The sequence below is a fragment of the Polypterus senegalus genome, chromosome 15 (genome assembly GCF_016835505.1).
Source record: "Polypterus senegalus isolate Bchr_013 chromosome 15, ASM1683550v1, whole genome shotgun sequence".
Classification (NCBI taxonomy): domain Eukaryota; kingdom Metazoa; phylum Chordata; class Cladistia; order Polypteriformes; family Polypteridae; genus Polypterus; species Polypterus senegalus.
The window spans coordinates 78,611,165-78,755,343 of NC_053168.1; the positions used below are offsets into that span (position 1 = coordinate 78,611,165).

The window sequence follows — 144,179 nt, forward strand, 5'->3', positions numbered from 1 at the left end:
CATTTTTTAAATAAGAGAATGTCAAGCTCAATATGCAACACTTTTGCCTTTTTTATTTTCGTGTGCCCTCATAAAGTACCAAAGAAATAACATTTCTCATTTACTTCACCACATACAGTACTTGTATATCATTCTTACATGGCCAGAAATGGACTGCATCCTGACTGGATATGTTCTGGTCCTCTGTGATCTCATACTGAGAAAGCAAATTTGGAAAGTGAAAGAACCAACATATTGTGACCCTCTGTAATAAAGCACATTAGGGGTCCGTGTCAGTGTGTAGGTTTTACATTCACAACAGTGCACTCAGGCTCATAGAGGCACACATGTGCACTGTACCCTGACAGATACCATGAGACAGAGACAAATCCTGACTTTGTTGTAAACCGGGTTTAACTTATATTGTTGGACATGGAGAGGTGCCAGACTTTGAAAAACAAACCCATGTACCCAAGCCAGAAAGTACTAAAGGAATAATGGAACTTTTAACAGACTATTTATTTATTGCTTTTACTGTTTTAAAAGTTCTTATTCTTTTAACAGCTTGTTTTTACAGGGGGTTTTGGTTTGGTTTTATTGGGGGATTTTAGTAGTGCTTTTAATTCAGGGTCAAGCCATGGACCCGTGCAACTGCCATCTTATGGCGAAAGATGTGATAAAGCATGTTAAGGGTCCAAGGCGGTGTGTAAGGTTTAGATTAAACACAGTGCGCTCAGGCTTGGAGTGGCGTAGGGGTGCACGGTAGCAAGGCAGAGCAGCCCTGTGTCGTTATTGAGGGAATTGGTGGAGTATGCGTTCACATACAGACACATGCAGTTCAGATAACTTCCTCATTAACACTCTCGGGGTCTGTTATTAAGGCACCTGTGCCCTCAGGTGTAAAATGGATAGACAAAAGTTTAGAAAAAGATCAGAAAAAGAAAAAAAGGCTGGGAGGTTAAAGGAAAGGAAGAAAAGAAGTCAGGATCATGGATGAGCCGCTGCTGCTCCGGAGAGGAAGCAGGCGGTCAGGAATATGGCACTGAGAGGAGCAAATGGAAAGCAGGGTCACTCCAGATGACTACCTCAGGAAGCAGGAGCAACTGATCACTCTGAGTGGGCTCCTACTAAAGGCCAAAGGATGGCATTGAGAGAAAAGAGCAGGGCTTGCTGTGTTTCCTGCAGAAGGCCAGAGGATGGTAGTTGAAGCACAAGTCAGAATTTCTGGTTGACTGTTGGAGGACGTCTGCTCTTGTGGAGGAGACCATAATGGGTGAGTACATCATGGTTTGAAAGAGACACATCCTGACTTTGTTTGAAACCCACATTTTAACTCATTTATCAGATTATTTATTGATTGATTTTTAACCTCCACTTGACACTGGTTTTTACTTTCTCATATATGAAGTATAGGGAAAGTATTGTAATCGTCCAAAAATTCAATGTCGAGATTTTAAAGAATCTCGACGTTTTAGATCTCGCCGAGTCCGAAAATACCATTTTTGGAATTGTCTGTGTGTCTGTCTGTGTGTGTGTCTATAAACACGATAACTTGTGTACGCTTTCACGTAGGTCAACCAGCTTTTGCATACAAGTATTAGGTTCTACAAACGTAGATTTCTAGCAACTTTTGGGTTATTTCCGCTCACCAGAAGTGGTACTTTACCTTTTATTCATGCAGCTGCAAAGTCCAATTTATTCAACTTTACTTTTATAATAATTGTTCAATATATTATTAATTTGATTTGTTGTTGATGGTTCTTTAATGTGGGTGGCACGGTGGCACAGTGGATAGCGCTGCTGCCTCACAGTTAGGAGACCCAGGTTCGCTTCCCTGGTCCTCCCTGCGTGGAGTTTGCATGTTCTCCTCCCCGTGTCTGCGTGGGTTTCCTCCCACAGTCCAAAGACATGCAGCTTAGGTGAACTGGCGATCCTAAATTGTCCCTTGTGTGTGTGCGCCCTGCCCAGGGTTTGTTTCCTGCCTTGCGCCCTGTGTTGGCTGGGATTGGCTCTAGCCGACCCCCGTGACCCTGTAGTTAGGATATAGCGGGCTGGATAATGGATGGATGGGTTCTTTAATGTACATAGTATAAAAATATAATCATTGTCTTGCGGTCTACTCTTCAAATATCCATCCCCATATCTGAGTATACCACTCCTGATTTTTTTATTGAGGATTATTTATTTGTTTATTATGAAGACTGCATTGAACTTCATTTTGGTTTTGGAATCCTTTTATTGATTGATTTGGTGGAATAAATACACACAAGCGCTTTTACACCATCTCTTGCTGTGTCTATGTGTCCTCATTGCCAGTCCTTCCTCTGCCGTGACTACCAATGTCCTGGCTTCAACGACAGTAATGTCAGCTGCAGGCATGTCTAGAGCAGATTACAATACCTATAGAAAGAGAAGATGGGTGACAAGTGGGAGGGATGTCTGCCAATTCTTCTCTTTAGGGGGATTGAGTACTACCTCTCTGGGGTTGTGCTGGTGTGATACTGGGGTGGCTAGTGCTCATGTCCCGAGTTAATCTTTGTTTTAGAGAATGTAAGATGCTAGGGGTTGCTGTTGCCCCTTTAACCCTATCAGACAGATGCTTAGGACACAAAGTAAAAGCACTAAGAACATATTTAATTATTTTCTCCTCAATAATAGTGCCCTCAAAGCACCACATCCACAATAACACAGGCAAGTAATTCACTAATCACCACAATACTCTCAATTCCCTCCTCCATACCTCCCAGCAAGTTCTGTCTACCACCTCCCAACTCGCTTGCTGGGTCTTCAGCCATCATTTATAAAGTTCTTGACCCAGAAGTGCTGGGGAAATCACGTGGGAGGAAGAGCAGAAGCACGGAAAATTCAGGTTTTAATCAGCCCGGCCCATTAGTACTTCCGGGCTACAAGGGAAGCATGACTTCCCAGGTCCTTCACAGCTTCCCCTGGCAGCACCCACCAGGGCTGAGAAACCGAACTCCAAATTCAAGGATGCCCTGCGGGTATCTGGGGCACCGTTGCATTCCAGTGGAGCTGCCATCTATCAATTTGTGGGCAGCAGTGTCCACAAATAGCTGCCTTCCCCCATCCTTCCATCTCTGTGACATCCTGGTCGGGCTGAACTGCTGGCTGTCTCTCACAAGTAGTATATTTTACAAAGGAGGGAGCCACATAAGTGTTTATCTGCCAGCTTGCTTTAAAAGTTCATTAGATGAGACTCACAATACTTTTCCTTCAGTTTAAAGACAAGAACGAATCTTATAACTATGCAAACCAATAAAAGTCAGTGTGGAGAAAATCAACCTGTCTTGTTCTCTGCAAAATCAGAATGCATAAAACAAAGGGAATGAAGTACAAAGCAAAAAGTAATAAATTACCCGCCCACTCTTTTTTGTAACCTGTTTAATTCAGCCCTGAATCTGACAGCTTCGGGAGTGTGGCAGGGATCGACGTGAATGGGATGCCAAGCCATTCCAGGACACTCTTATGTCCACAATAGGACACGTAAGAGGCACCATATTAGTGATGGGCAGCCCACAAAAACAGATGATGTCAGTCAGTTAATGCTCATAACATCCTAGAACACCCACAGTATCAGTCATGAAATGTTCTCTGATGTCAGACTCAATAACAAAGGTCTACTGTAGCTGCAGACTTCTGGGGCTCTCTGATTTCTGAGCAGCCAATTGGATTGCACGTTTATGTCAGTTGGTTCACCCAACACACATCACTACTTCAAGCACAAGGCAAATCCACAACTCTAATCTTAACCACAGTGTAACCAAGCATGCAATGGGGTTTATGTGACTGACATCCTAGGAATTGTGGGATGCGGTTACACTCTACTGGCAAATTAACTGAAAGTACTGCCAGCAGACATGGGGTGAACATGCAAAGTCCAACGAGACACCCAACTGGGACTGGAATTGAATCAAAGGCCTTCAAGCTGTGAAGCATCAGTAGCAACCACTGCACCTCCATAAAAAATTATACTTTTGTGACGTGTTTCCCATTTTGAAATGTATGCACTGGATGGAACAATAATAATAATAATACATTTTATTTATTCGGAGGCACCTTTCTAAATACTCAAGGACACCAAACAATAGATAAAACACACATTATAAACAAAACTAAAATACAAAATTTAAATCAGACAGAGCAATGTCAAAGAGAAAAAGCAGTCTTAAACAAATGAGTTTTAAGTTTAGATTTGAAAAGTGAGAATGATTCAATATTTTTAAGCTCAGATAGTAGTGAGTTCCCGAGCTGGGGAGCAGAGCAACTGAATGCTCTGCTCCCCATGGTGGTAGACGGTCAAAGGGCACAGTCAAGTGGATTTAGGAAGAGGATCTAAGGGTTCAGGAGGGAATGGCAACATGGAGGAGGTCAGACAGATATGGAGGGGCAAGGTTGTGGATGGCCTTAAAAGTTGACAGGAGAATTTCAAATTGAATGCGTAACTTAACTGGAAGCCTGTGAAGCTGCTGTAAGACAGGAGTGATATGGTGAATAGAGGGGGTTCTAGTAATGATGGGGGCAGCTAAATTCTGGACCAGATGAAGCTTATAAAGAGATCTGTGAGAAAGACCAAAGAAAAGGGAATTACAATAACCCAGACGAGAAGTGACAAGGCTATGAACAAGGAAAGCAGTGGTGTGGGGAGTGAGTGACGGGTGAATAAGATGAATGTTACGCAAGTAGAAATATGCAGACCGGGAGATGTTGTTGATGTGGGACTGAAAAGATAAAGTACTGTCAAGGATGACACCTATGGGGAAGGGGAGACAGAAGAATTATCAATAACAAATGAAAAGTGATCAGTTTTGGATACTGTTGATTTTGTACCCAGGAGGAGAACATCAGTTTTGTCACTATTTAATTTAAGAAAATCTGAAGAAAACCAGGATTTGATTTCTAATATGCAATCAATAAGCGAAGCAAGAATGCTAGATGAACCATTACCAAAGACAGTAAACATTAATATTGATGGAGAAAAAAAAGAGAGATCAACCAGGTGTTTTACTTATTAGGAAATGTCCCTAAATTTGCCATTTAATAACATGTATAATTTAACTTTTAACAGATATAATTATACATTAAGAGGAAGTACCACATTTATTTAGTACAAAATGACTCAATGTGTTAAAATGAAAAGAATTTAGAATTCACATTTCATCAAGTAGTAAATTGTAGCCTTTTACATTTTGTGTATAATATTTTTATTCTCAAATATAGTCATTTATTTATATAAGTACAGTAGTTCTTGCTGGTCAATACTGTGGTGATTATCCTGCTGCTTGGATTAAGAGTTCAATATGAACCGGCGGCCACCAGATGGCACTAACACTCAATTTACCACTAGAATTGTAACCAAAGAGGCGACCCACGTTCAGACTTAAAATAAGAGGTGGCCAGTGGACTTAATAGTACTTAATAAATCCAGAACCTGAATAATTATTTTTGGATAAATGCTAGATTTTTACAACCTTCACAAAGTCCCCTAAGATGTCTATTTTTGAGCAGGGAATTATAATTTTTGTGTTGTAGTTGAGTTAAAGTTTTTCTCTTTTTGTTTTGTTTCTGTAATAACAACAACAACATTTATTTATTTAGCACATTTTCCTACAAACAGTAGCTCAAAGTGCTTTACATAATGAAGAATAGAAAAATAAAAGACACAGTAAGGAAATAAAATAAGTCAACATTAATTAACATAGAATAAGAGTAAGGTCCAATGGCCAGGGTGGACAAAAAAACAAAAAACTCCAGATGGCTGGAGAAAAAAAATAAAATCTGTAGGGATTACAGACCATGAGACTGCCCAGTCCCCTCTGGGCATTCTACCTAACATAAATGAAACAGTCCTCTTTGGATTTAGGGTTCTCACGGAAGGACTTGATGATGATCGTCACGTAGACTTCTGCCTTTGATCCATCCATCATTGTTGGAGCATCAAGATGCTTTGAGTAGGTGGTGGTGGCGCAGGCCGGAAAAAGAAACATAAGAGTGATTAGGGGTTAGTACAGATTTTAGAGCAACCATGAATAATTATTATGATGAATTGAACATACAGAGTATCAGGATTAAGTTAAATTGAAGTTATAAAAAGGCCATGTTAAAGTAATGTGTTTTCAGCAGTGTTTTAAAGTGCTCTACTGTATCAGCCTGGCGAATTCCTATTGGCAGGCTATTCCAGATTTTAGGTGCATAGCAGCAGAAGGCCGCCTCACCACTTCTTTTAAGTTTTGTTCTTGGAATTCTAAGGAGACACTCATTTGAGGATCTGAGGTTACGATTTGGAATATAAGGTGTCAGACATTCCGATATATAAGATGGGGCGAGATTATTTAAGGCTTTATAAACCATAAGCAGAATTTTAAAGTCAATCCTGAATGACACAGGTAACCAGTGTAGTGACATCAAAACTGGAGAAATGTGTTCAGATTTTCTTTTCCTAGTTAGGATTCTAGCAGCTGCATTCTGCACTAGTTGCAAGTGATTTATGTCTTTTTTGGGTAGTCCTGAGAGGAGTGCGTTACAGTAATACAATTCTAGTACTGAAAACAAAGCGTGAACTAATTTCTCAGCATCTTTCAGTGATATAAGAGGTCTAACTTTTTATGTTTCTTAAGTGAAAAATGCTGTCCTAATGATCTGATTAATATGTGATTTAAAATTCAGATTACAGTCAACAATTACCCCTAAGCTTTTTACCTCCGTCTTGACTTTTAATCCTAATGTATCCAGTTTATTTCTAATAGCCTCATTGTATCCATTATTGCTGATCACTAAAATTTCAGTTTTCTCTTTATTTAACTTGAGAAAGTTACTATTCATCCATTCTGAGATACAAGTCAGACATTCTGTTAGTGAATCAATAGAATCAGGGTCATCAGGTGCTATTGATAAGTACAGCTGTGTGTCATCAGCATAGCTGTGGTAGCTCACGTTGTGCCCTGAGATAATCTGACCTAACGGAAGCATGTAGATTGAGAATAACAGCGGACCCAGGATAGAGCCTTGTGGAACACCATATGGATATCATGTGTCTTGAGTTGTAATTACCACAACTAACAAAAATTTTCTCCCTGTCAGGTAGGATTCAAACCAATTTAAGACACTGCCAGAGAGGCCCACCCATTGACTAAGGCGATTTCTAAGAATATTGTGATCAATGGTGTCAAATGCAGCACTCAGATCTAAGAGGATGAGAACAGATAAATGGCCTCTGTCTGCATTTACCTGCAAGTCATTTACTACTTTAACGAGTGCAGTTTCTGTGCTGTGATTTGTTCTAAAACCTGACTGAAATTTATCAAGAATAGCATGTTTATTTAGGTGGTCATTTAACTGCATAATGACTGCCTTCTCTAGAACTTTACTTAAGAAGGCAGGTTAGAGATGGGTCTAAAATTTTCAAGAGCCGAGCGGTCAAGATTATGTTTCTTAAGTAGGGGTTTAACTACATCAGTCTTAAGACAGTCTGGGAAGACCCCAGTATCTAGTGATGAATTTACTATGTCCAGAACATTATCAATTAGCACGCCTGATACTTCTTTGAAAAACTTTGTTGGTATTGGATCAAGGACGCAGGTGGAAGATTTTAATTGAGATATTATTTTTGTAAATCAGGTAAATCTATCCTAGTGAAAGAGTTTAATTTGTTTATAACAGGATGCTGGGGTTTAGGAGGATCCTTAGTGTTGGGGAGATATACTATGTTATTTCTAATATCATTAATTTTTGATTGAAAATACAGCGACAGCCTCACAGGTTTTACTGGAAGTACTTAGGAGGCATTCCTTTGAGTTACCTGGGTTTAGTAGGCATCAATTGTAGAAAATAAGACTCTGGGATTACTAGCATTGTTATTTATAATCTTGGAAATAGCAGCGCTCTCAAGACGGACAGTGTTATTGTATTCTGTTATTTTAACTTTTAATATTTCATAGTGGATAGTAAGTTTAGTCTTCCTCCATTGACGCTCAGCTCTACGGCATGTTCTCTTTAAATCAGACACTCTTTGGGTCTTCCATGGTATAACAATGCTAGAAGATTTTTTCACTGTCTTTTCAGGTGCAACTATGTCAACAGCAGCTCTTACTTTAGAATTAAATCTTTCCACCTTACTATTTACATTATCCTCGCTATTATAGTTGGCACTATAAACGGACTGATTGCTCTGCTGAGTCAAAGAAGCGTTTTTTAACAATATGCTTCTCATGGGTGTTTTTTATCATTATTTCTTTTACTTTTAGGTCACAATGATAATCTATATGAAAATTAAAGTCGCCAACTATTAGGAGTGTGTCATAGTTCGTAATTAAAATTGACATTAAGTAGGAGAATTCCTCAAAAAAAGACGCGTTGAATTTTGGAGGACTATACACGGATAATACTAGAACTTGAGAATCTCTATGGGTAACAACGGCGAGATACTCAAAGGACTTGAACTTACCAAAACTGACATCTTTACATTTTAATTGGCTCGAGTAAATGTTTGCCAAGCCGCAACCCCCCTTTTCCCTGGCGGTGTGCATGAGTAAAACTGTAATCCGGAGGCGCAGATTCGATTAAAACAGCCGCGCCGTCTGAGTTAAGCCACGTTTCACTTAGTGCAATAAAATCTATTTTTTTATCACTAATAAGATCGTTGATAAAAAACATTTTGTTAGTTAAAGCTCTAACATTTAATAGTGCCATATTTAATGTTTCGGATGGGCAGAGATGAGTATTACATGTGTTATTGATATTTGGAATAGGAACTAAATTATTTTTATTAGCGCCACTCTGTGTGTATTTTTTGTTTAATCTGTGATCTGTTTTTAATACATTGTTCCTCTAAAATAGTAATTTTAATTATATTATTGGAGTTTATGCCGTATTGCCTAGATTAATAGAGTAATATTAGAGTAATACTCAATGTCATGCTTTTGTAAGCACTCTTGTAAAGCTATTCAATGGCGTTCCAGCAAAAGATAAATAACAAAATGTCATTTAGGGTACATAAGAATATACTCAGGCAAAAGTGAACAAAGTACAGCCATGGCAGAAATGGAAATGTCACCAAGATATCAGTTCTACAAAGAAACAGACACAAAACAGCTCTTTTGTCCTGATCTGCGTGTCTTCTGCACAGATCTCCCAGCCATTCTACACGGTACAGTGAGCGTCTTCATAATTAAATGTAGATTAGTTTGGTCATAATCAAAAGATTCAAAGGTGGAATTTCAGTTCAGTTCACTTCTACAAGGAGCTTACTAATTAAGGTGTTGAAAATGTCCATTAAAAAGAAAGGTTTGAGTTCTCAGAACTATTTTTCTACACAGATTGAACTGTTCAGTAAGCAGGTTTGTTCCTTCAATTATCTGATTCCTCAATTCAAATCTTAGTATCTTGTTGTCCAAGGGGTAGCCTGAGCACAGAATGGGTAGCACAGCTGCCTCACATCTCCAAACTGCTGAGCTGAGAGTCTGGCCCTGGCACTGCCCAAGTTCAGTTTGCACTTTCTTCTGGTGTCCGTGTGAATTTCTTTCAGATGCTCTGGTTTTCCTCCTGAATCCTAACATACAGACTTAAATTGGCCAAATGAGGCTGTGCTGTGTGATGGCCTTGCATACGGCCCTGCTAGTTCACTGCAACTCTTGCCTGCCTGGTTAGAAAATAGATGTGTGTTTATGCCCAGACCCCACTGTTATAACCCAGGGGTCCCCAACTCCAGTCCTGGAGGGCCCCAGTGGCTGCAGGTTTTCATTTTAACATTTTCTTAAGGTAGTGACCTGTTTTTGCTGCTGATTAACTTGTTTTGAATTAATTTTAATTGACTTGTTTTTTAAGATTTGTTCACCTGAATTTCTTCATCATTCCTCTAAATTGCTTCATTTCTTTCCTTAAATGGCACCCAAACAGAAATGAAACGTGAAGTGAGTGAGCCAACAGAAGACCAACTAAGTCACGGTCTGAAACTCCAACCAGTTGCTTAATTAGGCGCTGATTCTTGTTGTTAATTAAAACCGCTCTTTAATTCCATGGCTTGTTGCGGCTCTCATTGTGCAATAGCAGACATTTCCGAAATTTTTGATTTTCTCTTTTCTAAGAGAAAAATGTTTTGTGGACCTGAGCAGATTAGCATTCCTGAGACCTTCACCTTTCTTTATTTTTAGATATTGTATGATCGACAATTTTGGTCATATTTTGCTGGTCATGATTTGGTTAATTTTTTATCTCATTTTTTGGCTGCTGATTATGGAAGAAACAATTAAGGGGTCTGAATCTTCAACAGCAAGTCAAATAAAATGAATTCAAAAGAAGTTAATTGGGAATAAAAACAGGCCACTAATTAAGAAAAGGGTTAGAATGAAAACATGCATCCACTGGGGCCCTCCAGGACCCGAGTTGGGGACCCCCTAACAAACCAGCACCGGTGCACTGAACAATAACGTGCAGTGAATAAATACACTTGACTTGAGCATTCATAATTTTCATTTTCTTTCTCTGTATGTTTAGCATTCGTTTGCTCAGAGGTTGATGTGCTTGCTGGTTCTTCAGCAGCTCTTCTTTTCTCTACCTTAGCAGCCTGCTTCTTCTCTTCTTTTGTCGGCATCTTTTCGAGTTAAAACTGATTAAGTCAGTGCTTGTGTTGCAATTACTTAGTACGTTTTCTTTCATTTTTCACTTAAGCTGGCACTTAAGTCTTCAATCTGCCTCAAGAATGATTTAAGATATGAAGAGGTAGGGGAAGTGATGATGAAGGTGGTAGGGATGAGAATAGCGCCCGTATGCATGCTCCGCATGGCCGCCCTGCTGACCGCAGCCGAGAGTTGATTCTACAATAAAATAAAATAAAATGAGTAATAACCTTGGAGGTCAAACATCACCCTGAAAGCGGATAGTAGACGTCACGTAGCATATTTGTGTACCAAATTTCAGGTCAATTGTTCAAATGGTTTGTGAGCTACAGGTGATTTAAGATCCTGGAGAGACAATCAGACAGCCACGGTAGCGTATTATATATAAAGATAATAAACAAAGTGAAATACTAAAAGACTATCTGAATAGCCCAGGAGCCTTAGAAACAACAGCCACATGCAAGACAGTCTATCTGTGTCACGGATGCAGCAGCACTTCATTTTGAAAGGGGTCAATAGCTTCTTCTGTGTAATACCCTTTCTAATCACAGAGACTGGAAACATAATTCAATCCTAAAATAAATACTGGAGACCATGAAGATAGACAGTTTGTGACGCGTCACTGCAGCATTTATATACACTTCTGTTGACCTTGTAGGGCAGTTTCTTTTTAAAGTACACTGAGTGAATGGCACTTACAAAAGCTCTGGTGCATTTACAAAAAGCGTCTCAGCTTTCACCTCACCACACAGCCTGGATATCAGGCTGTCTGAAATACACAAGGTCAAGTAGCCACATTGCACTCAGGAGTGTAAAGCTTTTACAGTCCATCAGCAGCAAGTAGGAAATGTCTCTTGTTAGGCCAGTTCTATTGCAGAGTTGTTCAAAGTTAGTTAAACATAAATGGTTATGATAATGAAGAATAGAAGAGCTGATATGACGTCACTCGACACACCTCAAAGATAAACAAGATGGAAAAAGAACTACAGTGGGACTGAGAACATTAAGTTTAGTGAAGCTCATTAATGTTTTCACTGCCAGCTTCACAAGGAATTCTTTATTTTGCGCTGCTTAGCAGCCATCTATGTGTGTTAAAAAGGTACTGAGAGATGAACACATAATCCATCTTCTTTATATACACATATACTAAGTACATACTATATATATATATAAAATATACAAATACATACCTGATGCAGACTGACACAGGAAGCACACTTATAAAAATAAATAAACTTTTATTTTCTTCGCCTGGGGGCCATGTCTTCCCCGTGTCCCACAGGCACAACACAGTCCCACAAGCTCAAACGGCACAACACAAAATAAATTCTTCTTCTTCCTCCCCCCCACCCACTCCTCTCTGGAAGCTTTGTCTCCCTCTTCCCGACTGCTGGCTCCTTTTATAACATCCCCTGAAGTGCTCCAGGCGCTTGTTGACCTACTTCTGGCAACACTTCCGGGTGTGGCAGAAAAACCACCCAAGAGGGCTTAGCAGCTGTTGCAACACCCCTGGGTGCCAACAGAGCTGAAACCAACTCCAACTCCTGTGAAGTCCGCACCGCTGCAACCCAGGGGGTCTGCCATCCCGCAACCTGGGGGAGGTATTGTGCAGCCCATGTTTGTTCCCCCGGACCACATACAGATGGGATGTCCCGGCCAGGCATGGGCCCCGGCCATCCGCCACAATATGTATATATATATATATAATATATATATATACAGTATACACACAGCAGGGCTGGACTGGGAAGATCCTTCAAGTCTATCCCAGGCCACACAATATAAATCAGTTTTCTTGTACAGGCACAAGCTCAAAAAACCAACAAACACCATTTTATCTTGGAATTTTTTTAAACTAGGCTATGAAAATAATGAATGAACTAATGCATTTCGTTGTCATTCTTTGTAACCTAGAGGCCCAGAAAAACTTGATATGTAAAATACTTTTCTATTAACAATGCACATTTGTATATATTCTATTAAATGTAATAAAAATAAGATACCGAACCAATGCTGAAAAGCCACAGGCACCCATAGTTATATTTATTCATTAGTTAATATTTTAAGAAAAATGCATAATCAAAAACATGTTTTACTCTGCACATTCGTTCATTCTTTAAACATTAACATTTTATATAATAAAGACAGTTTCAGCCTAAGCCAGGGGTCGCCAAGTCCGGTCCTAGAGGTACCACCATGGCTGCTGGTTTTCATTCTGACCCTTTTCTTAATGAAGCTGTGTTTGCTGCTAATTAACTTCTTTTGAATTCATTTTAATTGACTTGTTTGTGAACTGACTTGTCCCCCTCTGGTCCCAGGCCTGGAGGTCGGGCTCGATGGCGAGCACCTGGTGGCCAGGCCTGCACCCATGGGGCTCAGCACGAAGAGGCAACGTGGGTCCCCCTTCCTATGGGCTCACCACCTGTAGGAGGGGCCAAGGAGGTTGGGTGCAGTGTGAGTCGGGTGGTGGCCAAAGGCGGGGACCCTGGCAGTCCGATCCATGGCTACAGAAGCTTGCTCCTGAAGACTCAGACCCCTTAATTGTTTCTTTTCCCTTAATTAGCAGCCAAACAATAATGAGATACAAAATGAGCCAAAACAACTGGTGTCCATCATACAATATGTGAAAATAAAGAAAGATGAAGGTCTGAGGAGTGTCGATCTGCTCTGGACCAGTGCTCTTAGAAAAAAGAAAAGCAACAATTTCCAAAATGTCTGCTAATGCACCATGAGAGCGGCAACAAGCCACAGAATTAAAGAATTGGTTTAACAACAAGAATTGGTACCTCATTAAGCAGCTGGTTGGAGTTTGATGCCCTCGCTTGGTTAGTCTTCTGTTGGCTCCCTCACTTCACATTTCATTTCTGTTTAGGTGACATTTAAGGACAGAAATGAAGCAATTCAGAGGAACGATGAAGAAATTCAGGGAAGCAAATCTTAAAAAAACAATTCAATTAAAATTGAAAGTTAATAAGCAGCACAAACAGGGCACTCATTAAAAAAAGGATTACAATGAAAACCTGCAGCCACGGTAGCCCTCCAGGACTGGAGTTGGTGACCCCTGGCCTAAACCATAACTATAACATTTTATTCAGGTATGCATTTTGTGAAAATTTAACTGTTTGTGGCCAGTTTGCATTCTTCACACATCACTGTTGCTACTGTTGAAGAGAATGTTAAAGGCCACATGCAAAATTAATTTAGTATAATGTGTGCATTCGTTCATTAATGAACAAAAACAGATATGCATTACATGAAAACTTTAAGCAGACTCTGCTTTTATCCAGTTTGCATTCTCCACACAGCATCAGTGCCAAGTTTAACTTTGTTCACATTCATACCATTAAAATGAAAACAATAAATGAGATAATTGATGTTAATGAAATCGATTGTTGCACACACCACTCACTAACAAAACTGGTAAGGATGACTTTACAGTTCAGTATTAGAAATGGAAAGAAAGTTATAAGTTTCCAGTTCATTCATTTTATTTTGAACATCCGCTCATCCAAATTAATAACACTCATATTTTGCAATCATCACTAGCATGAATGCTACTTACCTGACACCATGCTGAACAAATCTGCTATTTTTGTGCATCTTTCAGCCTCTTTTTCAAGATTTTTTTCTTTCTATCCCATTCCCTCTCCCGCTCCACCCTTTCTCTTCTTTGACTCCATTTTAAATTCTTTCTAAATAACGGTAGCGTCACTACACGAATAGCGGTCTCACCACACTATTCTTCTGTGCTGTGTATGAACCACCACAGTTGAAATGGTGATCGTTTTATTTAAAAAATAAAATAAAACATTTTGTGTACTCTGTTCAGTCACTTTCTCATCATAGTGCTAAGGTTTAACTGTTAGAGCGCGAGAGACGGACTTTAAAAATATTAAAATAAAGTAAAAACAAGACCCATTCATTAACAAACTTACAATGAAATAAAGATCAACAAGTACATTTAAAACACAAATCATTCCACTCACATACGTCTTTCATTAATAAAAAAAAAAATAAAATAAAACATTTTGTGTAGCCTATTCAGTCTCTGAGGGATAAAGGAAAAAAATAATGTTCAAAATGTAACCATACGCTACACTTCATTAAAATTTGAAACAAAAATAAAACAAAATAAATACGCAGTAACAAATACCAAAACCCATGCAACATCCAAATATAATTCAAAGTATATTATAAACTTTTAAACAATCTTCTTATATAACTTTATTCATAAAAGCACCAGACGTACACACCTCTCATCATAGCGCTCCTGTTTAACTGTCAGAGCGTGAGACGCACGCAAAGTCAAAACTTGACTTGAGCAAAAACAAGAAACCATCCAACCAGAAAAGAAACCGTCCAACGCTAAACCGAAAGGATATCTGCCCACTTCAGAGCAATAACGCCTGCTCGTTTCCAGTATAATAACATTATATAATTTGAAGGTCAGTAGGAACAAGACAGAATACATGTGTGTAATGGTGAGGATACAGGGAGTAGAGTTGGCAAAGGTGGATGAATATAAATACTTGGGATCAACAGTACAGAGTAATGGGGATTGTGGAAGAGAGGTGATAAAGAGAGTGCAGGCAGGGTGGACTGGGTGGAGAAGAGTGTCAGGAGTAATTTGTGACAAACAGGTATCAGCAAGAGTCAAAGGGAAGGTCTACAGGACGGTAGTGAGACCAGCTATGTTATATGGGTTGGAGACGGTGGCGCTGACCAGAAAGCAGGAGACAGAGCTGGAGGTGGCAGAGAGTTAAAGATGCTAAGATTTGCACTGGGCGTGACGAGGATGGATAGGATTAGAAATGAGTACATTAGAGGGTCATCTCAAGTTGGACGGTTGGGAGACAAAGTCAGAGAGGTGAGATTGCGTTGGTTTGAACATGTACAGAGGAGAGATGCTGGGTATATTAGGAAAAGGATGTTAAGGATGGAGCTGCCAGGCAAGAGGAAAAGAGGAAGACCTAAGATAAGGTTTATGGATGTGGTGAGAGACAACATGTAGGTGATGGATGTAACACAGCAAGATGCAGAGGGCAGAAAGATATGGAAGATGATGAGCCGCTGTGTAGTGGGAGCAGCCGAAAGAACAAATAAAGGTTTATTTCACTGGTCACTCTGAATGCCACAGGCCAGGCAGCAGGCCACCGGGAAAGCTCCCGATGATTGTAAATGTCAGTCTGGCTCTGATATACAGTCAACTCCAGAGATAATGTCACCTCTCAAAAAAGTGAACAAAAATATTAATATCGATAATACACACAATGATTTTAATATTCCTCAAATGTTTGGAGAAATTGTTGACTATTCATGTAATAAAAACAATTCCTGCAAAACTGTTGTGGTATCTTCAAAAACACATGACAAAATTATTGGCAACCTTGAAGAGTACTTACTATAAACAAATTTGCATCTTTGGGGACAAATGTTCCTTAATGTTCCTTTAAGTGTCTAGGAACTTTTGTCTATGGCCATTTTCTGTTTACTGAGGTATAAATATGAGGTAACACACAGGTAAAATGCTTTTGTCATCTATCAGTATGGGTAAAGCCAAAGTGCTTTCAACTCAAATGAGAAAAAAAGGTGTTTTGAGCAGCATAGATTGTGGAATGGCTACAGTAATAACCTGTTGAAATGACCAGTAAGCACAATTTAGGGCCATAATAACAAAGTCTGAAAAGCACGGAACTGTTGAAAATTTGCTAGGAAGGGGACGCATCTGCCCCCATGCACAGTGATGAGGATCAAAGAGGAACCCAAAGATCTCAGTTTCACAACTGTGAAGTTTACTTGAATCTTGAGGATTCACTGTTTTTAAAAGTCAACTGTGACACGACATCTCCATGACCAGAAGCTTTATGGATGAGTAGCACGAAAGAAGCCTCTCTGGAGTCCAAGACACAAATCCCAGTGTCTCAACTTTGCCAAGCAACATTGGAGATACAACTGGAATTGTGTGTTGTAGTCAGATGAAACATAAATTTAGCTTTTTGGCCACACACACCATCACCATGTTTGGTGAAAAAAGGGAACTGGAAAAGAAGGGCATGTCACACCCATGGTGGTGGCTCTTTGGTGCTGATTTGCTGCCAGTGGTCCTTGTTAAGATCAGTGGCACAATGAATTTCATTAAATATCAGAAAACTTTGGGTGAAAATCTGGTTGCATCTATAAGAAGGCTGAAACTGGACCGCAGTTGTGTCTTCCAACAAGACAATGATCTGAAGCACACATCAAAATCAACAAAGAATTGGTTGCAGAAACACAGAATCAAGGTTTTGCAATGGCCCTCTCAATCTCCCGACTTCATCCCAATTGAAAATCTGTGGGCTCAATTGAAGAAAGCAGTTCACAAGAGAAAACCTAAGAAACACCATGAGTTGGAAATGTTCTGTATGGAACAGTGGTCCAAGACCCTTCTACAAGTGTTCTCCAGTATTATTACTACAGAAAAGGGATGAGTGCCTCTTTATTCTCCAGAAAATACCAACATTTGAGTTGCCAATATTTTTGGAATCTACCTTATTATGAAAATTTGCGTTACTAGCGGAAAATATTTCTTTGTTCCAAAAGTCTTTTTGACAATAAAAACACAAGGCTTATCCAATTGTTTAAGCAGATAATATCTCCAAGTGCGTGTGTGGTCCCTCTTATACATTAATTTTTGCAAATTTTTATGAGTATTTCTGGAGTTGACTATTGTGGTCTATGGCCGGCTTGCAATCCCGGCCTATAACCCCAGGCCGCCAAATGGCGCTCTCCTTGCAGCATGGAGGTGCCCAGGATACCAGCAGGGAATCATGGATGATGGAGTTTTCCCCTACAGCCCTGCTGGATACCACAGGGGCCAACAGAGGACACTGCAGGTAGGCCCAGGGTCATATTTGCCCCACACCCCGGAAGTACGTCTGAGTCAAATGGACAAGAGGAATGACGTACTTCCGGGGTGAAGAAGACTTTTTATCTGACCCGGAAGTGATAGGTGATCACATGGACTGGGGGATTGGAAGCACTTTCGGGTCACGGACTATAAAGGATTGTGGGAAAGCCCCAGACATCGAGCTGAGCTGGGTGGAAGGGTGGCAACGCATCTGGGAGTGGTGAAGAGTTTATTATTGTAGTGTATTGTTTATTTAATGAGTATTGTGGAGAGGAGGGTGCTTTGTGCACTGTTGTGTAATAATAAAGTCAACATTTGGACTTTTACCTGGTGTCTGGAGTCAAGTCTGTGGGTTCAAGGGAGCGATAGCGCCCCCTATCTGTCACACTGTACATACACATACAACTTTAGCATATATTCATTCAAGTAAACTTGCTCATAGAGTTCAGTGTAGCATTCTAGCAACAACACTCACCCAACTTACAGTATGTTCATCTACAAAGGAGATAAAACAGCTACTTTATAAACCTGGGTAGAATCACACCTAAAACTAGGAGATGTCCATTTTTTTAAATGGCAATGTTACTACCTGCTCAGCTTCCTGTATTTTCAAGTGCCGACATTATCCTTCCATCTCACTAGGGCTTAATGTTTAACTTCTAATAGCTGAGATCTTTCACTTGCATCCTCCAGCGCGCGCACACACACACACACACAGGACAAAACATACCTTACAATTTTTTAATACAGAAAGAATGGATCCTTTATAAAAAAGTAGATTTTAAAAAGGATCATGGGGCTGAATGGTCAGGTAACACTATAAAATGCTGTATTCACTGTACATCAAGCTAAGGTAGAATTGATTTTGGTTAACAATGAGGAAAATCTTTCCCTCGGAATAGGTTGAAAATTTCCACTTGCTCCTGTTTTCTTTTAATCTGCCACAAGTATCTCTCATCAGACTGTCTCATTTCACTTGCCTCAGCCTTTACTCTTTTTTTCTAGAACACAATTCCACCCGCATCCACAGGATTATCTATTTTTTTCTGAAAGTATCTATTTTTTGTGTTGTGGGCTTGCCACTTCATTTCCTCAGTGTTTTGCATTTTCACATCACACATTCCCACCCTTCAATCTGAATTGTATTTTCAATCTGAATTGTATAACACAGCCCTCAACAATACTAATCTCCCTGTGATCTTTTCAAGCACTCCACTCATACACTAGGTTTGCTGGGACTTTAATCCAGACTGGAGTCGTTACTATTATAGAAGCAGATCAGGCTATTTACATTACAAAATGGCCTATGAGTTATTTATCTCAAATTTACCTTATTGATTCATTTGCAATCATCTCTTTAGTGTTCTGTTATAAGAAATGATTTCACTGCTGACTCCTAGCTGCTGCTGTTGGCCATGACACAAGATTCAGAGTAGCTGGAATCTTTAACCTACAACGATGACAGGCATGACATTATGAGCACCAAAGTAAAGTTAAAGATCACCGCTTATACTGTAAAATTGTATGTGAGCAAGAAGCTGGACAGCATCTCATTTTGTTTATTCCAAATTCTGTTAACTAACATTTTTGTTTCTCTTTCCTGTAAGATATTAAGAAGTTGTTTAGTTAACATTACTGCTTTTTTAATTTCATCCATTGTTTAAATATGTGCTAAAAATCTGAATCCACCTTCTTTAACTCAAGTGGCAAAATAATGTTTTATGACTGTTACCTAAAATTGGAAACATCAAATTCTCTTTGCAAGGATCAGTTCAGATATTTTTGAGAATTTATTACAAACTTAATAATAATGTAATTACAAAGTAAGCACACCAGGCCCGGACTGAACATATTTCTTTATTTACTGTTCTATTTGATACAAGTTTTCAAAACAGCTGAAGGCAGATGCTTGTCTCAATTCCCAGGTATTAAATAGACTGTGCGCCCCATACCTGACCGGGTTGCTTCAATCCCAACGACTGTTGTCTTTAGCCATTAAACAAACAGCACAGCACCTGCTGGAAACTCAATGAACTTGCTGAACTGGAGCGCTTCAGAATGGACTTTAAAAATGTTTTACACCAAATGTAAGGCTGAAAATATTCTGCTTAATTAAAAATAAATTTATATATATATATATATATATATATATATATATATATATATATATATATATATATATATATATATATATATATATATATATATATAATTCTCATTATATTGTTTTTTGATTTACCACCTAAATACATCATATTGTTAGGAACAACCCCAAGAATAAGCATGATTTCTAAAATGAAAGATTAGAGAAAGGACAGTTCAAGTTCAATTTTTAGCAGTGCAACTTTAATTTTAGTATCAAAACAAATGTTCTTTTCAGAGGCATTCTTAATGCTATTTTCCAATTGTTTTAAACTGAAATTTAAAAAAGCAGCAGGAGCAAAAATGTATGTAACATAAAATGTATTCTTTATTTTGTGCTGACAGTGATGTAATTACTTTGTGAAAAAAAATGCATAGGAGTGTACTCCTTACAACATAATAATAATAATAGTGATAACAATAATTCTTTTTATTTATATAGAACATTTAAATAGGGTAATAGATGAAAAAATATTACTCTTTCAAATGTGATTATTTTCTACCTACAGTATGTGGGCCGACCATGTAATGTACACTCCTTTGAAGTTTTATATTCTTACCCGAGTCCTACGCAATTCAGAGCATCAAACCACTCCACCTGGCTAATGACGCTACAATAAATCAAAGGTACAATTAGTAACTGTTTTATTTCAGTTTAAAAACATTAGAAAGAGAAACAGACAAGACTGTGGATGAAACAGAATTCCCATTTTATTCTGTTTACTTTCTTTTATATTGTAAATACTGTATTATACATTGCAAACCATGATGGGAAATCCAACAAAACCATGATTAGTATTAATATAAACACTCAATATAGTTACTTCTTTAGAAATTATACAAAATGATGTCTTATAATTTTGTTCTATTATGAAATATGGCTTCACAGAGAACTGATTGGTAAAATACTTTGTAGAGCAATGGCAAGTTTGTCTACATGTCATTATTGTAGCACAGTTTATTTGGCATTAAAAACACTGACAATATCCATCAGTGAAGGAAATGTCACACATATTAACTGAGGCACATTATAAAAATGTTTCATGGACTGACTATGTCAGTTTTAAATAATAAAGAAAATTTATATCAAGCTTATATACTGTATATTTCACGTGGCACTGACCCACTGACAAACAAAAACCTGTAATACGATACCAAGATATTTTCTAATTATTTTAGCAAGATGCTATGCAGAAATCAACATTATCTTGTAAGATTATGCTTTGTGGCTTACATCTTTGTCATCAGGATTGGCAGAAAGCAATTTCTGGAAATTAATAATACATTAAATGTCTTTGGTGTGTGGTACAATTATTATGGATATAGGTAAACACAGTACCATTATTTTTGATCCCTTTTAATTAACTGATCTAGTTTAGGAATAAGAAAAGCAGAGACAAGTCAAAATATGAATCTCCACTGCAAACTCCTTTTAAAATGATCTTCCACGGTGTTACATTGTTAGCTTTCAGTCTATCACTCTAAAGGCAGTTACACTATATATATATATATATATATATATATATATATATATATATATATATATATATATATATATAATAAAAGATTTGTTCTTCTGGCGCGGTGGCACGGTGGCGCAGTGGTAGCGTGGAGTTTGCATGTTCTCCCCGTGTCTGCCTGGGTTTCCTCCGGGCACTCCGGTTTCCTCCCACAATCCAAAGACATGCAGGTTAGGTGGATTGGAGATTCTGAATTGGCCCTAGTGTGTGCTTGGTGTGTTTGTGTGTGTCCTGCGGTGGGTTGGCACCCTGCCCAGGATTGGTTCCTGCCTTGTGCCCTGTGTTGGCTGGGATTGTCTCCAGCAGACCCCCGTGACCCTGTCTTCGGATTCAGCGGGTTAGAAAATGGATGGATGGATGGATTTGTTCTTCTAATTTGGTAGACATCAGTAACTCAGTAATTGCGTTACAGTACAAAAGATGTGTAATCTGTCCTAATTTTATTTTACTTGAAAGCTCTCACCAACACTATAATTGGTAAATCACATTTTACCACAAAAAAAAACACACTATGATGCTTATCTCAGGTTTCACTGCTCAATATTACCCTAACACTTTTAAGCAACACAGGCAAGCCCATATTCCCATTTAATATAGTAAAGTAGTATTTTAGAAATTAGAGTAAAACAATACATTCAGCTGGAAGCTCATGATCTTGCTATTGATACAAATTTGAGGTTATAGTCTATGGAAAAATAATTATACAGCAAATATCAAACTGTAATGAAGTCTGTAATGGAAATTGAGTGGTATCTGTGACTCAAGTCTGATTAAAAAGAATGCTTGCATAATACGAACTTAACTTTGTTAGTTTATGTTGTTTCCATTGGCATTTAGGCAACCTTTACCAGAACTGTCATCAGCTAAAAGTGAAACATACTCAAATATATAACACTTCTTTAGCTGCGTCTTTGTCTTGTAATTGGCTCATGGCACCAGTGAACAGAAGCAATGTGTATCCAACCCTCTTGAATCTCCTTCCTTGCATACACATCTTATTCTTGTTAATCTGAAACTGGACTCCATTTGACTTTTGGATGACCTGCTGCTATACAGACTAAGTGGTGGTCCACAAAAGCAGATTGCTCTTTATCTTGCTGCTATAGCACTCATACGTCAACATTGTATTTTCCCAGGTCTTTTGGCTCACTGCTTGGTATGCACCAGTCGTCTGCTTCTATACTTGTTCGATAGTGCCTCCATGCAGATTTGTTGAACACTGGTAGTCTCTCAATAGATTCTGATGACAAGGCCTAAAGAAAAAAAATATAAAATCATGCAGTAGATCAGCAGGTTATTTTGAATCCTCATCATTAACAAATATGTTCAAAATTTACAACTACAGTAATCCGTTGTGACCATATTCAGTGCTAGCTGCTTGTAGTTCAGTGTAAGGACAGCATCAAAAATGTATCTAATAAAAACTAAATATCACTATGGTGATTATCTTGTCACATCACTTAATATACAGTTTTGTGAAGTTTTATACCTTTGCTTAGTTCACAATTCACTGGTAAATACTAAAATAGGGAAAAAAAAGCCAGATTAAAACTGGAAGTGAGAATCTCTATTGCTTAGAAACAGTTCTAATGAGGGTATGATTGTCTAATTTTACCTTTTGGTCCCAGATTTACAACTAGGGCTGGGCATGAAAACAATATTAATAATTACTTAATTTAAATCCCACAAAAATGAAATCATATATGGGTCATTTTCAAATAAGCCTTGCGGGATTCTTCTAGAGGATGTAGAACAAAGTAGGTATTGATCCTTTTGTGGCCTTCTGTGGCACACAAGAGAGCAGTAGACTTGGAAGAAAAGCCAAAAGCCAGCTGATCACACCACCACCTGCATTTCTAAGATGGTACTAAAATGAATGGCTAACCTACACACACACTTTTGGCTAGCTCTATACTTCACTTCATGACAAAGCTGTTAATCGAAGATGAGCGCTTTCAAATGAAACGGGACACAAGAGGACATTTGTTTTTAGCTTCTTTACCACCAGATATACTATGGTTGATTCTGATGGACACAATAAGGCACCTATACTGGATCTGTAACTGGAACAGAGCATGATCAATTCACCAGAAGCTACGCCTTCCTCTGAACATAGGTACACATATTTCTTCTAGCTTCTTTGGAGCTGGCTGGCAGACTGAAAGACAGACAGAACTTTATTTGTTCCCAGGGGAAATCTGGCTTTTTACAGAAGCTGATTACCATTCTCTTTAGAGAGGAAGCGGACTTATTCTCTTGAGAAAAAGAAAGCACTTTCTTTGAGCCAGGAAGTTACTCCCCATAGAGAGTTGGAGATGAACAACATCAACTAGCTTTACAATTTATTCCTACAAGTTTAAACACAGACTGGAAATATCGAGAAGCAGTATTACTTCAAAGAGGGAATTTCAGCACCTAAACATTTGGCCAGGAAAAACAATCTTTTTCCCTATGATGTTACAGAGGACAAAACCTTTAACAGTACACTGAAGAGGATAACACCATAAATCAAACCAAAAACCATGTGGCAAAGCCCTCAGCTCAAACCTAGTGCAATAACATAAAGCTCCAGATGGCATCAGACATCATCCTAAAAGGTTTAGTACGTAGCTAGTAAGCAGGCAGATAAAAACCTTCTTTCTCATGTTTGACTGTCACAGTGTAACAAGCTCATGACAGTGTTAAGGGAACTGTCACAAGCTTTTAACTACATTAGCAATAAAAGCCTTGAACTGCAACAACATAGTTTAGCCCTCACTCACCCAAGGCTGTGTATGACAGCATGGATTAGTGGACTGTGACATCATGCTCAAATCCCCAAAGTGAACCACAAAAATAAAAACCTTATAAAATCAATAAAATTTAGAAACCTGTAAACACCTCTGTTGTGTCTCTCTCTTTGTACATTTTTGTCTTCTAAGTCGATATACAGTATGTTCTATACAAACAAAGGAAATGCATAAGAAAACATAGGTCCGTCTTGTTGTACTAGTCTGTTTTGGTAAAGAAGGGGCAAAGACCTCAGACTAAGCTTTCAGTTTACAAGTCATACTGCATATCCATTCATTGCTCTGGTCACAGGTCCTAGATATACCCTAAAAGAATAAGACAGTGAGCATAAAAGGTGAAATACATTTTGAGTTGCTGGGGCCACTCTCCAACAGGTTGAGGAGCTCAGAAATAGTGCTGGGCCCCAGGGCAAATCTACTAAAGAGGGGTCAACTGAAGCAGTCTGGCTATGCAGTTGGAATTTACCTTACAAGGCTCTCCCAGTGTGTGCATGAGGCATGACCCACTTTGTGAAGACCCAGAAGCAGACACAGAACTTGCTACAGGAACAGTATCTCTCAGCTGGCTTAGAAGCATCTGAGAATTCTCCTGAAAAACCTGAAAACGTTTTGAGTTTGCTGTGGCCTGGTCCTTCAAAAAATACTTGTTACCAACAAAACCCTTAAAAGAAAAAGGAGATTAAAAAATTGTAGATTTCCTCGAACCCGCCATCTTATCGTGGTGGAGGGGTTTGCGTTTCCCAGTGATCCTAGGAGCTCTGTTGTCTGGGTCTTTATGCCCCTGGTAGGGTCACCCAAGGCAAACTGGTCCTAGGTGAGGGATGAGACAAAAAGCGGTTCAATAGACCTCCTATGACAAAGAAAAAATGTGGACGGCATTTTCCCTCTGGAGCCAGGCCTGGAGGTGGGGCTCGATGGCAAGCACCTGGTGGCCGGGCACAGCATGAAGAGGCAACGTGGTTCTCCCTTCTCATGGGCTCACCACCTATGGAAGGGGCCAAGGAGGTCGGGTGCAGTGTGAGTTGGGTGGTGGCCGAAGGCGGGGACCTTGGCGGTCCGATTCTCAGCTACAGAAGGTGGCTCTTGGGATGTGGAATGTCACCTCACTGAAGGGGAAGGAGCCTGAGCTAGTGCGTGATGTCGAGAGGTTCCGGCTAGATAGAGTCGGGTTCACCTTGGACTCTGGAACCAATCTCCTTGAGAGGGGCTGGACTCTCTACCACTCTGGAGTTGCCACCGGTGAGAGGCGCCGAGCGGGTGTGGGCATACTTATTGCCCCCCACCTTGGAGCCTGTACATTGGGGTTTAGGCGGCTGACTGGAGCTGTGGTCGTAAGGTGGTCGGTGCCTGTCGTGGCGGCAATCCCCAAACCTGTTGGTGGACACCAGCGGTGAGGGATGCCGTCAAGCTGAAGAAGAAGTCCTACCGGACCCTTTTATCCTGTGGGACTCTGGAGGCAGCTAATAGGTACGGACAGACCAAGCGGAATGCGGCCTTCGGTGGTTGCTGAGGCAAAGTCGGGCATGGGAGGAGTTTGGGGGGGGCCATGGAGAACAACTTTCGGATGGCTTCGAGGAGATTCTGGTCTACCGTCCGGCGTCTCAGGAGGGGGAAACAGTGCAGTGTCAACACTGTATATAGTGGGGATGGTGCACTGCTGACCTCGACTCAGGACGTTGTGGGTCGGTGGGGGGAGTACTTTGAAGACCTCCTCAATCCCACTAACAGGCCTTCCAATGAGGAAGCAGAGCCTGGGGACTCGGAGGTGGGCTCCCCCATCTAATGGGGCTGAGGTCACCTAGATGGTCAAAAAACTCCTTGGTGGCACGGCCTCGGTGGTGGATGAGATATGCCCGGAGTTCCTCAAGGCTCTGGATGTTGTAGCACTGTCTTGGTTGACATGTCTCTGCAACATCGCATGGACATCGGGGACAGTGCCTCTGGATTGGCAGATCGGGGTGGTGGTCCCCCTCTTTATAAAGGGGGACCGGAGGGTGTGTTCCAACTACAGAGGGATCACACTCCTCAGCCTCCCTGGAAAAGTCTATTCGGGGGTCCTGGGGAGGAGGGTCCGTCGGACAGTCAAACCTCAGATTCAGGAGGAACAGTGTGGTTTTCGCCCTGGTTGCGTAACAGTGGATCAGCTCTACACCGGTAGCAGAATCCTGAAGAGTGCATGGGAGTTTGCCCAACCAGTCTACATGTGTTTTGTGGACTTGGAAAAGGAGTTTGACCGTGTCCCTTGGGGAATCCTGTGGGGGGGTGCTCCGAGAGTATGGGGTACTGGGCCTCCTGATAAGAGCTGTTCGGTCCCTGTACAACCCAGGGTCAGAGCTTGGTCCGCATTGCTAGCACTAAGTCGAGCCCGTTTCCAGTGAGAGTTGGACTCTGCCAGGGCTGCCCTTTGTCACCGATTCTGTTCATAACTTTTATGGACAGAATTTCTAGGCGCAGCCAGGGTGTTGAGGGGGTCCAGTTTGGTGGACTCAGGATTGGGTCACTGCTTTTTGCAGATGATGTTGTCCTGTTTGCTTCATCAGGCCTTGATCTTCAGCTCTCTCTGAATCGGTTCGCAGCTGAGTGTGAAGCGGCTGGGATGAGAATCAGTACCTCCAAATCCGAGACCATGGTCCTCAGCAGGAAAAGGGTGGAGTGCCCTCTCAGGGTTGGGGGAGAGATCCTGCCCCAAGTGGAGGAGTTCAAGTATCTTGGGGTCTTCTTCACGAGTAAGGGAAGAATGGAGCGTGAGATCGACAGGGGGATCGGTGTGGCATCCGCAGTGATGCGGGCTCTGCATCGGTCTGTAGTGGTGAAAAAGGAGCTGAACCGTAAGGCAAAGCTCTCAATTTACCAGTCGATTTACATTCCTACCCTCACCTATGGTCATGAGCTATGGGTAGTGACCGAAAGAACGAGATTGCGAATACAAGCGGCTGAAATGAGTTTCCTCTGCAGGGTGTCTGGGCTTTTCCTTAAAGATAGGGTGAGAAGCTCAGTCATCCAGGAGGGGCTCAGGGTAGAGCCGCTGCTCCTCCGCATCGAGAGGAGTCGGATGAGGTGGCTCGTGCATCTGATCAGGATACCTCCTGGACGCCTCCCTGGTGAGGTGTTCCGGGCACATCCAACCGGGAGAAGACCCCGGGGAAGACCCAGGACACGCTGGAGGGACTATGTCTCCCGGCTGGCCTGGGAACGCCTTGGGATTCTCCCAGAATAGCTAGAAGAAATGGCTGAGGAGAGGGAAGTCTGGGCCTCTCTGCTCAAGCTGCTGCCCCTGCGACCCGACCTCGGATAAGCGGAAGAGGATGGATGGATAGATTAAACTGTGCATATTGTGAGGATAATCTTGCAGAAATACATATTGAATATTAAGGTATAGTATAAAACACTCATTTCGTTTACAATTTATTTAAATCTGCCTTTTCGGGTTTAGCCCCTGAAGAATGGCTGGTGACATCAATAGAACAAACATTTGGACATCTTTAGATTCAGTTTCTTCATTATGATATACTATTTTTAATAACATCCTGAACTTTAAAATGGTAATGATGAAAGCTGGAAATGATACATCTAATGTTCTACATTTATATAGTCCCATATACAGGAATCTAATGCTACTTCATGTACAGTAAGTATTTATGATGATATATAGAATGTGTTGGCATAAGATTTACTGTACAATAAAATGCATTGGGGTAAAAGTTAAGCATAGTAAAAATGGAGCCACTGTTTTTAAAGTATAGTATGTGGTGTATATCATTACAATAGGAAATTTATATTATAAACCCTTATGAGGTATAGTATACTGTATATTATTACATTCCAAAAAAAATCAAAATATCTGGTAATATTCTGTTTAACTTTAAAGAAAAAAACAGGGAAAAAAGTTAACTGTGCTCAGTATCAAAAAATAACAGTTGATAATTGGGAAGAAACCACTATTTGATCTCATTGATAATAATTCATAATGAAGACAGTTAAGAAGGAATTTAATTTTGATTAACTGCCTTGTTATGCATTAGGTTTATCACTTCAATGACAAAGAGAAATACTATTGACATTTTGAGTTATGGTGGAGATGGAGAATGTAAATAAGGTAGAGGACTGAAAACCAAACTCAAGTGTTGAGTTATTTCAATATCACATCAGGAAAAAAAAAAAAGGTGTCTTACAAGATCTGTAAAAATGAGCTCACTCGGTACAGGAACACGATAGTGAACACTTCAAAAGAAAAATCATAGTAATGTTGATTCCACTTTTATTTAACTTGGGAGATGACCTTGAAGCACTTTCAGTGTCACTTTCTTCTGTTTTGTCTGCACTATGAAATCCTCATCTAACAATACAGAATCTAAGTCAACAACAATATTGACAACTTTATTTTTAGAGTATATTATATTTGACAATAGCAACAGTGATCCCAATCCACCTTAGGCAATGTTTGTTGACATTTAACAATACTTTCAGCTTTGTACCCCTTGACATTAACAACAGCTTTCAAAGTGTATGCAATTTTAGAGACTATTTGTACTATTGTTACAAGGGAGTGCATTGTGCTTCACTTTGGTAAAAATGTTGCATTGTTAAAGCCACTGGTTAAATGATTAAACAAAATTAGAACTAGTTGATTAGCAAAATAGTTGACAGTTGCAATCTCCAAGTGTCAAATTTAATCTAAAATGCTTTGTGATAACACATGAAATTATTTGTTAGGGTAAATTAATAAAATGTTAACTGAGTGAAACTTCTTACTAAACAATTACATTAAATGTGGTGGTAAAAATGATATTGTGCAGAAATCTTTCATTGATTTCTGTAATAAAACTCTAATAACCACAGAATTACCTTTAAATAAATAACCGCTGATGTTCCATATCCTTCCATAGAATAAAGCTGCAAATCTCCTTGAAAGTATCTGGCATACAGACGAGAAATTGGAAGACCATAACCAAATCCAGCCTAAAACAAAACAGTTAAAAAAGCTGTCAACAAACAAAATAAAAATTGCTTATACTAAATGTTAAAATGTATTTTTACTTAGATTTAATACATCTAATAAACCAAAATTATACCCAAATGGAAACAATATACCTAATGAAAGGGTAAAATATTATCTCATTTTTTAACAAAACTTTTCTTAAGTTTCAACTGCATATTTTTCCCAGTTGATTTGCACATTAAATAAAGTAGAGTGATATAAAATAGAACAAGGATTAATATAGATTTTATAGACAGGCAGTACTCTACTTCAGCTCAGAGATTTGGAAGGGCTGGAAACAAAAGTTTAATGATTTCATTAGATCAACTAAAACTCACATATCATTTTTATACCAAGAGTACAGTGATAAAGAATTACTCCCTTCCTGATTTTTTATTAATATTGCAACATTGAAGCTGATTGTTTGTAGGTCTTCTAACAGAATCTAGTATTAGATAAAGGATGCCTGAGCGAACAACCAACATTTTTAAATTAATCTATTTATTAAATGAGCAAAGCTATTCAAAGCCAACTGGCTCTGTATGAAAAAGTTATCACAGTTAAACCAGTTACCGGTTTTAATACAATTAAATCCAGCCCTACTCAATTTACAAAACCCTTGCCAGTAGAAACAAGTTGCCAGCCCAAAGACTCAGCAAGCACAATATGCCATGAACAAAAGAAACTGCAGACAAAATCAGAAAACAAAATCTGCTGTTATCAGTATGGGAAGGGCTATAAAGCCATTTCTAAGCTCTGAGACTCCACCAGGCCATAATGCCAGCCATAATCTTCAACTGGAATGATATTTGGAAAAGTAGTAAAACCTTCTATGAATCTGGCTTACTAAAATTACTCAAAGGGGGCAATGTAAAATCATTGAGAAAGTCACAAAGGAGTCAAAAATATAGAGAATTTCAGGTTTCTCTTGGCTCAGAAAATGGGCTTCATTGTGAGATGCATGGTGGAAACCACTGATAACCAATTAAAACATAAATGCTAATTTCTCATTATCCTGAAGCACCTGGATGATTTCCAAGCTTTTTAGTACAGTGTTTTATGGACAGATGAGACAAACTAGGAATGTTTTGAATTACGGGTGGCAGTGCAATGGTTTAGAAATGTTTTGATGACCCAGAAACCGGATGACTTGCCATAACTAAAGTAACCATGAACTTTCCACATTAGAACGGCCGAAATGTAGCCTAATTTAAATTCTGGACTGACCTAATCGTAAGTCTAGACATAAACCTTAAAGACATGCAGTGACAGGTCCTGAAATAAGCACTTGAAAGCCCAATAATGTTTATGAACTCAAGCAGTTCTGCAAAGAAGAGTAGTCTGTAATTTCTCAAAAGTAGTAGAGAAGACTAGCTTTGAAATACAAGATACAGTATACAGTGCATTATAGGACATTGTATTAGTCTTAGGGACAGGCTCTGTGTGCATGACAGCTGAAAACCAATGAATGCTCATCCAGAAGTATAATGCAATGATGAGGAATAAAGAACACAGGTATATTGGTGAAATTTGACATGCCCAGCAGTCTTCAGTCATGTAAACGTATATGGTCTGGCAACAAGATTTGCAACTGCACTCAGCAAGTCTGACATTCCTAAAGACTAGAAGTCTCATTATTTGACATCAGCATTAGCAGTACAGTCATAAAATAAAAGCCTTGACGACCTGTTAGCTATTTGCCTACTGCAGCATGTATTCCAAATAAAATGTAAATGCTAGTCAACTATTGGCAGTACCCCACTAAGACTTGTGCATGTTGTGCATCCACTGCACAGTATTTAACCTTTTACCACTGCTGCAGACATTACAGAGTGTTTAAAAATTACATTCCAAATAGGTGTGCTATCCGTCTAAGACGGATTAAAATCTAAGTAATCAATGTGGACCTCAAGTTAAAGTATGCAGTGTGCCATCTATTGGAATGTATTTTGTAATGCATGTAATAATAAACTGCATTGCATTGTCATTCCAACAGATGGCACATCACAAATATTCGAAGTAATAAAATGCCAACAAATGGTGTATCACAAACATAAACAGTGCTTTTATAACTCTCGTAACAAATAGCATATAACAAAGAAATAGCAACTGGACAGACAACCAGATACAAAGACACCTGTTGTTTTATTTAGGTGGATATCTTTAAAAAAAGGAAATGGAGATTTAAATGCAGCTTTTAAAACTGTTTGAAACATATTCATATATAGGCATAACAATTTAAAAAGAAAGTAAGATACTTTTAATAATTGGTTTATGAATATTTATCAAAGTTTTCAGTATTTGGAGAAGTGCTATTTGCAGATTGTTGTATTAGTAATTTACACTAAGAAACAAACCCCACACACATATACTTTATAATTGATTCTTAAAACCTCTACAAAATCCACTAATGTATCATCAGTCTTCTCTGAAAAACAAAATGAAAAAATGTTCTGATGTGAATCATCTAAAAACAAGATGTATATATTTTATGTATAATGCCTCTCCCCTCTGCTTAGTTACCAAGGGTGCATTTCGTGAGTTGTCCATCACAGGGCTTGGTGCTGTTGTGTACATATAGCTGAAAAGCCGGTCAATTTTCCTTAGAGGAACTCCTCCTCCCATATCTGACATCTGAAAAAAGCACAATAACGAACAGTTATTAGATAATGTAATAATGCTAAAAATAAAGGTTTTCTTAACAACTGCAATACATATTACAAATCACCTGTGATTCCACAACCTTTTTCAAAATAAAAACTAGCAAGTTTGCAAATACTTGAACAAACACCATCCTTCTAAATATTTTATCACCAAAGAAATATGTGAATAGCATCCTGGAATATCCAACAGTTTATTAGGGAGATGTTCGGTGATCACCCTAGCCCAGAGGGAAAAAAAAGGGCCAAAAGTTGAAAAATGATCAAAACTAATTATCAGAACAGTTACAAATATGGGATTATCATTTGGAAAACACAAAATACAAGCTGGGAAAAAGCACACCATACTGCCACCTCTCTACCCAGTTGGCACATTTGTTCACTGCCTAAACACACCAAACAGCTCTCCTACTCATATTCTGAACTCTGTCTCCTTCTTTAGATTTCTCGCTACTCTGCGATTACAAACTCAAGCTTAGTAATGCACTGGTAGTCAATTTAATATTAAATACGGTGATGCACAGCAATGGTTAAGTATTATGTTTTATCTATTCATGTATTTTAAATATTCCAAGGATAAATCAAAAAGTAAAGGCAATTTGAAAAGTACTTAGTAATTGCAAAGGATAGGAGTTGACACAATACAACATGTTTGCAACTACCTATGGGTAGTTCGACCACTCACAGTGCACCACTCTGCAGTTAGCCTAGTTGAAGCCAAGGTAAAATGAATATGGATGGTCCATTGCAGGATCACACCACCATTGAACAATGCACCATAGTGAGATTTCTTTGGGTATTTGCTGAAATTCACCAAAGGATCTTGGCTTATGCAGATCAGTAAGCTGTTTGGTTACCGATCTTGCACAAACTTTATAGTACCCCAAGTCATCATGCACTATGGCACGTGCAGCTGATTTCCAAATGTGCAGCAACAACAGACAATGTAATCCGTCATTCTTCTCTGATGAAGGCAATCACCATGTCGATGTGGGCTTATGTGCAAGATGTTGATGGACAAGATAAAGCTTCATTGGTTACACATGTTCTTCTCACTTTAAAACTTTCCACCCATTCATAAAACTTTTCATTGAGTCCTGCTGTTTTCACATTCATACAGAGCCAGCAGGGTGCTGCAGGATTCCCTATTCCTTTTTGTTTATGCAGATAGTTTTCTATGATTTTGGCTATGTGCTAGGGTCACTATCATGCTGTAGAAAGAAGATGAGACCCATCAGCCACCTCTCTAATGTACTGCATGATGGATAAGAATCTGCTTGTACTGTAAAAAAAGGGGGGTCATTGATTTTGATTAATACACCAACTCCACTGCTGGAAAAGCAGCCCCCAAACCCTCCACAATGCTTCAGTGCTAAACTGCATGTACACTTCTACAGTCTTTCAGGAGATTAAATGCATTGTTTGAACCAAAAACTTCTAATTTTACATCATCAGTCTACAGCACCTGCTGCCACTTTTCTGCACCCTAGTCCCTGTGTTTTTGTACATAGATGAGTCGTATGGTTTTAATTCCACCTCACAGGAATAGCTTTTTGGTTGTAGCTTTTCCATGAAGAATACTTCTGGTAAGACATCAACCAGACTAAAGATAGGTGTATCAGGATCCTAATGGGTTCAGCCAGATCTGACAGCAGTGCTGAACATCTTTCGAGTACAAAGGTAAGTAAGCTTGATCTATTTTATCATTTGCTATACTCAGCTTCCAAAGCTAAACAGCGTGCTTCCTATCTTCAAACTTGCATGTTTGTACTTCTGTAGATAAGCTTGGATAGCATATTTTAGGAATACCTCTCTGCTACAAACGTTCTGCTTGGGAGAGAACTTTAAGATACAGGACGATCACCTTGTGTCTTCTTGTTATGTTTACTTTTCCATAGTGAAAGATCTAGAGAGATCGTCACATCTGCTGCCACCTCATCTTTTAAGCATGGTTGTCCTTTACTCCATTTTATTCCCTTTACAAAGCACATTCTGCTTCACTTAATCAATTTGTTCTAACATACACACTACGTCATTGGCCACTCACGCCTCTTTGTTATGTTTGCATAATCATGCATTGGGCTATATTCCTATAAAGATCTCACTAAAAAAGGATCTACTGCCATGTTAGATTATTTAAGGTTATTCAAATTTCTTAGTGTATTGCTTAACTTTCTGCAAAAGTCCATCTGAATATGCGATTTTACCGAAGAAAATGCTCCAATGATTTTTCAGGCTGTAATCTTAAATGGAGCTAACCAGGCATAATCACGTAAAATGTATATCACATTACAATCGAAAATCAATCATGTATTGCATTCAAGGTCAGGGTAACATACTACATTTGACTGTTTTAATATATTTTAATTTCACATATGCACATATTTTAAAAATGTACTTATCATTTCCATCACAATCTTATGATTCCTGTAGTATTGTCACAATCACCTAACATGTATTTTTTGGGGTGAATTTCAAGTTGGGAAACCTTGGTATAACATGTTATTAATACATTTTAAATTATTGTTGACAACAATAAAAAAGCATGCAGACCTCACAGAATACACAATACTATCCAAAACCTCTACAATTTCATATTAAAACCAGTCAACAATGTCATTGACAGGTGGTTAAAATTTAAACATGTTCTTTCTTAACTAGAGGTGTCTGATTGGTTACCCTCTATCTGACAGGTGCCTCTTTCAAAGTAATCTTATGAAAGGCAAATACATGGCTAAAACATTTGTTAATTGGTACAGTGACATAGGACTAAAACTGTTTCCTGTACAAAAGTTACATAACATTGAGACATCTAAAGAGATCTTATCTGTTTAAGATACAAGTAAGGATTTTTTTTGGGGAGGTCTGAACAGCTAAATGTGGCATAATATACAGAGCTATCCCAGGAACATCTGGTCACCCCATTTGAAGCATAAGTTCTATTTGCTTAAATACATTTCTGGGGGCAGATCAACAATAATGGCTATTAATTACAATTATGGCACTGCTTCTCTATAGCAAAAAATCAGTCATTATTCAGTTATATAATACAATATACAATATTTTAAAATAACCATCACTTTCAAGGATTTTTTTTACAATAATTACCTTAATAGTTAGATCTTCTTTTCCTAAAGCAACCATAACTTCTATTGGTGGAAGAGACCTGGACTCATGTGTTTCCACTGTAGCTCTCATAGAATTCTATTTCAAATTAAAACATACTTAATTACCTGACATTCAAATTACTTGACACCACTTGGAAAAATACAAAAGAAGGTACTTTACAAATTTGTCCTATCTGTTTAAAAATTATACCGACAATCAAGCATTTCATGAATTCTGTCTGGAAACATAATATAGCAATAATCATTTGACGGATTATAGAGAATATCTCTTTTGATTCTGGAATGAGTAATGTATTCTGAAAATTACGGCTGACTACAAGCATATTTAATTTATAAAACTGACAAATTTTGAAGCTGACGTTGTTTACTTAAGCTTAATTTTTGTTTTCTGTGTTAACACATAAACACAGAAATAAATAAAGTAGGCAAACTTCTGTGTCCAGTGTGTTCAGCATGGACTGAATCTCAAATCAGTTGCTCACATACCTAAGAAATCCTTAGAGTGCTTGAAGATGACCTGTTAAAGCAGAAAGCCTTTCTTGTTTAACATCAGAAGTGGCATGGCTGAAATCCATTGGTGTTGAATTTTTAAATCTTTAATTAATCATTAGTGTGTGTATCATGCACCTCTCCTTCCTTGACATTTCCTAAATTGCAGCACTACAAATGCTCATTCTTGAAACTCTAAAATTCTATGCCCAGATTGTAGGTGTGGATTTTGGTAAGGCCATTCCTAAATCGTTATTTTATTTTTCTTTATCTCGTATTATATAACCTTGCACATCATTCAGCTTCTCGTCACAGATGCTTGACAATGCTTTTCTGAAGAATCCTTTGGTACTGAGCAGAATTCATTGTTCTCTCAATGACAGCAAACTGTCTTTAGTCTGACTAATTACCATGACATTACCACTATGCTATCTTACAGGTCTCAACAAATAAAAAGGTAGTGTAATGCTAGGAACAAAAATATTTCTAATGTAACAGTAACACTACTTAGCATGGGTAGGCAATGGAGTAGACAAGACACATAAAAGACAGCTGCCAACTGGGTTGTCAGTCATACAATGTGGGACCACACGTTCTGAACAGAGGGCTGACTGAACATGAACAGGATAGCCCACACGCTAAACAGGAATATGAGAGAGAGGGCCCAGCTGGTCAGGAATTAGGACAGTCATAACTTAACTTGAGGCTGCCAGCTGGAGTAAAACAGATATAAAGCTATAAATTACTTCCTGGAAGCCACTACTCAATTTTGAGTCGTACAAGTGACGCATAAATGAAACAAGCACAAGTTGCGTCCCTAATAAAAGGAAAAGGAAATTAAAGTTGTAAATGCAATAAACAAATACTCAGAACTCCCATAATCCTGACAGTCATCACATGAACAAGTAGAAGATCACTCCATTACCTATAGAACTTTCACATCAGGGGTTAACACTGCTCCAGTCAGCTGCAACAGGTTTTTCAAAACAGGACAAGAGCGAGTGAAGGAAATACATATACTGTATGCAGTGGATTCAAAAATATTCAGACACCTTCACTTTCGGCACATTTTATTGTGTTGCAGTTTTAAATTTAAATTGATACTTTTGCCATTGTTGCCCAACATTATATATATATGCTGTAAAAAATCCAGGTTCCTAGAAACCATGGATTCTGGCACTTCAATCATTCAACAGCATCGGTTGTGCAATAGTGGCTAAGCAAGGTTCTCTTTACTCAGTGGTTTCACTTTGGTGACACAGTCGATTTCTTTGAGCTTTGTGCTGTAGCCTCACACTTCCGGGCCAGACAGACAGAAACACAAACTTACACATTTAGACTTTTATATAGCCTGGGACCTAATTTTGCTATATATTGCCTTTGATTCTTGTATGTCTTAGCATTATCCTCTGATGAAGGCCCCTGGCAGAAATGACACTATTTTATAAAAAAAATCATTAAAATCCAGAACAAATGAGTAATGATTAGCAAAGTATTAAAAAGTATAACTGAATACTGCTTTCTTCTGTTACATATTAAAAGGTGCACAATACTGGCCTACATAATGTGCCATTAACCCAAATATTACAACTATTGTACTTCATATGTTTAAAATGTAAGTCACACTCCATTTATGTGTCAGGCTACCTAAGTAAAAATTGTACAACACATTTTAGGCTGTTTAATTTAGTATGGTAAAAAAAAAATCAAAGAATTTTCCAATCAATATATAAGTACATTTTATAAGTTATATTTTGCGGATTTTAAAATATAATACCTTGAAGAGTTCAAACAACATGTGATAAAGATGAGAAGGGACATACACTAAGTGAATTGGCTGGCCAACTGCTTTGGCTGTAAAGAAAGAAAATACATGATTATATTATATACACACAAATTTATATTTTTTATGATATGTCAAAGGGATAATTTTTTGAATATGGACATTTGAGTGTAAAAATATCCAAAAGCATCAGCTGAACCACAACATTCACCCTTAATTTACAAAGACAACCATAATCAATAATGCAGCATTTATTAGATAAAAGCTGAGACCAAGGGTGTTGTCACATAGCTATTGAAATGAGTTATTACAGGATGGACTGTGCTGTGCAGATGTTAAAGTGGTTTGTTGTATATGTTATACATGTTTTATCTGCTTGAATGTACACTATGTTACTTTCTTGAAATAAAATTAAAAAACAAAGTTAAATGCTGATTTTCAATATTTTAGGTCATACAATTAATCAAATACCATAAAATTTCATAAATGCACCACTTAGAGATAAGAGTAAATTAAATTGCAACAACATGTACACAATTGCTTAATTAACATTTACAAATTCAGGCAACTGCAAAACATTTAAAGTGGACTTTGTTAAACTAAAGCAGGGGCCAAATGGAACAGCAAGAAAGCTGACTAATGCCAGAAACAAAGTGGCATGTTCATTAATGTTCAGTAAGTGAACATGCAGATTGATAGAATGGAGTACAACATCAAGTACACTTTCAAAAAAGACAAAATATAGTCTGACAGGAATTAAACTTTCAGCAACACAAAGGTAAAGTACTAATTGTCATTCTTGGAAATATAATTTTCTTTATATGCTATAAATGTTTAATCCATCTCTGATAGTGTATCATGGTCCAACTTCCTGCACAATTTCCTGTACATTAAACCAGTCACAAGTCTGAACTGCAATACTCTAAACCAGTGTTTCCTAAACATTTTTTTCTCACAACCTAATCTTGGCCTTCTTATTGTCTTTGAGATCAACTCAATGACAAACTCAGAATTGTGTGGAGGGGGTTTCCATTGGAGTTTAGCTGCTGATAGTCATAGTGCCTCTCCTTGGAGAATCTCTGCGAAGATTCACAAAGGAGCAATGTCAACTGCTTGAACTATCCCCAACGACCCATCAAGAGACACTTTGCAAACATAACACGACCCTTTCCTATAGAATACAATGATGAGTCACAACCCTGCAGGACCTAAAAGGTAGTAACCCACCATCCATTTTGGCTCACAACTCATAGTTTAAGAAACTATGCAGTAAAGGCTAGGATATAGAGAAAAAAGATCTTTGGGGTAAAAGAAACAGTTGCAAGGAAATCTATATGAGGGTCATAAAACTTAGGAAATTAAAACATTTTTTTACACACATATTATTCTAAAAAGCCCACCACAAGTTTACTAGAAGCACATTTTTTCACAATCACTACCTGGTGATTACCAAAGGCACATCCACTATAAATACCCAAAATCTGAAGTGAAAAAAAAGTAAAGGATTAAAAACAATTAGTATAAAGTCAAAAACTGTATTCTGAAAAAATGTATGTTCTGTTTTACACCACATTTAGTATATTTTGGAATCAAAACCATTTTTTTCTATAAATGACTTTATGTATGTTTTTATTTTCCTTGTCTTGTATGTTTCAACACATTGTGAGGAACACAAAGAGCTTTATCCAAATAATTTACATGTGACTGGTTCACTTTTATGACTGCATTTTCAAAGAATTTTGATTATTTTTAAGTAGTTTTGTTGTTTTTCAAGATGGTCATACTGTCTTGTTGTCATTATTGACCTCAAATGTATTATGGTTCTCAAACATACATATGCAGCTAGATATCATGGTGGCAATTTTTTCCTATAAAAGAAGTTTGTAAACCAAGAACCAAGAATGATACTAAACTTAGATATCTTAGTTTGATGTTTTGGGCAGCCATCTTATTTTGTTAGTGAACCTTATGAATTGGTCTTCTAGTTTTGAGCACAGGTCTTCATGTTTTGTTATTTTTTACAAGCCTTGTGGTGCTAGCTGATGCTCTTGATGCATTGGCTGCGTATGCAAGTACAGAATGTCTGATCATGAAGAGTCAATTAAGTGAGGTAAGCCATTAGAAGCTACAAACTAAGGCCTCAGTTGACAGCTCCTTTGTCTAAAACAGAACTAGGTCCATTAGGAAGTTTAGCACCATGTGCATTTTCTTACTTTGGTTCCCTTCACTACTAAAAGGTGACTAACCAAATCAGAAATATACATGATATTCATTTTTGATATGAATGTGAAAATCATGACGTAAATGGGGTTATAATTAGAATAAATAAGCACAAGAAAAACTAATATGTCCACTTGGGATGCTTGTGTTCAACACTCACAACATTTAGTAAGCCAGGATCTTTATTTTAGGAGCTAATCACAGCACTTTTCAAACATCAATTAAGCAAAGGTGTAACAAATACAGGCTCTAATTATAAGGAAGAGTTTGATTTTTTGCTGACATGAACAAAGTGGACAACATAAGTGATAAGAGCAAATGTAACACAACATACAATAATAAATACAAACAACTAATAACAGAGTATTTCTGGACTGAAACTTAAAACAGTAAGGTTTCTTTAAAATATATAGGTTAACTATGAGGTTATGTAATTTGGAAAGTAAATCTAACAAACCGGTTCTCAGGAGCTGGTAAATCATTTTTTTCACACTAAATCAAAACAGACATGCTGATACAAGTTTATATTCACTACATCTAATAGAAAATACTTTACACACAATAGAGATTGTAGAATATCTAGCAACTTCAAATTAGTAAAATTAGTCTACAAGAAACTGACAGACTGAATAAACTATAAATTAAACCAAATAAATCAAAATGGGCAATAAAAATGACAAATATATAGAAAGCCTTAATCTAATTATAGATAAACTAGCTGTATAAGCCGATCCTAGGGTCCTAGAAACTATTGAAATTGTCAGAAAAAAAAAATTGAAATGTAGAGATGTCAGGTAATTGAAAGGAGCTACTCTGGGCATCCCTCTCCTAGGAGGATTTGTTTTGCTGACGTGCTGGCCCCACTTGGTTATTAGCGGCTTATCGAGTTTTCTGTTTCCTCAGAAGTGGAGCCCTTCCCCGGCTCCACCTTTCACTTCCGGGCAAGGCAGACACACACACACTTCCACATGTAGATGTTTATATAGAAGATACATTACCCAGGATTATTTACCAACCAACCAGCCAATAACCTATGGCAAATTACTTTAACAAATATTAATGACTAGCAGAATATCCGCGCTTCGCAGCGGAGAAGTAGTGTGTTAAAGAAGTTATGAAAAAGAAAAGGAAAAATTTTAAAAATAACGTAACATGATTGTTAATGTAATTGTTTTGTTATTGATATGATTATATATATACACTCACCTAAAGGATTATTAGGAACACCATATTAATACGGTGTTTGACCCCCTTTCGCCTTCAGAACTGCCTTAATTCTACGTGGCATTGATTCAACAAGGTGCTGAAAGCATTCTTTAGAAATGTTGGCCCATATTGATAGGATAGCATCTTGCAGTTGATGGAGATTTGTGGGATGCAAATCCAGGGCACGAAGCTCCCGTTCCACCACATCCCAAAAATGCTCTATTGGGTTGAGATCTGGTGACTGTGGGGGCCATTTTAGTACAGTGAACTCATTGTCATGTTCAAGAAACCAATTTGAAATGATTCGAGCTTTGTGACATGGTGCATTATCCTGCTGGAAGTAGCCATCAGAGGATGGGTACATGGTGGTCATGAAGGGATGGACATGGTTAGAAACAATGCTCAGGTAGCCCGTGGCATTTAAACGATGCCCAATTGGCACTAAGGGGCCTAAAGTGTGCCAAGAAAACATCCCCCACACCATTACACCACCAGCCTGCACAGTGGTAACAAGGCATGATGGATCCATGTGTTCATTCTGTTTACGCTAAATTCTGACTCTACCATTTGAATGTCTCAACAGAAATCGAGACTCATTAGACCAGGCAACATTTTTCCAGTCTTCAACTGTCCAATTTTGGTGAGCTTGTGCAAATTGTAGCCTCTTTTTCTAATTTGTAGTGGAGATGAGTGGTATCAGGTGGGGTCTTCTGCTGTTGTAGCCCATCCGCCTCAAGGTTGTGTGTGTTGTGGCTTCACAAATGCTTTTCTGCATACCTCAGTTGTAGCAGTGGTTATTTCAGTCAAAGTTGCTCTTCTATCAGCTTGAATCAGTCGGCCCATTCTCCTCTGACCTCTAGCATCAACAAGGCATTTTCGCCCACAGGACTGCCGCATACTGGATGTTTTTCCCTTTTCACACCATTCTTTGTAAACCATAGAAATGGTTGTGCGTGAAAATCCCAGTAACTGAGCAGATTGTGAAATACTCAGACCGGCCCGTCTGGCACCAACAACCATGCCACGCTCAAAATTGCTTAAATCACCTTTCTTTCCCATTCTGACATTCAGTTTGGAGTTCAGGAGATTGTCTTGACCAGGACCACACCCCTAAATGCATTGAAGCAACTGCCATGTGATTGGTTGATTAGATAATTGCATTAATGAGAAATTGAACAGGTGTTCCTAATAATCCTTTAGGTGAGTGTATATTATGGGGTGCCAAAGAGGCAAATACATTGATTTTCTGAATATAAATTCATTCCATAATATATGAAGTCAAAACTTGAATATATAAAGTCAGCGCTGGAATATATAAAGTCAAAGCTTGAATATATAAAGTCACTGTCGGAATATATAAAGTCAAAACTTGAATATATAAAGTCAGCGTCGGAATATATAAAGTCATGCTGGAATATATAAAGTCAAAACTTGAATATATAAAGTCAGCGTCGGAATATATAAAGTAAAAAACTTGAATATATAAAGTCAGTGTTGGAATATATAAAGTCAGCGCTGGAATATATAAAGTCAAAACTTGAATATATAAAGTCATTCCTAATATATAAAGTTAAACCTTGAATATTTAAAGTCAAAACCTGAGTATATAAAGTCAAAACTTGAATATATAAAGTCAGCGCTGGAATATCCATCCATTTCCCAACCCATTTCCGACCACAGGGTCATGGGGGTCTGCTGGAGCCAATCCCAGCCAACACTGGGCGCAAGGCAGGAACCAATCCTGGGCAGGGCACATGCATCATTTTCAAAACATTAACCGAACAGTGTTTTTTTTAATTTATTTTTCTGAATACGTTTTTGTTAACTTATTTAAATTTTTTTAGTTTACTAAAAATGTGCCTGAGTCATTTCAATCAATATATTTTGACTTTGACTTTATATATTCAGGAATGAGTTTATATACTCCGATGTTGACTTTATATAATCAGGAATGACTTTATATATACCGACGCTGACTTTATATATTCAAGTTCTGACTTTATATATTCCAGCGATGACTTTATATATTCAAGTTTTGACTTTATATATTCAGAAACAAGTTTGACTTTATACAGTGGGATGCAAAAGTTTGGGCAACCTTGTTAATAGTCATTATTTTCCTGTATAAATCGTTTTTTTTTTTTACGATAAAAAATATCAGTTAAATATATCATATAGGAGACACACACAGTGATATTTGAGAAGTGAAATGAAGTTTATTGGATTTACAGAAAGTGTGCAATAATTGTTCAAACAAAATCAGGCAGGTGCATAAATTTGGGCACCACAAAAAAGAAATGAAATCAATATTTAGTAGATCCGCCTTTTGCAGAAATTACAGCCTCTAAACGCTTCCTGTAGGTTCCAATGAGAGTCTGGATTGTGGTTGAAGGTATTTTGGACCATTCCTCTTTACAAAACATCTCTAGTTCATTCAGGTTTGATGGCTTCCGAGCATGGACAGCTCTCTTTAACTCACACCACAGATTTTCAATTATATTCAGGTCTGGGGACTGAGATGGCCATTCCAGAACGTTGTACTTGTTCCTCTGCATGAATGCCTTAGTGGATTTTGAGCAGTGTTTCGGGTCGTTGTCTTGTTGAAAGATCCAGCCCGGCACAGCTTCAGCTTTGTCACTGATTCCTGGACATTGGTCTCCAGAATCTGCTGATACTGAGTGGAATCCATGCGTCCCTCAACTTTGACAAGATTCCCAGTCCCTGCACTGGCCACACAGCATGATGGAACCACCACCATATTTTACTGTAGGTAGTAGGTGTTTTTCTTGGAATGCTGTGTTCTTTTTCCTCCATGCATAACGCCCCTTGTTATGCCCAAATAACTCAATTTTAGTTTCATCAGTCCACAGCACCTTATTCCAAAATGAAGCTGGCTTGTCCAAATGTGCTTGAGCATACCTCAAGCGGCTCTGTTTGTGCTGTGGGCGGAGAAAAGGCTTCCTCTGCATCACTCTCGCATACAGCATCTCCTTGTGTAAAGTGCGCGGAATGGTTGAACAATGCACAGTGACTCCATCTGCTGCAAGATGATGTTGTAGGTCTTTGGTGCTGGTCTGTGGGTTGACTCTGACTGTTCTCACCATTCGCCGCTTCTGTCTATCCAAATCTTTCTTGGTCTGCCACTTCGAGCCTTAACTTGAACTGAGCCTGTGGTCTTCCATTTCCTCAATATGTTCCTAACTGTGGAAACAGACAGCTTAAATCTCTGGGACAGCTTTCTGTATCCTTCCCTAAACCATGATGGTGAACAATCTTTGTCTTCAGGTCATTTGAGAGTTGTTTTGTGACCCCCATGTTGCTACTCTTCAGAGAAAATTAAAGGAGGAGGAAAACTTACAATTGACCCCCTTAAATACTCTTTCTCATTATAGGATTCACCTGTGTATGTAGGTTAGGGGTCACTGAGCTTACCAAGCCAATTTGAGTTCCAATAATTAGTTCTAAAAGTTTTGGAATCAATAAAATGACAACGGTGCCCAAATTTATGCACCTGCCTGATTTTGTTTGAACAATTATTGCACACTTTCTGTAAATCCAATAAACTTCATTTCACTTCTCAAATATCACTGTGTGTGTCTCCTATATGATATATTTAACTGAAATTTTTATCATAACAACCAACGATTTATACAGGAAAATAATGACTATTAACAAGGTTGCCCAAACTTTTGCATCCCACTGTATATACCGATGCTGACTTTATATATTCAAATTTTGACTTTATATATTCGGGAATGACTTTATATATTCCAGCGCTGACTTTATATACAAACCGGATTCCAAAAAAGTTGGGACACTATACAAATCTTGAATAAAAACTGAATGCAATGATGTGGAGGTGCCAACTTCTAATATTTTATTCAGAATAGAACATAAATCACGGAACAAAAGTTTAAACTGAGAAAATGTATCATTTTAAGGGAAAAATATGTTGATTCAGAATTTCATGGTGTCAACAAATCCCAAAAAAGTTGGGACAAGGCCATTTTCACCACTGTGTGGCATCTCCCCTTCTTCTTACAACACTCAACAGACGTCTGGGGACCGAGGAGACCAGTTTCTCAAGTTTAGAAATAGGAATGCTCTCCCATTCTTGTCTAATACAGGCCTCTAACTGTTCAATCGTCTTGGGCCTTCTTTGTCGCACCTTCCTCTTTATGATGCGCCAAATGTTCTCTATAGGTGAAAGATCTGGACTGCAGACTGGCCATTTCAGTACCCGGATCCTTCTCCTACGCAGCCATGATGTTGTGATTGATGCAGAATGTGGTCTGGCATTATCTTGTTGAAAAATGCAGGGTCTTCCCTGAAAGAGATGACGTCTGGATGGGAGCATATGTTGTTCTAGAACCTGAATATATTTTTCTGCATTGATGGTGCCTTTCCAGACATGCAAGCTGCCCATGCCACACGCACTCATGCAACCCCATACCATCAGAGATGCAGGCTTCTGAACTGCGTTGATAACAACTTGGGTTGTCCTTGTCCTCTTTGGTCCGGATGACATGGTGTCCCAGATTTCCAAAAGAACTTGAATCGTGACTCGCCTGACCACAGAACAGTCTTCCATTTTGCCACACTCCATTTTAAATGATCCCTGGCCCAGTGACAACGCCTGAGCTTGTGGATCTTGCTTAGAAATGGCTTCTTCTTTGCACTGTAGAGTTTCAGCTGGCAACAGCGGATGGCACGGTGGATTGTGTTCACTGACAATGGTTTCTGGAAGTATTCCTGAGCCCATTCTGTGATTTCCTTTACAGTAGCATTCCTGTTTGTGGTGCAGTGTCGTTTAAGGGCCCGGAGATCACGGGCATCCAGTATGGTTTTACGGCCTTGACCCTTACGCACAGAGATTGTTCCAGATTCTCTGAATCTTCGGATGATGTTATGCACAGTTGATGATGATAGATGCAAAGTCTTTGCAATTTTTGCTGGGTAACACCTTTCTGATATTGCTCCACTATCTTTCTGCAACATTGTGGGAATTGGTGATCCTCTACCCATCTTGGCTTCTGAGAGACACTGCCACTCTGAGAAGCTCTTTTTATACCCAATCATGTTGCCAATTGACCTAATTAGTGTTTATTGGTCTTCCAGCTCTTCGGCTCAAATTTACTTTTTCTATTGCTACTTGTCCCAACTTTTTTGGGATTTGTTGACACCGTGAAATTTTGAATCAACATATTTTTCCTTTAAAATGATACATTTACTCGGATTAAACGTTTGATCTGTCATCTACGTTCTATTACAAATAAAATATTGACATTTGCCATCTCCACATCATTGCATTCAGTTTTTATTCACAATTTGTTTAGTGTCCCAACTTTTTTGGAATCCAGTTTGTATTCTGACGCTGACCTTATATATTCAAGTTTTGACTTTATATATTCCGACAGTGACTTTATATATTCGGGAATGACTTTATATATTCAAGTTTTGACTTTATATATTCACAAAATCAATTATTTGCCTGTTTGGCATATATTCAGAAAATATATATATATATATATATATATATATATATATATATATATATATATATATATATATATATATATATATATATATATATATATATATATATATATATATATACACATACATACATACATGTGTACATATATACACACACACATATACTATGGGGTGTTTCTGAATATATATTATATGAGTATAGTGGTGGAGAGTGTGCTTTGTGCACTGTGGCATAAAAATAAAGTCAACTTGAGGACTTTTACCTGGTGTTTGGAGTCGTGGACAGGGGTTCAAGGAAGCGAGAGCGCACCCTATCTACCACACTGTCAATCCCCCACAAACACAGTCTCTCGGAATTTGGATAAGCACAGCCCTTTACCTGCAATTTTAACTTAGTTAAAAAGTGATCAAAACTCTTGCTTATATCCTGCATCCTCTCATTAAACTTGTATCCTCCATTACCCGTGGGCATAAAAAACGCCAGCGGCAGCCTGTCTATGAACTTAATTTAAAGTTTAGGTTTACACCTTGCTTTGTTTCCGAAGTAGCAGTACTCATGAATATGGTTGTATATGTCACTCGCTCGCTTCTTATTGTTTTGCTGCCTTCTCAATTATATAATGCATGTTTTCTTCAGCGCTTTTTGGAGCTCTTCCTTGTTTTCTACGTACTGTGTTGACAGTCAGTTCACGTGATTACGTGGGAGGCGTGATGACGTCACAAGAAACTCGGCCCCCCACGGCTTTTGAGCTCAACTCCATTACAGTATATGGAGAAAAATAGCTTCCAGTTATGACCATTACGTGTAGAATTTCGAAATGAAACCTGCTCAACTTTTGAAAGGAAGCTGTAAGGAATGAGCCTGCCAAATTTCAGCCTTCCACCCACACGGGAAGTTGGAGAATTAGTGATGACTCAGTGAGTGAGTGAGTGAGTGAGGGCTTTGCCTTTTATTAGTATAGATTACCAGTGGGTCTTGGTTTATAAATCTTAAATTATGGCAATTCTGCAGATAAAGAACAAGCACAGAAAACCCCACAATTTTATTTCTTGATTTAAATTAATTTTGATCAACCTCCATTTTTTAAAATAGTTTTGATATGGATGAATATGTTACAACTGTCACTGAAGGAACAATACTTCAGATTTTGTTGCCAACTTCACTCATTTTGTGCTTTTGTGTAGATGTGTCCCATCCCAACGCCTCCCACGTTGTTGGCTGGCTGCCTGCCTATATAAGGCCGCCCGTAGCTCCAGTCTCTACATTCCCTTCCTTGCTTTGCCACGGTATTCACGTCTCCCTACTGATAACTACAGCCTTTTTGTTTAATCCACGGCTTCTCCACTGTTTTATTGTTTGTTTATTACAATTATAATTATTGTATAGGGTATTTTACACTTACTTTACATTGCTCAGGTACCCATTTCCTTTATCATTCCAACCCCCATTACCATGTCTATTGAGATGATCACTATCGATCAAAGAACTATCACTTACCGAGTGGTTTCCATGCCCGGAGATACCACCTACCTTTTCCATTCTCTTTGTTACATATTGCACGGCCATATCAGGCTCACTCTTGATATCCAGAGGAACATTCTGTCTTATGTATTGAATGACTGGGACAGGTTCAATGTGTGGACTGATGACGGTACAGGAGATAATTATACTACACAGGAGCATTATAAGAGTGAAATGCTTAAGCCCTTCACCTATGGTTCTGCATGTGAGTTGATGGCTGCCGCTGAATTGTTTGGTTGCTGCTTTCAAGTGTCCCGAAATGGCCAAATATTTTACACCTTTCGACAACTGCCAATGCCTCTTAAACATCTTAGATTCACAGGTGACGATTTCAGTAGTGGACACTTTGATGTTTATGAATGTTTAAACTCTCAAAAGCTGGATGTGATTTTATCACTGAAACCGGTTGTGTGCTTACAACGCTTGACAGATGCCGAATGTCACTTCAATACAACAAATCCTGCAAATACTGTCATAATTGAAACAAACCATGAAACTCAAACCGGTTATGACAGCAGCAATCCAAGCTGTGAGATTTGAGACAAGATTACTGTTCACATGGCCAACTGTAAGTTGCATGCTCAAGAGTAAGCTCAGCGCACAGCTTGGTCATGTTACAACCGGAGGGCCGAACTGACAACATGGTATACAAAGAGATCCTTAACAAATAATTATTGGCATATTTTCCCTCAGTTTAAAAAGGTAAAATTTTCTTCTTAATAAAAATTTTAATGCAGTACTTCGCCGCTGCCAAGCGCGGGTATTTTGCTAGTTAATAATATAAAGCAAACTAACAATCAATAAAACTTTAGAAAGCAGGCAAACACAGCTTTTAGCAAAAAGTGTATGTCTTAATGTATACGTGAAATAATAAAATCTATTTATCCTTAAATGTTTCCAAGATAAAAAGTGCTAAGCTGGTCTCAGATCACTCCATTGTGAAATTTAACTTACCATTCTTCTGTTTAATTTGTACCTCTGGTGAGGCCAAATAATACTGATCACACAGCAACCTTGCGCTTTCATATGCATCTGTTAACAAAAAAAGACAAAAATGAATCAATAATTGGTGAAACATGTGAACAAAAGGTAAATGAACCCCCCAACAGTAAAAATTTGGACTTTGAAAAATAACATAATAAATATTTTTCAAAGGATGCAATCCATTTGTTCACATGACTGACTATAACAGAATAATACAATACAGTTTATTTTTGTATAGCCCAAAAATCACACAGGAAGTGCCACAATGGGCTTTAACAGGCCCTAACTCTTGACAGCCCCCCAGCCTTGACTCTCTGAGAAGACAAGGAAAAACTCCCAAAAAAACCTGGTAGGGAAAAATGGAAGAAACCTTGGGAAAGGCAGTTCAAAGAGAGACCCCTTTCCAGGTAGGTTGGGCGTGCAGTGGGTGTCAAAAGAAGGGGGTCAATACAATACAATACACAGAACAGAACAAATCCTCAATACAGCATAAAAATAAAAATTTTAGAAGTACAGAGCATAATTCACATAATAAGATTTGGATATTTTTAGAGTCCTGGAGACCTCATCCATCAAGCTACCTCCCCCATTTGGTCATTCCATGGCTGAAACAGTGCTGGACCGGCCAATCTGATGAAAGGACTCCTCTTTCCCATGATTCCTGCGATCCTCCATCAGGGATGACTTTACCATAGGCAGGCAAACAACATGCCTAATGCCTAATTATTTTAAATGTAAACATAAACCAGATATACACATACCAAATTAGGGAAGGATGTTAACAACCAATAAGTTTGGTAAACATTTTATCTATTAATTACTTAAATATCTTTTTAGTGTCAAATGTCAACAACTCAAAACAGGCACAATTGTGAATGGTATACAGGGTGGACTTTAACCAGGTAGATAAGACCAATTTATGTAACAGAGTATGACAGGTCTTAGTATACTGTGCATATGCAACACTCACTTCCCATAGAGCAAATGCAAAGAAGTGACCCATGTAAGGAAGAACTATGCTTCAAACAATTATCAGTCCTTTACTGAAGAATTGATTCTACATACTCTAAAACTGAAGGATGCGCCTAAGCACTGCAAGAATGCAATTAAAACAGCACCGCTTCCATTACATTAAGTTAATAGAATCTGAAAATGCCAATTACACTATAAAAGAAACCTATACCAATTAAAGAAAGCAAAAGCACTCATGTTTAAATTCAGAAAGCCACAACTGTGTTACTGCTCCAGTAGGAACAAAGAGATAGGACAAACTCTGCTTGTTTACAAATGCAATATTTTAAAAGCTCATAGTTTTCTTTTTTACTAAAAGTAAAATATTGCATAAAATATCATTCTCTGAATTACCAGATTATCTACATGTCTTTAGCATAATAAGTGGCTCAGTTGCAAGTAACAGCATCAATACTTATAATGGTTAAAGCAGCAAGAGCTCACTGACATTGACAGCTGTTATAAATAATGATACACACTGCATATTGCACTCACCAAAATGTTCCCTGAATCTGAAAAAGTTCTGATTTCTTTTCTTAGTTTAAACACCCGCGCTAAACATCCCGGTATCTCAGACTTACAAAAGTATGCTTTCTAGTTTATTTGTTCACTGTTAGATGATAACCTCACTGGTGTTTTCTTGCCTGTATTAAAAAAGGTATAACAGCAAGCAGAAGAGCACTTGCATTCATTGGTTCTGATCAAGATTATATTCAGAGCATGCGAAATGCGGAGGACCAGAGAAAAATGGTTCCAAGGACCATTTTACCCGAGTCTGCTAGAGGTCATTTTGTTATTACTTGATGTAATTCAGTTGTGGCTATGTTGGAATTGTTTTTTCTCCATAAAGCAAATTGTGGTTGGGGGTAAGAGTAGGAAGGGCTAGGGTTTAGGTAAATCTTTCAACTTCAAATCAGCCACGTGTTTAAATGTTTTTTTATTCACATCTCTGCACCCAATAAATTCCACTGTAATATATTTCCCATCACATACTTAGAACTTATTAATGAAACATATTAATTACAATAATAATTAATTTGGAATAAACCTGTTCCTGACTCACTCTCCCCATTTCAGTGTTGTGGTTTTACCACTAGAGGTGAAAGGTCTCTGTAGTCTCTTACTTGTGATGTTACTCTAGGTTCTACACCGGTGGATTTCCCGATTTATCTAAGTCTAATACTTGCATATACCATTAACCCACCACTCTAACTAAAAACACTCCTGGTTAAACACTAACCACTTTTTAAAATTAATGACATTTATCAGAATGACAGTCATCAATAGCAACAGCTTCACATTATAGCTAAAAATTGTTATTACATAATATTTGCAGAGTCACAATTTACGTATCCATTTTACATGGTAAGCCACTTAATAAATTTCTTGAAATGAAAATTCAAAATATTTTAATTATATATTTTTAATATATAGTTATTTTCTTTTTGAGATCTGATGTTGGAACTCTGAGGTCTGATTAACAGTACAAAAGCAGCCCAATAATCCAGACTTAATGAGAACATGCTAGGTTCAGATTAGTGAAGGTCTGGATTAACCAAACCCATCTTTATTGTATCAGTTTTAATTTTAAGTTCCTGAATAACAAAATAATAACTAAAATGGACACAATTTTTGTACAAAACGTTGATTGGTGTTCGATATTTTTTCTAAACGAAAAGCTTATTTTGCCACCCTAATATGAGAGTGATATTTTTTTAAACCCTCCCCTTGTCACTGTGAAAAAGCGCATTTAGTTTTTGCTCCATTGACACTAAAGCACAATTTATTTTTGTTGCCATCCTCTGATAACCCAAACCAAAAAAAAAAATAAATAAAAGTAAACAAACAAACAAAACAGGTAAAGAACTGAGATAAGGTTTGTACATGGACAATACTAGCAGCTGCTGTCGACTGAATACAATAGCTGGGCAACTGATGTGTTGTTGTAATATAAAAGGGGCTAGTGAGTGAGACATCTCCAAGAACACATGATCACGCCCAACCGTAAATCAACCCCCCGCCCTCAACCATCACCATATTTAGCACACGTAGCACGCAGTTACTGCTTAATACTCCTGGACTAGTTCTAGTACCTTTATATCTGTTCTGATTATTTACGATTACATACAGTGGTGTGAAAAACTATTTGCCCCCTTCCTGATTTCTTATTCTTTTGCATGTTTGTCACACAAAATGTTTCTGATCATCAAACACATTTAACCATTAGTCAAATATAACACAAGTAAACACAAAATGCAGTTTTTAAATGATGGTTTTATTATTTAGGAGAAAAAATCCAAATCTACATGGCCCTGTGTGAAAAAGTAATTGCCCCCTGAACCTAATAACTGACTGGGCCACCCTTAGCAGCAATAAATGCAATCAAGCGTTTGCGATAACTTGCAATGAGTCTTTTACAGCGCTCTGGAGGAATTTTGGCCCACTCATCTTTGCAGAATTGTTGTAATTCAGCTTTATTTGAGGGTTTTCTAGCATGAACCACCTTTTTAAGGTCATGCCATAGCATCTCAATTGGATTCAGGTCAGGACTTTGACTAGGCCACTCCATGTCTTCATTTTGTTTTTCTTCAGCCATTCAGAGGTGGATTTGCTGGTGTGTTTTGGGTCATTGTCCTGTTGCAGCACCCAAGATCGCTTAAGCTTGAGTTGACGAACAGATGGCCGGACAATCTCTTTCAGGATTTTTTGGTAGACAGTAGAATTCATGGTCCCATCTATCACAGCAAGCCTTCCAGGTCCTGAAGCAGCAAAACAACCCCAGACCATCACACTACCACCACCATATTTTACTGTTGGTATGATGTTCTTTTTCTGAAATGCTGTGTTTTTTCGCCAGATGTAACGGACATTTGCCTTCCAAAAAGTTCAACTTTTGTCTGATCAGTCCACAAGGTATTTTCCCAAAAGTCTTGGCAATCATTGAGATGTTTCTTAGCAAAACTGAGACGAGCCCTAATGTTCTTTTTGCTTAACAGTGGTTTTGCGTCTTGGAAATCTGCCATGCAGGCCGTTTTGCCCAGTCTCTTTCTTATGGTGGAGTTGTGAACACTGACCTTAATTGAGGCAAGCGAGGCCTGCAGTTCTTTAGACGTTGTCCTGGGGTCTTTTGTGACCTCTCGGATGAGTCATCTCTGCGCTCTTGGGGTAATTTTGGTCGGCCGGCCACTCCTGGGAAGGTTCACCACTGTTCCATGTTTTTGCCATTTGTGGATAATGGCTCTCACTGTGGTTAGCTGGAGTCCCAAAGCTTTAGAAATGGCTTTATAACCTTTACCAGACTGACAGATCTCAATTACTTCTGTTCTCATTTGTTCCTGAATTTTTTTGGATATTGGCATGATGTCTAGCTTTTGAGGTGCTTTTGGTCTACTTCTCTGTGTCAGGCAGCTCCTATTTAAGTGATTTCTTGATTGAAACAGGTGTGGCAGTAATCAGGCCTGGGGGTGGCTACGGAAGTTGAACTCAGGTGTGATACACCACAGTTAGGTTATTTTTTAACAAGGGGGCAATTACTTTTTAAAACAGGGCCATGTAGGTTTGGATTTTTTTTCTCCCTAAATAATAAAAACCATCATTTAAAAACTGCATTTGGTTTTTACTTGTGTTATATTAGACTAATGGTTAAATGTGCTTGATGATCATAAACATTTTGTGTGACAAACATGCAAAAGAATAAGAAATCAGGAAGGGGGCAAATAGTTTTTCACACCACTGTACATTAATTAATATTGTAACTCTGCTGACAAGTTGCATCATTCTGAGGATGAGTCACCAACACCATTTGCTGGCATTCCACCATGAAAATGAGTAGCTTTAGAGGCAGTTGTAGGGGAGCCAAGAAAAACAGCAAGCCTGCCAAAGTCACAAATGAATTCCAACTTATGTGGCAACTGTAAGTGGTACATTTAAGGAGAAAGAGCTACCTAAAAACAAATATTCCGTTTGCACTCAGCAGTGGTAAGCAATGTAGTGGCATGGCACTACATTAAATATGTAGCCAGACGAGCTCATGCCTATTTTTAACAGAAAACCACTCATAAGCTAGCTACTTTCATAGAGCAGCAGCAGCATTTGTGAAGTCGCTCTACCATCTCCTTCATAAGACTGTCACATTTTTGGCATTAGGCTAAAATTACTAAATGTCTTAACAGCGGTGGACTTGGAGGGGAGGGAGCCCAACCAGCATGTAATGTCAAAGCTGTTAAATAGGTACTGCACAAGTACAGCAAGCAGTGTGATAGTATGCACTATAAATTAGACATTAAGTGTACTACATAGTAGATAGATAGAAAGTAGACAATGTGACAGCTTAAATTAATCTTAATAACCATGTCAAACTTTAAAAACAAACAGTCTGATTCTCTAGCTCTCTATTTTGAGACTGACAGACAGACAGAGTGAAAGATGAGAGAGCAAGGGAAAAATATTTTTGCAACTAGTTATTTTCACAATATCAAGTATTTCCAGCTGTTGAGGTAAAAAAAATAAAAGAATAATACAAAAATTGATAAATAACAATATAAAAACATAAGCAGGTTTAATTTTTTGCTAGTTTGCAAACTGGGCACTTTTGTCAAGCTACCAATAAATTTTACCTGTAGTTCAGTAAAGACATGACCAACCAAGTCACTGTATGATGTTTGTATTGCTTACTCCCCAGACAAGCTTTCTAAAGCAGAAGTGATTTGTCAACAATAAAATTCTGTTGATGCGTGTAGACTAGTGAATCTCATTCAGTGCCTCAAAGAATGGTTTTATTTACAAAATGGATTTCTCATTACCGTGTGAAATAACAGATAACAAAATGCAACCACCCGAGACATGAGCTAAAACACTCTCTCGTGATCTGCTCTAAATAGGGAGTTTCAACCACAGGTTTGAGTGAACAGCAAATTAAAACTTCAGGACTTTAAATTACACCTTGATATATAAGAAGTGTAAAGAAAGTCAGCAGGTTGTTATAACTGACATTAGACACCATGTGCATTTGGTTTCAGTGTGTGCAAGACTTCTGAACTAATTCACAATCCTTCTATATAAAAGCGGTCGGGATTGTCCTTCCGTCCCGTGAGTGCTACGCAGGCGGGGAGTTTCACACACGCCTCGTCCATTTTGCAATGCATGATGGGATTTGTAGTTTCATTTTTCCAGGTAAAAGATGATTTTCTACTCCAGACTGTGCGATATCTTCTTTTTCTTTCTTACTATATAAAAGCGGTCGGGATTGTCCTTCTGTCCCGTGAGTGAAAAGCATATCGGTATTCCGCATATTACAGACTTACTACTTGCAGCTTGCGGTACGAAGCGACATGATGTGAGCAGAGTTCTGGTGCTCCCATCGTTCCCTTGCTTTTGTGCGCGATGCGCTGGAAAAACAGACAAAATTATGTCTCTGGAAATAATTAATGTTGATGGAGTACAAATGCCTCACCGCGTAGTAAATATCAGGGGGGTTCAAAAGGGTGACCTCAATATAGAAAAAAAGTTTAAATCTCATCACAAAAATAACAGAAACTACGAGTATTAAAGTAATACCGCTGCAATATAACCAAATTAATGAGTTTGTATAAAATATCAAATTGATCTACATATTGAATTGCCTTAAGAAGTGGTCAACTTAAAAGTCGGTCGCCTTAAAAGGCGGGTCAGCCTAGTTATATCTTAAATGTTGTCATTTATGAAAAGACTGAAATTATCTAAGGGAACATCTGTACCATACACATGTGGCTTGCACCATGCAGGTAAGTAAAGAGCATCTTTACGACAGTGAAGTGTGTCACCATCTTTTCACTTTTTTTTTGTTGGGTCATTATGAACAGGCCATACATATTCTAAGTATATATTAGTACTATAGCTGCGGTATATAGTATATTAAACTAATATTAAAGGAGGTCTTTGAAAGAACTAACAGACATTGTGTGCCTTATGCAATATACTGTAGTACTCTCAGTGCATTATTTAGGAAAAATGTGAGCAGAACAAGTAAGAGGTTCTGTACCACCAATGATGACCCTACTGCTCTTTTATCTGCACACTGCATGCCGTTTCAATCCTAGTGGCGTGCTTTCCACTATACCCGCTGTCCTTCCAAAAGAATAGAGTCCCACTTCAGTGTAGACCTTCCTTTTTATTTCACACTGCAACCTCTTCTTTTCCCACTCACTGTCACTTTTTTTGCATGCTGCCCTGATTTACACAATAGCCAGCTCTCCATGGTGCTCTCAGCCTCCCAAGCCAGATCCATGTATCTCGCAGCCTCCATGCTGCATTGCAGCCGAGATGCTACAGTATTTGAAATACTGATGAAGTGGTCCAATTTAAAAAGATAAGTTTGACAGCCATGATTTTCAGCTTTTTTTCATATTTTGAAATTATTTTATAATTATTTTAATTCATCTTGCAGACCCCCATTGTTAACGTCTAGACTAGATAATGTTACCATAACATATGCACTTGATCTATCTTTATTGATGTATTGTTTTCAAAATCCTCTAAGAAAAAGCCCTTTACCCTCAGCCTTTACTGCTTCAGACTGTTTTTGTTCTACCCTCACCTAATTACACTGCCCAGCTTTCTCTACTGTGTATGTGTATATATATATATATATATATATATATATATATATATATATATATATATATATATATATATATATATATATTGTCACAAAACGAGTCAAAGACAGAAAAAGGTTTGGGGCAGCCACCCATGTAATTTGGTATCCTGGCTGCAACTTCGTTTTCTTTCCAATACCAGCACTGAAGTGCTTACAACAGAGTCCAAAACAAGACTGACACAGAAGGGAAAAGGGAAGGCTTTTAAAGGGGAGACAGGAAGTGAGGTCATAAGGGTCGGGCACGTGTTCATTGTTCATTGGTTTAGTCCCGGATGTGACATCAGGGGCGGAGCTGGCAAGGTCTGTCTCCATTGGCTCGGTCCCAGAAGTGACGTCCAGAGAGACAGGTGGAACCTCCCGGGTTAGGTCTACAGGGAAGTGAGAAAGAGAGTTAGTGCGCTCTGCCACATCCCGGCATGGCTCAGAACTGCCTTCACTCGAGCCCTTTAGCTGCCTCCCATGCGCGTGTGTGTCAAGGCCCCCTCAGCCCAGACCCGTGGGTGCGACCTTAACCGAGAGGTCGTAAACCCGAGAGAGCATCGGCGTTGGCATGGAGAGCACCCGGCGATGAGCGAGCGAAAACTTGTACGGCTGCAGGTCAAGAAACCACCGGGTGACCCGCGGATTCGACTCCTTGTGCAGGGCCATCCACTGTAGAGGTGCATGGTCCGTGACAAGGGTGAACTCCGCCCAACAGGTAGTACCTCAGCTGAGTGATCGCCCATTTAATCGCCAGAGCCTCCCTCTCCACCGCCGCATACCTGGTCTCCCGGTCCAACAGTTTCCGGCTCAGGAACATGACGGGGTGTTCGACACCATCGACACTTTGGCTCAGCACGGCTCCCAGGCCTGTGTCCGTAGCGTCCGTCTGGAGGATGAAAGGCAAAGAAAAGTTAGGTGCCATCAAAATAGGTGCGGACGTAAGGGCCTTCTTCAAGTCACCAAATGCAGCGTCTGTTTTGCAGTCCATACCACAATGTTCGGGCCCTCTTCTTTGTTAAATCAGTCAAGGGCCGCTTTCTCCAAAACCGGGTACAAACCGGCGGTAGTACCCGGCTAACCGAAAGGCTTGGACCTGCCGCTTGGTTGAGACGGGCCATTTCAGAATGGCATCAATTTTGGAGCACTGTGGCCTTACGGTACCCCGACCCACCAGGTAGCCTAAATATTTGGCCTCGCTTAATCCAAAGAAACATTTCTTGGGATTAATCCGAACCCGCCTCACCAGGTGTCCGTAATACCGCTTGGACATGCTGTAGGTGTTCCTTCCATGTGCTGGAATAGATGACCACGTCATCTAGGTAGGCAGCACTGTATGAGTTATGAGGCCGAAGCACTTTGTCCACCAGGCGCTGAAAGGTTGCTGGAGCCCGTGTAACCCAAATGGAAGGACACGATACTGCCAGTGTCCGCTAGGGGTACTAAGCGCGTTTTTCCTTCGGAGTCCGTTAAAGGAACCTGCCAGTACCCTTTGTCATGTCAAGTGTGGTCAGGTATTGAGCCTGTCCAAGCCTCTCGAGGAGGTCGCCCACGCGTGGCATTGGATAGGCATCAAATTGGGAGACTTGGTTAAGCCGACGGAAGTCATTGCAGAACCTCCAACTCCGTCAGGCTTACCGGCGAGCACAATGGGGCTGGACCAGGGACTATAACTCTCCTCAATTACACCTAGTTCCAGCATGCGCTTGATCTCAGCTCCACTTCAGCCTTTTTGCCTCGGGAAGACGTGCAGGCGTTCTCGGACAACAACCCGGGCTCTGTCACAATGTTGTGCTCAATCAGAGAGGTCCTTCCGGGTGTTCACTGACTACCTCTCGAGCGGTCCGGATAACTGTTTCCAGCTCCTGCCGTTGCCTGGGTCTCAAGTCTGCGCCAAAGTTAAGGTCGTGTGTGTGGCGAAGAGTGGCGGGGCTGGCGGAGGAGGGATCAGGGTCCCTGTCCTTCCACGGTTTCAGCAGGTTCACATGATATACCGCTCCTTTGGCCGACGATTGGGTTGACTCACCAAATAGTCGACCAGTCCCTTCCTCTCCTTAACCGTAGGGGCCCTGCCAGTGGGCAAGCAACTTAGAGTGGGAGGTAGGCACTAGGACCATGACCCGATCTCCGGGTGGAACTCCCGAAGAGGCGTGCGCGTTGTAGTAGCGAACCTGTGCTGCTTGAGCCTCCTCCATGTGACTTTTAAGGACAGGCGAATCTTTCCAAATCTATCGCGTAACTGCGCGATATACTCCAGTATGTTAGTGGTGGGAAGAGCCTCTTCTTCCCAGCCTTCTTTCAAAATATCCAATATGCCCGAGGTTGTCGCCCATACAGTAGTTCAAAGGGGAGAACCCGTGGAGGCTTGTGGGACTTCCGATAGGCAAAAAGGACGAGGGGGAGGAGCTGATCCCAGTTCCTTCCATCCTCGCTGACCACCTTACGTAGCATTTGCTTGAGAGTTTGATTAAACCTCTCTACTAATCCGTCGGTTTGAGGATGATACACGAGGTTTTAAATGCTTTATTTTCAGTAATCTGGCAGTCTCCTTGAGCGTCTCCGAGGTGAAGGGGTCCCCTGGTCTGTCAAGACTTCTTTGGGGATCCCCACGCGAATACCCTAGTAATTCCGTGCGATGGCTTTAGAGGTAGCTGAGCGCAACGGAACAGCTTCGGGGTATCGTGTAGCATAATCCACGAGGACTAAAATGTACTTGTGTCCTCGGGCTGAGGGCTCTAGAGGTCCCACCAGGTCGACCCCGATTCTGTGGAAGGGAACGTCAATCAAGGGAATAGGAACAAGAGGAGCACGGTCCCTCCTAGGAATCTGTCGCAGTTGACACTCCGGGCAGGAAGCGCCAAAGCGGCGAACCTCCTCATTAATTCCTGGCCAGTAAAACGGAGCTTGATCCGCTCCAGAGTTTTTCGGTGCCCAGGTGGCCACCTAGGAGGTGGGCGTGTGCTAGCTCGCAGACCTGCCGCGGAAGGTGCGCGCACTAGCAGCAGCCTCGTCTCCTGCCCGTCATGCATTGCTACACGGTAAAGGAGGTCATTATCTAACACAAAGTAGGGGCCCTGTGGCATCGACTGACTAGTGCGCTGGCCATTGACAAGGACCACTGCATTTTTTACAAACTTCAGGGAGTCGTCATTCCATTGCTCCCTTTGAAAGAAGCCGGCGTCTTTTAAATTGAAACCGCAACACGGAGAGAGGGTCAGCGCCGACCTCAATGGGCGTGGTTTTCTCCCGCCCGCCCGCGGCGTTGGTGGATGGCGTGTCAGCCTGCGGCGGCCCGGGAGTTGCCACGTCAGCCAGGACGGCTGCTTCACCTCTCTCTGCCGGCTGATTACACGGCGTGGAGGCAGCTTGAGACGGTTCATCTCCGTCCATAACGAGGCCCAACTTAACCCGGGAGTGGTATGTGTCTCACCGCTTTTAATGTCAGACCAGTCCCGCCCTAGTATCACCGGTGCGGAGGATCAGGAAGGATTGCCACGGTTACTTTCTGGACTGATCCTCCGTAGCTAATGACACAGCGGCGGTGCTGTACCAGCGGGTTTCCCGTGGACACAGGTTATACTGGTCTTGAATTTTAGCCATTGTCGCGGTAGCACAAAGCGGCGGGCAACAATGGAAATGTTGCTGCGGAATCGAGCAGCGGAAGTTTTAAACCCGTTAACGATCACCACGTCTGTATGCGGGACCGTCAGCGGGTTTGTCAGAGCACCAAGCCCTCCTCCCCTCCACCTGCATTCCTCCTCGCCTCCAAGCGGTTTTGCGTGCCAGCGCCGCGCGCCGATGCAAGCTCCGGTTATACAGGGAGGGGCTAGGTCTTGGGACATACCCGGCTGAGTTTGGCAGAAGGGCGGTTCTGCTCTCCCAGAGTGTGAGGCCGCCCTCTGTGTTTCCAGAAGCTCTATGAGCTCAGACATGTTCTTAAACTGCACGCCCCAGACCGGCTGGGTGAAGCCCTGGGGAAGTGCTTTCAGGAGCAGATAGCACGCTACCTGCTCAATGACCTGGTGGGGCTTGTTTTCCAAGGGCCGTAGCCACTGCCATACTTTTGCCCATAAGGACCAGGCTTGTTTACTGGTCGGCCTCTCAGTGTCCAACCTCCACTTGTTATTTTACTCACCTGCCAGTCTGGGGCACCCCAAGGTGGTAAAGGGGCTGTGGTTTCACTGGGGGGCAGGCACTCTCCCCCAAGAGAGCATACTGAGTCCCTCTTGTCTCCCCCCTCCAGGGCAGCCCAATTCGGTGAGCCCCACCCGCACACTCCCTGGCCTCTCTAGACGGCCTAGTTCTGCGTGCTGGGAGCGGAGCCCGCACCGGGTCTCGCCGAACCACGGGGCACCCTCCCCGCCTGAATACTCGGCCCCGGTACGCTCCCACCTGGGTGTTTTGCAGGTCCTGTCCCCTTCTCTTCTGGGACTTCTCCATCCTGCCGGCTACGCCACTGTCACAAAACGAGTCAAAGACAGAAAAAGGTTTGGGGCAGCCACCCATGTAATTTGGTATCCGGCTGCAACTTCGTTTCTTTCAAATACCAGCACTGAAGTGCTTACAACAGAGTCCAAAACAAGACTGACACAGAAGGGAAAAGGGAAGGCTTTTAAAGGGGGAGACAGGAAGTGAGGTCATAAGGGTCGGGCACGTGTTCATTGTTCATTGGTTTAGTCCCGGATGTGACATCAGGGGGGCCGGAGCTGGCAAGGTCTGTCTCCATTGGCTCGTCCCAGAAGTGACGTCCAGAGAGACAGGTGGAACCTCCCGGGTTAGGTCTACAGGGAAGTGAGAAAGAGAGTTAGTGCGCTCTGCCACATCCCGGCATGGCTCAGAACTGCCTTCACTCGAGCCCTTTAGCTGCCTCCCATGCGCGCGTGTGTGACAATATATATATATATACACACACACACACACACAGTACAGGGAGTGCAGAATTATTAGGCAAACGAGTATTTTGTCCACATCATCCTCTTTATGCATGTTGTCTTACTCCAAGCTGTATAGGCTCGAAAGCTAACTACCAATTAAGCATATTAGGTTATGTGCATCTCTGTAATGAGAAGGGGTGTGGTCTAATGACATCAACACCTTATATCAGGTGTGCATAATTATTAGGCAACTTCCTTTCCTTTGGCAAAATGGGTCAAAAGAAGGACTTGACAGGCTCAGAAAAGTCAAAAATAGTAAGATATCTTGCAGAGGGATGCAGCACTCTTAAAATTGCAAAGCTTCTGAAGCGTGATCATCGAACAATCAAGTGTTTCATTCAAAATAGTCAACAGGGTCGCAAGAAGCGTGTGGAAAAACCAAGGCAAAATAACTGCCCATGAACTGAGAAAAGTCAAGCGTGCAGCTGCCAAGATGCCACTTGCCACCAGTTTGGCCATATTTCAGAGCTGCAACATCACTGGAGTGCCCAAAAGCACAAGGTGTGCAATACTCAGAGACATGGCCAAGGTAAGAAAGGCTGAAAGACGACCACCACTGAACAAGACACAGAAGCTGAAACGTCAAGACTGGGCCAAGAAATATCTCAAGACTGATTTTTCTAAGGTTTTATGGACTGATGAAATGAGAGTGAGTCTTGATGGGCCAGATGGATGGGCCCGTGGCTGGATTGGTAAAGGGCAGAGAGCTCCAGTCCGACTCAGACGCCAGCAAGGTGGAGGTGGAGTACTGGTTTGGGCTGGTATCATCAAAGATGAGCTTGTGGGGCCTTTTCGGGTTGAGGATGGAGTCAAGCTCAACTCCCAGTCCTACTGCCAGTTTCTGGAAGACACCTTCTTCAAGCAGTGGTACAGGAAGAAGTCTGCATCCTTCAAGAAAAACATGATTTTCATGCAGGACAATGCTCCATCACACGCGTCCAAGTACTCCACAGCGTGGCTGGCAAGAAAGGGTATAAAAGAAGAAAAACTAATGACATGGCCTCCTTGTTCCCCTGATCTGAACCCCATTGAGAACCTGTGGTCCATCATCAAATGTGAGATTTACAAGGAGGGAAAACAGTACACCTCTCTGAACAGTGTCTGGGAGGCTGTGGTTGCTGCTGCACGCAATGTTGATGGTGAACAGATCAAAACACTGACAGAATCCATGGATGGCAGGCTTTTGAGTGTCCTTGCAAAGAAAGGTGGCTATATTGGTCACTGATTTGTTTTTGTTTTGTTGTTGAATGTCAGAAATGTATATTTGTGAATGTGGAGATGTTATATTGGTTTCACTGGTAAAATAAATAATTGAAATGGGTATATATTTGTTTTTTGTTAAGTTGCCTAATAATTATGCACAGTAATAGTCACCTGCACACACAGATATCCCCCTAAAATAGCTAAAACTAAAAACAAACTAAAAACGACTTCCAAAAATATTCAGCTTTGATATTAATGAGTTTTTTGGGTTCATTGAGAACATGGTTGTTGTTCAATAATAAAATTATTCCTCAAAAATACAACTTGCCTAATAATTCTGCACTCCCTGTATATATATATATATATACATACACATATATATATATATATATATATATATATATATATATATATACTATATATATATATATATACTGTGTGTGTGTGTATATATACTGTACATTGTTATATGTTCTAATTCCCTGTGCCCCCTCCTCCTGTCCAGTGTTTTCCACTATTTCCTTCAGCTATATATCTCCTCCTTAGCTGTAGCTAACCTCCACTCTCCATAAAAGAAAACTGTGTGGGTTATCTGGCACAAAAAAACTCTTTCTCCCCTTTTTTAAAATATACAACCTTGTACTTTTTTCCTGCTTATCTTCTTTTCTGTTTGTAGAGAAAAAAATGTAAACTTTAATTAAATCCTTAAATCAAAATGTGTTACTCCTCCCTACCTTCTTTTCCTCAATTTGGCTTCTTGAAAAGCCCCTCCATAAAGTTATGGTCTTATGGTTTAGTCCTTGAATAAGTGCCACCTTCATGTCAAAGGTGTCAGAGATCAGGAACAATTCAAGGCTCAAAAGACCTCTCTAAATGGCATACATGCAGACTTTTGTCTCTCCTACTAATCCACAACCCTGACCTTCATGCTTGAAATTTATATATGTTACCTCAGTCCTAACACCAGTCTCTGGATAAAATTTGAACACATTTACTGCAGTTCCTGTTCCCTAACATGGGTCCATAGATTTCCTTTCAATTAATTCCTTTGTAACAGCCAATCTTAGAAAGTTAATACTTTAAGTTAAACTCATATTAGTGTTTGCTTAATTTGAATAGAATATACTTTTTTCATAGCCATAGATTATGGTACAGCCTTTTACCCCCGTAAGTTGACATGAAATAGAACCTTCTTAGTTGTATCTGTAATACAGCGTGATAATTAAGTCATTCTGGAAGAGGTACATTGCTAGCATGGACTGAAAGACCCATTTGCTGTATGTAAATGGGACAGGCATACAGTTTTCTGACTGTTTAGAAATGGTTCAACTGTATCAGCAAACTTAAAGAATCAAACAAGACATATAAGCTTTAAACAGAACTTTTCTTAAACAAGAACTTTTCTTTACTTTGCATTACCAAGCTTTTTCTCTATTTTTTCTTTGCATTTTTATTAAAGCTTTTAAAAACGAAGACATTTTGTCAATGGAATCATTTCAACGTGTCATACTTTTGCCAGAATCCCATCAAGCATACTAAAGCTGCACAAATTTGGTAATTTTGGGTAAACACAGCTGCATCCTTACAGCAAGGATATCATTTTTGCAAACTTCAACAAGGCTCACATGATTCTCTCAATTAAAATGCTACTGAGAACTACTATTTTGTGAATTTCCCCTTGGGATTAATAAAGTATCTATCTATCTATCTATCTATCTATCTATCTATCTATCTATCTATCTATCTATCTATCTATCTATCTATCTATCTATCTATCTATCTATCTATCTATCTATCTATCTATCTATCTATCTATCTATCTATCTATCTATCTATCTATCTATCTATCTATCTATCCAGTCACCCTTCCATTTAGCTTACTAAAAACAATGAACCACAATGCTCAGAAATGAGTATACTTCTTTTCTTTCTGACAGAAGTAAGATTTCCTTAGAGCAGTGGTCCCCAACCTTTTTGACATGAAGGACCGCTCTACTAGAAGCAAATTTTTCCAGGGACCGGGGGTGGGTGGGGGATTTTTAGGGGCGGGTTCGTAGGGCAGTTTTATACACAATTTACATTACATTTCTATTATTATTAAGTTATAACATCATAATAGAAATTATACAGCTTACCATAATGCAGAATCAGTGGGAGCCCTGAACTTGTTTTCCTGCAATCAGAAGATCCCATCTGGGTACGATGGAAAACAGTGACACACAAAGTGTGTTGCTTATTTTCAGTCTACTCTGTAGTCTCGTTTTGGTTGCTGTCACTGCAGAAAACGCTGCCTCACAAAGACAGGATGTTGGAAATGGAAGCAGCTATAGTTTCTTTCCTGTTAATTTTAATCTTCTCCTGCCTACAAGTTATGCTGACGAGAATTTTTCTCAGCATTTCCTTGCGATAATACACTTTCAGGGTGCAAATGATGCCCAAATCCAATGGCTGAAGCACTGCTGTGCAATTGGGCGGGAGGAACTCAACACGCGCATTATCTGAATATTGAAGTATGTTGTGGGCAGCACAGTTATCAATCTGTATCCAAATAATCCTCTTCTTCATATTGTGAGGTTTCTGAACTCTTTTGGGATTCCCCCCACCCAACGGGAATGTCACACTACAGTGCATCCAGAAGCGTGATTGCAGCATCTGTGTAAGATTGTTTGTCCATTGCCGGGGCAGGGAAACAGCAGGCTCACAGCATGTTGTCCGGTTGACAGAGGTCTCAAAGAGAGTTAAAAAACCACATATTTTCTTGAATGAGTGCCGCATTAATAGGAATGTTTATTGAATGAGCATTACTGAACCACATAAAAACGGCTTTTTCTCCGTCTTCAAATGCAGCAGTTCGCATAAGTTTGCAACCCGAGATTTTTCTTCTTTTTTGCATGTAACAAAGACATATGCATTGCATGTGTCATTCCAACAGATTGCACGTCACAAACATTAACACTGTTATCGTTTATTCGTGTCTGCCATTTCTATAGAAGGGTGACAATGAGTTAAATTCCGATGGATGTTTTTCAAATGTTGAACAAGTGATAAGCAAAAGGTATCACTGAAAACCACAGAAAACAAAAACAGCAAAAAAACAGTATGAGGAAAGTTCGAAGAAAGAAATTTTTTTATAATGTTTCTGATTGGGGATCGTTGTGCAAATGTGAACATCTGAGCTGCGACCACAGAACTAACTGCTCTGTGGATGATTCATTCAAGCATTTCAAGGTCACTTCGTTGTAATGAAAGTATCTGCTGCTGAATGTACTTTGTAGTAATGAGATTTCTATAGACTCGTGTCATATAGGGAAACTGTCAGAAACATAAAAATACTTTGTTGTAATACTCTCTCACCTCGGGGTCTCTCTGCGCCGCTGCAAAGCCCCACCCGCCTAGCGTTCTGAAAAGTGTCCTCAGTGAAGGGGGAAGCCTTTTTGCTGTAGCCCTTCACTGAGTGAGTCTCCGGGGTGGACTGGGGGTTGGGGACCCCTGCCTTAGAGGATTTTCTACAGAGACAGATACACTTTAAGGGCAAATTCCCTCTACTCAATATTTTCTATACCCATCACCAGTTTAGTCATATAGTTTATCTTTCCCTGTGTAACATTTCTCCAACAAAACTATTTAAAAAAGTAAGTATCACTTACTTTTTAAGATTCAGATCCCTTAATTCTACAATAATGGCATCAGTCTATCTGGGGAGCACACACTCACACAAAGCTAATTTGGAACTGCCAATTCACCTAATATGCACTTTTTCTGGATGTAGATAAAACTAAAGCACCAACTGAAAATTCATGCAATCGAAATTCAAGTCAACCCAGCACACTGGTTACTCATGCTGCTATGCACCGCTCCCCCCCAAATATTAAATGTGATGCCAAGACCCTCTAGTGAATCCCAATGATTATAATAAAATAAAGGCCTTCCCATCCACAAGGTCCTTAAAATTGTCTCTCATAACTTCACTAAAGTTGTGCAGGCTCTTTAAATCTCTTGTGTACAACCTTAAGGAATGAATCTTTAACCTTGAAGTAGGCTGGAAAACTGAACAGACCTCACAGCATGTCAAACAAATACATTAATAAAGACCTGACACAGCAAATACTAGGCTTTGACTTTAAGAAATGCTCATAAGTGTTCTTAAACTGTATTTGGATAAACAACAGCAGATGCAGATACTTTATACACAAATGAAAAACTATCCAGTATGTGATAACAGCTTTTCAGAACAAACCATGCAAAACATAACAACCTGGTGATAGTTGTGTAAAAAAAAAGAAAAAGAAGGCGGCATCACAGTGATACACACCACCGCATCTGATGTGATTTTCAAGCCTTTCCACCTTGAAGTGTTGAGAGAATTGTTACTATATTTCAAGCCATATGAAAAAAAGATTGTAACCACCAAGCCAACATTCAATATTTTATTTGTGTACTTTTAAGGACTAATATTGTATTCATAATCTTTTATTTTCAACTGGATATTGAGAAGGGACAGCAAAGGGAGACAGCCTGCACTCTGTGTAATACTTATACGATACACTTTCGGTTGTAGTAAGACAGCCTAAGGCTCAGATGATGGGAGGAGGTCTTCTGATGCTCCTGCGCTAGGATCCAGTGACCTTGGGTTCATAGTAGGGTTGTATAAATAAATGATTTAACATTAATTGCAATCTGACATAAGATTTTCAAATCATAAGACCTGTAAATTTCTGTACTGCACTCCCAGTCCACAATGTTTTTTTCTGTTTTTTAATCTGCCCAAACAGAGAGCACACATACTATACCTGTATAAGGAAATAAGGCTCAGTAACAAACATGTATACTGCCTACAGATAATTTCAACTAGGAGCTGCCAAAAAACATATCTCATAATTAAAAATTCTGATGGTTTCAGTAAATACCAGTATATTGTATTAGTATATACTTTTAGATTGATAAAACATGGCCTTTCCTGTTCTCTGTCATTGTTTCAAAGTGCAGACATTTAATACATGCCACCATAGGACATGATGTCACGCCAAACTCCATACAATCAAAGCAAATCATATTACATGTAATAGGCACTGTGGTGCAGTAGACAGCATTACATTTCACCTCTACAAGCATATTTAATAAATGCCTTAATAAAAAGTCACAGGCATATTTAATAAAAGTCTCCATAAAAACCAACCCCTTATCTGTAATCCAAAATGTTGCACATTTGTCGGCATTGCTGTTTACCACTATTGGTAAAAAAAAACAATTTTGTTATAAAATCATTTTGTTGCTGAGCTTTTTTGTTTCTAAAGCTTTTCTTCAATAACTCATTCTCTATGCGCAGTTTACGTTAAAAGAAGCAGTTCATATTAGCAAACACATTGTTAAAGTAATTATTCACAAACATTTCCTGATTGGAAATATTCATTTGCTTTATTGGTTTTGAAAAAAAACATTCTGGATGTACTTCTGGGCCAAATGTACAGTAAGATGTCTTATGAGCTCATATTCCAGTAATTACTCCCTTTAAGATAAATTTATTGTTCAGTTTTATTATTCTATGGTGACAATATTTGTACTAGTTCTACAAAAGTACTGTTAATATTAACAGATAATAAATAATAGTAATAATAATTTACATTTATATAGCACTTTTACTCACTGATGTAACACTTGCATTCTTTCATCTGATTCTTTACATGCGGGAACAATAAATATACAGTAATCCCTCCTCGATCGCGGGGGTTGCATTCCAGAACCCCCCGCTATAGGTGAAAATCCGCGAAGTAGAAACCATATGTTTGTATGATTATTTTTATATATTTTAAGCCCTTATAAACTCTCCCACACTGTTAACATTATTAAAGCCCTCTACACATAAAATAACACCCTTTAGTTAAAAGTTTAAACAGTGCTCCATGACAAGACAGAGATGGCAGTTCTTTCTCACAATTAAAAAAATGCAAACATATCTTCTCTTCAAAGGAGCGCCGTCAGGAGCAGAGAATGTGTGTGAGAGAGAGAGCGCGCGCGACTGAAAAGCAAGCAATCAAAAAATCAATAGGGCTTTTGGGCTTTTAAGTATGCGCACCGCGATAAAGCAGCCGCAAAGAAGGGAGCAATGTGAAGGTAGTCTTTCAGCATTTTTTAGAGTAGACTCCGTATCTTCTAGGCAAACAGTCTCTGTGCAAACAGCCCCTCTGCTCACACCCCCTCCGTCAGGCGCAGAGCATGTCAGAGAGAGTGAGAGAGAACGGGAAAAGCAAACAATCAAACACTGCTCGGGAAGCACATCGTACATCATTGAGGAGTTTTAGTTAATACGTAATACATGCTCTGATTGGGAGGCTTCTAAGCCATCCGCCAATAGCGTCCCTTGTATGAAATCAACTGGGCAAACAAACTGAGGAAGCATGTACCATAAATTAAAAGACCCATTGTCCGCAGAAATCCGCGAACCAGCGAAAAATCCGTGATATATATTTAGATATGCTTACATTTAAAATCCGCGATGGAGTAAAGCCGCAAAAGTCTAAGCGCGATATAGCGAGGGATCACTGTAATCACTAAATTATTATATTGGTGAAAAATACTACAATTAGATATTTTTCTGAAATTCTACAACACTATTTGATGGCTAGCCTGTCTGTGGGAAGATATGAAGATATGTTGAGATTGCAATCAGTTTTTCATTAGTGAAACTGAACTAAACAGAAACAAACTAAGGAAAACACTTTATATCCTCACTGTTAAAATGTTTCACTTCAGTAATACATACCTTTTACCACTTCAACTACATCGCAGTTAGGATCAATACTTCCAATATGTTTTGGATGTGCTGGATTTCTGCTCCCTTCAAAGATAAGAGCTATAAAAAAAAAATTCAATTCTATGTTACTCACAAAAAAATGCACAATTTAAATGCAACTAAACACAAAAGAAAAAGGAAGTAAAAAAGTAAACCATATCGTCTCTTGAAAATTGTAATCAGGAATGGGCAGATCGATACCAAAGTAATCGATACTTCAATGCCCAAACTGTACTCATTTGGTATTGAGTGCCATTAAAAAACATTAATTATTATTTTGTTCTGTAATAAATGGTAGCAAAGTTCTAATACACTTTCCACTCACACGTACTGAAATGAGCAGATGTAGTGTGACATAAGAATGCCATAAACCGATGTCCCATGCACAAGCACAGACTGTGTATGACAATGGCTGACCAAAAGCATAGTGTTGTGCGGTGCTATGTTTCATTTATGAAACTTCAAGCTTGTTGTTGACATTATGGCAGAGACATAATAGTGTAAACGATCACTGTTAGAGCCTTTTATCACAGGTTTTGTACAAGTCTTTTTATCTTCAAATTAAAATGCACTGGACAGTATAACTAAGATCCATAAATAAGAATGTTAAATAGTCTAAAACTGTAAAATACTTAATAGCTATGCCTAATTTGAACATTAAAACATTAACTGAAACTAGTTTTACTTTTCAAAAAAGTAAGTACCCGAGTAAATGTAGTTAAAAATATAAATTACTTTGCAACTTGCCTCACTCAACTCCACTTATTTTTTGTGAATTCAATGTTTTCGTTTGACTTATTCCTTAAATATGACTGTTCATTAAGTATATCTTCTAAATATACTAGAGCAAATGTTAATACCACAAAGCAGTTGTCGCAAACCCAAAAGGGGATTGTTTTTAGAAGTATGTTGTAACAAAGGTACCTTTAAATAGTGTCTCTTTCTGAACGTATATGAATAATATTGGTATCCATTAATTCAAGTGATAATGCTGTGATGTTTGAATTTTTATTTTTCAGTATTAATTTTAAGCAGCCTTTTTTCATTTACTGGATGTAAAACGCAAGTGAATAATTTATTATGTGCACATGTTCAGATAAATAAGGTAGTTTAAGTAATGAGCATACCCTTGTCTATAAACCATACAGTAAAAGCCTATAAAATCTCCCAGAATTGTTATAAAACTAAGTTTTGCTAAAACTACAGTCTCTGCTAACAAGTGAGGTATAGTCCTATTGCTAATGTTAGCCACATGTAACTAGGCTAGCAGCAGGATAAAACAAATATTAACTGCAATATCCTAGTAATGCATAAAAAATACAAATGATTGTAATTTGTTTATTTATAGAGAAACCATAAGAATCTCCAAACTCTGACCTTTAGCTGGCAAATTGTCTTATGTAGTTGACAGTTTTAAAATGTGGGGAACTCCCTGATGATGCTACCTACAGCCAAAGAAACGCAAAGTTTTGCCTCACTTTTGAAAGCTTCAAATAAGTGAAGCTGAAAAAACACATCATGCACTTTCAACACTTGGGCCAAAGATACATTCTGTCCCTCAGTTACCATCCTGGCTCCCACTTTACTCTGACAGGACAAAAACTCCAGGTCAACAATGGAAAAGACAAAGCATATTACATTAAATAAACCAATCTTTAAATACAAGCCATTTTCATTTTCACTGTAAAAAAATTAGTACTAGTATTGATAAAATCAGAAACAATTTTCCCCAATACACCTAAAATTGCTCATTAGCTAGTTGATATGGTAATAAAAATTTAAGAAGCAGCAGGCCAGGTCAGGTTGGGGAGCATGCACTGGTACAATGCGTTGCCACACCCACCACATGATGAAACAGTTCGGGATCCTGGTTGGCAACCTCCCAGGCGGACACACAGTCCAGTCTCACCCTCCGGAAATGATCCTCTATCTGCCACTCCCAGGTGTTACAATGGGCGTCCCTTTGGTCTGGTGCAGCTACTTGGGTCCTCAACAATGAAGATCCCCTGTGAGCTGGATCACCCTTGGGAAATTGCGCCACATGGCCATAGTGCCATAACTGACGCTTTCTCAAAATACAGGTAATGTGCCTCATTTTGGACTCCAAGAGCAACAGCTCAATCGGCACAAAGTCAAACCAATGGAACCCAAGGATTCTCTGAAGAGACACAGTACTGAAATGGTCCAGTCATCTCAGGTCACTGGATAGCATCCATGTATCAAAACCATATAACAAAACAGGAAGCAACAGGACTCTAAAGACTTGAACCTTCATCTTTTTGCATAGATATTGGGAGCACCACACACACCTTTCCAGCTGCCTCATGACCCCTCATGTTCTCCCAATCCGTCTACTGACTTCATAGGAAGAGTCACCAGAGACATGAATGTCACTACCAAGGTAAGTAAACCTCTCAACAAGGTTGACAATCTCCCTGCAGACAAGACACACTGCTGATGGCTGTGCCCAAGAGGTCATTAAAGGCCTGGATTTTGTCTTTTTATACAGGACACTCGCAAGCACAGCTACTCAGACTCCTTGCTCAGTCTCTCGAGAGCCTCAATCAGAGCCTCCATCGACTCCACGAAGATCACAGCACCATCAGCAAAGTCAAAATCAGTTAATCTTTCTTCACCAACAGATTCCCAACAGCCACTGGACCCCACGACCTTACCCAACACCCAATCCATGCAAGCATTGAACACAGTAGGAGCAAGAACACATCCCTGATGAACCCCAGAATCAACTGGGGAAAAAAGCAGAGGTTCAGCCTCCTCTCTGCACAGCACTCACAGTACCAATGTACAGGCTGGCCGTGATATTCAGCAACTTTAAGAGAATCCCACAAAGTCTCAGAATGTCTCACAGGGCAGCTCGATCAACTGAGTCGAATCTATTAAGAACACTCAGTTCCAGGATGCGGTCGATGGTAGACTTCCTAAGCGTAAAACCACACTACTCCGGTCGCTGGTAGGTGAGCAAGTGATCACAGATCCTATTGAGGACGACCATAGCAAGGATCTTACCCAGCACTAAGAGCAGTATTATCCCCCTGTAGTTACTGCAATCCAGGCGATCACCCTTCCCTTTCCAAACAGGGATGACAAGTCCCATTTGCCAGTCAGTTGGGATGACACCAGTCTCCCAAATGGAAGCAAAGACTGCTTGCAATGCAAGGAGGACAGCCTTACCACAAGCCTAGAAAAGTTCACCCCGGTTACCACCGATCCCTGCAGTCTTCCCTAACCTCAGCTGGTTCACTACCTGTGCAAACTCAGTGAGACTGGGTGGTTGACAGCTAATTGGAGGATCAGTGTCAAGAACTGTGGACCCAGATATATCCAATGTCCTAGCCGGAGGATCAGCTTTGAACAGCTGCTCAAAGCAGCCAGCCCAGCAGGACACAACTGCAGTGTCATCTGTAAGGACCGTTCAATCAGCTGTTCTGACTGCGACTCCCCGAGGAACAGATTTGGATGTGCGTAATGCTTCGATTCCTCTGTAAGCAGGACGTGGGTCGCTAGACCACAGATGGTGTGTCACCTGCTCACAGATGCCATTAACAAACGCGTCCTTATCTTCCCTCAGAGCCCTTGCAGCCGTCCTTCTCAATTCGCGGAACAGACCAGAATTGTCACTGAGCCGTGCACTGGGACTCCTCTCAATGATACCCTGAGTGCCCTTCAAGATGAAACACCGGCAACACCAACACAACCCTCAGCAACCTTCAGGGTCTTGTCATTGAAGGTCTCCCTCATCACATTGGGATCAGCAGTCGCATCCAAATCCGTAAGTTCCACACACAAACTGTGTGCAAACTTGTCATAAGGAGCCTTATCTTGGAGTCTGACCAAGTCCAGCCTTATTTATCTGGTGGGGGTAAACTACTGGACCTAAGATGGATCTTCAGAGTAGCAACAACAAGTCTGTGGTCAGAATTTACAAACTGGGCACTTCTGTAAACCCTGTAGTTTTGTAAGAGCATCCAGCATCTGCCCACAATTATGTAATCGATCTCCTTCACTGCATGACCAGTATTGGAGTACCAAGTCCAACAATGTGGCTCAGGGTGTTGGAACCACCATATAGCGATTTGCAGCCCCTGACTTTTTGCAAAGTCAAGGAACATGGCGTCACTTTCACCAATATCACCAGACCCATGGGGACCAAAACAATCCTTGTAGCCAGTCCTTTCAGTGCCAGTGGTCTCACTGAAGTCACCCATTACCAGAGGAGTGTCACCTCGCGGGCACCCATCAACCACAGAATGAAGTTGCGAATAAAATGTCTCCCTCCCCAAGACATCACTCACCATGGAGCATACACTGAGACAACAGACAAGGCACCCAGAGAGTGCCCAAATTGGAGTCTCATAATAAGCTTGTTGACAGGAGTGGCATCGGACACCATTGGAAGAAGCCAATCCGCTACAGCAACAGCTTCTCCCTGAATATGACAGCCATCAGAGCGACCAGACCAACAGAGCCTACCTACAGGGATCCACGCACCTCATACAGTGCCGCCACTGAAATGCGGAGTTTACATAGATATGCCAACAGCAGAGGAAGATGATCAATCATGCCAGAGAGACAAGATGTTCCACGCACCTACCCGGATGGGCTGACTTAAATTTGGACTCGAATGCTGCCATGCAGCGGGCGACGCCTCAGCACCACACCAGTTCTGATCCCTGACAGGCCTGACCCCATTGGCTCTCCAACGGCTTTGACTTGTCTGGGACGGGGCTCTCAAGGGCTTTCCCCCATCACCTTCATAATGCAAGAACAGCAGAGGTACTCCCGCAGACAGTCGAAAGAAGTCTTGTCTGTCATCTCAGGGCTGTGTGAAGTTTTTTTACAGTGGCTGGAGTGTCAATCCTGCCACCAACCCCCATGATTTCCCTGCAAGTTGGAGGACTGCTCGCAGGGCCGGAAGCAGTTTAACGTCATACCCAGGACTTAGCACAAAGTGATAATTAGCAATTGAAAAATTGCTGACCAGGAGGATCCTATATTCTTCAGAGCTGCAGATGGCAAATAAATGCATTTGTATGTACTACATAACACTTTAAAATAATACTTTACACTTAACTAAAATATTACTAGTAAAATATACAATTAGAAAACTTGCATATCAACTTTAAAGACAATAATACAATATTCATACTTAGTTTTTCCTGCTATATTTAGCCTGTTTTGAACCGCAGTTTAAGCTGTATATGACATATGTCAAAGAGCTGTATTTTGTTATGTCATTCCTTGGAGATTTGATTTCAAAAGAGAAGAAACATTATCTTTCAATGTATAATTACAAGATATTGTATAGTTTTGCATCTCTTACTATGCTGGTTTATGAGCATGCGGATAGAAATTCGGCTCATGTAAAAGCGATCTAGGAAGTACTGGACGTTTTGGTTGGTGACTGGATCCACTCCAAAGGCTTCTTTATATTCAATCACACCCTGAGCCATGGTGGGCACCACATTGTTATGTCTGTTTCTGATGTTGATAAGAACCTCTGTAAAACTAAATGTGAAAAAAATATTACAACATTAGTATATCCACTTAAGTAAATAGAAAATGAAAAATGTATTAAGACTTAAACATTATTATATGCAAATATAAAATAAAACCTGCAATATCTGTAACTTTTATCTTTTATATCTAAAATACCTTAGACATTCTAGTCAGCAATAAAAAGCAGCCTCTAAAACATGATTAAGAATTTATAGAAAATAAAAAAGTCTGAAATATTTGAAAATGCTGAAAGGTCTCATTACTACTTAAGGCTGTTTAGTTACTTGTTTCACTCAAGTAAAATTAATAACATTGTTTATTTGCTGTTCTAGTACTAAAATGGTATTATAACATTACTGAACTAAAAATTGGACTAGCAATCATGGAAACAGAGGGAGATAACTTGAGAGATATCTACATATTTACAAAGACATTAGAAGAAGTTTATGAGCATGACAACAATGAAATAACTTACTCTGATAAAACCTTTTGATCTTCAGGATTCTTTTCTAGAAATTCTACTATTTCCATTAGACTCTGTGAGTACCTGTAACCAACAATAAAAACATTTAAAACAACTATTGCACTGGCCGAAATGTTGGTACAAAGATCAAAAAAGTACGATTGCAATATTCTATTATTGCAAATTCAATTAAATTACTAAAGAGACATTATGCTTTCATTGTAGTCAATGAGTAAATGCATCTGTTCTTTTAAAACATAAGAGTATGATCTTTAGTGTAGTTTCTACGTTTAACTGATGGGATAGGCCTCTTTTATCTGTGACTCTGTCAAGAAAAACAAAAAAACATCTTTAAGACCTTTTTTAAGTTAAAGGAATACTCCACCAAAAATGTTTTGTTTTTTAATATGTTACTTATGGTGTACTTTATAATGGTGGCAGAGGAAAAATTCTGATCTTATTTTCTCATGCACAAAGGAGAGAAAAAAATGTATGACATAATACTATAGAAGCAAATAGTAACCAATGTTGTACAATGGCAAAACATTCTTGGAAAAAGGAAAATATCTCACATTATTCATGTGACATAAACCACATGCCAGTTAATCCAGTCGTATGCTCAAAATGTGCAAAACACAAACATTTTTGCTGATATACTGTTAAATACTGGAGTTACTTCTGGAATATTCACTGCAAATAATAAACTGTCAACTAAAGCCTCATTTGATTTGACTTTTTGAACTAAAGACGTGACTCTTGACCAATGAAACGATAGGTGTGTCTTCTATTCAAAAAGTGACTCAAATGAGACTTTATTTTACATTTTATGGTGGCACTGAATACTCCAGAACCAACCATTTAACAATACTTTAGCAAAAAGGCATCCATTATTTTTCATTAGACAAAACTAGTTGTTGGCTGGTTCACTTTAATTTGAACCTTCTTTATGTTTTTTCTCCATTAAAAAAGAAGATTAAATATTTGTCTTGGCTATCACTACAAACTACATGGTGTAAGTAACATATAAAAAATATAATTTTTAGGTGGAGTATTCCTTTAAGGAAGCAGCCTATTTTTTTTAAAAAAAAGGTGATGTGTTTTGCTCATTTGTACCCAGAATTTAACTTTAGGAAATATCAGTACCTTGCAGCACAAACAAAGACAATTTACCTGCTTTACTGAACAGACAAACAGGAGTCAGCTATGCTAACACAATTACAAAGTTTCTCTAACAACCAATTAGCATGTAAACATGACAAATTAAAGATGAACGAAGAAAGTTTACCATTAGGACACTAAAATAATGGCTCCTAAAAATGGAAGTTTGTAGTCATATGTCAATAGTAAATTATAAATATGTCAGTTTGAGTAGTAAAAGCTATTTATGAGTATTACTAATGCCTTAAGCTATAGTTTAAATCAATTTAATAACATCTTGGAAAACAAAGTATCAGTTTCTGCCAAAAATGTAATATTTCTGTGCAACAATAATTAATGATATTGACAACCAGGAGCGGAGTTGGACATGCCTGATACATATCAATTGGCCACATGAAATTGTGTTCTGAAGTAAAGCTTTCTTTTAAGTAAATTTAAAAAAAACTTTGTAATATTTTTAATTTTTTTTTTTTGCAGCTTACAATGTGGCTCTATGGAACCCAGCGCAATAGCAAAAGCCTTATAATTTAACCAAATATATCCACTTTGAAGTAGTTTAGTGCAGTACTGGAAAAATACCAAAAAACCTCAAATTTTAAAATGTATGGTACCAGCATTTTAGGACCACCCACTTCCCCATTCCCCTGCAATTGCATTGACATGATCAGAGCTTCATGGGTATTAATAGGGAAAACATGAGTAGTGCCTTTTGGATGGCATGGTGTACCAGGGATGCTGGAGTAAGACAGGGGGTTTTGGAGTTATCTGTCATTTGCTTCAGAACCATTTTGTTAATTGTACTGAGGTCTGAAAGCAGGTATAGACACCACACTCAAACTTGTAGTATCTATCTAACACTACAGGTGTGTGAGGCAGCTGAGAGAGAAGGTTTCCTCTGCAGCTGGCAGTGCTTTGGGCTCATTACATTGGAAAAAGTGTTGCCAAGTTGCCACTGACCCCAGGCGAGCCATGTGAAGCTAGGCTGTTAGTAAAACTGTGCAGGCAAAGGATGACGTAGATCACAATGGTGTTATGGGACAACTGTGATAGGAGAATTTTAAAGTTAAGATTCAGACCTGGAGCAGCGTTTGCAACGTCAGTTCAATATAGGGAAACAGACAAGAGACCAGTATATCTGCAGCACCACACAAGAAGATTCGTCTGCCCATTTCCAAATGATGATCACCCGACAGACACGTAATGTTTAACACCTATGTGGCAAAGCCTCACACTTTTTTTCTTACCAAAATTAATTTTTAATATTAAAGACAATATGCACTTACACTAACAAATATTAAACAACGCTAATATTTAAATCTATGGTTTTATATGATACAATTCATTTTTAGTATTGTTTATATACGAATATTTTTGCTTTGCACACTGCAAATTTCTAGAATTTTTTGGCAAGCTCCAAAAAGTTTCCCATTTAACTGTTTGACAGCCAACTTGTGAATAACTAAAGCAATAAATGTCAAGGGGTTACTGTACTTTGAAACAACAAAGGTTCTGATTTAAGAAAACAGGCATCTGTAAATAAGGAAGGCGTTCTTGTGACATCATAAGGAAACTAGAAACAACAATTTTATAACAAATTATTGGTCCTATTTTCTCAAGGTAAGCATACATTTCTTGCTCATTTGTATGCTTGCAGCAGCTGTGAAGTTATAACAATGCAAGGCTGAACCCTGCACCCCCCCCCCAATCCCATTAAGATCTATGTAGTTGTTTTACATAGGCCACAAAGTGAGATGCACGCTTAATTATAGAGCGTAGTGAAATAGCATGTGAATTTCATTTTACTTTGTACGCATAATAATAAAAGCATACAAACTTAACTGATCACACTGTATTGTATTTTTAACAAAAGTCTTAGATTTTTGAAGAGGTAACCTATTCTTACCATGCCATGTCATGTCTTGAATATCCATGACCAAAAAAGAAAACTCATAAAAAGGCAGAAGGTATGAAAGAGAATATTGAAACATTATAAACGTAATTTTTTTTAATGCATGAGGAGTCGCTTTTGCTGATGATATAGTAATAAAAGAACTGACCATAATATTTACGACCATGACCCTGCCCTGGGTAAGCATGTTAGGAAGGCTAACAGATGAATGTATGCATCTGTGAGCAATAATAAAAATCCTCGGGTACTGTTTAGAACAGTGGCTAAATTAACAAATGGGAATTCAGATCTACAGTGTAAAATACCAACAGATATTAGCAGTACAGACTTTATGAACTTCTTTAATGAGAAAATTAAAAATATAAGATCCCAGATCTCTGCATCACAGTACAAACCAAATACTAGCTTAGCAGGCCCTGTCTCACATTGCATTCAGCACTTTAGTAATTTTAATCCTGTAACTGAGCAGGAAGTCTTAACTTTAATTTCTAAAATGAAGCCCACTACTTGTTCCCTAGATCCAGTGCCAACAAAACTTGTAAAAAGTGCAATGGATGTTCTTGCAGCTCCTATTCTAAACATTATCAGTAGTTCATTATTGCATGGCACAGTACCTGATGCACTAAAAGTGTCAGTCATTAAACCATTATTTAAAAAGTCAGACTCAGACCCACACATACTAAATAATTATAGGCCTATTTCAAACTTACTGTTTCTCTCTAAAATACTAGAAAAAGTAGTCGCCAGTCAGCTTCAGTCACACCTTAAGCATTACAATTTATTTGAGAAATTCCAGTCTGGCTTTCGCACTGGTCATAGTACAGAAACGGCACTAACACGGGTTGTAAATGACATTCTGATATCTTCTGATGAAGGAAACTCCACTGTAAATATGTTGTTGGACTTAAGTGCAGCATTTGACACCATTGACCATTCTATTTTACTGCACAGGCTAGAAAATTAAGGTTGGGCTTATAGGCCCTGTGCTCGCTTGGTTTAGTTCTTATTTATCAAATCGATTCCAATATGTACAGAAATGTGCTGACAGTACTCCATCATTATACACAGAAGTTCAATATGGTGTCCCACAGGGCTCAGTACTGGGACCTTTACTGTTTTCACTTTACATGCTTCCACTGGGATCTCTCATTAGGAAACATAATGTTAATTTTCACTTGTATGCAGATGACACCCAGTTATACCTTTCATTTAAATCAAATGAAGTTTCTCAGATGTTGTCTTTAATTAGTTGTGTTAGTGAATTAAAGGAGTAGATGAATGAGAACTACTTGTCTTTAAACACAGATAAAACAGATATGTTAATTGTTGGAGGGAATGACGCTGATCACAACAATATGTTGTCATCATTTAACTCAGTTGGAATCCCAATTAATTTTACTGAATCAGCCCGCAATCTAGGAGTTATCTTTGACTCTAGCATGTCATTTAAAGCACATATTACAAAGTTGTCCAAAACATGTTTCTTCCATCTTAAAAATGTTAGGAAATTAAGGTGCTTTCTAAATAAACAGGATTCTGAGAAATTAATTCATGCATTTATCTCTAGTAGGATTGACTACTGCAATGCGGTGTTCACTGGATGTTCTAACTGTTCTCTATACAGCCTCCAGTTAATCCAAAATGCGGCTGCAAGAATTATTACAAGAACAAGAAAATACGAACACATAACTGCAGTTCTTAAATCCTTACACTGGCTCCCGGTTAAGTTTAGGGCAGATTTCAAAATCCTCCTTTTAACATATAAAGCATTAAATGGCCAAGGTTCGTCTTACTTGTCTGAACTTATCATGACTTACAAACCAGAGCGCACATTAAGATCTCAAGATGCCGGTCTGCTTATGATTCCAAGGATTAATAAAATAACAGTGGGAGGTCGAGCTTTTAGTTTCAGGGCCCCTAAACTGTGGAATGGTCTGCCTGCTTTTATAAGAGATGCCTCTTCGGTCTCAGCCTTTAAATCCCAGCTGAAGACTCACTACTTCAGTTTAGCATATCTTGATTAGAGCTGCTGATTAACAGTACAGACTGAATCTCTGTTGTTAGTCATTAGCACTAAAACATAAGTAACATGATAGTTATAATTGAATACTAACCCTCACCTATTCTGTTTCTCTTCTTGGTACTCAAATGTGGCACTTGGTGCCACGGCCCACCTGCCAAGTTGTTTTGCCTGCCTGCCTATGGTAAGGTCATCCCTGATAGAGGATCGCAGGAATCATGGGAAAGAGGGGTCCTTTCATCGGATTGGCTGGCCCAGCACTGTTTCGGCCGTGGAATGGCCAAATGGGGGAGGCAGCTTGATGGGTGAGGTCTCCAGGACTCTAAAAATATCCAAATCTTATTATGTGATATCATCTACTGTTAAATTCTGCTCCGTACTTCTAAATTTTTTATTTTTATGCTGTCACTACACTGGTTGCCTGTGTCATTCAGGATTGACTTTAAAATACTGCTTATGGTTTATAAAGCCTTAAATAATCTCGCACCATCTTATATATCGGAATGCCTGACACGTTATATTCCAAATCGTAACCTTAGATCTTCAAATGAGTGTCTCCTTATAATTCCAAAAGCTAAACTTAAAAGAAGTGGTGAGGCGGCCTTCTGCTGTTATGCACCTAAAATCTGGAATAGCCTGCCAATAGGAATTCGCCAGGCAAATACAGTAGAGCACTTTAAAAAACTGCTGAAAACACATTACTTTAACATGGCCTTTTTATAACTTCACTTTAACTTAATACAGATACTCTGTATGTTCAATTCTTCATAATAACTATTCACAGTGGCTCCAAAATCCATACTGACCCCAACTCTCTCTTCTGTTTCTTTTTCCGGTTTCTTTGTGGTGGCGGCCTGCGCCACCACCACCTACTCAAAGCATCATGATGCACCAACATTGATGGACTGAAAGCCAGAAGTCTACGTGACCATCATCATCAGGTCCTTCCATGAAAACCCTAAATACAAAGAGGACTGTTTGATTTATGTTAGGTAGATTGCCCAGAGGGGACTGGGCGGTCTCTTGGTCTGGAACCCATACAGATTTTATTTTTTTCTCCAGCCTTTGGAGTTTTTTTTTGTTTTTTCTGTCCACCCTGGCCATCGGACCTTACTCTTATTCTATGTTAATTAATGTTGACTTATGTTTATTTTTTATTGTGTCTTCTATTTCTCTATTCATTTTGTAAAGCACTTTGAGCTACATTTTTTGTATGAATATGTGCTATATAAATAAATGTTGATTGATTGATTGATATTGAGGATTTGTTCTGTTCTGTGTATTGTACCCCCTTCTTTTTGACACCCACTGCACACCCAACCTTCCTGGAAAGGGGAGTTTTTCCTTGTCTTCTTAAAGAGTCAAGGCTGGGGGGCTGTCAAGAGTTAGGACCTGTTAAAGCCCATTGCGGCACTTCCTGTGTGATTTTGGGCTATACAAAAATAAACTGTATTGTATTGTATTGTATTGTATGCAGGGCTTGAAGTGCGGAAGTATGCACACTGATATGTCGCACCGGCTTTCCCCCATTGAAGCGATGGATGTCTGTTCAGTTCTTGTCACTTAACTGCCAACTATGCAAGCTCGATATTTGCTCTTTCACTTTATCAGTCTAGCCAGAGCAGGTAGTATCTACATTATAGTGAAAGAATATATGTGATTTTTCTGTTTTTTTCTGTTACGATTATCAAGCTCTCTATAGAGCAAAATAACAAGGGTACCGCAGAATAAAACAAATCTCACAAAAATGATTTGCTTTTTCCTTTCTTAAAACAACATGGATACACTGTATTGCAATATCTCTTTAATCTCACGATGCAAATCAATACTTAATAACATTTCTGGCTAGAAAAATGAATGTATCTGCTACATTTTAGGGCATTTTCTATCATGTATGGATGCTAGGCTCTATACAGCCCTATTGTAAGTTGCAAAAACAAAAGAATTTTTAAAATTTATAAAACAAGTTTCACTTTAGAACAAAATTTTATGTGGCAAATTAATATACAGCTTGATTGTGAAGAAGTAACTTTGACTTAAAAAATACTGAACTTATCCTTCAACTATTCCAAATTGCCAATTAATTATCAAAGATAAAAATAGAAAAAGAAGAACAGTTCAATGAGAACAGAAATGAAATGGGCATACAAAGGTGTTAAGAAAATACACTGGATACCAAATTACACTTACCAGCTTTGAAGAAGCTGCAAAGATGGTGTACCAAGTAGCTTGTCTGGAAGGAAGTTAATTTCCTTCATAATGTTAGCAAGCCTAACTGGAAGCTCCTGTCTTAAAAACACAAAGGATGTCTTCTCACAAGCATTAGCTGATCCTGGTAAAAAAAAAACAAAAAACAGGGTGTATTATTAAAGTACTACAAAATGTGTACCCAAACAGATTAATAAGTTACGCTGCTGTGTTAGTGATGTCACAAACTGGGTAAAACTGTTACTTTATTGCTCCAGGGAATTGGTTAGAATTCCAGGCTAGTCAGTTTCGGTATGCCCCCTTTCCAAAGTATGTCTATAACACTGTAGCTCTCCTCTAAAATCTTAAAGGTGTGTGTGTTAATTATACAAGGTTAAAAGTTACCAATGAATGTAAGAAATATTTCAAATCGCATTTCTGCCTCACACCCTTTTCAACTTAGGTTTAATTAAAACACCCTGTTGTTTTATGTTTACAGTTTGCATATACTTCTTGTATGTGTGTGCCATTCTGTTAACTGGCAACTATAATTTGAGCCATTCTGTGTGAGTGGACCCTGTACTGACATTGAGACCATTGTATCTGCCATAGGCTGCAGCCCCATGTTGACCCTAAACTAGGTCAAGTGAATTTAATAATATTATGTTTTTCTTGCAAAACTACTTGGTTCAATTGAACATTATCATGCATTTAAGAAATTTAAATAAGTTGCTACTATAAACTTTAATAGATGCAATGTTTTATAAAGTACATTTCATAATAAACATCACTTTAAAATAATGAGAATCAACAGTAAACTGTGATCTGTAAGTGCTACAAAATGTAACAGAACAACATATAATTTGGCAAAACAGCATGACTTAGTATGGTTCAGTTTGCAAAATATGCATATTCGCATGTAGCACTCTGCACGCTCCTCCTTTACTCTAAGTCTTTGAAGATTAGGTTGACTGGTGACTTCAAATAGGCCCCAATGCACAAGTGCACATGTGAAGACAAATGTGATAGCATAGAGCATCTGATAGGCTCCAGTTACCAGCCATCCTGTGAAATAATAAAAGGTAATGAAAACGGATGAACTGAAGTATGTTCATGAAATAAAACTACAAATCTGACTTTGGGGTATTTTACTTCCACTAATTGTTTAGGGGTGATGCCTTACAGCTATAGAATTCTAAGTTCAAATCCCAGCCAAGAAACTGGAGTTTTCATTGTCTCCTAATACCTATGTGGGCATTCTCTGTGAACTCAAAGATTCCACATTGGTTAACTGATGTACCTAAACTGGAGTGCTGTCACTGTGCACAGTTGTACCAGTCTTGTATATGATCCTGCAGAGATGTGCCCCTGCTCCTTACACACCCGACTTAGACAAGGTACGTGCAGAAAACTGAAGAAAATGATTTCACAACCATACAGATTTAAAAAAAAACTCTAATTAAAGGGAGAAGAACTTTACAACAGGGACACTAATGGTAGCAGTCCACTAGTCTGGGGTTACTCAACTTCCAGCTGGACTACTGTAGTCTTCAATTTTGATTTAATCTGGCATATTTGAAAATGTGATTTGTAGGGATTTTACATGATCAAGATGTAGCATAACATGCAAAGGTAAGTGTAATTAAGCAAAACAGACCTTAACATTGCATAAAAATATATAATTCACTTTTTTTCTAAGACTGCTATTCATGTGGTATACTTATTAAAAATGGTTATTTTCAACTATTTCTACCTTCACTTCGGTGGACAGGATTCTCATACTTTTGCCAACAAACTTTAAATGTTGCACCTTCCTTTGATTAGTTGCAATTACTGTATATTCTGCTCTAACGTTACATTTAAATTTAATTTTGAAAAGTTAGAACATGGGGATATGCAGAATGGAAGGACTGTTAACTGTGACTTCTGTAGAGTGTGAAAGGTCTGTAATTTTCCATGTGGATATACTGAATGACTAGATAAAAGTACCACTATTTCAAACTGCAAGTTGAATCTTGGATAATAAAAATGTAACTACAGATAACATTAAAAGCTCAATAGACATTAAATGGAAAAACATTTCAGGTTTCACTAGTCAAAAAGGAATTATCAATAACTGTAAAAATAATTCACACCAACCAAAATGCAATTATTGATACTTTTGATAAGAATTTTAATTAGTCAAAATATGACTACAGATAATATTAAGAACTGGCATAAACAGTATAGGATGATACAATTAATGTTAGATTGGTTTATTGTATACTGCATATGTGTACATGGATTCACCATTAAATATGCTGAATCAATTAAATTAAGACAGAAAGATTTTAGGACTGAAGGTCTTAACCTTACTACTCCTTTGTATTTTACATATCTTAAATATCACAAGTTAGGAAGGAAGGAAGGAATGAAAATGCAGTTCAATTTATGGCTTTATAATGCTTTTTGAGAGAATGTGCTCTGCCCGTGTTTGAATCCTGCATACAATCTTTAAATGTAAATATAAGTCATAGTTCCCTCCATCAATCTGTGAAAAAGTCATATGCAGATCTGCATTACAAACAGGTAGCACCAATCCTGCCAGAAACCTGCACTAGATAATCCTCCAAATGGACTCACACACATCAATCCAGTTTAGAACCGTCAATAAAGCTAAATGCAAGAGACTGCTGCCAACAGTGCAATTAAGAGCACAAGACTGTTGTATCCTACACTCTTAAAAATATTGGTTCCAAAATGGCATTTTACTGGGTGGTATGGTTCCTCGTTGAAACACTGAATGAAAAAGAACCATTTCATTGAAGAGGGGACTGGGCAGTCTAATGGTCTGGAATCCCTACAGATTTTATTTTTTTTCTCCAGCTGTCTGGAGTTTTTTTTGGTTTGTTCTGTCCACCCTGGCCATTGGACCTTACTCTTATTCTATGTTAATTAATGTTGACTTATTTTATTTTCTGTGTCTTTTATTTTTCCTATTCTTCATTATGTAAAGCACTTTGAGCTACTTTTTGTATGAAAATGTGCTATATAAATAAATGTTGTTGTTTTTTGCATATGAAATTGGGTCTTTGGGCTTTGAAAGGGTTTGTAAAATATGAACAAAAGAGAACAGTAAGCAGAATTCTTTAATGTACTGTATAGTAGGCTACCCAGCAGGATGCTGACATAGCAAGAAAAACTGAATATAGCCTGGGTGAACATAGGCAGACACGAGTTCTTTTAAAATCATATACTATTGGTATTTCATAAATTTATCATCACCTGTTCTTAGCTAATTATGGAACCTGTTATGGATCTAAATAAATAAAGGATCTTTCCGGAACCTTCATGTGGATGATCTTTTGGGAAGCACTCTGGCACTTTTATTGAGAGTACACTCCAGACATAAAACCCTGAAAAGCACAGAAGATTTAATGTCATTTAGACAGACCAAGGAATAAGTTTAGTTAGCGCATTTGAGTATATTGCAAGATTCAGTGATGATAAAGTGTAAAATGTTTTAATGTAACAGGAAATAGTCTACCTGACAAACGACATGTACAAATATATATTTGGTACTTGAAAAATTGGGGTCATAAGTAAACTGCTTACACAATGTATATACACACCAGTACACAAACTGGAAAAACCAAAGACATTTTCTATTCTTCCAACCCCTCATATCCAGTTTAATTAAAAAAAAAAAAACCTAAAAGAATTCCAGCAAAATGACACCAGCACTACAGAGATATAAAATGAAGATTCATTTAAGTATCCTAGTGTATCAGATCAAACCATCCCAATTAAGTAGAATTAAAAATATTAAGGCACTTCCTAAAAAAATTGCTTCATCAGATATACATATGTAAAGTGGTGAACAACAACGACTGATAATCGGCCAGATTGTACTCAGTATTTCTTCTTGTCTTGTTTATAAACTAAACTAAAGTTTAAATTTGCACAGAGGAATCTTTTTTTTTTTTTAAGGGACGAATATCACGGATGTTTCTGCATTTCGCGCAATGGGCAAGCTCGCCACCTCACCATATGCAACCACAGGAAAACCTGCATTAATAAGTAAACTGCATTACAGGCATACTCTGGGATGTGCTTCATTTAACTATTATTTCTGTAATCAAATATTTATTGTCGTTAATACGTGGAAAAGTAAAAAAAGTAATGTATATACTGCCCACCCCCACCTCTATCGACATCGGAATTGTGTACTTTTATCTTGAACACACCATTCGTTAGCCCTTTCAACAAGTCGGTTTTTTTCCTTATTGTTATATTAAAAGATAAATGTAAATTCGTCACAATGTACGCAAAACCTTCTAATACGTGTATATCAAACGAAGAAAGAAATAAAACAAACTCATGCTTTACCGAAATCTAAGAACTGCTTCATGGATAGTGGTGATGGAGAATACTTGGAGAATTTTTCGACATGCCGTGGAATATTTGCCAAAATTACATTTTTCATTAAGAGACGTGCAAACTTCATGTTTCCTACACCCTGGCTCCCCTAAGGAGTCTTCGTTCTTCAAGCATGGGGTAAAAGACAGTCTAACTTTCAATTTCCACGTCTACTCAGTAAACAGACGAGTACTTTAATCTCTCCGTTTAAGTAAAACCCTTATCAAACTGTTAAAAAAAATATTTCCAGACTGTGTCCTTTGAGAACTCCGTCCAAATCTCCAAATAAGCTTCTGAAAATATTTTAAAACGCTGCTCTTACTGAGCAACATGACTGACAGAATTATAAGCCAATCATCTTAAACTTGACTCTTGCGTACCTTCTAAAATTGAAGTATCCACCAATCACCAATGGGGGAGGGAGGGACTCCAAATGGCCTCCGGATGTTATTTTATATTCAGCGACTATTAGGTAAATAATTAAATAAATACACAAAATTTCGCACATCCACATTTTGAGAGGTAACATTACATTATGCGGATTTATACTTAAGTGTCTGGAAAAATACATTTTAACTAAAATTGTAAAGTTATTTCAGTTTCAGCTGTAGCTTTCAGTCAGGCATGTCTGTTTGTAATTCGACCTTTGGTCATTTATTAATTTTTTTCCCATGTTCTGTGGTTGGTTGATTTGCATGTATTGCATTAATTCTGTACACAGGTTTTCAATACCGGGTGTAGTAACTATCTTTTTATCTTTCAATAGTAAACTCCATCCAAATAAAATCTGAATCATACAGTGACAACAATTATAATGAAGTTTCAGGAACTGGAGCAGGTAAAGGAAAATTATGTGACTTGCTCAGTGTCACATCATAAGCTAAATATGGCAATAAAACTACCAGCCCTGTGGACTGATGTCTAATAACTTAGCTGCTAGGCCATCCTGCCCCTTTGCTAAGTCAATAATGCTGTGAATTGCCAGCCTGTGGCATAGTTAATGGTGTCTAAATGAAGAGTTAAGCTCATGTGCCATTCTGATTAATTTTTTGCTGAGTTTGCAGAATTTTTTGTGTTGGTAGAAAAAAATCACATTTTCTTACCAACAGTCAGGCAAGCAATTAATTGTTTTGTGTACACAAACAAAAATACTGCATTCGTTCAACCAATAGAAAAGACACAAAACAATTTCCAAAATAAAATGTAATCGATTTACTGTATATCTTGGCCTAATGCAATTCGAAAATGCTGGAGTTAGAAGCTATGGTAGGTGTAACAGAGAACATCCATCAACAGATTAATTTATTTCACCTTCTTAGTCTAATACAGAACAAGCTTTAGAGTTTCGTGTCTTGTCTGCAGAGAGAGTCTATTGGAAGTCAGAGGCAGCATCAAGTACCAGGGAGAAACCAACCTTGAATAGAACGCCACTACATCTCAGGGCCACACTCATAGCAAGCCATTTTAGAAACTCAGCTTAATCCCAGCATTCATGCATTTAGGCTATAGATGAAACCAGAGTACGTGGAGAATTAATCATACACACACACAAGGATAATGTACAAAGTCCACCGACAGTGACCTGGCTGGGATTCGAATTAACGTCTCCAGAACCATGTAGGGACAGTGTTAACAGTCCACTTATCACATTCTATAATATTATAATACATTTGTTATTATTTTCTATCAATTCAATTAGTTTAACACAGAGATCTTCACTCTACATACCATATACCACACAGACAAGAAAGTGTAAATGCCACACACAAAGAATCCAGAACGCAAACCCTGGTCTCCGTACTAAGGCAGCGGTGTCACCACGGTGCCCTACATACACACACTGTTTGCCTTTCTAAGGCAGCGCGTGTTCTACATATAATAAAAAGAAGGCAACCTGATGCCAGTAATATGCTTTGTCCATCGTTTAGAGTGCTTTACAATAGTGAGCCAACAGAAGTACAATTCTATGATGTGATGCAACCAGTAACAATGGGCCTTGCTATACTTCTGTAGATATTTGTGAGAACAGGTGGAGAAATGTGTTGTGTCCACCTCAGTTCACTGAAAAGACACTCCAAGAAATTGAAAGCTGCTCACCCTTTTAACAGCATTCTGTCCTTGTAGATGGAAGCGTGGGCTGCCTTCTGCTTCCTGAAGTCTATGACCAGCTCCTTGGTTTCTCTGATATTAAGAATCAGATTGTTAAACTGGTAATTTTAATTCGGAAAATTAACCTTCTTTGTAATCTGTCTTCTCATTGTTAGTGATCAGGCCTATGTTGGTGGTGTCACCAACAATTTTAATGAAGGACCTAGAGCTATGTCTGGCCACAAAGTTAGGGGTGAACAAGGAGCGTGGAAGAGGGCTCCATACACTACCTACTGTATATTGAAGGTCAGCATGGATAATGTGATGCTGTCAGCACTTTACATTAAGGTCTGTTGGCTAAGAAGTCCAAAATGTTGTTGCAGAGGACTGACAAAGTGTTATTTTGAGGGGTTTCTTGGTCAGTTTTGCAGGTACACAAGCTGACTGTTGCTAACAATTCTGCTGGGTGAAGACTCTAGGCACCTGTCTCCATATGTTTTTGGGAGTGCTCATCACCATTTAGATTTTATTCTGCAATTTCAAATTGGCTAACATCTATTCTATGTGTTTCTGTTTCAAATTTACCTCATATGTTTTTACTTTTGTATCTTTCTCCTCTGCCTCTTAAATTTCCCAAAGTAAAGTTGTTTTTGCTAAATAAATATCTGTGAAATTTGTTCTAATGTCTTGATGAACGTCTACTGGCAAATTACCTTTTAACCTCTGGAACTTGTTCTTTTTTTAAACATTTGCTTTTTTAACTATTTGTGGCAAGGATTAATCAGTCTCCCAGATCTAACATTGCTAAATAACAAATGTAGTCTATTGGATTTAGATATGGTGACTGGGAAAGCCACTGAAGAACACCAAACTCATTGTCATGTTCATGAAACTAGTTTAAGATGGCCTTTGCTTTGTGACATGGTGTATTATCATGCTAGAAGTATCCATTAGAAGATGGGTAAATTGTGGACATGAAGGGATGCATTTGGTCACCAACAATACCCAAATAGGCTGTTGCATTTAAGAAATGATTGACTGATATTAATGGACCCAAAGCCTGGACTGTTGACACAAGACAGGTTGGGTGCATGGATTCCTGCTGTTGGCTCCAGATTCTAACCTGCTAAATGTGTCCTCAATCAGGAATTGAGATTCGTCAGACCAGGCTACATTTTTATAGTCTTCAGCTATCCAGTTTTGGCAAGCCTATACCCACTGCAGCCTCAGTTTTCTCTTCTGACCTGGCCTTCTGCTGCTGTAGCCCACCTCAAGTTTCAACGTTTTATGCCTTCTGAGACACATTTTTGCTCATCCCAGTTGTACAGAATGGTTATCTGAGTTTTAGGCTTTCTGTTACCTCTGTTACTAGTCTGGCCATTCTCCTCTGATCTCTCTCATCATCAACAAGGTGTTTCGGTATAAAGATCTGCAACTCACTGGATGTTTTTTGTTGTTGCAAACTTTTGAGTAAACTCTAGAGACTGTTTTGCATTAAATCAGCAGTTACAGAAATACTCAAACCAGCTTCTGTGGCACCAACAATCGTGCCATGGTCAATATCACCCCCTTCTGTTGTTTGACATGAACATTAACTAAAGCTTCTGACCTGTATCTGCATGATTGTATCCACTGCATTTCTGACACATGATTGAGTAATTAGATTAATTGCATGGATAAGTAGGTGAACAAGTGATCCTAATAATTTTGACTGAGTGTACTGTTTGTTGTGAAAATAGCCAATCCAATCTGATCATCCAGGACCAAACTTGAGGACCTGCGGTTGATCCTTTCAAATGAAAAACGAGAAAATCTTCTTTATACTAATGCTTCAGTCAAAAGAGCATTTACTGTATATATCATTACAATTATACAACATCACAAGTACCGAAAAAGATTTTTACTGCACTGAAGGTACGAGTGCCTTGATAACTGCTAATACCTGGAACATGGGCACCATCTAGTGGTTACTTTAAAAATAGAAAAGTGGAATGGACCACAGGATTATTTCACATTGCTGAAATTTGATTTTCAAGATATTTAAGGTAAAAAATATTCCCTCTGAACACTGGCTATTCATTTAACTGTTTCAGATTGATCTTAAAAAAATTCACTCATGTGTATATGCATATTTAGAAATGATAGATAGATAGATAGATAGATAGATAGATAGATAGATAGATAGATAGATAGATAGATAGATAGATAGATAGATAGATAGTGTTATTTGTCCCCAGGGGGACATTTAACTTTTTAAAGAAACTCTTAAATGCATAAATAAATAAATTAATACACTTTGGTATGAACATACTCTAGAATGAGTATAAAGCAAGAAAGTTAAAAAGAAAGAAAACTTCTGTCTTGGCCATTGCAATCACAGAGAGGCATTATGCATTTGTATTGCTTTTGGCATAAAGGAGCCCCAGTAATGTTTCCTGACACACTTCTGCTGAATGATTCCTTGGCTGAAAGTCTTCAGTGTTAGTGTGTCAGGGAGAGAATGTGCAGCATTGTTTATAATGGCACTCAGTTTTATTTTAATCCTCTCCTTTGCTACTACCACCAGGGAGTCCAAAGTGCATCCTGTAACTGGTCTTGCCCTTTTAATTAGCCTGTTGATTAAAGTGATGTTACCAGCCCAGCACACCACAGAGTAGAAAATCATACTGGCCTCATTAAAGGAATATGTGTTCTGAGACCAGTCTAACCGGTAATGTGGACCCCCAAGTACTTGTTATAATGGGCCACCTCCACATCCACACCATGAATAATGATTGGACACAGAGGATCTTTGGTGTGGCGAAAGTCAATAATAAGTTACTTGGTTTTGCTGATATTAAGATGCAGACAATTGTCTTTTTACCAAGAAACAAACTTCTCCACAAGTCCTATCCTTTGTCTCATCCCCTTTATCAATACACCCCATAAGTGCAGAATCATCAGAGATTTTCTGAATGAGACATGACCTAGTGTTTTATTTGTAGTCGGAGATGTACAGAGTGAAGAGCAAAGGAGACAGGACTGTTCCATGTAGTGGCTCATCCACCTTCTTTTCTCTGAGTTTACCCCTTAACAGAGGTAAACAGGTGGTTGGCATTAAAGGCACTGGAGAAATCATAAAACATAATCCTCACTGTTTTGCTAGGTTTGTCCAGGTGAGAATAAGCCTTGTGGAGCAGACAGATAATTGCATTCTCCACTCCAGTCTTTATGCAATAGGCAAACTTCAGTAGGTCCAGGTGGTCTACCACAAGAGAACTCATATAGTTCAGGACCTCAAAGGTCTTCATGATGTGAGACATAAGTGCCATTGGTCTGTAGTCATTAGGTGAAGACACACCTGCTTACTTTGGAACAAGAACAATGCAGGATGTTTTCCACAACAGTGGCACTTTCTGAAGCCTTGGGTACAGACTGAACAGGAGCCAGAGGACACCACAGTCCTTAAGAACTTGAAGACTGACCCCATCTGGTCCCACAGCTTTTCCTGTGCGTAGCTTCCTCAGTTGTCACTTGGTTTTCAGTTATGGACAGTCCACACTGATGTAATGTTTAATATGCTGCTGGAATAAGCAGAGTTAGATAATGACTGAATAAATAAACATGGAATCATATGGAATCAGCATAGCACTGTTCTCTTTTTTCTAACAAACACTTGCTTTTTTAGTGTTTAATGTCACTAAACATAGTTTCATATAAAAACAAAATACACTTGTAGTCCATTGTGACCTTATCGATTCTTACTCATTGTTTTGCCCTTTTATTCAACATCATTCAACCTCTGCTCCTTAGGGACAAACTGACAGAGATGGGAGTAGATTCATACCTGGTGGCATGGATCGTGGGCTATCTTATAGACAGACCTCAGTATGTGCGTCTCGGGAACTGCAGGTCTGACATTGTGGTCAGCAACACAGGAGCGCCGCAGGGGACTTTCTCCGGTCCTGTTCAGCCTATATTCATCAAACTTCCAATACAACTCAGAGTCCTGCCACGTGCAAAAGTTCGCTGATGACACTGCTATCATGGGCTGCATCAGGAGTGGGCAGGAGGAGGAGTATAGGAACTAATCAAGGACTTTGTTAAATGGTGTGACTTAAACCACCTACACCTGAACACTAGCAAAACCAAGGAGCTGGTGGTGAATTTTAGGAGGCCCAGGCCCCTCACAGACCCCGTAATCATCAGAGGTGGCTGTGTGCAGAGGGTACAGACCTATAAATACCTGGGAGTGCAGCTGGATGATAAATTGGACTGGACTGCCAATACTGATGCTCTGTACAAGAGAGGACAGAGCCGACTATGCTTCCAAAGAAGGCTGGCGTCCTTCAACATCTGCAATAAGATGCTGCAGATGTTCTTTCAGACGGTTGTGGTGAGCACCCTCTTCTACGCGGTGGTGTGCTGGGGAGGCAGCATAAAGAAAAGGGACGCCTCACGCCTGGACATACTGGTGAGGAAGGCAGGCTCTGTTGTAGGCACGGAGCTGGACAGTTTGATATCTGCAGCAGAGCGATGGGCACTGAGCAGGCTCCTGTCAATCATGGAGAATCCACTGTCACCGTCCTGCTCCAGTGACAGACTGAGGAGATCGTTCCTCCCCCACACTATGCGACTCTTCAATTTCACTTGGTGGTGGGGGGGGGGGTAAACATTAACATTATACAAAGTTATTGACTATTATACCTGCCTTGGACTCTCCACCTTGTATTTTTTAATTTGCACTACATTTTTATCATTGTTTAATTAATATTGTTTTTAATCAGTGTGCAGCTTCTGGAGTATGTGAATTTCCCCTTGGGGATTAATAAAGTATCTATCTATCTATCTATCTATCTATCTATCTATCTATCTATCTATCTATCTATCTATCTATCTATTTTAATTGGCTTGCAGTAATATTTTCTGTGCAACACTAGGAAGGTGAGAATGTGACTGGGCAGGCTAATCATTTTATACTATTATGAAATTGTTCCAGTCTGCAAGGGTATAAAGATGCCATGTAATACTCAGGATGCCATACTGTATATTCTTGAGCTGGCCCTGCTTCCTCGCACTGTGACTGCTGCTGAAGCTGCTCATTTGAATAAACATCTGCTTGCTCAGACTACTGTCACTTTTGGATGTGGTACTGCTGCTGTGCTTACTTATTATCTACCCCTTCTAGCGTCAGTGATGTTACACAGCTCCGCCTCCGAGTGCTCAAATGTTACTGCAGTCACTTCCTTGCAAGGCACACAAACTCTTCAAAGCACCAAAGTTCTCTTCTCTTCTGATGCACCCAAAGTACTGTACTATTTCAGACAACTGGGCTAGCTGTTTGCCAGTGTAGGATAGAGTCTCTTTTTTTCATTGTGGCTGCACAACCATAACAGATCAGCATGTTGTAGTGGGAAATGGGGGACATCAGACTATACTCTAGGTGTCTAGTATGTGGGAGTGAGCAGGACCAGGATGGTGGTGTAAGAAAGGGAGACATGGACAGAAAAGTGTTGGGTTTTGTGAAAATTAAGTGAGGTTTTATTTACAGGTGCACATAAAGAAACATAAAAAATAATGTCACTGACTGACTGACTCACTGACTCATCACTAATTCTCCAACTTCCCGTGTAGGTAGAAGGCTGAAATTTGGCAGGCTCATTCCTTACAGCTGACTTACAAAAGTTGGGCAGGTTTCATTTCGAAATTCTACGCGTAATGGTCATAACTGGAACCTATTTTTTCGTCCATATACTATAATAGACTTCTGCTCGATAATTTAGTGCCTGACCATATAAAGCCATCCGTCAGCGGCAATCCAATAGAAACACTGCCACTAAATATTCACGGGTGAAGGACTGTGCAGAGGAAGATGAGATGGTCAGGGTGGTGCTTGGCACAAACTCAGCGAAACTGCGAGAGAAACTTTTAAGTGCCGGGTCTTAGCTAACATTAAATACGGCCGTGGACATCGCACAAGATGGCACCAGCACAGCTGGGAAACTTCGATGCATGTACACCGAGTGGCTCACATGAACTGACGCAGTGCACAGACAAAAAGCAACAGTTCCTAAGAGTGCTGAACAAAAACCGAATTACACAATTGAGAAGGCAGCAAAAAAATATGAAGCGTGTGATACATACAAGCATATTCATAAGTGCAGCTACTGCGGAAACAAAGCACACGGTGGAAAAATTCAATGTCCCGCTAAAGGAAGACAGTGTAAAAACAAACCCGTGCATGCAGTGTGTCACGTCTCAGATAAAGAGGAAGATGAGCTGTTTATTGATGCAGTAAGAAACGAATCGATGAATGAAACCTGTCATCTTTACAACGATTGACAAACACGGAATGTAACTTGAACACAACACATCCTACAAATATGAACCTGATTGAAAGAAATAATGATAATCAAATCCTTGATGACAGCAACACTCATAACACTCACAAAACAATTACTGTATATTGACAATCATGTTATGTTATTTTTAAGATGTTCCCTTTTCTTTTTCATAACTTCTTTAACACACTACTTCTCCGCTGCGAAGCGCAGGTATATATATATATGCATATATATACCCCGATCTGCATACTCTCAAATAGACAAACCACATGCCGTGGCACCGATGTTTGAAGTTCGATTCCCGAGAACAGGTACACTGAGTATGTACACGCGCTTCTCGATTCATTTTACCCTCGCATCCCCTTGGTTTGAGACATATGAAAAAATATGCGGTTAACGCAGAAAGACAGATCACCAATTGAAGCTTTATGAATAATAGATACTTTATTCTCCATCAATGATTGTTTTGGTAAAGCCATACTCAGTGTATTCATTAGATGAACGGTAAAAAAGTAAGAGCGAGGGGAGGGTGACTTATTGAAACCACAATAGCACGCGGGCTCGATGTGTCGGTGTGCGTCAACTCGATCTGAATTGCGCGATCACATTCGAAAAAATATATCTTTTCAAGTTGTATTTAGTCGACACAAATATCTTTGGTTGCAATGTAAGGCAAATTTACTCTTTACATTTGTATGGTGAAGAAAAATTTATGCAATGATGCCTACATTTAACTTACATTCCTACCAAAGATATTTCTGTCGACTAAATAAAATTCCTTCTATTTAAAATTTAAATAGAACTTGAACAGATACGATAGTTCATAATATCCATGCAGACTTGCATGTAAGAGCGGGAGTCATCCGTTTTAACAAATTGCGTATTGCACTGATACGAAATAGCCTGCTCATTTAATTATTTAGGAATGGATAAATAAATTAAGATTTTGTACAAATAATGTTTTTCATAAGAGTGTATGTATATATATATATACTAGCAAAATACCCGCGCTTCGCAGCGGAGAAGTAGTGTGTTAAAGAAGTTATGAAAATGAAAAGCAAACATTTTAAAAATAACGTAAGATGATTGTTAATGTAATTGTTTTGTCATTGATATGAGTGTTGTTGTCATATCTATCTATTTATATATATATATATATATTTATATATATCTGTATATATATATATATATATCTGTATATATATATATATATATATATATATATATATATATATATATATATATATATATATATATATATATATATAGCAAAATACCTGATTGGCAGCGAGAAGTAAAAAGAAAAGGAAACATTTTAATAATAACGTAACATGATTGACAATGTAATTGTTTTGTCATTGTCATGAGTGTTGCTGGCATATATATATACATCTATACACATATATATACACAGTTATATATATATACATATACACACATACATATATATACATACTGTATATATACATACTGTATATACACATATACATATCTACATATATACTGTATATACACATTTATATATACAAATCTACATATATATACACATATATATATATATTAGGGGTGGGACTCGATTAAAAAATTAATCCAATTAATTAGAGGCTGTGTAAGAATTAATCTTGATTAATCGTATGTAATCGCACACGTAAATTTGCCCCAAATCGCAAATGTTTTTTTTTTTTAATTTAAAAGTGTTTTAGTGGGCGACAGAATCAAATAATAGACATGTACATGAATATTGTAAACTGAAGCTGTTTTAATTTCTGAAAAAAAAGCCTTTAAACTGCATTTGAATTCAAAACAGAAACAAAAATATCATCCCTGGTTAAAATTGGGCAGACTTAAAAATAAAGTGGTAGTTTAAGTACTTTAAGTAGATTTTCAGAATAGTATTGTCTTTAAATAATAATAACCAAAATTTCAACATAAAGTGCAGTTTTTCTTCTTAAAAAATAAGTCAGAAACATAAAAGGTAATTTGACCAACTTAATCTTTAAACTCTGAGTAACCTTAGCCAAAATTATTTTGTACATTAGGCTAAAACAGTGTGATCATTGAACATTTTGTAATTAGATGTAATTAGAATTACTAACGGTCACGGAAGTCCAATGATCCCCAGTAAGAGCCACAAAGTCTGCTTTCTGTAATGCATCTAATTTTGCTTGCTTTTCATTGTGCACAAAACCATGCTTTTATCAAGGCTTCGCTGGAAGTCTAAATGATCAGTCGTAGGAACGCGCTTTATTCCGACTCTAACATTTTTGTAGCTGTGATGTGTGCATCAGTGTAATGGATGTACCAGGAAATGATGCATTGACAAAAGTTCCCGTTTGCTTGGAATTGAAAGTGTGATTAAATGCGTTATTTTTAACGCGTTATGGAGTACATGCATCGAAGCTTCTCAGCTGTGCTTGTGCTAATAAAGGGAAACATTTTAAAAATAACGTAACATGATTCTGCGTTAACCAAAATTTTTTCATACGTCCCAAACCAAGGAGATGCGAAGGTAAAATGAATCAGTAGCGCGTACATACTCAGTGCATCCCTCTCGGAATCGAACCTCGAATGTCGGCATTAGAGGCTTAAGACTCTACAATTAGCCACAGCGTGTGGCTTGTCTATGTGAGAGTATGTACTGTAGATAGGGGTATATATATATATTTAAATATATACCCGTATCGCAGTGGAGAAGTAGAAGTTATGAAAAGAAAAGGGAACATTTTAAAAATAACGTAACATGATTGTCAATATACAGTAATTGTTTTGTGAGTGTTATTGAATGTTGCTGTCATCAAGGATTTGATTATCATTATTTCTTTCAATCAGGGTCGTATTTGTATGATGTGTTGTGTTCAAGTTACATTCCGTGTTTGTCAATCGCTGTAAAGATGACAGGTTTCATTCATCGATTTGTTTCTTACTGCATCAATAAACAGCTCGTCTTCTTCTTTATCTGAGACCTGACACACTGCATGCACGGGTTTTTTACACTGTCTTCCTTTAGCGGACATTGACTTTTTCCACCGTGTGCTTTGTTTCCACAGTAGCTGCATTTATGAATATGCTTATCAGACGCTTCATATTTTTGCTGCCTTTTCAACTGTGTAATTCGGTTTTGTTCAGCGCTTTTGGAACTGTTGCTTTTATCTGTGCACTGCGTCAGTTCACGTGAGCCACTCGGTGTACTTGCATCGAAGGTTCCCAGCTGTGCTGGTGCCATCTCGTGCTATGTCCATAGCTTTATTTAATGTTACCTTAGTCCTGGCACTTAAAACTTTCTCTCGCAGTTTCGCTGAGTTTGTGTCAAACACCACCCTGACCATCTCATCTTCCTCTCCATAAGCACAGTCCTTCACCCGTGAATATTTACCCGTGGCAGTTTGCTATTGGATTGCCGCTGACGGACGGCCTTCTATGGGCAGGCACTAAATTACAAACGCCAGCGGCAGCCTGTCTATGAACTTAATTTAAAGTGTAGGTTTACATCGTGCTTTGTTTCCGAAGTAGCAGAACTCATGAATATGGTTGTATATGTCACTCGCTCGCTTCTTATTGTTTCGCTGCCTTCTCAATTATATAATGCATGTTTTCTTGAGCGCTTTTTGAGGTCTTCCTGGTTTTCTATGTACTGCGTGATTACGTGGGAGGCGTGATGATGTCACACGAAACTCCGCCCCACAGCGTTGAAGCTCATCTCCATTACAGTAAATGGAGAAAACTGCTTCCAGTTATGACCATTACGCGTAGAATTTCGATATAAAACCTGCCCAACTTTTGTAAGGAAGCTGTAAGGAATCAACCTGCCAAATTTCAGCCTTCCACCCACACGGGAAGTTGGAGAATTAGTGATGAGTCAGTGAGTGAGTGAGTGAGTGAGTGAGTGAGTGAGGGCTTTGCCTTTTATTAGTATAGATATATATATATATATATATTGTGGACCCGGCCCGGGAGAGGGGAAGGGAGACGGCCCCTTTTATCTGGTTCCGGATGAGTTCCAGGTGCTTCCCGGCATTCCCCCCTGGACACACCCTTTTCTCTCCGGGTGTCCCTCTTCTTCTTCCCCCCAGCACTTCCTGGTGTGGCGGAAGTGCTGAGGTCCAGGGTCCCCAAGGCATTGGGGCGCCCCCTGGCGGTGACCGTGGGTCCCTACAGGGTTGGGCTTCCAAGCCCTCTACTCTTGCTTCCAAAGCAACCAGGATGGCAGCCCCCACGTGATCCCAGATGGGTGCACGCCCACTTCCGGTCCTTCAAGGCGTCCCGGCCGGGTCGTCGCCCTGGCATCCCTGACACTGCCCCACAGCCAGCGAAGACCACTCGGGAGGAGTGGCACGTCCCGCGAGGGCAGCATACCCCCGAAGCGGGTCCTACTCCTGGGTCATCGAGGTCCGGCCCTGTTCTCCCAACAGGGATAGGGGCGGAGACGCCACCTAGACACCACCAGTTGGTGTCCTCCTGTGCCTCGCACAGGTTGCGCTCCCCCCTCTTACCGGCACCCATGGTCCGTCTCCTGAGGGCAGGTTCCCAACGAAGTGGGTCCTACTGCTAGTCCAGGGTCCGGTCCTGCAAAAGACAGAAAGAAAGGGGCAGAATCACTGCCTGGACACCCTTCCCTGGCATCCCTTCGTGCCACGCACTGGCAGCGTTCCCCCCTCCATTCGGCACCCTGGCACTTGCCTGTTCGGCACCCTCTCCGCGAGTTCCGTGTCCCTCCTGTTGCTGGAATAGACAGAACCGTCTGCACTCCTTTCTTCCCTGCTGACCTCAAGGGTTCCCTCTGCCCCCGTAGAGGGCAGCCAGTACCCAGATGTGTGCACCCAGCACCACGTCCCATCATATCGGAGGAACCGGCACTCAGCCTCCAATTCCTCCTGTCGCTCTGGGACGCCCTGAAGGTCTGAGTCTCCTTATTAAAAAGAAAGAGCCTCCTTCCCGTCTGCGTCCCTGTAGAGCGGCGCGAGACTGCAGCCGACTCGGGGTGGAGGGCGCTAGGACCTGGGGCACTCAACAGCCCGTGTCCTGCCAGCCCCCTTGCTGTCTCTCCCCTCACCGCACGCGCAGCCCTCTGCGCCGCATCCACTGTCAGAGGGCTGCTTACTTGAACTGCTCATTAGCTTCACAGCCGTGTTCAGCAGACCCCGCTTCATGCTGTACGGGGACGGCTGTACTTACCTTCCCCGCCGTACACCTCCGACTGAAGAATCCAGCGTTGCACCGTTTAATTGCCCTCAAAAGCTCTTCAATAGACGTGAACGCCTTCATCTCCAGGAACCGCAAATCTGCACCTGCGATAAAAGCTGCTCCGTGGGCTGAAGGCACGCCTCCAGCTCCGATAGAGCAGCCGGCAAAGACAGGAAGTTAACTGACGCGGAGCCCACCTGTCCGTCAGCCCCGGACGCCGGCAACTTCCTGTGGGCCTCTTCCTCTGGCCCAATGGGGTCTCCCCCTGCACGTGATGGACATTCCTTGGTCCCGCCTCTATACAGTCATTGGCGGGCATGCAAGACACACCATCTAATCGCGTGCCTGTCAGGGGGAGGGACTTCTGGCCTGCGGCCATTTTGGCTCCCCTCTTGCGGCGGCAACGTGCTTGCTGGCAGCCTTGCTGTTGCCAGCACCTCTCGAGCTACAGCGTCTCCTTCTCTGCAGCTTCCACAGCTGCCACCGCGCTGTTGAAGCCCCGCAGACCGGCATGCGCCCCACACTGACATGGATCGAGGAAGTCCCTGCCTGGAAAAGAGAAAACACGCCTTGGGGGCCGGCTACCGATAGGCAGGGAACTCACCTCCCGGGTCCCGTCTAACCGAGGAAACGTCCTCGGCGTGGCCTCTCTGGACGCGATGTGGTCCCGGGCGCCTCCAGCAACGGTGCGCTCCTCGAAGATCGCTGAACTCATGCCTTGCACGCCGCCAGCCCGCGACAGGGGAAAACGGCTCTCCTGCAGACCCCTGGCGGTCCGTGGGGTTCTTTTACCCCGCGGGGCTGTGTGCACACTGCTCCCGCGGCACGTGGGTGGGATCCCCTGCTGCGCCGGGCCGTCCACAACAAGATTTTTAGGTACAGGTTCCCGTTTTGTACCAGACGGAGTATCCTGCCGGCTACGCCAGATGTGGACCCGGCCCGGACACAGACAGGTGGACATGTTGTTTTCCAGCACCACACGTTTATTTTACACAATATTTACAATTCAAGTGCCACACAAACCCCCAAATGTCCCCAAAGTCCTGGCCAACACACAAAGCCTTTCTTCGGGCCGCCTATATATATATATATGTTTATATATGTGTGTGTATATGTATATATATATATATATATGTATTTGTGTGTATATATGTGTGTGTATGTATGTATGTGTGTATGTATATGTATGTGTGTATGTATATGTATGTGTGTATATGCAGATATGTATATATATATGTGGATGTATGTGTATACTGTATATGTATATATATATATGTATGTATATATGTGTGTGTGTATATATATATGTGTATATGTATATATGTATGGATATGTATATATATATATGTTTATATGTGTGTGTATATATATATGACAGCAACACTCATCACTCACAACAGTGACAAAACAATTACATTGACAATCATGTTACGTTATTTTCAAAATATTTCCATTTCTTTTTCATTACTTCTTTAACACACTACTTCTCCGCTGCGATGCTCGGGTAATTTGCTAGTATATATATATATATATATATATATATATATATATATATATATATATATATATATATATATATATATATATAAATATATATATATATCAATTCACTGTCCAATACCGCAACGGACACACAAAAACAGTTATAACATCAGTCCAAAAATGATGTATTTACAGTGCTGACTACAATTCCCAAATGATAAAGAAAAATGCACACAAACTAGTGAAACCCATTTATACACAAAACCAAAATTAAGCTGTCTTCTTCCACAGTAATCCAAGTCAGGAAGCTGCTCTTCCAAACAGTGTATAGTAAACAAGACGCGTATATACAAAAAGAAACAGTGAACCCTTAACCACAACCCAATAAATACCTCCACCAAAGCTAATCAAAAGATAGCCTACTGTATTTATCAAAAATAAATACAAGAAGAAAAAAATATTTACAAAATCAAGGCACAAGCCGCAGTACTTTGTAAACCCACGAGAACACTCTACCAAGAATCTTACTCAGTGCGATCTAGCCAGAAGACCCCCTTAAGAGACCAGAAATTCTCTTTTGTATTCCAATTATACATTTGAACGACATCCTTACACGTGCAAGTGATGACGTGAACGCGTCTACGAAGACTGGCGTCTCATGCCCAGCAAAATTCCTATAAAAATACGAGCGGCGCGCGTGTGCGTGTAGCTATACCGGCACGTGAGACGCGAACTGCGCTTCTCCCAGAATTAAAAGCATATCCCTTTTTCTCACCCAAGCTACCACCCAGACAACTATCCTTATGCCGCGGCAAGCCGATACGCTTCGCCCTGTCATTTGCCGTTCCAGCGCTACGAGGTCGTGGGTGGCACGCGCACGAGTGAGAGACAGACAAAGCCATCCCGGCCGGACAATGGCAGAACCGTCTTTACACGAGACCTGCCGTGACGCACCCCAGAAGCTGCCCATATAGTCAGCGAAGATGTCCTTCTGCACTTTCTGAATGGACAAAAAGGCAAGATTTATTTCTTTATACTTTTTGTCCCGTTTCTCCTAAAATAAATGCCACTTTTTAACACTGCAGAGGACACTAACTTTATTTATTTGCTGGTAATGTCAGTGAGACACATTACCGCAGGCCCACCTTGGCAGCAATAATCATATTTCCTTGTCTGCTGATTGTTAGAATCGTTCCGACAGTCCCAGGTTAGCCTGTGGATGATCCTTGGTCATGTACGGGGACACAGGTCTTGTGCTGATGTCAGGATTGGAGGGTGTCCTGAAGGTGAGGTTTATAGAAGTGTTCAGCTTCTGCCCAAACATCAGCATGGCAAGTGTGAGGCCAGTGGATTTCTAGAAAGCAGAACAATAAGCCCATAGCAGGGTAGGGAATAATTGGCACATCTGACTTTTGCTGTTAAGAATGAGAGCTGAGTGACCAGTTTCCTTCAAAATGACTACACAAAGCCGTCACCCTGAGGGTGTAGTTGAATGGTTCAAGTATTGTGGATTAAGAGGAGATGGCATACTGTCTTTTGGGGCTTCAAAACACCAGAGTATCTCCTTGGTGAGCTTCTTAGCACAGGACTTGGATTGTGTATGCCTTTGGCCACTTTGTAAAATAATCCATGAGGATGTATGGATTTCCAGAATCCCAAACCCAGGAAATGAGAGCTCCTGTACATTACTGTACCATGGTCAACCATAGTGGTGGCAATTTTCTGAGCAATATAAACATTCTTCACACTTTAAAAATCAGACAAATATGTTAAATTATGCTGTATTTTTTAAAAAAAAATTAGTTTGAGTGATTTGTTCTATCTTTTTTTATTGTAGCTGAAGTCTTTCAGGTCTGAGAATCTTTTGGAACTGAATTTGGCTTTATTTACTTTCATATACATTTTCTGCATACATATGTAAAAGATCTTGTTTCACACTACAAGATCTTGCAACTGTGTAACATCAGTGACAACCTGCTCCCAGGTGATAAATCTGAAAACACACTTCTAACAAAAAATAATTTGTTCAGTGTTTTGTAGGATTTTGACTCTAGGTTTCTCTTTTGACTTTGTTTCTTGTTTATTGTTTTGGTTAGATGACTCGGTTACTTGATTACCCAGTTTAGGTGTTGCACATCTCTGCATTCCTCTCATCTCTTGGGGCCTCATGTATAAATTGTGTGTACGCCCATTTCCACCCTCACATCGCAATGTATAAAAACTAAACTTGGTGTAAAGGCACGCACAATCTCACGTAAGCCTTACTCTGTGTGTATGGGCGGTTTTGCAAACTGGTGGAACCCAATGTCAAAGCAGTGCTACTGTTCCTGTGGGGTTTGCCTTTCTTTTTAGATTTACATCCCTGACATGGCTTTATCAAATACACTGAAATTAACTGCATATTGTTTATAAATTGAAGGCATCTGATTGTAATCAACCTGTAACAATATAATGGTCCTCGGAATGGCCAAACTGTTCCAAATACCATAGCTGCTTTAGTATTGTTACTCTCAGTGCACAACTCAGAGTATTTTAACCCACTGTATCTGAGTGTGGAATCACAGCTGTACAGAAGCTGATCGGAAAGCTCTACAGTGGGTTGTGTTGAAAGTGCAGAGGATTATCAGGATACAGCATCTACCCTGGGGGACATTTATAGCACATGACGCTCACAGTCTATTTGAACTTCTCCTATTTGGTAAACACTACAGAGCCTTTCCTGTAGGAACCTTGAGGTTCAGAAACAGTTGCATCCCAAGAGCTATAAACACACTCAATCAATCCAAGTAGTGCTCCTGGTAGAACGGTTTGTACTTAGAATTACAATTACCTCACTGTAAACTTGCAGTACAGTTGTACTAATGCACAGCCTGAGCCACTTTATGAATTATTTTCACTATCTGCACTATATGTCCATGTATATTGTACTTATGCTTTCATATTGTACATTTTTCATTGTATTATTATTATTATTATTATTATTATTATTATTTTGGTTTTTTGGAAGATTTGCATATTGAATCTAATTGTACCATACAGTAACAATAAAGGAATTCAATAGAAGAGAGCATATATTTACAGATGATAATGACTGGCGTCTAAGTCAGTTTAGATTTTCAAGAGCTATCTTCTTGGTGCTCATTTTTAAGGTGAAATGCATTAAAGTATGTATATTACATGTAGATGAATTTTTAACTTCATTTAAATGATGTATACTATTAATAAACGTGTGGGCACAGTGGCACAGCAGTAGTGATGAGCTGGCGCCCTGCCCAAGGGTTGGTCCTGCCTCACACTGTATGCTTGCTGCGACTGGATGAATAGATGGACGGAATAATTAAACATTTACTACTATATTTCAATGTTCCTTAAAAGTTTCGAAGAATCAGCGTTCTAAACTTCCAGATGGTTTGACATTTACTAAAGAGTTTATGGTGTGGTGATTGGTTATGTGGAGAAAGAAAAGGAAGGACAGAGATTGGGGGTTGGTACGTTTGAAAGAGACAGTACTGCTGCAAGAAATTATTATATTGAGGGTCACGCACAGCACGCATCTTGCAGGAGACAGAAACAATTTCTATACGGGGCGCCAGCTTATCGCTACCACTGTGCCACCATGCCCCCATGTTTAATACATGCTTTAATTCATTTCATCATGAAAATTATATCAATTATACATCTCAGTATTTAAATTATTCAGAGAGCTGTAATATCATGAATGTAATGGATTATGTGTCCTGCTGGTGTAAGAGAAAGACAGTTTAAGAAGCACATAGTGATTCACAATCACAGAGCACATAGAAGAACACATACAATAAAAAGCATTTAATGTGATAGCATATACTGGGAGGAGTCGGGGTGGGGCAGCAGGCGCGTGCACGTATGTTACTTTTCACACTGACCGGGATTTATGGCGCTGAAATGCGTAGAACTTGGCTTACGCACTATTTTGCGCATCTGAATGTTTTTGTGCGTACACATATTTCCACTTTTCTGTACACCATGTTTTAGTGTGAGTTCTACGCACGGCATTATACATGAGGCCCCTGCTCCTTATATTTTAGCTTCATGGCCACCATGTATCATAGTGTGCTTCCTGGAACCATATATGATGACTTTACCACATAACTGCACTCTAAATTGACAATTAGTCATAATCAAAATGGCAACTGGAAAATATATGTAATGTACTAAAATTATGACAACAGCATTCAGCCATCTGTAGTTGACACAGAAGCTCTAGCTTCCATTCTTGTTTTTAACTAGGACTATCAGAGCTGACTATGGGCTGGAAAATGATTCAGTCATGCCTGTCAGTTCAATTTTTCTGATTTTTTTTTTTGCTGTCTGGTATTTGCCAAGTGGTACTGTGGGAACAAATGAAATGGAGAAGCACCACATGTGTTGATTTGCTAGACTAAGTACATGTTGTTGCAGTCTTCATCACTGGAAGGAAAGATGTCCAAGTAATCCTCCAATACACAGAAGAACTGTTGCCTTTGCTTGATATTTCCAGTGCGTTGTACTAACAAAAAGCCATGACAGCATTAAGATGAAGGGGTGTACCCTTTAGTGTTGTTGCCTTTAGACTTTCCCACACTTGATGATGACTGATGCTGGTGGGAGTTTTTGCCAGCAGCCCAGGTTTAGAAGCAACCTAGATGTTGTTGACATGAAGGCTTGATGCACACAACAGGCATTTCCTTTCTTAGCAGGTACATCATTCACTTTTCAAAATTTAGGACCAATCCTTGTGCTGCTATGAAATTTGATTATAAGATGTGTGTTTCTTGCATAGGGGATAGCCAGAACTCATGCTCACACGCAGTTAAATTTACATTTCTTCATCAAGCATTCTAGGATTTAAAGAGTTTGTTTGTTGCAAACTAAGCACAAAGACATAGGCTTGTTCTCAACACCACACAATGTGAATGCCATTTTCAGATACGTCTCATTGTGTAAATGGACTTTGCCTTTATGTAAGTTTTATAGCATTGTCCAAAGAGGTTGAACACACTGTTTTACTTATATTGTCACTAACAAAACTTAGTCTTTTTCTTCAGATCCTGAATCTCACAGTGCATCTAGGGTGGATTTTTCCCACTTAAGTTCTCCAATAAATTGATCAGTATCATTTATTCCCTAATCCTATTTTAATCCTCTCTTTAATTTGAGACCTTAGATTTACTGCTGATTTTTATTAGGACTGTTAAGAATCCATTGCAGCTAGGTTTTGTGCTCATTAAAGACAATGGAAAATAACTGGCATATTTCTAATTGTACTTTTGTTATTGCTACAGGTTTTATATCACAATTTTACATTTTCAGTGTCAGAAATGTTTTCAGCTGCCTCAATCAGCATGCAGTTTCACATACATACTACACCTAAAGAGCTGAAAAACAAATATTATGGTCATGTGGTATATATTTTTGATGTAATTGTAAAGAGGGAATCAAGAAAAACTGAATTTAGTTTAGTCCCGTATGTTACTCCTCGCCTGTCTGCTCCTGTCCACTGTACTCAACTAGAGTCCTACACTGACAGGTGCACAACCATTACAATCATGGATTTGTTTAAACTGTAGTTAGTAGTAAAATCATATTTCTGCTTTATTTTTTTAAAAAGAAAGAATTTAAAGAAATCAACAAAGACTGCTTTTTGACTCTGGTTTACTTTTTCAGTTTTGACTCTCGGTATATATTATTTAGTATTGTAATCCATACATGTCTGTTGGTTTGCCTAATATCTTTCAATAACAGGTTTGCCAACAATATCAGCCAAGCACAAACAAAAATATTATAATTGAACTATTTTTATTTTCAATAAGAGGTACATGAAATTCTTATTTAGACACCTTTCTCTTGCTAAAATGTCCATATCGTCATTCATCCACTCAAAAGTACATGAACAGTTTACTCATGTTTGATAAATCGGTACAACATAATTCTATCTGCATGCAGTAAATGGCAGATCATCCTTTGAATATTTTTCTGTTATTCCTCTTTCAACATTTTATGCAGTGTATGTGCAGTATACCAAAACTAAAGGGTGTTACCTCCTGCCACAAGGCCTATCAAATGAAACTATTTTAATTAAAATATTACATGGAAATATAAAAAATGATCTCACGTTATTCGTGTTGTATAACCCTTATGACAATTATCCAGTCATATGCACAAAAGGTATACATTTTTGCTAAAAAAACTGTTAAATAATTACTTTTAGAATACTCAGTTCACATCATAAATCATGAAGACATGACCCTTGACCATTGGGGTAAAAGCAACTGCCAGGTCTTCTGTTCAACAAGTGACTCCCTCCTTGTTTAAGACATTTCAGCAAAAAAGCATATGTTTTGCAGTTTTTTTCTTATGATGGGATAATTTATATGTGGATTATGCAACACAAGATTTTTTTTTTCTTTTTATTATGGACATCACCTCATTTGCCAGCATTGGTTACTATTGGCTTCTATAATCTTTTTTCTCTCCATTCTGCATGAAGACATGCAATTAAAATTTTTTCTCGGCCATCACTACAAACTACATAGGTTAAGTAACATATAAGAAAAAACAATTTTGGATGTAGTTTTCCTTTAACATATTGTTTTGTTTTCATGTAACTAATATATTGTGAATTTCCCCTTGGGATTAATAAAGTATCTATCTATCTATCTATCTATCTATCTATCTATCTATCTATCTATCTATCTATCTATCTACAGTGAAATTGTGTTAATCAGAACAGCATGCAATACATTCCCACTTTCAGGCACCATGATTATGGAGTATATCTATTTTTAAATGTAAAAAGTGCACTTCGGTTCATTAAAGATTCTATTTCAAAGCATTGTTTAATGTTGTATTCATGTAATTTTATATATTTCATTTACTAACATCCATCCATCCATTTTCCAACCCGCTGAATTCGAACACAGGGTCTGCTGGAGCCAATCCCAGCCAACACAGGGCACAAGGCAGGAACCAATCCCGGGCAGGGTGCCAACCCACCGCAGATTTACTAACATGTAAATGCTTATAAGATCTTAAAGTGCTTGGCCTCACTTAAACGTAAAGGTTTTATGTTTCTGTATATACTGTATTGTGCTAAGTGAATTGTTATAGTTTAGTTTTTGTTTTTTGTATTAATTTTCACGGAGATGCAGATTAGGAATACTGTACCACCGTATTGCTCCATGTTGAACTTATAAAGTATATTATTATAATTAGAGGATATTAAAAGCATTAATATGTAATGCATCAGTCAAAACTACTGGTTAGAATCTTAAGTGTGTTTTTGAACTATTTTAATTAATTACAATAACTGTTTTTTTATTCTTTCTTTCTAAAACAATATTACACAGCCAGCTGTTTTGGCATCTACCCTAAGCATATAGCATTTCAATATGAAATTAATCTTCTTATATAATATGCTACCGTGGCTGTCTGTTTGTCAGTCCAGGATTTGAAATCATTCTGTAGCACCGCAAACCTTTTTCACCTATTGACCTGAAATTTGGTACACATATACTACGTGATGTCTACTATCCGCTTTTGGGGTGATGATTGACCTCCAAGGTTATTCCTCTTTTTTTTTTTCATTTTAAAAAATGTTTAATTTTATTGTAGAATCAACTTTCTGCAGTGCCCAGTAGGGCGGCTCTGCGGTGCATGCGTATGGGTGCCATTCGCATCCCTACCACCTTCGCCGTCACTTTCCCTACCTCTTCATATCTTAAATCATTCTGTAGGCAGATTGAAAACTTAAGTGCTATCTTAAGTGAAAAATTAAGGAAAACGTACTAAGTAATTGCAACACAGGCACTGACTTAATCAGTTTTAATACGAAAAGATGCCGATGGAAGACGAGAAGAAGCGAGCCGCTAGGGTGGAGAAAAGAAGACCTGCTCAGGAAGCAGCAAGCGCATCAACCTCTGAGCAAACGAATGATAAATGTACAGAGAAAGAGTATTCACTACACGTTATAGTGCAGTGCGCTGTTACTGGTATCAATATAATAAACCTAAGATGGTTGCTAGTATCTCTCACTGAGCTGTAGAACAGAATGCTTTACAAGATCATTTGTTCTTACTGTCCTGAGATGTTCTCCTTGCCTTTTTTTAACAATTTGTAACAGTTATTACTGATGTGCTTGAGCTAATGGACACCTGAATTTCCCTGAGGGGATGAATAAAGTATCCATCCATCCAGAAAGGTTAACTCTTCTCACTTCAAACTAATCATTATTTTGCACACATGAGCAGCTCTTCAGGATGCCCTTTGTGCCTTCTGTTTGTGGTGAATTACGTACAATATAATGGAAGGACACTATGGAATAGGTAGGTACATCGCAGTTAGGAGTTAGGTTTGCTTCCCGGGTCCTCCCAGCGTGGAGTTTGCATGTCTGTCTGCGTTGGTTTCCTCCGGGTACTCTGATTTCCTCCCACAGTCCAAAGACATGCAGGTTAGGTGCATTGGCGATTCTAAATTACCCCTAGTATGTGCTTGGTGTGTGGGTGTGTATGTGTGCACCCTACGGTGGGTTGGCGCCCTGCCCAGGGTTTGTTTCCTGCCTTTCACCCTGTGTTGGCTGGGATTGGCTCCAGCAGACCGCCATGACCCTGTAGTTAGGATGTAGCGGGTTGGATAATGGATGGATGGAGGTTTTTATAATTGCAGTTTTTTTTTTGTTATTTTATTGTTTAGTTTAGCATTTTTCCACTTGCTTCTTGTGTGACTCCCGGTTTGGTAATGTGTACATTACAATTTTGTGCTGATTACTTACTTCTAATTTCAATTTGGCGTAGTTAAATTTTAAATTAATATTGTTGTTTCAATTTGCCACCATTTGGTTTTTACATCTTTGGAGACTAATTGTGGTTGCTAGCCTAGGAGCTACCATGTTGCACCCAAAGGTGCAACATCGTTGCTTTAACAGTATAAAGGTCATGTTAAAATTGGAATATGTATTAATTTTTTGAAAATTTATTATTATAGGGCGGCACGGTGGCGCAGTGGTAGCGCTGCTGCCTCGCAGTTAGGAGACCCGGGTTCGCTTCCCAGGTCCTCCCTGCGTGGAGTTTGCATGTTCTCCCTGTGTCTGCGTGGGTTTCCTCCGGGCGCTCCGGTTTCCTCCCACAATCCAAAGACATGTAGGTTAGGTGGATTGGCGATTCTAAATTGGCCCTAGTGTGTGCTTGGTGTGTGGGTGTGTTTGTGTGTGTCCTGCAGTGGGTTGGCACCCTGCCCAGGATTGGTTCCTGCCTTGTGCCCTGTGTTGGCTGGGATTGGCTCCAGCAGACCCCTGTGACCCTGTATTCGGATTCAGCGGGTTAGAAAATGGATGGATGGATGGATTTATTATTATATAGATTTATTTAATTTGATTTCCTTTCTAAAGGTTTTAGTTGTCTAGAAATTCATATCAAGCATTGCTGTTTTGAAATTATATACTGTATAGTATGCATAAGCTTTTGTAGGTGATTCTGGGCCATTTCCACATTATGATAACCTTCATTTCTCATCCGTCATTAGGATGCTTCTACTGGTTTTTAGGGGTCTGTCCTCAGAAGTCCACATGTCCATGCCACTGTGCCGCAGCAGGTTCAAAAGTCAGCCATTTGACATGTTTCCCCTTTCTGAGACTATAGATAACAAACCTTTTTCTAAAGAGGCTTTGCTGATTGCCTCTGCATTTGTATTTTTGGTCTAACAGTTCTGACTGTGTTACTGATTTTTAACTACATATCTTCCCTCAGTTCATCTTTTCTTTACTGCTACCTTTGTAGCATAATAGGATAGCATTCTGCACTTCAAGGCTGTCCAACGTTATAAATAATTTAAAAACATTTCTAGAGTGTTTGTTTGTAAAGCATGTCTGAAAACATGTGGTTAGGAAGCATATGGAACTAGTGTAGGGGTAGCCAGAAGATATTGCTGTGGTAGCCAGAGGTCTGGACTGCCATTCCCTGGCTTGTTGCCTCTGCAAACCTTCACCTACACAATCTGTTCATAAATAGATGGTCATCATAGTTACAAAAGAGTTAAATCCATCATTTTTATATATTCTTATTTGATTTTTATAGGCAGTGGCTTTCCATGAGTATATTTCCCTTTTCTGAGTATTGTTTTTCTCTGGGTTTTCCTTCCATAACTAAGGCAATTGTATTTGTACAAGTGACCCAATATCAGTTAGTGTGGGTGTTCAGTATTTGTTAGTGGTGTCATTTTCTAACCCACGGGGCTGGAGCCTATTCCAGAACATTCCCTGGACAGGGTGCCATTCCATCAAAGAATGTGTATTTACTGTATTAGTGTATCCAGCAATTGGCTAGTGTCCCATCCAGGGCTAATCCCAGCTGTGTGCCCAGTGTTGCCAAGACATTGACTTGGATGAGCAGGTTAGTAAATGGATGGATGGATAACTTCTCACAGGAAAGGCTGAATTATTGTACATTAAGTGATTTAAAACACCAACATCTGAAGTGTGACTAATAGCAATCAAAGGAGTCCTAAAATAATGGAAATGCATAAAGACAACTGGATCATCTCCTGCCTAGGATAAAGTTGGTGGTGAAGATTTCATTGTGAAGAGACCCATTCTTGCTGCTATAGATCCTGTGTTTACCAGAATGAAATTCAAGGTGTCAGCATTGTTCTAGTCAGAAGATTAGAACATTACAAGAATTTTAATATGAGAAGGCCTTCAGCCCAATAAAAACTCGTCTATCATACCCACATAATTTCTCTACAATTCAGTCAAGTTTAGAAGGTACCTAAAGTCCTACTCTCCACCACAATACTTCATAATTTTCTTCATTATTTTCTGTGTCTATTGTTCTCTGCTTAAAGGATAACCTTCTAATATTTGTGTGAAATTTACCCTTGACAAGTTTTAAACTGCTTCCCTGTGATCATTATAAAATAACAGCTGGGATCCTCTACAAATTCGATACATAATTTGAAAAACTTCACCCATTAAAAACTCTTTGGTTAAACTGAAAAGGTTCAGTTTCTTTAATATTTCCTCATATCTCACACTACTGGAATCAGCCTAGTCATTTCTCTCTGGATTCATTCTAGCACAGCAATGCCTTTATTTGAAACCTTAACAACAAAACTGCACACTGCATAACAGATCACAAGTGTGTTACATAGTTTAAAAATAACCTCCTTTTACTCTGACTCCATACGATGTGCTATAGAATTTACCATCCTATTAGCCTTCTTAATGGTGGCTTTACACTCTTTAGAGGTAGTTAGTGATGAGTACATAAGGTAGAAATTCAAGTTTTAGACCTTCCATTGGGTATTTAGATCTAACATTTTTATTTCCTACCTTTAATACTTTTAATTTCACTAAAATCAATCAGCCATAAACCTGTCCGATATTTGTATTCTGTTCATGTCCCTCTCAGGCTGATTCTAGATTATGTCCCATTCCACCTAGTTTGGTATCCCCTGCAAGCTTATCTAACTTATTGATTATATTCCTGTCCAGATCGTTTTATGTATATGAAAACAAGCAGCAGCCCCAGCACTGATCTCCGAGGGACAGCACTTCTAACATCACCTAACACTAATAAGGTTTCTTGTACCATAAACCCTTGCTTTCAGTATATGATGTGATTTTCCACATATCTACACACAGTACCTTGAATATCTATTTCTTTTAGTTTCATGCCTAGTTTCTTTTGTGGTACTTTTATGAGGTGTGTTTTGAAAATCATATAAATATTGTCATATGCACTTTTCCAATCACATCCTTTAGTTGTTTCCTTATGGCACATTAGTGAAACACAATCTCCCCTGTCTGAGCACATGCTGACTGTTCATTAAAAGACTATATCTAGCTGTGTGATGCTTAATTTTGTCTTAATATTTATTTTAATTAATTTTGTCATTATGCATGTTAAGCTTACTGGCCCAGATAATTTAGTAGGTTCTTTCTTGAAAGCAGGCCATTCTCTCCACAAGGACTTAGCGCCACATCGAATATGAACTCCAAATTTTGACAGCATTTGCATTCCTTTCACAATAAAATTAGGAAAATATGGAGTACACCTAGCTAATGGTAAGCATGCTCACCACTTTAGCACACAGGTCAGTGAGAATTTCTTGGAGAATGACCTCTATTACAAGCCTTCTGTGTAGCCTAGGATTCACATACTGTATGATAAGTCTTCAGAATTCCTATAAACCAGATAATGCTGGAGCTCCCTGGTAAACACTCACACTACTTTGTCCATGACTTCATGTGTATATTTATTTTGTAATGCCTATCATATATGCTTAATTTTAGCACAAAGGGCATTCCATATGCTACTGGCTCTGGGATAGATTGGCATCCCCTCCAGGGTTGGTACCTGCCTAGTATCTGATGCTCCCCAGATAAATGACGGCACACTGTGACAATGTACTGGAAAAAGAAGCCACAGAAAATGGATGAATTAGACAGACTTTTCTTCTCTTCCACAACTGTTTAACACTGAACAGCTGAACTTGAACCTATGATGATAATTCCTTTGATGCTGATGTTGTTTGCTTGTTGGTTAATCCTTGACACTACTGATGATGAAAACCACCACAAGCTGGCTGAGTCATAGCTGCTGCTGATCTCTGATACATCATTTCATTCTGTAAAACCTTTCTGTTTTAATGTATGGTCATATTGCTACAGCATTGATTGCATTAATGAAAGCCTAATACAGTAGGTATACAGCTCTTCCTGTATATACTGTTAAACCTCAAACACTCCATCTGATTAATTGCAGAAGCCGATTTTTAGAAACTAGGTGTACCTGGATCAACTTGGAGACAAAGGCTTTGTTTATGATAAGGCAGTGTCAGGTAATGAATGAATGAATGACACCTAGAATTCAAGTTCAGGTATGTTACAGTGTGTTAAAAGTTCTAAGACAAGGCTTTCAGGTTTGAAAGAGGAAAGAAGTCAGATATTAATACATAATGTGTTTTTGATTATCTACATTGCAGCAATGTACCTATAGTGTTATAACAGGCTGCCTGGCCCTAAAAATAACACTCCACAAAGAATAAAATTAGTGCTCTAATTTTTAACTTTTGTGTTCTGTGCACAGAAAAAATACAGGTTATTGAGGATTGCAAATAAGTTGTAAATCAAACAGAAAACAATTCAGAACTCATCGAGCCTGAATAAATTAACAGGTTCTGAATCTATTTACAAAGTTAAAGTGGCCAATGCATTTTCTTGTCAATGGCACTTCAAATCTTCCACTACTGCTGCCCAGACAATCTTTCTGAAATAAAATGCTCATAAACCCCATTCTTTCAAAACAACATTACTTAAATCAAAAAAAACACCATGCTCATAATTGAATGCAATGTTTCCTGTCTTAGTTTCTTCTTTTGACATAATTTGTGGACCAAACTGAAATGCCACCCCAGCCCTGTCCAAAGCAAAACAAAAGGTGACAGACACGCAGTTTAATTCTGATTGTGACATCTCTGTTGCACCCCTCCAGTAAAAGTACCCCCACAACTTTGGGATCACCGTTTGGCCATGCAGCGACTGCTGTATATGAAATTCTTGACTTTTTAACTCTGCTTACTTATGTTTTTTAATGGAAGTACACTAATTGTTATTGGTAATGATAAATATTTGCAAAATACCTGGAGATCGATCTATCTATCTGTCTGTCTGTCAAAAATACCTCAGTGCAGACCTGATAATTTTTATCTCAGTAATATTTATAAGTGACTAATGTTGGGCAGTATTTCATATTCTTACATTTCTCAAAGAAATATATTGATATTTGCCTCATTTACTTAATGTAATCATCTAGTGGCACAAACCATTTAGACCTTTGTGTCATAACTGACTCTTTCAGGAAAGCCCATCATAAACTATTCCTCCTTATTTATGTACATGTGGAGAACGCATCGCGGACGCTGACAGTGCGTGCGTTAGTCTGTTAGTCACCAATCGCTTTTCTGGGGGCTGACGTATTGTAGTCAGCAGAGACTCGAATAGGGGGATTTGGAGAGAGACGGAGAATAAAATGGATTTTGAGGGTGGGATTTCCTGTATATCACAATAGTGTAGCCGGCAGCTTTCAGATCTTGGAGAACTGCTGTGTCAAACCTAAAAAAGCAGCGTACCCACAGGTACTGTAATTATGGACGAATCCCGGTTCGTACGGACAGACAATAAAGCGTCTGCTCAGTAGGGAAAGGAGTCTGGACGGTTTTGTAAATGAGCATCGTTTTCTTTGCAGATCACCGCAGAGGGAGGAGCGGCCGAACGTGATACTGCAGATTATATACCGGAGGTATGTAGCAATTGCATTAATGCAAACATATTCTATATTCTAGAATATATTTATTAATTGGATTTAAGCGATTGTGTTTTTAAAGGGCAGATTATGTCTGACAATGTAGCCATTAGGGCTACCTTCCAAGATACCATATGTTTGTAAATAATATGATAAACATTTTTAAGGCAATTTTAGTACAAGACAGACTAGAAATAATACAATGGAAAAAGAAGACGCATTATATGAACGCTGACAGTTGAAAATAATGCGCTAAATGCCCTAATTTCTTACTACCTAAAGGGATCAATGCTGGGATGCAGCGAATCTCCGTCCGTTTCCTAATATGGGAGGGACAATACCGAATTGGGGGCGTGGTCTTCACTTCATTGGACATTTGAGGAAGTGTTTTGCATAGATGGGCGCTGATATACAGATTAAGCCTGCTCAAATTGGGCGAGCTCATTTGACTGACATGTTCTTGAGAACGTAACAAAACTTAACCTTTTTTATTTTAAAACTCTTGGTCAGCACTCAATTAAATAGACACAAAATGCATGTTATTTTTAGTGTACTGTATATATATTATTTTCTTTGTGGTTGATTTTTTTTTTAAACTTGCATCTGTAAATATTTTTCCTGGAATTCATTTTTATTTTTTCTATAAACGGCGTATACAGTTATTTGGAAATTTTAAATAAACTCGAAATATAACACTTGTGCCTGGCGTACATTTTGAAATCATGGACTGAAATGATGACTGATGTCATACAGGCAAAAGACTGAAACCCCTTAAATACTGTATGGGAAAGTTAATTAAAGAGAGCATTCAAGAGGGTGTGAACTTGGCCAGAGTTAACCAAGTCGGCCTAGATCAGCTGTCCTTGGAGAGCCAGGACTTGGGTGTGGAGTTGGTTTAGGTAATATTTATACACTCACTGAGCACATTATTAAGGAGTCTATACTAATACTAGGTTGGGCTTCCTTATAGTCTTTAAACAGGCCCATTTCTTCATGACATAGATTTCACAAGATGTTGGAAATATTCCTTTGAATTTCTGGTCCATGTTGACATGGTTGCATCATGACGTTTCTGCAGATTCCTCAGTTGCACATTCATGCAGTGACTCTCCTGTTCTTCCATATTCCAAAATTATTCTATTTGATTCAGATCTGGTGAAGTACACAAAACACACTGTCATTTTAATGAAACCAGATTGAGATGATGTTTGTTTTGTGACATGGTGCATTATTATGCTGGAAGTAGCCATTAGAATATGGGTAAATTATGGCCATGAAGGGATACCCAAATAAGACATTGCATTTAAGCAATGATTGATTAGTATTAACAGGCCCAAGGTTGGCCAAGAAAACATTTTCCACATCATCACATCACCACCAGCCTGGACTGTTGACACAAGGCAGGTTAAGTGCATGGATTTATGCCATTGGAGCCTAAATATGACCAATCCATGTGTGCCTCAGCAGAACTCAAGATTCATCAGACCAGGCTATGTTTTTCTAGTTTTCAGCTGTCCCATTTTGGTGAGCCTTTGCCCACTGCCACCTCAGCAGTCTGTTCATGGCTGACAGGAGTAGAACCTAGCTTGGTTTTCTGCTGTTGTTACCCATCCACCTCAAGGTTAGATGTGTTGTTCATTCTGAAATGCATTTCTGCTTACTAAAGTTATGCAAAGTGTTTTTCTGAGATACTGTAATTTTTTTGTCAACTCCCACAAAGGCATTTCTGTGTGCAGAACTGCTGCTTACTGGATGTTTTTTTGTTTTTCGCACCATTGTAGAACAAATTCTGGGAACTGTTGTGTTGAGAGTGAAAATCCCAGGAGATCAACAGGTACATAAATACTTCAAACCAGCCAATCTGACGCCAATAGTCATGCCACAGTTGAAATCACTGAGACTAAATTTTTTCCTCAGTCTAGTGTTTGGCGTGAACTTTAACTGAAGTTCCTGACTTGTATCTGCATCATTTTATGCATTGTGCTGCTGCCATATAATGAGCTAGTTAGATAATTGCATGGAAAAGCAGGTGTATAGGTGTTCCTAATAATCCACTTTGTGAGTGTATATCTATTTGATATTTCTTTTTAAATATTAGGTTATTATTTAATACAATAATAGAAAAATGCATCATGACTATACAGTGGGTGAAGTTGCCACTTATCAGTGTCTTTGCCTTGGACTGATGCATGGTTGGGTTGACTGTGTGTGCCGTTAGGTGAAGAGCTGGTTTCTCTTATTGAAAAGAGAGTTCAGAAAATAGATTCATACATAAAGAGTATATATTTTAACAGGTCAAGGTTTATGATAAAGAATAATTTTAAATTTTGGGGTTAGTTGCTATTTATACCAATAGATTCTTTGCTGTATTCTTTGTGTGTAACTAAGACATCACAATTGTTTTCTATATTTTCCCTTAGTATAACAAACAAATGTATCTTACATATCCTGCACAAGTTGAATTTCACTTCATTGGTACAACATAATTAAAATCTCTTTGTGTTCAGATAATAGGCAAAATGCTGGCTAGAGCCAGTAGCTCATAATGCTCTGTGACCCCACAGAGTCTGAGAGAGTGTTGACTGTTGAGACATACAGTATCTTAGCTGAAGCCTCAGTGCCAGAAAGTGCTTAAATGTGGCCATTTCACAATGAAGACTAACTAAATTCAGCAGATGCTGGCATGGAGGTTGTTAGCGAAAGAGTTGGATCAGCTAGGGCCAGTTGTAGAAAAATGATCAAAAATTATGACTGTGATGTCTAAGCATTGAATTGTGCCTTACAAGGTCAAACAGACAAGCAGGATCAATTGACTGCGACTGTATACCTAAGAAAAGAGCAGGATTTTAATAAAAAAAAAGGAGCTTCACAGCAAGGAATATTGTGGTGAAGTTGTGGTGCGCCCTCAGCCAAGCTTATTAGTGCATCACCGCCCCCCCCGCCAACCCCCCTTATATCTGTGCCCTAGGCAAATACCTAATACTCCTTAATGGTGGCGCCGACCCTGGTGCATAACCCCCTTATCACACCTAAACATGCACTTTTATGAGTAAAGTGTTGCAAAGAACTCAAAGTGTGGTTTACAGATCATTTGAAACAACATCTGTTATCCTTAATAAGATGGAAAATACACGTGTGTGATACTCTCCAAAAGAAGGCTTCAAGCTTTGATTGCTTTGTGTGGCAGTGCGAGGTGCATTTTCCTGGCATTGTTTAAACACTTTAATAAAACACTTTTAAGTAGGCATTTCCTTTAATTTGTCAACTATTGTATTTGTATTTTATGTATTTTTAAAACACATCATTTGAACAGAAATGTGAACCACCACACTGAAAATGTCACTGTCATCTATGCTCGTAGAAATTGCTTAACTAACGTTGTTGTAGGAAAATTGCTTTAAAACTGTGTAAGTCATTAATTGTCAGAAATGAACATTATCTGCTTGATTAACTTTGAATCAATTGCTTTCTGTGTAGTAAGAGCTAATATGGCACCATTACTCATATAATAAAATAGAGTGGTTTCATTGAAGGTTTGTTTTATATATTGATGGTAAGGCATTTTGCACAACTTTTAAAGTTTACTAGATAATATTCATATTTGATTAATTATTATGATTCAGTTTGCTGTTTTGGGGCAAATGACTCAATGTGAGTTTTTGTTTCTCTGTCTCTTTTCAATAGAGAAAGTCAAGGTGAGGGGAATAGAATAGCTATTTAGATGTAGAATTTTTAGTCAGCCTGGGAGTGTGTCATTGAAAATATATAATGATCAAAAGTGAGAAGTGATTGTCGTAAAGCTAAGAAAGCAGCTTTCAATACTGATAAGGGATTTTATTAACACTGGCATTTCGAAAGTGAGTGACGTAAGGAAGTGGGATATTAAAGTGGTCTTGTCCACATACATAATATTACAATGGTTATGGTTTTTATTTATTTCCAGAACAACATCAGTTGTATAAATGTATTTTTTTGAAGCTCATACATATAAACCCATAAAAATCAATGCATATATGCATTGCATACTGTGCAGTGTGTATGTGCATTTATTGAAGGGTTAACAGGAGCAGAATGGTCACAAATGAGCATCTTGCTCATCTCAGGTACGGGCTTAACTGGCACAGAGGTGGAAATGTCAGACCATTCAGGTGATGAATAGGGGAGCTGTTTTGAGGTCAGAATATATGAGGTAGGCAAATGACCAAGCCACATTACCGTAAAAATCAGGTCTGATGGGATATTAATGTATTCCCTTGTTACTTACACTCTCCCTGTAATCCCTTCTTACACCTTTATTCAAGTAATATATGTTCAGTGTTATTGAAAGTTTTGTCTTTTGGTTCAGGGAACCCAGAACTGAAAAACTTTCAAAAACATTTTCACATAAATTATTTGTAACCTGTCAGAAGTACTGGTAGAATTCTTCAACAAGCTAGATTTTTCAAATATTAAAAATATGAGGATGCAAAATTACTAATAATTTTAATAATGGGTTCAGAAAAAAGTTCAAAATGTATATGTCAATGTATATTTACCATAATAAATTCTAGAGTTTTTGATTCAAGGAAAGAGAGCAGCACATGTTTTTGTGAAATCAGGTTTGTATAAGCTGATAGACAGAACAAATAAAGTGTTCTACTAAAACTAATGCAACTTGACAATTTTTTTTTTTTAGGTGTGCTGCACCATTATAAAACATTTAGTAGTTAAACCCCAGATTAATAAAGTAATGTATCCAACTGTAATATTATGCATTGACTTTAGTATTTACATTTATAATACTGTATACTAAGACTGTTGATGTGATAATATTAATGTTATGACTTCTACTTTAACTACTAATATTTCACTACTGTATATCAGATACATCATTGGGAAAAAGGTGATTGTATAGAATCACTGTATACTAGATTAAAGCTTTAGGAATGAAAATTAATTTCCAATCTTGTGCAATGTCCATCTGGAGTTTTCATGTTCTCTCTTTGTCCACATGCTGTTTTATCTCTGGTTTCTTCCACATTCAGATGACATGCAGGGTATCTTGATTGGCAACTGTAAGCATCAAAGCATTGTTCTTTACTTGTGGTGTCAGTGACATTCTATGGTTTCATCTTTTTGCAATGTCAAATCATGTTTTATGCAATCTCAGAATCATATAAAATAACTGAATTTCTATACATTATTTAAGTAGCTGTTTCTCAAACACCTGACTTTTTCTAGATGGTTTCCTACAACGTTTTGATCAACCTTAAAAATGAAATAATGAGACTTACTGATAAAGAAATTAAGCTTGTCTGTCTGAAAATGCTTCCCAATTATTGGTGAGTCCCAGCATTTAGTCCTTCATGTGTCAAAGAAGCTAATGGTTTCATTTTTTGATGACATCCATGGTTTTGTATGTGTCATCAGCTTTGAAATTTCTCTTAGTATACAGTGTCTGCACTGAATTAAGAGGTTTCAAAATAGTCAATGGAGCTGCCATGCCTAATAGCTCAGCAGAGATGTCTAATTTACTGCAGCAGCAGCTGACAAACACAGCAAAGCACAGATCTTCTAGTTGATTTTTATTAAGATCATGACTGAAATATTAAAATTTTAACTAAACGTGTACTATACTATGTTGGAAATTGCATGCATAATTTGTTACTATTTGTCTTACACTCAATCTCTTGCTAAGTTCAACTGTCACTCTGGTGTAAATAGTTCACAAACATCACTCGTGTTGTACTATTGAAGATATTGTCAGTTGATGACGTGTAGTGGCTATAACAATGAACTGTACACCATATGGATTCAGAATGGCACTGTGACACAGTGGTAAGTGTTGCTGTCTCATAAATTTTAAATTCTGTGTTTGAATCATGGTCCTGGACAATGTTTGTGTAGAGTTTATTCTTTCTGTACCTGTCTGGAATTTTTTTTACTAGATAGTCAGTCAGTCTGAATTTCTCCTTGCAGCAGAGCTGTCAGGTTAAGCTTTGGGTACCCCTTGATTCTGAATTGGATCGAGTGGGTTTGACAATACAATTTTCTGTTATGCTGTCTGCCAAACTCACATCATAGTGTTGTCCACTCCAAGGTTTTCTTGACAAGCAGACTGCAGACCATTCAGTACTGTTTTTTACTGTTAGTCTGTGGCAGCTGAATACAACCTTTCTGGAAATGTAATGATGTGAAATCTTAAGGCCAGAGATACGTAGTAATTGAGTTCTCTTTGGTTATATTTCTTTAGCACTAGGATTTACAACAGACTCTCTCCAGTCTGAGACTACATGTATTGTCACAGCTAGTTCATTTAGAGCAGTGTAATCTTGTTTAAGTAATTGTGAAAATGCTAATCACAATGTGGCACAGCCCAAAAGAACTGGACCAAGACCCTTTAGAAACGATGGTCATGGGGCAACACCAAGTGAACCCAGGAGCAGTTAGTGTAAAGTGTGAATGTGATCTGACACAGGACCAACCAAACTATAGGAACTGTGCATTATGGGTAACATTTGCTTGGGCTGTGGTAATCATAATATGCCATTGCTGTTGGTAATTTGACAATCTTAGCATAAAAATAAATACACACAAATGTAACCAGCTAGTAAGAGTTCCAGTGAATTGATGATTAAAACCCCTAATCTTACACTTAAGGAATGAATGCAGACATGGTGTGCTCTCGTTGTGATCACTCTTCAGGGATGATTTAGACACTGTAGACACATTAACTTTGATTACTATGTTGTAAATGTCAATCAAACATTCAAAAATTAATATTAATAACAAATATTTAAAGGCCTAAAGACAGAAGACATGTTATTTGAGACAAAGTAGATAGAGGTTATGTTCATATAGTTGGCAACTGAAGAATACATGTGCAGTATACTACAGTACATTGAAATGCAACTCACCTCATCTACTGTCTAAATGAAACAATCATGTCATTGCCTGACTTCAGGAAAGCTTGCCATCTCCAGTACCAATAATGTGTACTTCTATAGCACATTTTCATACAAAGGATGTAGCTCAAAGTGCTTTATAAGATTTAAAAAAACTGTTCAAAGAAAAGGAACGAAAAACTAGTCAAGTTAGTTAAGAATAGTCATTTTCCAACCCACTTAGTCCTGAACAGGGTCACGGGATTCTGCTGGAGCCTGTCCCAGCTAGCATTGGGCACAAGGCAGGAACAAACCCCAGGCAGGGTGCCAGTCCATTGCAGAGTCAACACTCACATGCACCCACACACACACCCTGGGGCCAATTTAGGATTGCCAATGCAACTAACATGCATGTCTTTGGACTGTGGGAGGAAACCCAGGCAGACTTGGGGAGAACTTGCAAAATCCATGCAGGGAAGACCTGGGACATGAACCTGGCCTCCTTACTGCAAGGCAGCAGCACTATCACTGCACTGCTATGCCACCCTTAGTTAAGAATAGTAATGAATAAATAAAAAAATCTATATGACTGAAATCTATATTAAATCTATATGACTATATATTTATATAATTAGTAGAGAAGAAAATCCCTGTATATAATATTGTAAAAATGAGACCAATTGATAAGGTTAGATGTCTGGGAGGAGAGGAGAGGAGACTAGACTTTCATCTAGATGAAATGTATCTTTTCTGAAGCATGCGTAGTTCATGATCTCCATGTACTCCTCTAGTTTTCAGATGATAGGCATTATACTCACAGAGCAGAATTTGGTAAACAGACCACATAATTATTGCAAATGTTGCAGTGCACAATGGTAGCTCTTGTCGACTTATGGGAAAAAAATTGTTTCTGCCCAATAAAAGAAGTTCACAACTTGCCCATGGGGTGATCATTGTTACATTTTGGCTTGCTTAAAAGTTTAATGTGTTAAATGCAACCAAACTGATTTGAAATTGAAACAAAGTAACTAATAATCCGCTATTCAGCACAAAGCAAACAGACTATGAGTGTAGAAACACCTTCAGTCTTAATGTGTGCCAAAGCACTCTGTGGGACTGACAGGCATACACCTTGAGCACCTTATACTGTAGCTGAATACTCTTTTTCTAAGACCTGCAGTCTAGCCTGTGAGAAGTCTCCCCAGTTCTCTCCTCTCGAATTTGGCAAATGATATGTGATTGGGGTGTCATCCATATGCTCAAAAGTTTACATAGAAGATAGAATATGTTTAGACTAATGGGAACACAGGTGATATTACACTGAGCAATGAGGAATAGCTACAGATGTAATTTGAGGATCTGATGAGGAGGTGTAAAACCACAGTTTATTAGCTCTATCCAGATTTCCCTCTGCTTACAGCAAAATCACTTTATGTTTATACAGTGTATATAGGTCCACTCTTTCTATGTATACACTTGCAAGGGTTAGTTTGATGCTGTAAGGTTTATTTGACACTATTGATTCTTCTGTGCTGATTGTTCACATGGGTTATTTTTATATCCAGTAATGGTTTTCCTCATACTTCACACATCTCTCTTGTTATTCTTATTCGCCATTATTGTCCTGTAAGCATGTTTTCTCTCTCTGCTTGTCTCCTTCAACTTCCTCTGTGTATCATGCATGGTGCCAGTATAGGGCCAAAGTGGGATTACTCATTGGCCCACCCTGTTTTTTAGCTTAGCAATGATTTTTTTTTTCCCAAATAAAAATGACCCTATACTGCATTCATGCATTTTAATATGCATCTCCCGCGAAAAAAAGATATTTATAACTTACACTGCAAAATTGCTATATTATTTTATTAGTAAGAGTCCATTTAACTTTTAAAAAATATTTGGAAAGTAAATACAATATATGGATAGAGATTTAATGGCAGACGTTACCTAATGAGGTTTAGAAAGTAAGATTGACTTTAAAATTTACTAGTCACAATCACTAGGCTAGTAATGATGTGGGGAATGTTTTCTTGGCACAAATTTGGCCTGTTAATAGCAGTCAATCATTGCTTGAATGTTATGTTAACAGAGGGCTATCAACTACTAACATACTGATCTTACGAGTTTTGTAATAGGTCCTGTTAGAAGGAAATGTGAGCAGGGTGTGAAAAGCGTGAAAGATGTCTCAACAAACACTTGAGGTTTTATTACGAGAAGGAAACAAACAAAATGGCACAGCGTTCCAGAGTCTGAAGTTAGCACTTAAAATGTCAGTGATGCCCCAAAGAGAAAGTGAAAATCCTGCCCCAAGCTCTGCTAAATTTAGAGGTGTGTTTGCTGCAAGAACTACTATTGATTATGCTGGAAAATATCAAAATATTGGTCAGGTCACAAGCCACCAACTCGATCGTTACTAAAGTTTCCAACTTCTTTTTATAGCCAGTAAGGCTTTGTGTGGCTCATGGGTACAACAGGTAAAACACACGTCAGGAATTGAGAACATCGAAAGATGCACTTTTGGTGATGGACAGAGATTAGTGATGGGTGATTTGATCCTTTTGAACTACCTGATTAAGTGAATCGATTTATTTGATTCATTCGATTCATCTATAATTAAAAAATCCTTTCAGGGTTTCCCTTTGAATGAATCATAAATAAATTTAAATTATATATTAAATATGCTGGTAATTCATATAATAAAATATTAATAATCTTTGATAGTCACAAATCATGACAGTATAGTGACAATGCATATTTAATATAAGACCCTGAGTTCAAGGCTTATAAGTGAATGTGCAACTCATTCTCCATTAATGATTCAGTGATTCAGTTCATGAATCAAATGAACAAGAATTGAGTGTCTCCTTCACAAATTAAATGAATCAGAATTGCAGTGACTTGTTCTTGAATAATAATTCAGTTTGAACTCCAAATAATTAGTGAATTATGCGCACTGTGCATTAGTATGCCATAAAAAGTGTGTTCTAAAGTAAAGTTGAAAGGAAATAATTGTTAAATATTAGAATATTTTCATAAAGTTCAGTTTTATGTAACCAATATGTTGAATGTACAAAGGGACAGAAACATATCAGTTTAATATTATGCTCATATATTCTATTTAAAAACATTCCAATAACAAATTGTATAAAACAAATGACTAAAACTTTCTAATATAAATTACTTTCTCGTATACGAAGTATAGGAAAAGTATTGTAACCATCCAAAAATTCAGTGTCAAGAATTTGGTGAACCTCAGCGTTTTAGACCTCCCTGAGTCTGAATTATGTTTTGAATTATGTCTGTGTGTCTATCTGTGTGTGTGCGTAAACACGATAACTTGAGCACGCTTTCACTTAGGTCAACCACATTTTGCATAAAAGTATTTGGTACAAAATGCAGATTTCTGGCTATTTTTGCTAACTGGAAGTAGTATTATACCTGAACTCACACTTGATTTTTATTTTATTTTTTTTTTAATTCATGCAGCTGTAGAGTCTGATTTATTTAACTTTACTTTTATAATAATTGTTCAATATATTATTAATTTGATTAGATTTGTTGTTGGTGGTTCCTTAATATACATTATATAAAAATATAATCATTGTCTTGCGGTTTACTTCTCAAATATCCATCCCCATATCTGAGTATATGAGAAAGTCTAGGGGAATTGTATTGTGCTTGTATTATAAATGACAGAGTGATCTAACAGAGTTCTTGTTTGTTGATAAAGGGATCGAGAATTAATAATTTGCTAGGCAGTACTTGCACATGTGCTTCAAACATCTTAATGAAAGAAGCCGACGGCATCATGCATGGGCTTTAGGACTCGTAAAGGACTCCTTGAGCACTACTAAATTGATTCATTTGTGCTCGTGATTTGATTCCCATAATTCACTGAAAAGAGTTGTTCAAAAAGAACGAATCCTTCACAAATTGCACATTACTAGAGATTCACTCTCAGATTGTGATATTGGAAATGCCTGCATAAGACATGTTCAAAATTATAAAGAACACCAAAAATGTTAATCTGTCACTTTGCTGTTATATAATGTTACTGGTCAAATTTGGTGTTTTGTACCTTGCAATGGGCTGGTATTTCGTACGTCATCATCAAAAGGCAGGCAGTCAGTTTGTTTTCACTATCTGTAAATGGATTTAAATTAGCCCAACAAAAATCATTCGAACTAGACATGCAAAAAAAAACTGATCACCCCAATTACATTGGTATGACTGGACTTCAAGATGTGTTTTTTTCTAAATGAACATATTTAAAGATACACTTCTGACAAATTTAGGCCCAACCTTTTATGAAATCTTGATATTGCTGCTGCTACTAATTCTTCCCGTTCTCCATTGTTTATGATGTTGAGTAGAATTTAGTGATTTAGTGATGCAGGAAAACACTTTGTCTGTTACATAGTAAACAAGACCATTAATTTCTTAAACATAGGAGCCATAGAACATTTCCAACTCTGTGCCTCTGAAAAGTGTCATAGAGGCTCTTTAACCCACATTGCCCACCTCCTTACTGTTTTAAAATTTGCAATTTCACTTGCAGCACTATGAGAAGACTCATTGTGACAGGCAGGAGTTTTCCTAGTAGGTCACCAGTTGCAAGAACTGTTGTGCTAAATAATATTATAACGAGGACTGAGTTTCAGTGGGCTTTAGTGAGACACATCCCAAATTGTTTTCAAACCCAAACTGGGAGCAGTCCTTATTTCAAAACAACTAATGCAGTTACTATACCGTCCTGTTGGCTGGGCAACAGGAAATGTCTGACAAAATAACAAATTCGAATAATAGCGATGTCGTTTCCACCTTTCCACGCCTACTCCAAAGAAGAAGCTCTCACTCTGGTGCCCTCTTATCCTTTTCAGTTTGCAGACTCCATGCACCTTCCTTCATCTTTGTAAAGATTCAGAGGTTCTGTGCACTTGCCACACAAGCCTGTCTTTTCATTTTCAATCCAGTCCATAACCCCACTTCTCGTCTCAGCAGCTGACTGGCCACTACAACGTTAAACAATGCTTTGAAATAGAATCTTTAATGAACCGAAGTGCACTTTTTACATTTAAAAATAGATATACTCCATAATCATGGTGCCTGAAAGTGGGAATGTATTGCATGCTGTTCTGATTAACACAATTTCACTGTAGATAGATAGATAGATAGATAGATAGATAGATAGATAGATAGATAGATACTTTATTAATCCCAAGGGGAAATTCACATAATCCAGCAGCAGTATACTGATACAAATAAACAGTATTAAATTAAATAGTAATAAAAATGAAAAAAATTAAAATAAAATTATTGTTAGCATTTACTCTCCCGGGTGGAATTGAAGAGTCGCATAGTGTGCGGGAGGAACGATCTCTTTAGTCTGTCAGTGGAGCAGGACAGTGACAAAATTCTGTCACTGAAGCTACTCCTCTGCCTGGAGATGACACTGTTAAATGGATGCAGTGGATTATTCATGATTGACAGGAGTTTGCTTAGTGCCCGTCTCTCTGCCACAGATGTTAAACTGTCCAACTTTAATCCTACAATAGAGCCTGCCTTCTTAACAAGTTTGTCCAGGCGTGAGGCGTCTTTCATCTTTATGCTGCCACCCCAGCACACCACCCCGTAGAAGAGGGCACTTACCACAACCGTCTGGTAGAACATCTGCAGCATCTTACTGCAGATGTTGAAGGATGCCAACCTTCTAAGAAAGTATAGTTGGCTCTGACCTTTCTTACACAGAGCATCAGTATTGGCAGTCCAGTCCAATTTGTCATCCAGCTGCACTCCCAGGTATTTAAAGGTCTGCACCCTCTGCACACAGTCACCTCTGATGATCACAGGGTCCATGAGGGGCCTAGGCCTCCAAAAATCCACCACCAGCTCCTTGGTCTTGTTGGTGTTAGGGTGTAAGTGGTTTGAGTCGCACCATTTAACAAAGTCTTTGATTAACTTTCTGTACTCCTCCTCCTGCCCACACCTGATGCAGCCCACAATAGCAGTGTCATCAGCGAACATTTGCACGTGGCAGGACTCCGAGTCATATTGAAAGTCTGATGTATATAGATTGAACAGGACCGGAGAAAGTACAGTCCCCTGCGGCGCCCCTGTATTGCTGAACACAATGTCAGACCTGCAGTTCCCAAGACGCACATATTGAGGTCTGTCTGTAAGATAGTCCATGATCCATGCCACCAGGTGTGAGTCTACTCCCATCTCAGTCAGCTTGTCTCTAAGGAGCAGAGGTTGAAGGGTGGTAAGAAAACACTGCAGAACGAGAGATGGACAAATCTACAGTTACGTGCATCAACATGTGCCATTCACCCCAACACCTGACATGCCTATACAGTACGTCAACTGGGGCTGCTAGTGAGGGGAAACAGGAACCATAATGTGCGATAGCAATAATCGGGATACGATAGTAGGAGCAGGCAGTTCATAGAAACTAAATTAAAATTAAAATACCAGGAGCTTTCTAGCAAATTACATTTTCCAATACAGTTTGGTTGAAAGTGAGCTCTAATCACTCAAATTATTTTAAGGATGTATAAACTTTGGAAAAAAAATGACAGGAAACCACTCAGTCCATGAAATTGTTTGGTTAGATAATAACTAAGCTGTCCTAATACCTCATCCAGACATTTTTTCAGATATTGTGCAGGCTTTTTTACTTCATCTACTGTACATCTCTTGGTGGTTTGTTAAGATGCTTAGTGTGATGCATTACTTCAAAAGAATTCTTCAGGATCAACTTTATCAATGTCTTTGAAGGACTGGATTAGGTCCTCACACAGTCTTTTTTGTGCAGGCCAAATAAGTTTGATTCCCTGAGCCTTATGTGGCTTTATGTTGCTATGTGATCAATTGCCAATGCTGTCCCCATCAAGAGCATATCTGTCAGGAGTAGAGATGAGGAAGATGGAAAGGTTTTAAGGTATATATTTTTTGGTTTTAACAGTAGCATTACTTTGTTTGCTTTGGCTTCTAGTTGCAGGAAAATGAAATGAGACATGCTGGCGTTAAGCCACACTGGTGGGGGAAGGAAAGCTTGACTGTTGAAACAGTTGTTTGTAACATTATAGTGTAATCTGAAACTCTACAAGACATTAAAAAGCATTAATTTATCAATATTACATATCAAATGTTGGCGCACATTAACTAGCTAGTAGTTTATGCAATTAACAGAAAAGAAGCATAGCTTTTCCAAACGGTAGCCTCTCCAAATGTGGCATGGCAAGACAGTGGATGCATTAATATAACTAACAATATCATGCAAAACTGGCGCTTATATGATAATGTGGCTATTATGCAGAATCTTTTCAGGAAGTGAAGAAGCTGCTCTTGATATGACAGGATTTACAAGAAATCTGTGATTGGTGTGTATTTCTTATGTTTTAATTACTTAAAAGTAAACTAATTTGAGAAAACCTAACAAACAGTCTGTTATCTGTCCTCAATAAAAAGTGATGTTATTGTTCAACAGATATTAGAAGAGAGCCTATGATTTCAGAAAGAATTCAAATGATGAAACTGAGATTACTTCCCAAACAACAAATAAGTGAAACAATGATGAACATGTAAAATTGAATTTTGTTTATACATTTACCCTGTACAGCTACCCCCACTGTTAGGAGATTGTTCTTCTTTTCAATTATGCAGTCTTATTTATGAGAGTTATATATTGCCGTCATGCCTGCTGTGGCAGATGTACGTTTGTTTTTACTTTTTAGACTGCTTTGTTGTAATGCTTATAGTAAAAAATGGGGTCTCTGAGTGAATTTCTGTTATAGTGCATACATGATCATCTATTCTGGTATTTGTGTTTGTTACACTTGTTATCCCTGGGGACTGTTTGTGTGCATCTGGTGCTCCAGAGTACACAGATTGATCGGATCTGTTTATCAGGGAGCTTAAAATATTAAGCCTATGACCAGTAGGCCGTCAGAATCCTATGCATTTATGTTTTTCCACTGTATTCTAAAGATTAGTGTGTTAAGTTAATGGATGTGACTGACAGCACTGAATGCTGAATTCTCTCATCATAGCTTAGCATGTAAAAGGAAACGAAACTGAGAATTGCTCCTCTACGGCTTTATAAAATATAATAATATAATGGAAATTACTTAACATGTGAGTTGTCAGGTGTGAGCCAGGCTTCCGCATCCGCAAATCTTTGATGCAGAAAATGTGACATTAAAATACAGCATGTAATTATATTATATTATATTATATTATATTATATTATATTATATTATATTATATTATATTATATACAATATTCTACTGTGGCTGTTCGTTTCTCTGACCAGGATTTTAAATCACCTGTACCGTTTGAACTATTAAACTGAAATTTGGTACACATACACTATGTGACGTCTACTATCTGCTTTCAGGGTGATGATTGACCTCCAAGGTTATTCCTATTTTTATTTTTATTTTATTTTATTGTAGAATCAACTCTCTTCATATCTTAAATCATTCTTGAGGCAGATTGAAGACTTAAGTGCCAGCTTAAGTGAAAAACTAAAGAAAACGTACTAAGTAATTGCAACACAAACACTGACCTAATCAGTTTTAATATGAAAAATATGATCTTCTCGACAAAAGAAGAGAAGAAGCGGGCCACCAAGGTGGAGAAAAGAAGAGCTGCTCAGGAAGCAGCAAGCATATCAACCTCTGAGCAAACAAATGCTAAATGTACAGAGAAATAAAGTATGAAAGCTAGGAATGTTCAAGTCAAATGTACACCGTTACTGGTTATATTATATTATAACTCATGGAGTCCTTTTGTATTCTATTACAAATTTAAGCAAGAGTTTTGCCTCATCATGTAGGATATCAATAGAATAGATCCTTAGAAAGTAGCCAGCTAATTTTTAAGTAATGTTGGCTATGCTAATAAATGAATGACACCTGTTAAACTCACATCAGCATGTTTTTTTCAGTTATTTAACCCACCATAGGCAATAGAAAAGTCACTTTTGGGCACAGTGCAGCCAGGAACACTGTCATTAGTTTTGACCCCTATTAGACACTTTAGTGTAATCTGAGGTGAAGCACGTTTTATATTTTCTTTTTTGGAAAACCCTTTAGGACACTAAATGGAACTGATGGTCAATGAAAGAAAGAGGGGTCAACTGCACTGATGTTCATTTATTTTGCCGTGTGCTTGGTTTTCATTTCTAGTGAGAGTGTCCGAACCAGAGACGGGACCAATTTTTACCAGGCTATAGACAGACACGGAGGACCTGCCGCACTGCACTTAAGGTATAGTAATTTTATTTTACTCCTATAGGATATTATTTCTTAATTTTATATACTGCATATAATATTAATAAAAGATCATCATTTTACATTATTTCTTTGTAGCAGAGAACAATTCGTTTTCTTTTCATTTGCATGTTTGGCACCTGCAGAATACAGACTACCTAATACAACGTGATGTTGGAGCAATAATTAACGAAAAATGTAGCATACTATTAATTTGCTTTTACTAAGAAACATTTTATGTTTCACAATGTATTACACTAGCAGCACCAGTGATGGTAACATTTCAGCCAAAATCCTGTCATAAAAATCACACAAAATGAAGATCTATCAGCATATTATTTTTGTCATACAGCACAACCATGAAATGACAGTATTAAAAGATATTTCAACATCAAATGGTCCTTACCAAAAACAGAAATGCAAAGGAATATTCATAAATTTCCAACTGTTGTTCAATAGTCAAAGTGCTATGAAGTGCATAAGTAATCATTGTGATTTGTCTTAATGATGACATCTACTTCAAAATAACAACCTGAACCAATGGTTTAATGAAAAGGAATTTAGCCTTGAAACCCGAAGGCTTGAACTGAAAAGCTCAGGCTGCACATACAGTACATGCATGAGGAACGATATGCCAAGGACTCTTCCAAGGTCCTGTCCTAGCAACCCGGGGAACATGCCAGCGTGTCCAGGCAGAAGTTAATTTTCACATACTCCAAAAACAAACAGAGACAATAAATTGCATATTGAACATACATGGAAAATTGGGAAGGTTTGATTATAATTAAATGAAGTCTGATGTAAACCACCTTAATAAAAGAATAAGTTGTTGGGTGTCTGTCTGGTTGCTATGTCCCTGTTTTTCCAAAAGATGACACTTAACAAACATTTTTAGTAATAAAATGCATTGCATTTTTCCTTCCAATATATAGTATTTTTACAAATCATAGAGACATATGTATTGTAGGTGCACGGCAAACGTTAATGCTGAGGTCTCTGTTGATTACTTAGATTTCAACCCATCTTAGACAGCCACTTTTAAAATCGCTTCTGTACCCCAATGTTAAAAAAGTCTGGTCTTGATGATGACGATCTTAACAATTTTCGGCCTATTTCCTACTTACCTTTTCTGTCAAAAGTTCTTGAGCGTGTTGTAGCTCACCAATTACTTAACCTCTAATAATTTGATGGAGCCCTTTCAGTCTGGTTTCAGGGCGCAGCACAGCTGTTAAACTGCTCTTCTACGGGTAACCAATGATTTGCTTATGGCAGCAGACTCTGGACAAACCAGCATATTAATTCTATTAGACCTCAGTGCAGCATTTGACACTGTCAGACATGACATTCTACTGTCCAGAATGGAGAACATGCTGGGTATCTCTGGCACTGCCCTCCAGTGGTTCAAGTCCTATCTGACTGATAGGCAAGAGTTTGTTAGTCTTGGCAACAGCAGATCCAGCTCAGTGCCAGTCACACAAGGAGTTCCTCAGGGCTCTGTCCTCAGCTCTCTTCTCTTCTGTATTTATATGCTTCCCCTTGGCCATATTATTCGTAACTGTGGACTGGGTTATCATTTTTATGCAGATGACACTCAACTCTATTTCAATTTTAAAAGTGAAACTTCATCAGAGCTTTTTCAGCTCACAACTTGCCTCAGTGAAATTAAAACCTAAATGGAGCAGAACATTTTAAAATGAAATTGCAACAAAACTAAACTCCTGCAAATTGGCACTAAAGCGCTACTTAAGAAAATGAACTCCTTTTCAGTCACTCTTGATGGTGATCTCATTAGACCTTCTTCTGGTGCAAGGAATCTTGCTGTCATTTTTGATTCCTCCCTCTCTTATTCCGCCCACATAAACCACATTAAGAAACTTTCTTCCTTTCACCTCTGTAACATATCCCGTGATCGCTCCTTCCTCTCCTTTTCTAATGCTGAGAAATTTGTCCATGCTTTTATCACATCCCGATTATTGTAACACTGCTGGCAGGTGCCCCTCCTAATCTTATATCACAGCTCCAGCTTATTCAAAAGTCTACTGCAAGAGTCCTTACTCGAACCAGCAACAGCGAGCACATCACACCCATCCTGCTTCGCCTTCACTGGCCCCCTGTGTCTTACAGGATTGAATATAAAATTCTATTAATAACCCACAAAGCTGTAAATGGCCTTGCATCGGACTACATCAGTGACCTTCTAAATCACTATGCTCCTGGTCGCCTACTAAAGTTCTCTGATTTTGGCAATCTTGTTGTGCCTCACACTTTCCTGCACTCTATGGCTGACAGGGCCTTCAGCTCCATAGCACCCAGACTTTGGAATGACATCCTGAAATTAATTAGATCAGTTGACTCCATTCTATTAAAAAACAATTAAAACTCATCTATTTAGGAAGGCTTTTAACTTAACATTCTGCACTTTCTTTCAGTTTACCTCTCAGTCCCAGTGCTCAGGATAATTTGTGTGTCTGTTATATCGCAAATTAGGTTATTTGTTAAGTTTTTCTTTTAGTATTGAATTTAGCATTTTACTCTGGTTTATTGTCCTTTATTCTATTTAATGCTTTGTTATCTGTTTCATTGTTCTATTCAGGAATAATATTTGTATCCAATGTTACATATACCCTGCTGTTTTTGTTTCTAAGACTCTGTGAAGCGCCTTGAGAATGGGAAAGGCGCTATATAAATAAAATGTATTATTATTAGACAGCACAGTTATTTGATTATGGTGAATAAACAACCTATTTAATCTTTGCTCAACACCACCATCTTCTGGGAGATATAATGAAGTGCTCCACTTGCCCAGTGAGCACACACACCACTGGCAAAGATTAAAACCATACGTTTCTAAACCAGATTCTAATTATAAATCCAAATTAAATGCCAGAAATCATTGCCATAATTATTAAGCCAAATCTAAATTGTCTTAAACCTGAAACTACATCCTTGATCAAAATCAAAGCTATCTTTAGCCCACACTGAAAAAATAACTTGTTGGATATAGTTGAAAAAATTGTGACACATACTGTATTTCCATTTCATTGAATTAAATAGTTCTAATAAAAATACATTTGTAGATCTAATGTTCCCATCTCATATTATTACAGCAAGATGTTATTGAAAGAGTAAATAGTTGGATGCACTTAATAAAATAATGACACTATTTCCATTTAATTGAATTAAGTTGCTCTAATCTGAACCAAATGAATAAACCTAAAGTAGAAATTGCTTTGTCCTGTTTAACATAACATTGCATTTATGCTAAAATGAATTGAAAATACTTGCATTAATGATGTGAAAATAAAATGAAACAATGGATCGTCTATAGTTTCCACTGATCCCTTTTCAGTAGTCTTTAGAGCTAACGTACTCTGTAGCTTTTACATAAGCTTTCTGAGGTGTTGGTAAGCTATGTGCCAGTGTGACTAACAAGATCAATAAACCAGCTTATCACAATTGAAAGTCTGTTTAAGCTTTTCAGCTTTGATGACTTCTTTCAGTTTAATTTTAAAAAAGGGAAAAGAAGTCCCCATAATAGTGTGAATGATAAGGACTGGAAAATCACCCATTACTAACACAATTTGCAGCCTAAAGCACGCAGATCACCGGTTATCTCAAAGATTTCCCGTCATGGTGAGTATTACTTACATTACTAATTGCCAGTTGCCCAGAGAGCCTCACGGTATAGGTACTGGCTGTACATTTTCCTCCCTCTTTCTTTCCAAATCTTTGACTTTCTTTCATTCTTGATGTGTTCAAATGTGTTCAAACTTCTCATTGGGGATAATGAAGGTATAAAATAGGAGTTTGTTTGTATAAATCTTAAAAAAAAAAAAAAAAAAATGTATTCATGAAAAGTAAAGCCAGAGAGCACAAACTGCTATCAAAGTATAATTGCAACTGCAGAATTTTTGAAACTAGCTAACAGTCAATATGTTAAAGCGCTTTCTTCTTGTGTTGCACTGACACCCATTTTAAACTGCTTATGGAACTAGTTTTCTTTTTTTTCCTTTTTTAGTGTAAATAATAGTAAAGAAAAGTGAAGAACAACTTAAGAACATAGGTTTTCAGGGCAAAGTAATAATATACTCCATTTGCAAAAAAAATACCCAACATATCCTTCAAAACTGCCAAACTTTCATGGGTTTCCATTGCTTGTTTGTTACTTCTTCTTTCGGCTGCTCCCGTTAGGGGTTGCCACAGCAGAGCATCTTCTTCCATATCTTTCTGTCCTCTACATCTTGTTCTGTTTACACCCATCACGTGTCCTCTCTCACCACATCCATAAACCTTCTCTTAGGCCTTTCTCTTTTCTTCTTGCCTGGCAGCTCTTTATTTAACATCCTTCTCCCAATATACTCAGCATTTCTCCTCTGCACATGACCAAACCAACACAATCTCATCTCTCTGATATTGTCTCCCAACCGTCCAACTTGAGCTGACCCTCTAATGTACTCATTTCTAATCCTATCCAACCTCGTTACACCCAATGCAAATCTTAACACCTTTAACTCTGTCACCTCCAGCTCTGTCTCCTGCTTTCTGGTCAGTGCCACCGTCTCCAACCCATATAACATAGCTGGTCTCACTACCGTCCTGTAGACCTTCACTTTCACTCTTGCTGATATCCGTCTGTCACAAATTACTCCGGAGACTCTTTTCCACCCATTGCACCGTCTTCCAACTCTCTTTTTTACCTCTCTTCCACAATCCCCGTAACTCTGTACTGTTGATCCCAAGTGTTTAAACTCATCCACCTTCACCAACTCTACTCCCTGCATCCTCACCATTCCACTGACCTCCCTCTCATTTACACACATGTATTCTGTCTTATTCCTACTGACCTTCATTCCTCTCCTCTCTAGAGCATATCTCAACCTCTCCAGGGTCTCCTCAACCTACTACTTACTCTTGCTACAGATCACAATGTCATCTATTGCAGTGGTCCCCAACCTTTTTGACACCAAGGACCTCTTTACTAGAAGCACATTTTTCCAGGGACCGGTGGGGTGGGGGTGGTGTTGTGGATTTTTAGGGGCGGGTTTGTAGGGCAGTTGTATACCCAATTTATATTACATTTCTATTATTATTCAGTTATAATATCGTAATAGAAATTCTACAGCTTACCATAATGCAGAATCAGCCCTGAACTTATTTTCCTGCAACCAGAAGATCCCATCTGGAGATGATGGAAGACAGTGACACGTGAAGTGTGTTCCTTATGTTCAGTCTACTCCGTAATCTCGTTTTGGTTGCTGTCACTGCAGAAAATGCTGCCTCACAAAGATAGGATGTTGGAAATGGAAGCAGCTTCAATAGCTTCTTTCGTGTTAATTTTGATCTCCTCCTGTCTGCAAGTTATGCTGACAAGAATTTTTCTCAGCATTTCCTTGCGATAATACACTTTCAGGGTGCAGATGATGCCCAAACCGAATGGCTGAAGCACTGCTGTGCAATTGGGCGGGAGGAATTCAACACGAACATTATATGAATATCGAAGTATGTTGTGAGCAGCACATTTATCAAGCAGAAGCCGAATAATCCTCTTCTTCTTCTTCTTCATATTGTGAAGTTTCTGAACTATTTTGGGATTGGGATCCCCCCCACCCAACGGGAACGTCACACTGAAGTGCATCCCGAAGCGAGATTGTAGCGTCTGTGTAAGATTGTTTGTCCATTGCCGGGGCAGGGAAACAGCAGGCTCACAGCGTGTTGTCCGATTGACAGAGGTCCCAAGAAAGTTTAAAAACCACTCATTTTCTCATTTCTCTAGGAATGTTTCTGGAAGGAGCATCACTGAACCACATACTGTACAAACGGCTTTCCGCCGTCTTCAAATGCAGCAGTTCACATATGTTTGCAACCCTAGATCGTTCTTCTTTTTTGCATATAACAAAGACATATGCATTGCATTTGTCATTCCAACAGATTGCACATCACAAACATTAACACTGTTATCGTTTTTTCGTGTCTGCCGTTTCTATAGAAGGGTAACAATGAGTTAAATTCCGATGGATGTTTTTCAAATGTTGACAAGCAATAAGCAAAAGGTATCACTGAAAACCACAGAAAACAAAAACAGCAAAAAAACAGTACGAGGAATGTTTGAAGAAAGAACATTTTTTTACAATGTTTCTGTTTGGGGATCGTTGTGCAAATGTGCACAACTGAGCTGCGACCACAGAACTAACTGCTCTGTGGATGATTCATTCAAGCATTTCAAGGTCACTTCGTTGTAATGAAAGTATCTGCTGCTGAATGTACTTTGTAGTAATGAGATTTCTATAGACTCGTGTCATATGGGGAAACTGTCAGAAACATAAAAATACTTTGTTGTAATACTCTCTCACCTCGGTCTTCTCTCCCCTTTCTGCGCCGCTGCAAAGCCCCACCCACCTAGCGTTCTGAAAAGTGTCCTCAGAGAAGGGGGAAGCCTTTTTGCTGTAGCCCTTCACTGAGTGAGTCTCCCGGCCTGGCTGTCAGACAGCGGGCCAAGGACCGGTGGTTGGGGACCCCGATCTATTAATTGCAACTTCAGGCTCTGTATTTTGTTCCAAAATGTTGAATCTTATCTGCAATTAAATTTTGTGTTTGGGATGTTTGCATATTAATTAGACTTTGTTATGAAATTTTTACAGTGAATTTCAGTAGTTCCTGTTTTGGACTATTCGGACCTGCTTAATTGAATTTACATTCATGGAGTGGCAGAACCTATCCTGACAGCCCTAAGTGCAAGTCACACACCAAAACTAGACAAGAAAACCTTCTGTTTTTTCACACTTTATTGCACTGAAAATAAAAAAAAAAATACTTTGATTGTCAGATGTCAGCATTTTCCAGTTTAGGAAGAAATGCAATTTGATTGGAAAAGTCCTATACTACCATCTTTCTGTTTATTGCCATCATTAAGTTTTGTTTCCAGTCTAAAAGATAAAAAGCACTTCCACCGGCTATGCATGACATAAACTTTTAGTTTATATTATAAATTACTACAAAGATCCCTCATGGCATGGTTACTGGTGGTAGGAAGAGGTCAGGACCATGTTTAAGAAAGACAGAGAGAGACAGACAGATGGACAGGATTTGAGTTCTTTGATGTTGTTCTTCTTGACATTCAAGCATGTATAGTGAAGACCAGCTCATTTTCGTATTTTGTTGTTGTTCTGGAACTTTATCCTATCCATGTATGTTTAATTGTTAAAATACATTTTTTTTATTCTGAGTTTGGGGAGATATCACAAAGGCACCCTATTATTGTAGTTCTGTACATGTGGTTATCCATTCTATATTTTATTCTTATTTTACACCATTTTACTTGGGTTCAAATGAAGGAAATGGATGAGCCTTTTGCGATGTTTTGATTTTTCTTGCTAACTGGATTTTTCTTTAATTATACATTCATTTAATTGTACAACTGCCGATCCTAATGTGATGTGGGAGACCTTCTGTGACAAGACCCTGAAGGTTGCTGAGGGTTGTGTTGGTGTTACCGGTGTTCCCAGAAGGAGGTGTTTCATCTCGCAGGGCACCCTGGATATCTTCGAGAGGTGTTGCAGCGCACAGCTTGATGGCAACTCTGGTCTGTACCAGGAACTAAGAAGGATGGCTGCGAGGGCTCTGAGTGCAGATAAAGAGGCGTTTGTTAGAGGAATCTGTGAACAAGTGATACACCATCTATGGTCTAGCGACCCACGCCCTACTTACAGAGGAATCAAAGCATTATGCACATCTGAATCTGTTCTTCGGAGAGTCGCAGTCGGGGCAGCTAATGGAACGGTCCTTATGGATGACACTGCAGTTGTGTCCTGCTGAGCTGGCTACTTTGAGCAGTTATTCAAAATTGATCCTCTGGCTAGGACATTGGATATCTCTGGGTCCACAGTTCTTGAGGCTTATCCTCCAATTAGCTGTTAACCACCTAATCTCACTGAAATTGCACAGATGGTGAACCAGCTGAGGGGGGAAAGGCTGCAGGGCTCTGTGGTATCCGGGGTGAACTTCTCCAGGCTGGTGGTAAGGCTGTCCTCTTTGCATTGCAAGCAATTTTTGCTTCCATTTAGGAGACTGGCATCATCTTTCCTCAACAGTCTGGTTTTACGCCTAAGAAGTCTACCATCGACCTGTCATGATGCGGGTTCTCTCCATGCTCCTGTCTGGCTTCCGGGAGCCCTCAAACCTGCCACCGTCGGTAATGTCACAGATGAGCTAGGCAGTGAGGCACAATGAAGCAAGGGGATGGTGCAAAAAGTGCAAAGTGCTTTTATTTAAAAATCAACAAAACAGTGTTCAAATAAATAGTGCAGTGCATCAAAACCTTCAAATAAATAATCCATAAAACAGAGGTGAAAAGTGGAAGTTAAAATCCAATAGAAAAAAAATACGACGAGGTTAAAAAAACGGCTGGAAACAGTCTCTTTAAAAACAAAGCCTGGTGCCTTCTTTTTACTTGGCGGCTCCCCTGCTTCTCCCATCACGCTTTGCAACAGGGGAGTCGCCCTACCTGCAGCTGACCTTCTTGGCAGATCTGGTCTGGTGGCTTTCCGATCCCTGGCTCCAGTTCTGCTCACCCAGACTGAGACTTGGACTCCCGAATGACCAGGGCGCTCACACTGGGGCTTCTGTTCCAAATCTCCGACTCCCACTTCCTTCACTGCACCGAGCCAACCTTCTCCCAGTCACTCCTACTCCAAACAAGTGCTTAGCAGGTGCAACCACTACCGTCGGCCCTTGGATGCTGGCCAAACACCACTCTCGGCCTCACCTCTCTCAGCTGCTTGTTATCGGTGCTAGCCTGCGCTCGCGCATTGGTTCTCCTTCTGTCCTGCTCCTGCTTTCTCCCTCCTGCTTCCTGTCATCTTCTCCTACTTTCTCCGTCCGTCCTTTCTTTCTTTAATCCCCTGCTAGCCGCCTTGCGCTTCTATTTATTACGGGGATGTGGATCAGATGTGGCAATTAGCAGCTCCTGGGAACAATTACGGATGCGGATGACTCCTCACCTGCGCACTTAAGTGAGGATCGCCCACATCACGAATTCCCTGGGAACCGATCTGCCACACTACGACACCCCCTCTCTAAGCCGCGAAGGCGGTGATTATTTATTTTAAAAGTGGCCTTTTCGATGTGAGCTGTGGACCTGATACACCACACAATCGCATCCTGGCACTGAGGGTTCTCATGTAGCGCAAACGCAAATATTGCTGGAGTTTCTTTGTAGCTTTTGTGGATTTTCACAAAGCGTTCGATTCAGTTGATCGAGCTGCCCTATGGGACATCCTAAGGATTCGCGGGATCCCCTCAAGGTTGCTGGATATCATGGCCCTCCTGTACACTGGTATTGTGAGTGCTGTGCAGAGTGGAGGCAGGACCTCTGCGTTTTTCCCAGTTGATTCTGATGTTCGTCAGGGGTGTGTTCTTGCTCCTTCACTGTTCAATGCTTGTATACACTGGTTGTTGGGCAAGGTCGTGGGGTCCAGAGGCTGTGGGGCATCTGTTGGTGAAGAAAGGTTCACGGATCTTGACTTTGTTGACGATGCTGTAATCTTCGCAGAGTCAATGGAGGCTCTGATCGGGGTGCTCAAGAGACTGAGCGAGAAGTCTGAGTGTCTGGGCTTGCAAGTGTCCTAGATAAAAACCAAGATCCAAGCCTTTAATGATCTCTTGGGCACAGCCATCAGCAGTGTGTCTGTTTGCGGAGAGAGTGCTGACCTTGTTGAGAGGTTTACTTACCTTGGCAGTGACATTCATGTCTCTGGTGACTCTTCCTATGAAGTCAGTAGATGGACTGGGAGAGCATGGAGCGCCATGAGGTCGCTGGAAAGGGGTGTATGGCACTCCCGATATCTATGCAAAAGGACAAAGGTCCAAGTCTTTAGAGTCCTGGTGCTACCTGTCTTGCTATATGGTTGCGAGACATGGACTGTATCCAGTGACCTGAGACAAAGACTGGACTTCTTTGGTACTGAGTCTTTCCGGAATATCCTTGGGTACCATTGTTTCGACTTTGTGTCGAATGAGCGGTTGCTTATGGAGTCCCGAATGAGGCACATTACCTGCATTGTGAGGGAGCGTCAGTTACGGCACTGCGGCCATGTGGCGCGTTTCCCCGAGGGTGATCCGGCTCGTAAGATCCTTATTGTTGGGGACCCAAGTGGTTGGACCAGGCCAAGGGGTCATCTGCATAACACCTGGCTGCGGCAGATGGAGGGTCATTTCCGGAGGGTGGGACTGGGCCGCGTGTCTGCCTGGGGGGTTGCCAGCCGGGATCCCGAGTTATTTTGTTGTGTAGTGGGTGCAGCAACGCACTGTACCAGTGCATGCTCCCCGACTTGACTTGACTTGTACATTCAGGATTATGAATTGGAAGCTTATGGCTGTATTTTTATACTAATAAAAGTATTTATTTATTTTGATTTGATATATATTGTTAAGGCTCAAAGGGAAATTGTCTTTTTGCTTGCCCTTTTTTTTCAGGTGGTTCAGAGCGCAGGGTCAGGTTTTGTACAGCATTCTTGTAACAATTTTTACTTTGAGAGCCTTGCTCAAGGGCCCAACAGACGCATAAGATTTGTTAGATTCACAATGGACAAATTCTAATAAAGAAAAGCAGTTTTGCATGTTTCATTGAGTCTTTTAAAGACAGTCTTCATTGTTATAAGTTGTTGTTTGTTTTTTGCAACACAGACAGGAAAATGTCAGACAAAAGTGATCTTAAGGCAGAACTGGAGCGCAAAAAGCAAAGACTTGCCCAGATACGGGAAGAGAAGAAGAGAAAAGAAGAAGAAAGAAAAAAGAAAGAAGTAAGTTCTTTTGTCTTGTAGCTCACATTGAAAATACTGATGCTTTGTAACCAATATGAACCCTTAATAATAATAATAATTTGATTGGCAGTAGCAATTTATTTTAAAACTAACATTTAATAACCATTGCACTTATAAATTCAGGCAGTTCTGAACAATTATTTAACACATGCTCACCACATTTGATTAGAATAAGAAAATTACTTGTTAAAATACAGTTAACATTCAGTAGAGTCTGTTTAATCATACATTGCTATAAAGAAGGGAAGAATGTTCTAATGACAATAAATTTGACCTTTCCTTTCTGCAAACAATTATTAAAAAACTATTACACTGCATACTTTAAAATGCTCAGTCTGTATGTTCCCCCTGTGTATGCATTGATTTTTCAAAGGTTTCCTCCCACATCATAATGCATTTATTTTAGAGTTAATGAAGCACACATCTGCAGAAGGGAAGAAGGTAAGGGTTGTTCCCACTCTTAAAAGAAGGTTAATGAGCGAATGTTTTGTGAAGTCTATACAGCTGAAGTTTCATGTCTCTAACCTTCTTTTCTAATTCATGTTGTAGCAGTAATTAAAAATGTCTGCCCAGACTAGCACAGTGTAGCTTTCAAAATATGCTTTGATCCAAAATGTGTATTGAGTAATGAATAAGTATATACTATTTACAAATATACAAGTGACAGCAACAAATGTTACAATAAGCAGCAATAACTAACCATAAGAAACACTCCCCAAAATGTCCTGTTTACGCATATGTAATCTAGATAGAACAAAAGATTGCCAAAATAAACAGTTTCCTAGAATACTAATAATTATTCTGTCCTACCATGTTGCTGTGAAATGTCTAATGTGATACCTGTTGGAGCAACTCTTCAGTCTTAGTTGGCTAATGGAGAAACAATCACAAACACTGCACATAATGAAGAAGGAAGAGTACGGCAGGAAATTAACTGTAATTCTTCAGGTTCAAGAAAATGGTAGTAGTAATGTTAGTGGGAGGGCTTGATGTGGGCTGTTCCCATACTACTTAATTTTTTGTGGTTGTACACCAGCAGTGTGTGGTGTGTACCAGAAGTGTTTTCAAGTGTACAATCTTGCGTAATGTATACTCACACTCCTCCCCCTGCCAGCTTGTATGTCATATAATAATAAGTAATAGTAATGATACATTTTATTTATATAGCACCTTTCCCATGCTCAAGGTGCCTACACTAATGTATCACGGCACTGAAAACTC

At 39.0% G+C, this 144,179-nt stretch overlaps 2 protein-coding genes and 1 long non-coding RNA gene across 10 annotated transcripts in view; 1 reads left to right on the top strand and 2 right to left on the bottom strand.

Moving 5' to 3' along the window:
* Nucleotides 1-13,432: 13,432 nt before the first annotated feature.
* LOC120515626 lies at nt 13,433-21,191 on the bottom strand. Its single transcript, XR_005630674.1, has 3 exons — nt 20,199-21,191; nt 18,827-18,946; nt 13,433-13,474 (listed from the first exon to the last, which is right to left on the bottom strand). It is a non-coding gene; the product is annotated as an uncharacterized LOC120515626 (long non-coding RNA).
* A 258-nt stretch (nt 21,192-21,449) lies between these two features.
* Nucleotides 21,450-86,944, bottom strand: pdk4 (pyruvate dehydrogenase kinase, isozyme 4). The gene is made up of 11 exons (XM_039737020.1): nt 86,590-86,944; nt 82,225-82,366; nt 74,960-75,031; nt 74,309-74,493; nt 68,938-69,027; nt 48,384-48,461; nt 36,980-37,056; nt 34,694-34,789; nt 31,449-31,559; nt 28,793-28,906; nt 21,450-22,411 (listed from the first exon to the last, which is right to left on the bottom strand). The coding sequence occupies exons 1-11, from the start codon at nt 86,705-86,707 to the stop codon at nt 22,268-22,270; spliced, it is 1,227 nt and encodes a 408-aa protein (XP_039592954.1). The 5' UTR covers nt 86,708-86,944; the 3' UTR covers nt 21,450-22,267.
* Nucleotides 86,945-115,616: 28,672 nt separating this feature from the next.
* LOC120515735 (cytoplasmic dynein 1 intermediate chain 1) overlaps nt 115,617-144,179 on the top strand; it is a 459,517-nt gene continuing 430,954 nt past the window's right edge. For 2 of the 8 annotated variants that reach the window (XM_039737005.1, XM_039737006.1), the window contains exons 1-4: nt 115,617-115,838; nt 115,949-116,002; nt 132,058-132,138; nt 142,822-142,937. In XM_039737005.1, the coding sequence (XP_039592939.1) occupies nt 142,830-142,937 (108 nt within the window). In that variant the 5' untranslated portion in view covers nt 115,617-115,838; nt 115,949-116,002; nt 132,058-132,138; nt 142,822-142,829. Of the gene's footprint in view, nt 116,003-132,057; nt 132,139-142,821; nt 142,938-144,179 lie in introns of all 8 variants that reach the window. The other 6 variants (XM_039737000.1, XM_039737002.1, XM_039737003.1 and 3 more) reach the window with 4 other exon arrangements.

Bases quoted from the DNA above. Each gene is read 5' to 3' on its own strand.
- pdk4 (XM_039737020.1), bottom strand. From the start codon at position 86,707: ATGAAGTTTGCACGTCTCTTAATGAAAAATGTAATTTTGGCAAATATT. The intron at 48,462-68,937 runs GTATGTATTACT...TTTTGTTAACAG, and splicing joins TGTAGTTGAAGTGGTAAAAG to ATGCATATGAAAGCGCAAGG. The intron at 31,560-34,693 runs GTAATTATTGTA...TGCTTTTTTCAG, and splicing joins AAGAAGATCTAACTATTAAG to ATGTCAGATATGGGAGGAGG.